This window comes from Squalius cephalus (genome assembly GCF_949319135.1).
Source record: "Squalius cephalus genome assembly, chromosome: 6".
Taxonomy (NCBI): domain Eukaryota; kingdom Metazoa; phylum Chordata; class Actinopteri; order Cypriniformes; family Leuciscidae; genus Squalius; species Squalius cephalus.
Genome location: NC_137127.1, coordinates 9,024,443 through 9,168,621, shown reverse-complemented (window position 1 = coordinate 9,168,621; position 144,179 = coordinate 9,024,443). Strand labels below are relative to the sequence as shown.

The following is a 144,179-nucleotide window of genomic DNA, read 5'->3' as shown; positions in this document are numbered from 1 at the left end:
ATATTAGAACCTTATTGTGTAAGAAACATAGGGGGAACAGAATCCGACGGCAAATAGTTCAGCTGTCGAAATCCGTTCCCCCACCCCAATGATGAGAGATGTTGATGTACAGTATCGGCTTAAAATATGCTTCTTCTATTCTGTGTGTGTATGGAGCTTAAACAGCATCAATTTGAGAAATATTAGAACCTCAGTGTGTCAGAAATATGGGGGGAACAGAATTCGACGGCAAAAAAACCCAGCTGTCGGAATCCGTTCCCCCACTCCCATTATGAGAGGTGTTGATGTAATGGCTTAAAAAATGCTAATTCTATTTTGTGTGTGGATGGAGCTTAACTTGCATCAGTTTAAAAAAAATTTTTTTTTTTTGCCTTTTATTATCATAGGACAGTATAGTAAAGTTTGACGACCCGGGACTTGAACTCGGGTCGCCCAAAGCTAAAAAAAAAACATTGTCAGGACACTGACCACTAGGCTATTGAGACCAGTTAGCTTCTGCAATTTGATAAATATTAGAACCTTATTGTGTAAGAAACATAGGGGGAACAGAATCCGACGGCAAATAGTTCAGCTGTCGAAATCCGTTCCCCCACCCCAATGATGAGAGATGTTGATGTATCGGCTTAAAATATGCTTATTCTATTCTGTGTGTGGATGGAGCTTAAACAGCATCAATTTGAGAAATATTAGAACCTCAGTGTGTCAGAAATATGGGGGGAACAGAATCCGACAGCAAAAAAACCCAGCTGTCGGAATCCGTTCCCCCACTCCCATTATGAGAGGTGTTGATGTAATGGCTTAAAAAATGCTGATTCTATTTTGTGTGTGGATGGAGCTTAACTTGCATCAGTTTAAAGATTTTTTTTTTTTTTGCCTTTTATTATGATAGGACAGTATAGTAAAGTTTGACGACCCGGGACTTGAACTCGGGTCGCCCAAAGCTAAAAAAACACACATTGTCAGGACACTGACCACTAGGCTATTGAGGCTAGTAATTTGTTGGCGTTTGATAAATATTAGAACCTTATTGTGTAAGAAACATAGGGGGAACAGAATTCGACGGCAAATAGTTCAGCTGTCGAAATCCGTTCCCTCACCCCAATGATGAGAGATGTTGATGTATCGGCTTAAAATATGCTGCTTCTATTCTGTGTGTGGATGGAGCTTAAACAGCATCAATTTGAGAAATATTAGAACCTCAGTGTGTCAGAAATATGGGGGGAACAGAATCCGACGGCAAAAAAACCCAGCTGTCGGAATCCGTTCCCCCACTCCCATTATGAGAGGTGTTGATGTAATGGCTTAAAAAATGCTGATTCTATTTTGTGTGTGGATGGAGCTTAACTTGCATCAGTTTAAATAATTTTTTTTTTTACCTTTTATTATGATAGGACAGTATAGTAAGGTTTGACGATCCGGGACTTGAACTCTGGTCGCCCAAAGCTAAAAATAAAAACATTATCAGGACACTGACCACTAGGCTATTGAGGACAGTAGTTTGTTGCCATTTGATAAATATTAGAACCTTATTGTGTAAGAAACATAGCGGGAACAGAATCCGACGGCAAATAGTTCAGCTGTCGAAATCCGTTCCCCCACCCCAATGATGAGAGATGTTGATGTATCGGCTTAAAATATGCTTCTTCTATTCTGTGTGTGTATGGAACTTAAACAGCATCAATTTGAGAAATATTAGAACCTCAGTGTGTCAGAAATATGGGGGGAACAGAATTCGACGGCAAAAAACCCCAGCTGTCGGAATCCGTTCCCCCACTCCCATTATGAGAGGTGTTGATGTAATGGCTTAAAAAATGCTGATTCTATTTTGTGTGTGGATGGAGCTTAACTTGCATCAGTTTAAAGAATTTTTTTTTTTTTTGCCTTTTATTATGATAGGACAGTATAGTAAAGTTTGACGACACGGGACTTGAACTCGGGTCGCCCAAAGCTAAAAAAAAAACATTGACAGGACACTGACCACTAGGCTATTGAGACCAGTAAGATTCTGCAATTTGATAAATATTAGAACCTTATTGTGTAAGAATCATAGGGGGAACAGAATCCGACGGCAAATAGTTCAGCTGTCGAAATCCGTTCCCCCACCCCAATGATGAGAGATGTTGATGTATCGGCTTAAAATATGCTTATTCTATTCTGTGTGTGGATGGAGCTTAAACAGCATCAATTTGAGAAATATTAGAACCTCAGTGTGTCAGAAATATGGGGGGAACAGAATTCGACGGCAAAAAAAACAGCTGTCGGAATCCGTTCCCCCACTCCCATTATGAGAGGTGTTGATGTAATGGCTTAAAAAATGCTGATTCTATTTTGTGTGTGGATGGAGCTTAACTTGCATCAGTTTAAAGATTTTTTTTTTTTTGCCTTTTATTATGATAGGACAGTATAGTAAAGTTTGACGACCCGGGACTTGAACTCGGGTCGCCCAAAGCTAAAAAAAAACACATTGTCAGGACACTGACCACTAGGCTATTAAGGATAGTAATTTGCTGCCGTTTGATAAATATTAGAACCTTATTGTGTAAGAAAGATAGGGGGAACAGAATCCGACGGCAAATAGTTCAGCTGTCGAAATCCGTTCCCCCACCCCAATGATGAGAGATGTTGATGTATCGGCTTAAAATATGCTTATTCTATTCTGTGTGTGGATGGAGCTTAAACAGCATCAATTTGAGAAATATTAGAACCTCAGTGTGTCAGAAATATGGGGGGAACAGAATCCGACGGCAAAAAAAAAAGCTGTCGGAATCCGTTCCCCCACTCCCATTATGAGAGGTGTTGATGTAATGGGTTAAAAATGCTGATTCTATTTTGTGTGTGGATGGAGCTTAACTTGCATCAGTTTAAAGATTTTTTTTTTTGCCTTTTATTATGATAGGACAGTATAGTAAAGTTTGACGACCCGGGACTTGAACTCGGGTCGCCCAAAGCTAAAAAAAAAAACATTGTCAGGACACTGACCACTAGGCTATTGAGGATAGTAACTTGCTGCAATTTGATAAATATTAAAACCTTATTGTGTAAGAAAGATAGGGGGAACAGAATCCGACGGCAAATAGTTCAGCTGTCGAAATCCGTTCCCCCACCCCAATGATGAGAGATGTTGATGTATCGGCTTAAAATATGCTTCTTCTATTCTGTGTGTGTATGGAGCTTAAACAGCATCAATTTGAGAAATATTAGAACCTCAGTGTGTCAGAAATATGGGGGGAACAGAATTCGACGGCAAAAAAACCCAGCTGTCGGAATCCGTTCCCCCACTCCCATTATGAGAGGTGTTGATGTAATGGCTTAAAAAATGCTGATTCTATTTTGTGTGTGGATGGAGCTTAACTTGCATCAGTTTAAAGAATTTTTTTTTTTTTTGCCTTTTATTATGATAGGACAGTATAGTAAAGTTTGACGACCCGGGACTTGAACTCGGGTCGCCCAAAGCTAAAAATAAAACATTGACAGGACACTGACCACTAGGCTATTGAGACCAGTAAAATTCTGCAATTTGATAAATATTAGAACCTTATTGTGTAAGAAACATAGGGGGAACAGAATCCGACGGCAAATAGTTCAGCTGTCGAAATCCGTTCCCCCACCCCAATGATGAGAGATGTTGATGTATCGGCTTAAAATATGCTTCTTCTATTCTGTGTGTGGATGGAGATTAAACAGCATCAATTTGAGAAATATTAGAACCTCAGTGTGTCAGAAATATGGGGGGAACAGAATCCGACGGCAAAAAAAACAGCTGTCGGAATCCGTTCCCCCACTCCCATTATGAGAGGTGTTGATGTAATGGCTTAAAAAATGCTGATTCTATTTTGTGTGTGGATGGAGCTTAACTTGCATCAGTTTAAAGAATTATTTTTTTTGCCTTTTATTATGATAGGACAGTATAGTAAAGTTTGACGACCCGGGACTTGAACTCGGGTCGCCCAAAGCTAAAAAAAAAAAAACATTGACAGGTCACTGACCACTAGGCTATTGAGACCAGTAAGATTTTGCAATTTGATAAATATTAGAACCTTATTGTGTAAGAAACATAGGGGGAACAGAATCCGACGGCAAATAGTTCAGCTGTCGAAATCCGTTCCCCCACCCCAATGATGAGAGATGTTGATGTATCGGCTTAAAATATGCTTATTCTATTCTGTGTGTGGATGGAGCTTAAACAGCATCAATTTGAGAAATATTAGAACCTCAGTGTGTCAGAAATATGGGGGGGAACAGAATCTGAGTTTTGTGGCTTAAAAAATGCTGATTCTAGTTTGTATGTGGATGGAGCTTACCTGGCACCAGTTTAAATAAATATATTTTTTAGGTTTTGCCTTTTATTATGATAGAATCAAAACAAGTTTACAAGATGGGACTTTGCGTGGCTGTCTGACCAGGGAACTCCACAGACTCTCGTCGAGTTGACGGTATCTCATTCTGCACACAGTGATACTGCCTGATGATTGATGATGGTGGTACCGGGCGAACGATGTGGGATGAAACATTTTCAAGACAAAAATTGCTGTTCTCTGTGAAATCCTTCTTTATAGCTGTCAGTGTTTTCTCTCATGAGCTTAATCACACTGGAGCGCAATAGCACAGTAATATTCACTCGAATATAGCATAGTCACGCACATTGTGACGTCATAGGTACGTTGCTCTTTGGTATTTGGGTTTAAAAAATGCTTATACGTAAACAAGTAGCTTAACATTTCTTGTATATAAAAGGGTGTATATAAATCATCTTTATTTATCTAATTCACTTCAGTAATATTTTTTGTCATTATTTTTTAAGTTTGATTTATGTGTTAATCTAACTAATTATAGAAAAATACCAATTTTGGAAATACTTTTATTATTTATTTTTAAATAAATGTGCTTTATTTTTTTTTAACTATAACTGTTTATGTGCCCCATTTTGAAAATGGGGTTGCAAAAATGGCAAACCTCTTATAATTAAATTGAAGTGGTGGATTTACTTCCTTCTTAGTTTATTGAGGACTTGATTAAATTTGCTAACATTTGCTATTATTGTGTAATCAAGTATTTCTAACCCTACCAAAAACATGTTTTTGTTCAGTTTGAATTAATTTGTCATTAATCAAGAGTTACAATCAAGAAACTGTAGAAATTTGTTTTTTAATCTTATGCTTCTGACCTTGAAAGTCTCTAACATGCATTCATTAATACAATCTGAGCATTTCTGGATTTTAGTTCCACTTGCAAGCTCATATGTTTGTTCTCAACATAAAATTGAGATTGCAGGAATTGTTTTAGACTATACCAGTAACATTAACACTTAATCCACATTATCCTTGAACATTCCTCAAAGTAATTACAAACTAAAGAGACCATATCAATAACAGTAACACGCAACAATGCAGACTCCATTGGGCAAGCCGTTGGTTCCTTTTCTTTGGACAGACTCCTGGAGTGATCTCTGGATCCTGGAATTCGCACTGGGCTAAACATTCAGCGGCGAGCACTGATTTGATCGATTTTACATTTTCATCAATAGTTAGAGGAGAAACTATGGAAGCTTGTTTCCACCACGGAAAAGTTTATATCTCACAATTCCTAGAAACAAGTCAGAATAGTTATAAACTTGTGAGATAAAGTCACAATTACCTTTTTTTAATTGTGAGATTATTATATCACAGTTCTGAGATAAAAACATCCGAATTGTGAGTTTTAAACTTAGAACTGTGAAAAATAAAATACAATTCTTACTTTTTTCTCAGAATTGTGTGATAGTCAATTGTGAGATTAAAAGTCCCAATTACCTTTTTTATTCTGTGATGGAAACTAGCTTGCATAAGAAAGTCTGCTTACCTCATCATTGTGTCCTTGAAGTTCTATTGAAAATGTAGGAAACAGTCAGGAACAGATTTAAGCCAAAAGGTGAATGTGGCAAGGAACCCTATCTGTGACAGAATGGAGAGGAAAAAAAAACCTTTTGAGAAACCAGGCTCAATCGGGGGGCCAGTTCTCCTCTGGCCAGATAAAAATCAGGCCAAGGAGTGGGAGCTACGCAAAGAGATGGAGGAGCAGATGTCAGAGAAATCCGTCAAGAGGTCAGTGAACTCAAATGTGCCACAGGTTGCAGAACTAATCAGCAGTTTTCATTATTGTGATATTCAATATGTATTTATTATTATAAAGATGAAACACTCCACAGCACTCACGTGATGAACGTAAAAAGCCTTTAACTAACTGGGCTATCCAACAGTTAAAAGTGTTATCCAATGAGCACCAGTGGCTATGTAAAGACTCCCGCGTAGCACTCTCTGCTTTTGTTGTTTAGTAAATGTATTTATTATTCTTTATGCCCCATGTTAGGAGACTGAGTTTAAAGCTGATGCGATCCCAATCCTTGCAAATCCCCTTCACTTCAGATTGGGCTATGTCTGTGATTTCACCCCTCAAACCGTTAGTCTGCTATGAGCGAGAGATGGAGAGGAGGAGCGCTAAGTAAAACCCTGCCCTCTGTTAAATATTCCGTTTCACTTGGAAATACGTCATAACACTGGAGAAAAGTCGTTTGCAACTTCCGGTTCACGGGGACTTTAAATACAACCTTCCATCTGAATAGTTTTTACAAGATTTTTGATTTGCTTTATCTCTGAAAGCAAAATATTATGACGCATCGATTCCATCAACACTTATTCTGGCACTTAGTCAATTCTTTTCCCTTTCTTCAGAGCCTGAGATTTTCTGTGTTAACTTTTCTTCTGATAAATTACACCTGTTCAATTATTTAATGCTTTCTGTAATTAACGGCCATCTTGACTCAATTTAGTTTCCGCCTGACCCTTAAGGCGGAACAAGAACGTGAAGTAAGAGAGATGGAGATCTAATGATTGGTGAATAAAGTGTCATTGTTTATATTTTTGCAGGGAGACTGATGTAATCATGCCTCAATTGGAAGAGGATGAATTGCATCATGGTGCACAAGAGCAGAATAGGACCTACTCAACACGGCCAGTGAGCACAGAGCTCAAACCCATCAATCTCACAGCCAATGCGCATCCAAGTGTGAGTGTGAAAGAGGTCTGTATAACCTTGCGTTCTTCCTAATATGTTGATATATTCACTAAAAGTATACATTTTGAAGCTGCTCTTTTTCATTCTCATCTATTTCATAGGTGTTTGCTATCTCCTCACTGTATGGGGAACTACAGCCTGGTGACGCAACCTTCTCATTTCTTGGTCACGCTGACATCAGCACGCATGTGTTGGCATTGTGTGAGGTGGAAGGAGGGCCCACCCATGAGATCACACTCAAGGGTCAGGCTTCTTTTGTTTCGTATACACTGGACACAAATGACATTGACTTTGGTTTACAGGTGAACCAGGAGTCTTTCTTGAGCAACTGTTACCTGGTCAGCCTCTCATCATTTTCAGCAAGGTGGGATGTTCTTCATGTTTTAAAACACTGATTACTTTTCTTCCTATCAAATTTGTGGCCCAAGTGCATCATGTGTCATGGTTGTGTTTCTTCTGAAGGGTCACCTAGAGCCGTATGCAGAAATGAGGCTCAGTGTACCTTCCAGGAATTCCAGAAGTCTTTCACAAGACCTTTTAGTTGCAAGTGGCCTTTTCTGAGACTGAAGTCATTACTGTAAGAGGAGAGGGTATTTTCCCTCGACTGTGTCTGGGCCTTCCTAGAGACCTGAGTAAGTTGCTGTCGGTCATACACTTCTTTTCAAAGGTTTGGGGTCAGTAAGCCATGGGGTCATTGAAAAATTGGGGTAATTTTTCTTTTTAAAGGAAATTAATACGTTTATTTAGGAAAGATACACTAAATCGATCACAAGTCTCTAAGGAGAAATTTTATAATTTCTATTTCAAATAAATTTTGTTCTTCTAAACTTTTCAACTTTTTAGAATCCTAAAAAAGTATCATAGTTTCCACAAAAAGATTATCAGCACAATATTTTCAACATTGACAACAATAAGAAATGTTTCTTGAGCACCAAATCAGCATATTAGGATGATTTCTAAAGGATCATGTGACACTGAAGACTGAAGTAATGTCGCCACAAGAAAAAAAAGCATTTTAAATTATATAAAAATGTAAAGTTTTTGATCAAACAAATGCAGCATTGCTGAGTATAAGAAGTTAAAAGGTAAATTAAAAAAGCATAAAAAAAAATCTGAGATCTGAACAAACCTCAAACTAACACAAAGTATTTAACTTTGTGTCATGAACCTCAAATTATGTGGCTTGTTGAGGACAAGTGTGCTCTCAGGAAAGGTTCACACAAAATGTGTTATTGGCCAAGTCAGACACCACGTCTTCATATGATCTAATTAATCGAACCTTATAAATGAATTAGCCATTCTGAGGCCAACAGAGCATCACAAAATTGTCGGACACATTGCAAATTTCTGACAGGATGTTTTAAATTCCTGAATATGGTCCAACTTTCACTCTCATCAAATACAATTGAAAGGAGGAGGCCAGCCCTGCGTCCTGGCTCGCCTAACCTTTAATCAAACCCAGTCGCACCATGCCAGCTTGCAGACTGACATAATGGTCTTGACCTTGGACTAGCTCAGCCCCTGCGCTAGAACTGTTCAAACCCATTTTCTTGCCTGATATGCAGCCAGCCAGAAGGAATGCTATTTATCTTAGAAACAAGCAGTTTTGCTCTCAGTGGGAACTGAGGTCTTGTGGTTATAGAGCAAATAGTGCAACTATTATTGAGGAAGGAGTGCTGTATTGATCGGAGTCTTTGTTTTACTAACACAGGCAGTTGTACTAAAGAGAGAAGAAATGGCAGACTTTGTTGCTCAAGAGATATGTTTACATCATAAGGTCAATACTTCGACATTAGCCGAAGTCACACTATAAGGCCTATAATAAGACATTGTTGAATTTGTAAGATGATTTGATTTTGAACTAAACCATTTTAATGTTTAACTGTTGCTTTTTCTTTAAAGGTGCCTAAATCATAGGTGCTAATGATTGACTGTACTAAATCATAAAAATACCATGATTTGTTTGCAGAGATTTAGGAAACATGCTTTTTCAAACACTTGTTTCTCTGAAAAACAGTGCTAGAGTGTCCTCAATCTGGCAAGTGCTAAGTTTGAGGAAGAGGGTGCGGGAGAAACAACTCTCAAAACAAAATTGGTAATAGGTCAATTATGTGTAAAAGCAATTCAGCATTTGCATTACCTATCTTTGAAATTCCTGCAAACATTGTGCATCCTGTACGAATTGACAAAATTACAGACATCCAAAGTAATACATTTATGTGTTCTGAAATGAAATCTCATTTGAATAGGGCTTTCGGAAGAGGTTATGAAACCTTATTAAGGTGTTTTCTGTTCTCTGGCTAGATGCAGAGATATATGGTTCTTTGCTAGAGCAGGCCTGTCACAGTAAAGGAGGAGGTGCCACCTGAAGACGACTACATTCCCACTGTGAGTGTCTGTGATAATTGGACATGCCTCTTCCTAGCTTACCCATAAATTACTTGTGTAATCCGTTAAACTCCCATGAGAATAGCCATCATTACAACTTTATATGTATATATTTGTGTGTGGTACTATAAATAGTGTCCTTATATGTCTGCCGTAGTATGATGCCCTGCTGCAGATGGAGTTAGAACGACTACTTGTGAAGGAAAATGCCATGGCTGTTCAGAAACAGCACCAAGTCACTGATCTAAGAACAACTGGGTCCACTAACAACTGGCTCAAGAAGCTGTGCAAGTAAGTCTGTTCATGTAGAAACCTTTCATTTTCTACAAGCGATCAATGTGTGTGTCTGATAGACCTTCTCTTTAGGTTAATCTTGCCTGAGTACACACTGGACTTTGGGTATGTCATCAATGGCAACATCGTGACCCACATTGTCAAAATAACCAACACTTGTCCAGTGGCTGTATCTTTCAGAGCTGACAAGAGCTCATTGGCAGGCACAGGTTGGTCCATACCGCAGAATGTTCGATAGATTTAAAATAGCCAGGGATTATTGTTCTGGACATCATCCATTTCAGCGAAACAGATGTTTGAGTATGCGTCAATCTTTGTGATGTGTTTAGATTGTTCATGAAGCTTGTGGCTTGATTAAAATTGAGCTTTTTCTATGAGTGGTATTATTCCAGTATGTTAGTATCAGCAAAGCCTAAAACAGAATAGTTCATTATAGCTTTATTGAGGATCCACTGCATTAATATTGATTCTTTTTTTCTCTCACATGGTTTAGTACAGAATTGGACAGGGTGCAGAATTTGCTCTTCTGTGAGACAGAGACGTTTGAAGTGATGTTTGATACCCGTGAGGCCAGTCTGGGAAAGATCAATGCAGTTATGCCCATACAGGTTTGATGAAAGCAACATTAAATATCTGAGACAAGCAAAGAAGTACAGGATGAAGATAAAATATTGACTTTTCATGCCTCTTGAGATTGCAAACATTCACCATCATAATCATTCACACTTGTGCAGATAACAAATGGAAGCTAAAAACATTATTATTCAACTTCTCACGCATTATTATGCTGATAATATAACTCTTGTCACTCTTGCCTGTCTTCAAAACTTGAGAGCCCTGGTTGTTGGTTACCTAGTAACGAACGTACGGTGGCCGAGAATGTTCCGTCAACTTCCGTGTGTTCGCGCATCTATGTTGCCTAGTAACGAACGCAATCTGGCCGAGATACATGCTGGCAGCAGGAAACTTCACTTTGTGTGCCTGCGCCTCGTATAGAGCTGGTAAGTCCCGCCCATCCGTGAAACCACAAGTGGACCTCTAGGTTGAAAAATCGTCAATGCAAGTGAATGGGAGAAAATAATTATTTTCTGGTCTCGTTTGAATTGTGCCATGAATGTGAATATATGTTGTCTGTGAATTTTTAATATAATTTTTCATGTTACGAGTTTGACATTATATTGTATGATTCTTCGGCTAGCAGTTGTGGAAAAGATATAACGAGAAAGACTACATGTCGCCTATGTGACGTCACCCCATAAAGTTGACTTACCCGTGGTTTTCACCAACCTCAACGATTTTGTCCTCTCCCTGAAAGAAGGCGGTGAAGTGCACCAAAGACACAGCCATGTTTAGCGGGATCCATGAGCTAGTGTCCGTGTGCGAGTGGTGCTGGCGTTTCAAACGCGTCGAAAGCAGCGAAGAGTTGTAGTCCACAAAGTGCTCTCACACAAAGTCTAACCGTATCAAACTTCTACCCGCTAAATTGTAGCATTCTTTACACGAAAAATTATATTAAAAATTCACAGACAACATATGTTCACATTCATGGCACAATTCAAACGGGACCAGAAAATAATTATTTTCTCCCATTCACTTGCATTGACGATTTTTCAACCTGGAGGTCCAGTGGGGTTAGCGGAAGGGGCGGGACTTACCAGCTCTATACAACGTTATATATAAAGCTTGCAGGACAACTTGGTTGGCATTGCCTTTTCAGCGTGAGAAAATACACAGTGTGGCATGTGAGCGTGTAAACTGGTTGAATTGCATGTGTCTCACGGCCAATGCGTGAGACTTGAGAACCCTGCCAACAACATCGCGCGAACACACATCGTGATGGAGAAGGTAAGTTGGAAGAAAGCTTGTCTAACATTTTTAGGCTAGAACATTTAATATATAGCCCATCGTATACATTATTATTGATGCAGTAAAAAAATCTACAACTACTTTGCAACTACTTTGCAACCAGGCCAGAAGCTTTGGCTCAGATTGCCATACTGGTTTATTTCTTCCCCACTCCAATGCAGATGCAGAGAGTGTGTTCTCTGTTGTAGGTTTGAACAAAACCTAAACTAGAAACAGGTTGGCTCTAGACGGAACACTGTCATCTATTATGACAGTGAAAATGTCTGACATCGAGCCACAGTGCTTCAAGTGGAAGCCCCCTACCCCTGTTATCAAGGCATCAAAATGTGCAACAAACACTTACAACACAAAACACACTTCATAAGCTGGAGTGTGTACTCTTGTGTACACACACACACACACACACACACACACACACACACACACACACACACACACACACACACACACCTTAATACTCTAATGTGTCATTTGTTCACAATGTCCCACCACACAATAAATCATTATACCATTTCAACTAGACACATTCGACTAGATAACGTTGCTTCACCACGAGAGGGCGGCAGTGCACTGTAAAACACAGATAGTGACACTGCCTATTACACGAGATACTCAGGAAAACGGGGACACAAGTCAAACACTACAGAACAACCCCAAACCATAGCTCAAGGCACGAACCCCATTGATAAATGTGGAAGAAGAACGAAATGTGCAATTTGCCAAAGCACGTATCACTGGGCAAATGACTGTCCAAATAAAAAGGAACATGAAAGACTGACAAAAAATGAAGGACATGGCTGAAAAGTTGAATATTGAAATTAAAACAACGGCAGCGTATAGTCCATGGAGCAATGGCCTTGTTGAAAAGCACAATCTGACTCTAACTGAAATTTTGCTGAAATTGAAGAGGGACAACAACTGCGACTGGAAGACAGCTCTAGATTGGGCACTAATGGCAAAGAACTCCATGCACAATGTGCATAGTCCCTACCAGTTAGTGTTTGGGCAGAATCCAAATCTTCCCTCAGTCCTCACCGATAAGCCTCCAGCTCTGGAAACAAGTATGAGTAGTTGGATAACTAAACAGATCACCACACTACATGCAATGAGAACAGGATTAACAGAAGCTGAATGCTCAGAGATAATTAGAAGAGCCCTTCGTAAGCAACTGCGACCCGTTGATGACAGATATGAAACGGGGGACAAAGTGTATTATAAGCGAGTAGATTGTAATGAGTGGAAAGGTCCAGGTGTGGTCATAGGCCAAGATAGTGTGGTTGTATTTGTCAGGCATGGTGGAACCTATGTTCGAGTGCACCAGACTAAGAAAGGTGGATGACCCACAAACAAAACTGGAGGAGACAGAAAGAGAACAAATGAAAACAGATGAAAATCCCACAATAACACCAGCAGCAGATTGTGAAAATGAGGAAAAAACTGAAAGTGAAAATGAGGAAATGACACCAGAAAATGATGAACCTTTTAATGCTGAAGATGTCCGTGAACCTTCTGCATCAGTGCTACCTGGAGGTGATAGTCTTGATCAATCCCACACGCCACAAACCTGCTCATCCACGAACTGTGAAGGTCAAAGACTAAAAAAAGATCAAATAGTTAAATACATAGTTAAATAGTTAAATGTCCAATCAAAGTGGACAAATCCATACTGGAAAAATCCTCGGCTGAGCAGGAAAGGCAACCGGCAAACACAAAAACTGGTACAATTTGCAGTAAAGTGAGCCTGAGGAAATTGCTGGCACAACTGCATCAGTCAATCTAGGACAAATGGACAATGTTCAGGTGATTCCATCCGAACACTGACTACAATGAAGATGATATATTGATAGTACATGATGATCTCTTCATGCCTGCAAAAAATACAGAACTCAGCACCTGGAAGAGAAATAACGTCTTTGAAGAAGTGAAAGATGAAGGCCAGAAGTGCATCTCCACGAGGTGGGTGTGCACACTTAAAGAAACAACTGCTGGAGTTGTACATAAGGCTAGACTAGTGGCCAGAGGCTTTGAAGAAATGAACACTCAAGACCTTCCCAAAGACTCACCTACATGTGCCTCTAAAAATGATCATGGCAGTCATGTCAAAATAAATGGCAGCTAAACTCCATGGACATTAAAGCAGCCTTTTTTACGAGGTAACCAGAGATATTTACATTCGACCACCACAAGAAGTGCAGAACAAAGGAATCATATGGAAGTTGAAAAAATGTGTTTATGGCCTAACAGATGCTTCTTTATTCTGGTATAATAAAGTGAAAGACACCATGCAACAATTGGGAGCTACAGTATCAAAGGTAGATCCAGCAGTATTTTACTGGGTGGATGATTCCTGCAAGGTGATGGGGATTCTTGTGTCACATGTGGATGACTTTATTTGGGGTGGTACAGATGCATTCTCCATAAAAATCATTCCTCAATTGAAAGCTGCCTTTCAAGTCGGACGGGAAGAACATGACAGTTTCAGCTACATTGGAGTAGAAGTACATTCTAAGGAGGATGAAATACAAGTACAACAAGGAACGTACATAAAAAATCTGCATCCCAGTGGACCCCACCAGAGCAACACAATGTGAAGCGTCATTGACAGACGTTGAGATGGACATGCTAAAATCAAAGATTGGACAAATATTGTGGGTTGCCAGGGAAAGCCGACCTGACATAATATATGGCATATCCATGATGGCATCTAACACAAAGCATGCTACTGTTCAGACCCTGCATTGTGCAAATAAACTTTTCAGAAAACTGAAATAAGAAGAGGTCATCTTGAGGTTCCAGTACTTAGGGAAAAACAGTTCTGTTAAATTGGTGGTGTACAGTGATTCCTCAATGGGAAATCTTCAGGACGGTGGCACGCAGGGTGGACATTTCATCATGCTTATGGGGGAAAATGGATGACAGAAAATGCAATTTTCACCTAGATCTTGGCAGTCAAAACTGATCAGGAGAGTTGTACGTAATACCTTAGCAGGAGAGACTTTGGCACTTGCAGATGGATTTGACAGTGCAGTTTTCCTCGCTACACTATACTCTGAGATTACCACTGGTAGCTGCTCATGCATCAATGTGCCTATTGTGTGTGTAATAGACCCATTCCCATCTCGATGCTCGCAAATCTACAAAATCTGTAACCGAAAAGAGACTGCGCCTAGAAATCAGCAGTATGAAGGAGCTTATACACTCTGGAACTATTCAGCAGATCTTGTGGTCAGCCACTAAAGAGCAGCTAGCTAACTGCTTGACAAAAAAGGGCGCATCTGCACTTGGCCCTCTGAAAGCTCTCAGCACAGGTGTTTGCTATCTTAAGCACCGAATGGATTTGACAATGATTTGCTTATGTTTTGTAAATGTCTAGTCATTTAAACTGAAGCACTTAAGTTAACCTGTTACTCTGTTATAATAATAACAAATGCTTATGTTCTAAAACTTGAACAGTATTTTTTTTTTTTAAGAAAAAAGGGAGATTGTTAAGTTATGTTTCTTTTACTGCGCATGTGCGAAGAGCACCCTTTATGGGTTAGCGCTTTTTCTTTTTTGGTTGTTCGGTCTGGCGTCCTATGAGAGGAAGAGCGGCTATGTTCAATGTGATGGAACAATAAAGGGTTTATTGTCAGTTAACAGTTGTAGTTATTGAGTCAACAGCACCACTTTGGAATGCATTTCATATACTTTGTTGGTATGGTGTCTGCTACACACACATTGGGGATTAGCAGCAAAGGAATCAGGTAGAAACTATTTATTTATTTATTTTATTTTTTTTGCATGATAATGTTCAAGTTCTGAAATGTGTAAAGTGAAATTTTATGGTTTGCTTTTATAATATGATGTTATTTTTTTAGTCTAGACTGTTTGCTCTACAACACACCCGTCCTTGAGGTCACTTTCACCCTTCAAGTCCTTCCTCCTGGCGGCTCTGTAGAAGTTCTCTTCTCATTCTACCCACGCAAAGCAGTTCGTTACCACGAAAAGGTGTTTTTTGAGATGATTGAGTGTGCCAAACAAGTAGTGGAGATACTGGGACGGGGCACTGTAATGAAGGCGACAGAGATTTGAATGATCCTACTTTTCTACGTCCTGATGTACAGATATTCATCCTTCACTGTTTTTTTGTCTTAGATTAATTTAGAGGACTCAGCACATAAGGTGGTCAATTTTGGAGCTCAGCAGATTGGGCAGCGAAGTCAGAAATTGGTCCCTCTGGTGAACAGCAGCCACTCTTCCCTGACTTTTTGTCTTAGCAGACACTCTGATAACTCTCTCCAGGACTCAAGGGTAACACGTGCACATGCACTCTCTCTTATACACTACTTTTTAAAAGTTTGGGGTCAGGAAGATTAATGTTTTTGAGTAAAATGGTAAAACAATTTAAAATAAATAGGGCTGTCAAAATTAATGCGTTAATGCATGCAAAACATTTTTTTTCAGTTTAACACATTACAAATATTTAACGCAATTAACTCAGCATCCTTTTTTTTCTTTCATCCTTTTGCGGCGCTACAGTATATGATCACGCTAGCATTCATTCAAGTGCTATTAAACCATTCAAGTGCGATAAGACGCAAAAATCTCTGTGAATAAAGGCCCGCACAGAATGCCACCTTAAATGGACAAAAACTTTCATGTCAGGTGCGATTAATCACAATTAATTACAGACAAATGTGCGATTAATTAGTAAAATAAATAAATCATTGACAGCACTAATTTTAATGTATTTAAAATGTTTATTTATTCCTATGATTCCTTATTCCTCCAGTCTTCACTGTCGCATGATCCTTCAGAAATCATTCTAATATGCTGATTTACTGCTTAAGAAACTTTCTTATTATAAATGTTGAAAACAGTTATGCTGCTTAATATTTGTATGATTCTTTGATGTATAGAAAGTTCAAAAGAACAGCATTTATTTAAAATAGAAATCTATTGTAACATTGCAAATATCTGTACTGTCACTTTTGATCAATATAATGCATCCTTGTAAAATCTCATGGACTTGTTCAGTAGTGTACAGTAGACTAGAACGGTAGTGAAATCTGACCTTCTGTACAATCAGTCACATGATCAATGTTACAATGTAGTCCCAGACATGTGGACCTGAGTGTATATGAAAACATGCACACATTCCACTGCACTCTATACATTAAAAAGAATCATTGTGCTTTTTCAGATCTGGTCTGTTTGTCCAGAGGGGGAGGTGACACTTAAAGAGGGGGTGTGTGGTGGAGCTTCTCTTTTCTCCTGAAGAGCGCATGCCTCCCTTCATAGAGGAGCTGCATCTGGAGTGTCTAGGTGCTATTCGCCCTCTGCTGGTCATGAAGGGCAGCTGCAAGGGGATGGAGGTCACACTGGACACAGATTACCTGCAGTTTGGAGCTGTGGTCCAGCGCTGCCAAGCCACCCGTCGTATTAACACGCAGAACACAGGAGAAATTGGTGCGAGGTACACATTCATGCGTAATCACATTTCAGTGACTGGTTGCATCTAAAATGTGTAGCTGATTCTGTAAATGAATAAATCTGAGAAACAAAATATGAAAAGATCAATATATATATTTGTATTTCTGCATCTTCAGCTTTTCCTTGTTCTCTTCAGATTTAAGTGGGATGTAAAAGCGAAAATTTTGCTCCCGATTTCATAATTTTCCCTGCTGAGGGCTACATGACCTGTGAATTTTGATTTCATGGTGACTTGTTTCTGGTGCAGGGCTCTGTGTTCCTCTCCTTTCCTGACGGCAGTGGAATACTGTACATATTGCAAGGCACAGCTGAGCCACCAAAGGCTGAAGGCACAGTAACCGAAGAAATCAAATGCAAAACCTACCACACACAGACATTACCTGTCCACAACTGGCTGCCCAGACCTCAGAGCTACCTCATCCACACCGGAACATATACGTGCAAGTTTAATAATCACAACAAAGTATTTCACAATCATGAAATAAGTCATTTATTTCTTATTTTTCAATTAATTAAATACAAGTTTATTACAAAGACTTCCAAATAAAGGATAAAGATGCTAGAATTAACCTACAGAGATTATATTTGCCGCAAAATGCCATAATATCCTAAACATTTCTTGGATGCATTGCACATAAACATATGCTCACTGCACATGAATAAACATTGTTAATCCTGAAAATACCCATAAAACAGCCACACAACACAGTGCCTCTTGAGATATGCTTTGTAATGATCATAAAACCTTCCGTTGACCATAAATTCTGAAGCTACGGTTGCAAATTCTATTCCTCTACTTAGCTACATTGTATAATTTATGTTTGATCATTGTGTGTTTTTTATCCTGCTGTGCAGGTTCCGTTCTGTGATGGAGCTCATCAAACCAGATCGTTCAGACGGCATAGTTTCCCTGAAGGGCCGGGAATACATTGATGTGCCTGCGCTGGATAAGAAGAACTACAAACTCTCCTTCTTCACTTATAAAGAGGGCCAGTACAATGCTAAAGCAAGTGCCATCATACACCCATACAAATGCTAATACAGACTACTTTGGTTATAAAACAGATTTATGGCCCATGAAATATCATATTCCTCACTCACACAGGTGACATTCAAGAATGAGGCAACTCGCGAGTTCCTATTCTACAATCTGAACTTTAAAGCGACGGCTCCGGGACTGATTGACACTATAGAAATGGCGACCCGGGTGAGGCAGATGACAACAGGGCACGCAGAGGTGGAGAACCCTCCTCTTGTGGACGTGTCGTTCTCTGTAAAGTGCCAGAATTCAGACATCAGATTTCCGCCACAGTTTGTTGTGCGTGCTCAGTCTACGGTAGGTATACTTTCAGAAATACAAAGTTAAAGGGATAGTTCACCCAAAAATGAAATTTCTGTCATCATTTACTCACTCTCGAGTCATTCCAAACCTGTATGAAATTCTTTCTTCTGCTGAACACAAAGGAAGATATTTTAAAGAATGTTGATAACCAAACAGTTTCAGTTTCCATCAAATTCCATTGTATTTTTTGGTTTGTACAATGCAAGTCAATGGTCACTGAAAACTGTTTAGATACTAACATACTTCAAAATCTCTTCATTTGTGTTCCACAGAAGAAAGAAAGTCATACAGGTTAGGAACGACATGAGGGGTAAATGGGGACAGGATTACAATTTTTGGGTGGACTATCCCTTTAAGATGAGCACCGTCGTGGGCCATTTAAAAAATAATTCAAAAATGTAAATGAAATAAATGTTCAGTGCAAAAGAAGAAAAAAACAAGGTGATTTTGCTGTGGTGACCCTAGTATTTAATGGCCGTTTTTTTAAGAGTCTTGTTTTTTTGTTTTTTATTGCTTAGGTTAGATTTACATTTGAATATAAACCTCTGTGTGAGGGAGAGTCCACAGCCGGCTGGTGTTGTACGCTGCTGAACTCGGACACTTCTTTTATGAGCTTCAGCTGAAGGCCCTGCCTGCACCCCTTGAGAAGCCTTTATATTTCAGAGCACCACTTGGCAGCAAACACAGTGTCAAAGTTAAGTTCACCAACTTCACTCGTGTCAAGACCAAATATATCTGCAAGGTAAGAGACCCTACTTTCCCATTATTATCTAGCAGATTTTATCTGCATGATAATAGGTTTTAAAGAGAAAATGAAAATTCTGCCATCATTTACTCACCCTCATGTCGTTCCAAACCTGTATGAACCTGTGGAACACAAAAGAAGATATTTTGAAGGATGTTTGAATTGTTTTTGTCCATACCATGCAAGTCAATAGTGTCTAAAACAATCCATTTATTTTCACAAAATGAAAACCCACTGAGACATTTTTCAAGTCTTTCCACAAAAGAAAGTCATACAGGTTTGCAACAACATTAGCAACATAAATTCTAATATCTTTGCTAAAATAATCCCTCTCAAATCTGGTTTCTGACTCAGATGGACAACCCAAACTTCACTTTAGAAAAGAACATTAAAGCAGCAGCGGGGAACCAGACTGGCACAGATATCAGCGTGCCAGTTCATTTTGAAACTTGCCAGTTCATTTTGAACCTTGCCAGGTGGGAGACATCCAGAGCCAGCTCACCATCTCCTCAGACGTACTCACCCACTTTCTGTTTTTGAGATTTAAATATGGTCAGACAAGTGAGTATGGGGGAGTATGTCCCCTCGCCATCAGCTTAGGTTACAGTGTCTCTATCTCCTTTAAGAATGTCTTTCAAAAGGCCACCACCTTCTCCTTTCAGGTAGACAACCCTGCCTTCACTGTCAAGGGTGCAGAGACTATTGCACCTCAAAAAACTCAGCACATACAGGTTACATTTGACGGCCCTCCTACGAGCTCCAGAGGCCCATGTCACGGAAAGCTGACAATTTCCTTCCCGCGTTTGCAGAGCCATGAAGAAAACAGCATGAAGAAGGAGGTCTGCTATTCTTTGGATAAAATGATTCATGGTAGTGGTTAAAAATGTAATAATCATTTATATATATATATATATATACACATGTTTCTTTGGGCCGTTAAGTTTTAAATTTGTTCTTTTCACATAAAGATGATTTTATTTATTTTTAATCCATCTTTCAGTTTAAAGGAATATGCTTCTTTAAACAAAACACAAATGTATTGTAAAGACTCAAAATGAACAGAAAAATAAACATTTCTGTAGCACTCAGGTTTGCTGTTTGAATGACACCAGTCAAGTATCAAGTGAACTGCTGTAGCTTCAAGTGCTCCTCTTTAGTCCACCAGGAGGTGCACTTGTTGCTCTTACATCACCTTTAACATGTCCCATCTACTGAGGCATGATGGGAGGTATATTCCCTCTAGGTTCATGTGTGTGTGCATATAATGTATATGTTTCATACTAGTATGCAGTGCATATGTGTGGGTTCATCTCTAATTTTCTTCCTGCATGCTTTTTGGAAATAATTTCAACTCACTTGTCTGGCCATATTTAAATCTCAACAACAGAAAGTGGGTGAGTGGAGGAGACAGGCTGACATTAGAAGTTACTCATTATATCTGTACTGTTATTGTTAACTATATATATATATATAAACTCAAATGAAAATGAAAAATGTAGCCTTGGCAAAAATAAATAGCGACTAAGTACCAAAACAACTAAAACTGAATTCAAATTAAATTAAAGATAAATATGAATATTTAAAAAAAAAAAAACTTATAAAAATGTCAAAAGCTCATAACAAAGTAACTAAAATTAAAATGAAATCTAAAAATATTAAACTAAAAGTTCATTTAAAATATTAATAAAAACTATAATAGTATATATGTAAATTATACTAAAATAACACTGCTCATATGAAGTGTCATCAATAATTTAAGTGTTCCAAATACTCTTGTTTGTGTGTGTGTGTGAGAGAGAGAGAGAGAGAGAGAGAGAGAGAGAGTGAGTGTGCGCGTGTGTGTGTGCAAAAATACTAAGTTTTATAGTATTTTAAAAATGTAACATACTATAAAGCTTAGTATTTTTGATCACACACACACACATTTTCTTTTCCTTTATTATGGTTTAATTCAGCTTATATTTGTCTACCTGTTTATATAAGTGGTTATATTCACCTTAACAATATACATTTAACAACTGCTGCTAGCTGAGACATATGCAGTCTAATAATATATAAATGAACAACACATATATTATCAGTCTGCCTCAGTGTGTCCAATCTCATGTGAAAGGCACATCCCCAATGTCTCTGCATCTGGTTTGACAGCCTCAAACTGAAAAAGGAGCCAGAATAACCATTCGCTAGTGTCATTTTGCTCCCTGCACGTGCCACAATATACCACTGAGTTTGTTTACGTGTGGTAAAGAAAGGCCTGTCACCGCCACACACAAACTGGCTGCAAGGGGTGTTGATCTGAGCATGTCCAAAGACAAGGGATTACTGCTTGTTGTAATTATCTGAGCACCCTCTGTGGTGAAGAAGGAGTAACAGGTTGCTGTGAGTTGCTCTACATTAAAGTGATGCATCCAATCACTTTTTTCTGTTTGGCTAAATGCCTCACTATAGGATCGCAAACTGCAGGGGGGTTGTACTTGGTGCCAATTAAATAAAGGCCCTTTTAGCTTGAATGACTTAATCACCCCTCGTAAAGGGCAGGACCGGGGAGCCTTTCAACAGTCTTTCAAGTCACAAAGGTCATTTCAGACCATTATAGAGACTGTAAGGTAATGAGGGATTTTCTAAGGAGTACCCACCCCAAAAATTGCAAGCTGTTTTACAATTTTTACAAATGATACAAATAATTTGGGATGTTGATTAAACAACAGATGGCACTCGGACTTACTGTGTTGACATAGAAACGCATAAATCCGAGTCTGGGGACGTGAACAACTCCAAGTAGAACGTCACAGGTTGCCGTCTCTAAAATACGGTTACGACATGGCGTGAATGCAGCATAAGCTCATTGTTTTGGTACAGTAGTAACTGTAAATACTGTACATACGCTGATAGGCAGGTGACATTGGACCGAATGCAGTGATTGGACAAACATTTTTTGGTTCTGAGACTTCAACAGATGATATTTGTACATTTTGTAATATTTAGGCCACTTCTAGATTGATTTCTATCAGGATGTTAAAGGATTAGTTCACTTAAAAATAGGGCTGTCAAAAGATTAATCGCGATTAATCGCATCCAAAATAAAAGTTTGTTTTTAATAATATATGTGTGTGTACTGTGTATAATTAAATTTGTATATATAAATACACACACATGCATGTATATATTTAAGAAAAATGTGTTATTTATATATAAATAAATGATATTTATATATAATATAAACTATATAAATATATACAGTATATGTATGCAAATATTTCTTAAATATATACATGCATGTGTGTGTATTTATATATACAAAATAATTATACACAGTACACACATATATTATGTAAACACAAACTTTTATTTTGGATGCGATTAATCGCAATTAATCTTTTGACAGCCCTACTTAAAAATGAATCTGTCATCATTACATCAACTGTCTGGTTACTGACATTCTTCAAAATGTCTTCTTTTGTGTTCAGCTGAAGAAAGAAACTCAGGTTTGAAACAACTTGAGGGTGAGTAAATGATTTGTCATTTTAAAATTATTAATTTTAAAGTTAACTATTCCTTTAAGAGAGTTTCAACAAGAATAACAAAAGTGTTTATGAAAATATTGCCTACCCTACCTTTAACTGCATCTAGCCTATATAGAATAGGCCTAAATATCGTTATTTCTGTGGGATAATGACTTAAAAGCATGCGATTAGGTGTATTTATTGTGTCTTTTTAAGTAGATAGAGGAAAGAGGAAAATACGGATCATATGTTCCCACGAATGGCAAAGATCTAAAACTGAGAGTTACTGCAGTAAACTAAGCCAAAAATGGACTTTAACAACATTACCATAGTTTATTTAAAAGCTGTCTAGGATCAATGGGCATTACAGTCTATTCCCTATTTAATAGTAGGCCTAGCTACTCTCTAAAGTGCTAATAATGCTTTTTCTCGCATTTTTCTGCATCTGGACTAAATGGATGGCACTTATTGAACTGCTCCGGTTAGGTGAGACAGGAGGGCTGAGTTTTGGGATGTGTGCCGCCGCTGATGTCATAGAGGAGGAGGGATCGCCCCCATAGCGCGCAGCATGAACGCTCCGCGGCAAAAGGATGTGTGAACAAGCAGCGCGCTACTGCAGGGACGGTGTCCAAAAACTGCTCCACAAAGAACAAGCTAAACTCCGGGCACAGGACAGCAAAGACCAGCCCAAACCCGGGGCTCAGGACAGCGAGACAGCGACGGCTGCACAGTCCGGAAACAGCGGTTCTCAGCCCGGTGGAATTGACGGGCTCGTCCGCTGGATAGTCACCAAGATGAGCGACAATAAAAGCATCTCTACTCGGGAATATGTGAAGGAGGAGGCGGCGGTGGCTCAGGAGCAGTTCTTTGCACCGGAGCCCCGAAAGGGCATCTCTGTCATTTTGGACGTAGGTTTTTAATATTTTATCATTGTATGTATAAAGAAACATGAAATGCATGCACTCGTTCAACTTTATTCAATCGCCATAATTAATTAATTAAACAATTAACCAAGTTTTGAACAGTTCAAAAAAATCTCGCCAACCTTTGATACCCAAGCAATTACAGCAAGGCAGATACACTTTATGAATTTTAATCTATTTAACTTTTTTGTATCTTTTGCAGAACAGTTATGAATTTGACACTTACTTTGGATGTCAATGTTATGTAATATTTTAGATTATTACACGTTTTTCTTGAGTACTAAATTCTTATTGTTAAATCGCGAGCAATCAATTTTTGTATAATAGCTAATAACCTAAATTAGATATTTCGCGTTGAACTTGACGATGGTTAAATAGCCTACCATCGTTAAATACCGACGCTACTCTCACGTATCACTCCGCGCACTTATGAGGCTACTCTTTACATATGACGCAAAGTAACCTGGCGCCATCGTGCGACTAAAATGGTTACATACTTCGATAAAAATGGTTTGTTTTAATTTTAGTATAGGCCTACATTGTGTTGTGAGCATAAAACCTTTGATAAAAGCGCAAGAGTGCCCAAGCAAGAAAACAAAAAACAAAGCAATGAACCGAAAAGATATAGGCTACTGATGAGAGATAGCCTACTTACAAATAAGTTACGGTTCTAAATCCCAGATAACTAGAAAAATAAGTTATTTTAATTTACAGCAATTTAATTTATAATATTTCAATTGATGGTGTAATATTGTTGAAGTCGAAGTGTAATGTATGAAGTAATGGACTATTTTTCTTAGCGGAAGCTAAAATAATCTACTAGCCTAGGCTACGATGATAAAAAAATTATTTCTCAGCTCAATCAATATTTTATGTACAAGACAAGTAGTTATTTATTTGCTAAGTAGTCACGTAATAAGTCAGATAATATACTGTCAGATGGTCATTGTTGTTAAATAAACCCCGTTCAGGGTGTGACAGTCCTCCTCCCCTAATGTGACTCTTGTATGTGCACAGTCTGCACACGCATTCACAGTTGAATGGAAATACCGTTGAGCTTTTAGTATGTGCAATGAAATAATCCTCCTAATTGTAAAATAATATGAACACACATTCTAGTACAAAACAGCTGTGATACATCCAGCTGTAGCTTTCTGCATTTTTAGGTTATAGCCTACAACAGTTTTTGCTCTGATTTTAAGGCTGTCTCAGAGAAGCATACCCGAATCTAAATAATTTATTGCGCTTTTCCTGTGAGCCCGGCAGTTATGCTGTGTGGTTGGCTGCTGTGGCAAGGTCTCAGCAGTATTGATTTAGTAGGTCAAATTATTGCCTCAGTATTGTTCATTGTTGCTAGATAATTATATGTAGGCTATTTGATGGTCATGCCTCTTGAGATTTCTACGTTGCTTTTTGGGGAGAAGTTAAAACATTTAAGAGAGTGATAAGTAGATCAGATAGCCTACATCCTCAGGTAACCAGACTAGAAAGGAAAGGGGACAAAAACTAATTAAAAACCTCAGAAAAAGACCAGAGGCACCGATGCACCCTAGTATAAATACAGTAGTGAAGGTGGAGGAAATTAATAAGGGAGGGGTTAAGCAGATAATGAGGTGCTGTAGATAATTTGTGTTTTATGGATAGTGAGCTCTTGTACATGATTTCTCGTGGAGACTTCGGTATGGAGCGCAGGTGCTTGTAGGGGAATTGATTTTCCCCTATGCTTTGTGAGAGAATTCCATTATTTAACTCAATCTATCTCTACCAAATGACATGTCTGCTGCCACCTCTGTTCCAGGATCAGCCTGACTGAGCCTTAACACTATATTGGTAAACAACTGAGCCACAGAGCGTCCTTTATCGTTACTTTTCATTTTAAAAGTGTCTAAAGCAGCATGCAGTTGTAAAGACCACTGTTTCCATTTCAGAAAGCTTTCGATTCACCGGCTAGACAAGTTATGGATTCAAGGTGTGTTGAATTCTCTCAGCACGGCTTCCCCAAACCAGACAGTGAAAACTAAGTAACAAGCTGTCATAAAAAAGGCTAAGTGTGTTTCACAGTATTCATCATGTCTCAGGTCCCAGACCTCATCTGGCTTAAGGAAGTAATTAAGTCAATTTAATGTTTTTTAAACACTTCTTTTCCACTGGGGTTGAATGCTGTGCACTAAATTACAGTAGCGCTCTCGTTTATGCTTTAAAAGCGAGGATGTTAGGCATAGAAGTTGGCATGAAACGAAAGTTGCAAGAGTCTTTTCTTTCCTATTGTGACGTATATCCGAATGAAACGGCTTCTCGAACAAGAAAAAAATGTCAGGCGGGACTTGATTTTGTCCGTCGGGATTGGATGGTTGTGATTTGCTATTACTGTGATGTCATGTGAGTGACAGGTTGTCCCGCCCTCGCACCAGTAAACACGTCATCAGAGAAGAGAAGAGATGTTGCTGCAAGGGAGGGGAAGATATTTTTATTAAAGATTAGGAGGGCACAAAAATAATGATCTGCATGGACGGATAACTCATTTATAATAAGTACTGCAATATTCCATAAAAACAGGAATTGTCAAGTTTGATTTCATGGTGACTTTAATGTACATGTGTGAGAATATATAGATGATCAAATGGTGACTGCACTTGACATTTACTAAAGACTTCATCACTCTATTGACTTGAACTTTAAAATACAAATATACTTGGCATTTGTTCAGTGAATTGGATTTGATCCAAAGCACAGAGAATCAATCCAACTGACTTAGCAAGTCTAAATGTGAGTCCACATATTAAACAAGTCCATTCATTGAGCTATACTCTCTCCATTCAAACACTCTTTATCAATCTTGATCATTCTTTGCCTATTACCTCACTCTCGTTATATTTCCTTTCATCAACACAAAGAATCAGTGTTATTAAGAGTCTTTTAGCCGTAAAGAGAAACTTGGAAACAATGTCAGTATGTTTACATGGACAACAATATTCCGATATTAAGCGATTAAGACAATACTCTGATTAAAAAACTACAATGTAAACAGGGATTTCTGATTACCTTTATCCAGCTAAAGTCATATGAGTAAACACAAATCGAATTAAAACATGTGGAGTATTCCTATTTCAATCGCATTATCGAAGTGCATTATAGACATGTACACATCTTAAAGGTACAGTACTATTAAAGTCGTGTGGGAATTCTTGCCGCATTTTGTGACAGGACACATACACACAGGTGGTCAACCTTTGACCAAAGGTGGTCAACCTTTTGACGGCAAACAAGAGAGCGTGGCTTCAGAATTTGTATCCGCTCTCGTCTATTTGCACGTATAGCACGACAAATAATGAATTGCACTTGAAGCTTTCGTAAAATTAAGAATGAAAACACCCTAAACTGGATATGGTTCCATAACAAAGACGAACTGTTGACACGGAGGGAAAGTCAGACCTTAATCAGAATATTGTCTTTTTCAGAATAAGGTCAATAATTAGATTACAGTCGTAAAGTAGAGCCTATTTTTTTCCTGTGATGTCTGGATTTAGTCCAGTTGCAGTATTTGATTTGATTATTGTTCTCCTGGATAATGAGATGGTAGTTTTGGTTTACACTCTCTAGTTGTTCATTGTTTTGTAGCTGAGAAACTAAAGAGTATTTTTCTCAGCAATTTGTAATGTATTCAAATACATATTAACCATGAATAGCTCTGTGAATATGTACTTTAACTGTACTATTCATTTAGTTTCTCCCGCTGTAAGTGTTGCTCTCTTTTCTCAACTTGTTGCTTTGTAGTTCACATGAACACTTTTGTGATGTTTTTTTTTTTTTTGTAGCTGTCCCCTTTTCCTATCACACAGAGATAAATCTTCCGAGGTACAAACAAATTGGGTCACCTACATTAGGTAACTTCATATTGTCAGACCTTACAAATGGTTTTTGACAACCGTATACCTTTTGTGCATCCCTTTTATTCTCAAACAGTTCAGGAAGATAATGATGAAGAAAGGATGATAGGTCACACTTCATATTAGATGTCCTTGACCTTAACTACTATGTACTTGCATAAAAAAATATGTACAGTTTACTTATTGTGTTCATATTGTATTGCAAAACACTAGTTGCAATTGAGGTGTGATTTGGGTAAGGTTAGGCACAGGTTTGGTGGTATGGTTAGGTTTAAGGGTATTTTTAAGGGTAAAAGGTATTAGGGAAGGGTCAACAGTGTAATTTTAGATGTGATTACAGAAATGAATTACAGCTGTAATTACATGCAGGTATTTTTTTTTAAATATAAGTACAATGTAAAAACATGTATGTGCACAATAAGTGCAAATTATTAATTTAAATGTTAGTACATAGTAGTTAAAGGTGCAGTATAATCGAGATCTGAGATACGCTTCTGTGATAATTATTTGGTTCCTGTCGTTCAGTGGTTTTCAACTGGTTTTGCTGAGGATCTGACACTGTACAAAAACATCTTTCTTTAAAATCTAATATGGAAGTTTATTAATAACAATATGCAAATTTATTAACATGATACACTACCGTTCAAAAGTTTGGGGTTAGTAAGATTATTTTTTTTGTTGTTTGAAATAAATTCATTTAATTTAATTCAGCAAGGACATGTTAAATATATCAAAAGTGACAGTAAAAACTTAAACTGTTATAAAAAATAATCTATTTCAAATAAATGCTGTTCTTATAAAAAAAAAAAATTAAGCAGCATAATTGTTTTCAACTGAGATGATAATAAGAAATGCTTCTTGAGCACCAAATCAGTATATTAAAATGATCTCTGTATTATCACGTGAGTGACACTAAAGTCGGGAATAATATTTAATATTTTATTATTTTTATTCAGATTTTCACAATACAGAACAACACACCAAAAGCATTACAAAAACAGACATAGACAAAAAGTAAAATCAAATCAAATTAATAAACAACCAAACAATTATATCTAATTATTCCCAGATGGTAGCCAAGCAGAAAGGATTTACTCTATTTGTAATCAAATAAATCCACACAAACCTTGATGCATGTGAATTGCTTTCTCTTCGTATTTAAAAGCTGATAATCCTATCACTTTTATTTATTTAAATATGCATGATTCTGTGGTTATAGTTTTGTTATTTGCATTAGACTTTGTTTGTTTTTTATTCACAGTCCACAAAATGAGAGCAGATCTGCGGCAACCTATTTTTGGGTCATGAACCTCCAGTTGAGAACCACTGGCGATTAATGCTGCAGACACTTTTGCTTTAAGATATAAAACAGCAAGGAAGATTAAATACCAATAGTGCCTCTCGAGCGCTTTGTAAAATACATTACAGTATTGATCGAACATGGCTAATGTTGCTGTTCCTACAATCACTCTCCTCTTTTAATGGCCAAGAATATGCTTCTAGTTCAAAAGAAGGAAAACCCCCCATTGTTCTTATTCTACTGCAGATGTTTCAGTGGTTGTCCTGTGTGGCTTTTGAGTTTGTTTTGTGATGGTGAAGCATCCTGACAGGTGGAATGCTGTTAGCTGTCAGGAATGAATGAGGCAGCTGGCTCATCCAATTGAGAAGTGATTTAGACCAACAACAGAAGGTGATCACTCTATTGAAGCAGATCAAAATGTGCGCTGTCAATACGTGTTTCAATTATTGGATGTCTGGCACACACTTCCTCCGTGTCATGCGTGTCCAATCTCAAACATGCAGCTCCATGCTTGCTTGTGCAGCCAGTACATTTAACATCCAGATCTGATCACAACGAATTCATGCTTCATGTATTTATTTATTAGGAAAATGAGAAGGTCTGAATGGATCGACTGCTGTAAAATTAGCCCGTAGTGAGAAACGCTTCCCAGCACATTCTATTGACTGTGATTTTCCTTTGTTACAAGAGAGTCTTAAGTGGTCCATTTCACATCTGACTGGACAGTGTGATCAGGTTGCTCTTACAGATATAAGCAACACGCTAAATCTCTCACAAGTTCAATCAAACACATCGGCAATAGACAAACTAGCTTAGTCTTGATTAAAAAAACTAGGTTATAATGTAATTTGTGCTGGTGGTTTTCTAAATGCAATGGAAGGATTCATTGCACCATGTTAAGGGCTGAGGTATCATGCAATTGCAAACAGCCTGTCTATAGAACCACCTCCTCCTTAGGTTGATTGACATTGAACCCTACAGAGAGACTTTTTTTAATTACTTTTATCAGGGTTTTTTTTCTAATACATACAGTACTTTACTTTTCTTCAGCCACTATCTTAAAATATTTATGTTACTGTATTTCTGTCATGACAACTCTCGGAGAGATTGACATGGTAATAGAGATGGGCATGGTAATGCTATGGCAATGTTAATGTATTCGGTCATGACTCATGGCGGAATAGATCTGCTACGCTGCTGCAGAGCAAGGACCGAGACTTCTACTGCCAATACATTCACAGACATTGCTGTGAGCATGTAAGACATAAATAACCCCGTAGCAGATCTATACAGGTGGAGCTGGGGAAGGTGGAGGGTTTCTGAAAGCGCGCTACAGACTGCTTACAGCAACACTACCAGTATTTGAATGTTGAGCCGCAGCTCATTGGCCGCTGATGCAACAGCAACCAATCAGCTGTGCTATGTAGATAACGATGTTATCGCAACCAAATTGAGTTAAGGACCTATCAGCCTGCGCCATCTAGAGTTTCATGCCAGAACTTGGTATGTACATTTAATATTAGTTTTAGAGGAGCTTTAGTGAGTCCTAGAGACTTTGATTAGCAGTTGATCAGGTTTTTGGCTAAATAATTCACAACTTTAGGTGAATTCAAATGATAATGTGAATTAAAATGATTAATAATTTGTATTAATATACTGTATTTCTCTCTCTTTCTCTTTCAGATTTTCCGGAGAGCTGATAAGGATGGTGAGTGAAATCTGCTTCATATCATGTCGTTAAATCATTAATGTGAATGTGATTCTTAGACTCTTAACATGAAATCAGACTCAACCCTGTTTACTTTAATACACAATTCCCATCTCTTCAATGTACACTGCTGTTCAAAAGTTTTGTTTCAATAAGATTTCTTTTAATCTCTTATGCTCACCAAGGCTGCATTTATTTAAGAAAAAACACAGTATACATACAGTATATGCTCTAAAAATAGTAAAAATAATAATATTGTAAAATTGTATTACAATTTAAAATAGCTGTTTTCTGTTTTAATATATTTTAAAATGAAATTTATTCCTGTGATACAAAGCTGAATTTTCAGCATCATTACTCCAGTCTTCAGTGTCACATGATCCTTCAGAAATAATTCTAATATGCTGGTTTGATGCTCAGGAAACATTTCTTATTATTATTAATGTGGAAATAAACATTTGAAATTTGAAAAACTTTTGTAAAATTATAAATGTCTTTACTGTCACTTTTGATAAAATGTGTTTCCTTGCTGAATAAAAGTGGTAATTCAAAAGTTTAAAAAATATTACTGACCCCAGATTTATGGATGGTGGTGTATAATCCACAGAATAAAATACAGCAATTATAGCTTTACACAACACTGAAGATCTTGACCATCTGTCCACACGGCACTGACAGCTGAAAAGACAGAACTTGAAGAAACATTCCAGAAAACACAATGGAAATGTGCTGCCTTACACATAATCTTTTAAATAATTCCCATTTGCGGGGCTTATTAAAAGTTCAGTTGTTTTTGTTCTCAGATGCCTGACCAGTATTATTTCTGCACAGTATTATAACATCATTTCAATGAGATATAATCTGCTAGGAAAATCAATATGTAATGCACCAACTAGTGATTGCATTTGCTAGATGTTCTAAACTAAGTTTTATATATTACAATGCTTATTAAATTGCTGCAAAAATTCCAGATGTATTTACTAATTGATTTTAGATTAGTCTCATTAGTCAGAATCGCCTCTTTATCCATATTCATACCCTGTGCCCACAAAACAATTATGATTATGAAGAGAGGCCCCGTTACATATTTTGAAATGCTACAATTCATGTACTGTATGAGAAGATTCATATTACATTTCATCCAGTTTTATTGTAATGCAGTTTTCTATATGATTCCTGATTCCCGATTAGCCTTGAGCTCTTGTCCGTCGTTATGGGCTCAGACCCGGTCACATCTGGTCTCAACTTTTGGTTTGAGATGAAATATATATATATACAAAATATTTTTTCTTTGTTTTAGCTATCTTGAAAAAGGAAAACTCCATGCTGTGAAACTAGTTATTGCACCAGGGCTTAAAAGAGAGTCGATACAAATAGCAGAGAGAGAAAACCTGCAACAAGCCTTGTTAAAAGGAGTAGTGGCTATTTGATGTGTGATGCTTGTGCCGTTTGTGTTATTTTTAAACCACTCCCAGGGGAGCAGCTTGGTGACAGTTTTAATGAGAGAGAGAGAGGGAGAGGGAGAGAGAGAGGGTGGGGGAGAAAGAAAAAACAAGAATCGGGACCACAGGAGATGGGTGCCATGTTTTGCTACACTTTGGTTTTCAATCACACAAGGTCTAACAAGAAACAAAGCACAGCAGTCTAATTTGCCTCCAGCGTTTAGAACTTTACTCCTAGGAGTGAAACATTATTATCCTCTTTCTTTTCGAATAGGGCTGCATACATTAAAGGGTTGATTTTCCCCCAAAATAATATTTTGTCCCCATTTACTTAGCTTTATGTCATTTTAAACCAATTCTACCAGTGGTACTACGGGAACCGTTTCACTGTTTGTATCACTCCGCTTGCAGCATTTCTCTCACAGCGAGTGTCATGCCGGATGACCAAATCACCATCATTTTACAAATGCTACTGTTGTTGTGTCACGCAATGTAGTTTTAAGAGTTTTTTTCAAGCGAGAATGTAGTTATTTAGAACTCAGATATGGGACTTATACAGTGCGTGCAGAATTATTAGGCACGTTGATTTTCTGATCATATTTTTTCCAGGCACATTTGACCAATTCCAAACCACATTAATCGTAATAGCTACTATTAATTTTGTATTTAATCATTTATAAGTGATATATAATTGTTCATGAAGGCTGGAAATAAAAAATGTCTTATATTCAGGTGTGCATAATTATAAGGCAAGTTTTCTTTTACAGATAAAATAAGCCAAAAAAAGAGATTTAATTCAGACTTAAAAGTAAAAAATGATTAAATCCCCATGAGAAGGATGCAATACTAATGCAATACAAGAGATTGCAGTTAAGGCATGAACATTGGAAAGTGAAATACTCATTGAGTCAGCAGGGTCAGACAAAAACAGGTGGAGAAGAAAAGACACATGTTACCTGCAAAATAATTAAGAATTAAGGTGAAGAATTAAGTGTGAAACCATCAGGAACCCTTAAGTCTCCAGCGCCAGCATTTTCCAGAACTGCAACCTACCTGGAGTCTCCAGAAGTGCAAGGTGTCAGGGTCTCAGAGACTCAGGTTAGGTAAAGAATCCTAAAAAATGACCCCCACTTAATAAGAATCACAAGCTGAAGTGTAGTAAAATACATGAAGACTGTTTTTTTATAGGCTTTATAGACAGACAGATTGAGAGTGTCTCTTGAAGGACCAGCACCACATCCTCTTCTAACACTATTTGAAGAATTCATCTTCCAGAATCTGATAGTAAGTTTTGGGAGTTCATTTTTAGTCAATCTCTGCAAAACGGACATCAGGGTAGGAGATGGACTAAAAACAAACTCCCAAAACGTATTAAAACGTATTCTGGAAGATGAATTCTTCAAATAGGGTTAGAAGAGGATGTGGTGCTGGTCCTTCAAGAGTCACTCTCAATCTGTCTGTCTATAAAGCCTATATAAAACATCATGTATTGTGTGTGTGTGTGTGTGTGTGTGTGTGTGTGTGTGTGTGTGTGTGTGTGTGTGTGTGTGTGTGTCTCTGTATGAATATATATATATATATATATCACAAACTTATATAAACAAACTTAATTTAGAATCAATTCATCGATTTGACGGCACTCATTTTTATTTAACTGAAATCCTGTACTATAACTAGTGCTGCTTTTGTACTTTTGACTGCTTGCTTGTTTATTTCCTATTGTACAAACTTTTTTATACTTTTATAATGGCTAATATTGTTCATTTAAAGGAGACATATCATGCTTTTAAATCGTTCCTTTTTACATATAAATCATACATTTGTAGTCTATATAAAGCGGAACTGCAATGCTTGGGTCTGAATTCTCCACAGGCCCCTTTTCTACCCCTTTTCTGATGTGCGTCTGAGAGCAACTCTTTTTGGTGCGGTCTCTTTAAATACAATTGAGACACTTCATACCCCGCCCCCTCTCCAGGATGCAGAGGTGACACTCGGTTCAACTCCACCCCGTTCGGCCATTTTTGTAGTTTGATAGCAGAGATATGATTATCTAGCGGCACAGAAACTTTTTATTCACACGTTATTAACAAAATGTCAACAACGGAAGACTTGTCCAGGCAGGCTTACATGTTCGAGCCAGAGTCGGAGCCGGAGCGAGATGAAAATGAAGACGACGAACCTGCAGAACAACGTCTTCATATGGATGTATCGCAATGGTGTGTTACTGTATTTACACATGAAACTTTGGTCTTCCGACCTTTTACCACCGTGTCGATTTATTTTGATTAATATGTGCGAGGGAGAGAGAGCAAGACAGCGTCTAGTTTGGAGACGGTGTCTTGTTTACATTTTCGCCTGGCTCTGAAGAGAGAGAGAGTGCGTGCGCGCAACCGGGTCTCTCTCTCTCTCTGCTCGTTCTTTCAGTTAAACATGCGCCCTGTCACAAGCGCAGCAGGTCATCTACATTAGACGGTGTAATGAAGCGTGTGGGTTACTACATCCAACAACCGAACATTTGAACTTACCCTCTCGTAACTTCTGCATCTTTTAGCTTGGACTACAAAATTGCAGCGAGAAATAAAAATGGCGGATTGCTCGAAGTGTTGGGCTGGAAGTCAATGTCCTTATTTGGCAGTTCCGCTGCAAATACTGTGACGTAATAGTTCACAAAACGTCATAGATAACAGAAAAATCGGAACAGGTTGAAAAATAAGGCCAAAACAGAATATAAAGATATCAACAAAGCACCTGAAGAGAATAATTTAAACTTTTCTGTACTTCTAAACACTCCAAATATACAACAAAATGCATTTAAGGGCTAAAAAAGTGGATTTAGCATGATATGTCCCCTTTAAATATTTTTCAATTAGTAATATTTTAAAAACATGCCATATTCGATATTGAGAAAGTTAGTGATTGTGATTTATTTTTGATCAGAAGGCAGCCTTGGTGAAGCTTGGATAAGCTTTTGACCTGCCCTGTAAATGCATAAATAAAAACATAATATAAAATCAAAATATAAATAAAACTACATTTCAAAGTTTGGTGCGATAAATATGGTGCGCAAGTAATAACAGTTTTAATTTAAGTTAACTATATCTTTGAAATACATTGTTTAAGGAATACAGCATAAACCTCAATCATATTTTCGAGCAAACACAGTGTCATGCCCCCCCACCGCATGTCTCTTACTGCAGGAGTGATTGGTTTCATCATGCGTGTGGAGCAGGCAGAGAGAATCATTAACCTCTGTTGTATAAAGGAAATGACATGCTCTTTTGGCCTGAGAGTTTTTATGCAGGCTTGGTCTGGCAGAGTCAGCCTCCTGCTTTTTGTATACTGTGACCATAAATCTGCAAGGGCTGTTGACATGAGAGCAGACATGGCAGAGACCTGCATGACCCATCGCCTTATCTGCATCTGCAGTTCGCCCACCCTGAATAAATCACTCATTTTAAGGGAGAGAAAGAGCAGCATGGGTACCTGTAATGGAAATTTAATTTATTTCAGCTGTTTTAAATTCTGTACTGTTTCTCTGTGCAATGCTTTTCACATTAAAAAGAGCTCACATGGACAGAGAGAGCAGAAGTGCTACAGATAAAATGAGGGAGTCATTGGCAGATAAAAGAAACATTTAGGGACCAAATACATTTTTTTCCTCATTGACGAATTACAGAATCACTGTGTGCCGTGATAAAGGGAGGTTTAGCCCTTAAAGGGATAGTTCACCCAAAAATTACTCACTCTCATGTCGTTCCAAAACCGTAAGGTTACGTGCTTGGCTTGCACTGTAACGAAAGGATACAGTCTATGACGAAACCGATTTCCGACTCATTTGAAATGTTTTTGTCGCAGCTAATCTGTGCGTTAGAACGTATAATGGGCGCTTCTCTCCTCTCTAGTACTCTCCCCCTCTCTGCTCTAGATTTGCGGGTTATCACTGGCAGTAAATGAGTGTTTACGTGTGTGCTCACTGAAAATAAACATGCTGACAGCAACCTCCCGCACAGCATGCAAGCATCAAGGCTTCCCTGCTCTAGATCTTATGAATCATTAAAGTTGTGTAAAAATGGCATGATGGGTAAATAATATCTCAGGATAGTTCTTAGTCATGAATATTCCTGGTATTAATCTTGTAGTGTGTTTACTGGACAGTGTACTGCTAAATATTAAAGACTTGAAGGATTTGCGATGAGAATGTGGATTGGTTTTTACTTCAGATGAATGCGTACTTTGTGTACCTTCAGTTTAGTCGTGCATAGTCTCATTAATAGTGGAGCTTTTGGACACCACATGTCTGTATCCTCCTGAGGCCAACTCTGAAGCTATCGCCACAAAGAGCAGCAACACATGTTGTCGTCTCTTTGGATCAATATAGATGCACATTGCTTGGTTCTCTTTGATATTTCATCATGATTCACTTGTTTGTGTGGATAAGCATGCAAAACAAGCAGAAAGTGAAGCCACTTTGTCTGATTAAACTTCAGTTACTTCAGTATTATGTCCATTTGCTCCCACCCAGAGCGCTTTGTATTAAATTACATTTACATTTGTGCTGTATAAACTGCCTCATATTTTGGGTAATAACGATGTGCATTTACATTTAAATTGTAACATATTTTGATATAAGTTTATACTGTATGCATGTCCAGGATGATGATGCATCTGCCAGTGTGTTATTATTTAGGGAAATAAAGAGAAACATTTGATAAATTTCATTGTCATTGCACAAAATGTAAAATTATTCTATTTAGCTGAAGAAGTAAATAACTGATGGCAGACAAAGCAGAATCCCAGTAAAAGATATTTGTCTGATAGGTAAATCATTTTTGTTATTTCATCTATTTATTAAATGGATATTTAATTTTCCATATTTGAAATGAAAATATGTCATAATACTGTAGAAAATACCATGAGATCAAATTGAAGGATTTCACTCTATAGCCTATATAGGTTTTTATGAAAAATGAAGATGTCTGAAACATCCATCTAATTAATTTAATTATTGAATAATAACCACATGAATTACAATAAGCATTAAAAATAATAACACTAGTAACTTAGGTTGCCAAACGTACCGGTACTAAAAAGGGTAACGGTACCAGCATTTCTGCGGTACTGGTAGTACAGTATATACAGCGTGTTTTTACAAGTGTTGAGCATTGTAGCCAATCACAAACATCCGTTGAGCACGTGAACGCAATGACCTATCAGAGGTTTCTTGTCAGTAAGTTAGTCACAATCTGCTTAAAACCACTGAAAACACTTTTTGAAAAGGTTTTGTTTTGTTGGCTTGCGAATCCTTTCATTATAACCGACAAAGTGTAAACATGATGTAAATAAGAGATTCATTGTACAATTAAGACAGCTTTTTTATTGGAACTTGAGTTTTTGCGAGAGTGCAGAATTCAGTGAACTGGCTCTTCAGAGATTGACAGCCTTAGTGATTATTAAGGGCAGGCTCTTCTCTTGCTTTCGGTCTATTGACTGTTGAAATGTTATTAGTATTGGTACCGACTACTGAGTGTTGGTACTGTAATAACCCTACTAGTAACAACATTCCACTAGGGGCCTTCTGTGCAAATTCTGATGGGCCATTTTACCCCAAGGGTCTGATTTTATCTTTTCAATTCAAAATAAAAACTTAAATTTTTTACTCCACAAATATAAAACATGAATGTCCACAAATTCCTCATTAACAAATAGCCAAAAATATTGATATTCAGATGAAATGACAAAATTAAAGATAGTGTATCCATTCATTAAAGGTGTTGAGATGAGATTTTTTGTGCCGTTTATTGTCCTAATCTGGATATCGTCACTGTCACTGTTGTAGTACTTTAGAATGTCAAAATCGGTTAAATGAGTGCTTGAGCAGTTCAGTTGTACTCTCTATATGTAGCTGTTTAAGTTCAATGGATATTCCAGGCTTTAGACCATTAGTCATATACCAAAGCGCACATTATGTTGGCCCGTGGAACAAGAATATATTGTTTGAAGGCTCTTTACACAGCATGTGCTTTAGCCTACAGTGGGCAGGGACATATATTATTTAGCCCCCTTTGAGATGGCATTTTGACATGCTGCTAAAACGAGAAATACGCACATATGCTGATTCAGACTTTGGCAGAGTGGCACATTAAGTCATAGCTCTGAAAAAAACATATATATATTTGGCTGTATCATGCTGTAAATGCTGTGGCGTTTCATGCACATAAGAGGTATAAATCATCTTCTCTTAATGCATAACCCCAACACATAAGCACATACTGTACATATAAATACATTTACTGTAGGTTTGCGTTGCCATAGCAAATGGCTGCCTAGAAGCGGTACTGTGAATGCCTGACTGAAAACCTGCTTGGACCTAATTACCTCTCTTGATGCTCCAGCGCGTTTTGACTCATAATGTCCAAGACAGTTTGAAAGACATTGAAAGACGGAGAACAGGTCTTTATAGTCGTATACATTCCCTGTTTAGGGGTGGAAATCTGTGATGTTTTAGATGGGAAAAGTTTACCGACCCCAAACGCTTAAGTACAGTACACATACATTTGTTTATATATCTAAAACATCACAGATTTCCACACCTCCAAGTATAAAGACCTGTTCTCCATCTTTCAATGGGAGTGACAATTACTGTCTAGGACATTATGGGTCAAAACGCGCATGGAGCATCAAGAGAGGTAATCTCTTTTGGTAAATGTTCCAGAAAAAGTCTCTTAGGCCATGTTTACACCTGTGTTTTCGTCAATCTGATTACAAGTGGTCGACGCTGAATACAGATGTAAATAGGTTCTAAAATGATTTGAGCTTGGCCACTTTCGACCACTTAGGTAGTTGAAAACTCATTCGACCGGATTGCTTTTGTGAAGATGCTCATGTGGTCGAATGTGTTCAAACAACCACAAAAGACTGCCTACTCTCTGCCTACTGAACTGATGCGTAAACATTAGGAGGCCAAACGGGATTTAAACTTTGGCTGAAGACCCAAGTTTGGTTTGAAGATGAAAAACAAACCAAGCACTGTGTTGTTCTTTCACCATTCCTGACCTGAAAAAGCCCATGTATTTACCCGCCCATCGATCAAATCAGGACAGAAGTGTTCGAAAGTGGACAAAACAGACAGATTAAAACTTGTCTGTTTTACAGACAAGGCTTAAACTGGTCCCAGACTAAAATGCATATCTGCTGTTTTAACTGAAAGCAACTTGCACTGGCATATCTTAAAATATGTCAGTGGCACTGTTTTGTCTCAAGATTCACACCAGTAATGTTTTTTTGCTAAGGCACGTTTATAAAACCTAATTCAGTGCTCTAATTGAACTAAGGCCTAATCCTGGCTTAATCTAAGCCCTGTCTGTGAAACCGGGCCCAAGTGCAATTGGCTCGTACTTGTGATCCGATCGACCAAAACACTTATTAATCTTAATACCGGGTGTAAATGCTTACCATAGCTGCGTTTATCTTAATAAAAATACATGATTGTTTCAAACAGTGATATCATGAACTATTATCATTTAAAATAACTGCTTTGTTTTTTAATATATTTTAAAATGCAATTTATTTTTGTGATGGCAAAGCTGAATTTTTAGCTGCATTTACTTCAGTGTCACATGATTCTTCAGAAATCATTCTAATATGCTGATTTAGAGCTCAAGAAACATTTCTTATTATTATCAATGTTGAAAACAGTCATGCGGCTTAATATTTTTGAGGAAAATGTGATAAAAATTTTCCTCAGGAACATTTGATCAATAGTTCCAAAGTTCCAAATAGCAGCATTGATCTGAAATAGAAACATTAAAAAATGTCTTTTACTGTCACTTTTGATCAGTTTAATGCATCCTTGCTGAATAAAGTACTAATTCCTTTAAAAATGAAAAATATTAATGACTCCAAATAATATTATCCCATACTAACTTCCCGCCAATAACTGCATGCATCTTTTAAACTGGATTTGGGCCTTACATCCCAGTCTGTAACAGATAAATAGAAAAATTTCATGTGCCAAAGTCTATATAGCATAATTATTCTACTGTAAGACACAGGCAGGTGTAAGCATGGCTAATGCTCTTCAGAGTGGGCACCGTCCCAACACAACTCATTTATGAATGCATTTACAGAACACTAGGAGAACGTCGGCTCTCACATCTTCCTCGGGATGAGCCCTGCTTTGATGGAAGCTGGCCTGAGATCTGAAACCCCTACTATCCCCACTAATTAAAGCCTTACTGGGGCTTCTGGACAGATATCCGCTCTCTGAACTGCAAAAAACAGTCTGATGCCAGCTAACTGCTGCCTTAAAAATGGATCTGGAAGATAAATGAATATCCCGAGCCCATATGCTTCTCTGTGTCCGTCCTCACAGTGGTCAAAAACGGCTCCTGAGAGGCAGCAGTTAGAGAAAGTTTAATTAAAGCACAGAGGAGTATACAAAGTGTCTCATGCACTGTTGGTTATGAAGGTAGTGCTTTGTACTCTTTGTTTTTAAGTGCGTTTTTCAAGATCTGTTTTTGTAATGCATCTAATACTGGCTCTCTCACAAACTACTCGAGCACAAAGCACTGTTGTTAGCGCATTTAAAGTTTTTCTGAAAAGTTCTTGCCTTTTTCGCACATCTGAACGGTGTTGCTAAAGATTTGCCGTAATGCAATGAGGTATTTTTAGAGAAGCTTTAAACATACATCAGACTGCATTCAGAGAAGAACTTTCTTTGCTAAGATTATGCTGTTGCAAAGTGCAACATTAAGTAAAGTCAGCAGGGAATCTTTTTTAAAGTATTTGAAAATGCATTGGGATCCCGCAGGTCTGTTCAAATCACACTGTTCTGTCCCAAGAGACTTTGCCTAATTAAAAATACTTAAGGCCTCCAGCTAAGAGGTGTGGGCTTGTTCTTATTCTTCCATTGTTTTGCCTTCCATCTCCACCCCATGCTCGCTCTTTTTTCCGAACCCGCTAATGCCAAATTTATGTTTGACTAATTAAGTTTGGCTAAAATTTTGACTTTTTTAAAAAGGTATCTGATTAGTTTCCACTCTTCCACGTGTAAATAGAATAAAAGAAACATTGAATATGTGGTAGTTCTTCATTTAAAGTAGATAAGCACATACTGTGTTCTCTGAGTTAGCGATAAGCTGTTGAGGAGGCGGTTGCAGTACTTGTTTCTGTGTGCACTGAGGGTATTTCCCCACATTTTTCCATCTACCCGACCGCGCACTGCCACATCAAAGGAAACACTCTCTTTAATGTGCGAGAAAACGCCGCAGTCACAGGACTGCACTGCAGATAAGGAAGTAGCATGCCAGAATTGTTTTTTAGGGAATCCTAGTGTTTTCAGAGGATGTCCCCAGGCATTATGGGAGAAGGTTGATTGGATCCGAGGCAGTGGAGATTGGTTGATTTTTGATGTTAGCGGAGACTCGTGGGAGTTCACCTGGCTGACCTGGCGGCCCACGCTTTGTGCTAAACTTGGCTGCTTGACAGAGAAAGAATTGATGTGGCATGTCAGTGTTTTTCTTCAAGATGTCTTTGGCTTTTGTTTTGCTGAGCATTAATGGAATATATATATATATATATATATATATAATTTTTTTTTTTTACTAGGGTAGAGGTCGACCAACAGGTGGATTTTACCAATAGCAATAACTAGGTTGGCCCACACTGGCCGAAAACCGATTAATCAACCGATAGTTTTTAAAATGGATACTTAATTGAATGAACTCGTACTGTATAATGACATTCTTAGCCGATCCAGCAACGGACACAACCCAGATTTCTCGGTATGGATTTTTGCCGTGATTGTTCCAGCAGTTGGTTTTCGGTGCCGATTAATCGGCAAAACGGATCAATCGGTCGACCTCTAGAGAAATTAAAGTAATTCTAACGAGGTCTCATTCCATCTCTATTCTCAAAGGCATATCTTTGAAACACTGTCCTGTGGAGGATTGCTTGAAATGCAGATACAAAGTGTTTCACTATATGTCTTCTTGACCTATATAGATTCTAAGTTTTAAATTTGTGATATTCATTTTGAGATTTGCTAAATTAGCATTTTTAAAGATGAACCTTTTAAAGATAGCAGAGGTAATCAAAATGTTAAAATAGGGGAAATGAGCATGTAGAAATAAATACCCATGAACCTATATGTATGTATAAGGTTTTACCTTTTAGATGCTGTCAAAATGTGGTGATATTGTTTCAGTGTCCATACAATCATATGTGTGCTAGAATCACAAAGAAGCCTTTTTAGGTGCTTGATAGTGTAGGCTAACCTCTGGGTTCCCCTTTGCTTTAGCCTGTCACAACCAAATAGGACTATTAGTACACAAGCAATGTGCTCACTACTGTATGTTATTAGTGGTCACACACAATATATGTAGCATTTCCGTAGAGTCGTTGCTTTGTCCTGAAAGAATAGTGCTAGAGCACAATGTTAACTGTCACTCTTAGCAGTTGTTTCACAGGGGAGATGCCAGTTGTAACGCTGTGGTGCAGCCTGCCAGGAGAACATGTACAGAATGCTGTCAGCATTATCAGTTTGCTCACACAACAGCGGGAGTGAGATGGAGATCCAGTGGGATTCAGATGAACAGAGATGGTGCTCCTTAAGACTCGTGTGCTATCATATGCAATAGTATATCAAAACAAGCACAAAGGGTGCATGTCTTAATTGTTTATGTGCTCCTGGTTCAGAGAGGCATTTGTGGTGCATGGGCATGATGGGAGAGCTTTCTTTCTGGTGTCTGGCAGTGGGCTGTGTTGTTGTGGATCTTGCCAAAAATTATTTTTGTTTTTGACAGGACAAGATGAAGGAGATTGGGTGAGGGTAAAACAAGGTGACATGATAAGCAGATTTTAAAATTTGCTTTTCAAAGGCTTTGTCAAGCCACCATACAAAGATTGTCATAAACCAGTCATTGTCATGAATCAGCATGGAAATTTCAGCGTCAGCATGGAAATTTTTAGTCTTTTCAGCGGGGAGCTGTCACATCTTCTGTTCATTATTTATTTGTATAATGATATAGTATTTATATTATATTTTGAATTCGATTTTATTTTTATATTATACCGATTGTATCGATTATACATTGTTACACCAGTAGGTGGCGACAGGTGATTATTAAAAATGTATTTGTCATTGAATCATTTATTCAAGAGATTTGTTCAAAAATGCTGATTCATCCAGTAGTGAAACAAGTGAAGTCTTTATGAGTGAGTCATTGAATCATTCATTCAAACATATATTTTTTTAAATATTCATTCTAATTAAACATTTTTAAATAGACTGCAGCAATTAATATTTTGTCAAAACCTCTAATTTACATGTTACTTTATTTAGTTGTCTGTTCAGAATCGTGGGAGAATTCTGATCTCAATTTGAAACAAAAAAATCGTGATCTCAATTTATCTCTAATGAAAATGATTTGTAGTTTTAGTTTAATAATAAAAACACTGTTCTGCTGGAGATGTTGACTTCTCTCCATTCTTTCACTCTTTGTCTCAGATTTGTTCTCTTTCTCTCACATTGTTTGTAAGGTTTTGGCTGTCAGGTTCCTCAGTGCTTCTCAGTGTCAGGATCATTTACGATGCGCTAGTGCTTGTGTTCATGGTGTAATGAGGTGTTGCACTGCACTCTCCTAAGGGATGCAGGTTTGAGGGTCTTCCTTCCCCCACCTTCCCTAACGTAAACCTTAAACCTCTCCATCTATCATTAGTAGAAATATTATTTATGTATAAGCAATATATTTAATTAAGTTTGTGACCACAAAAAAAAGACATTTACATTTAGTATGCTCACATGTAATGCCTGACTCGAATCAATCAGGGCTTACAGCAGTAACACCTGACCTATATACTCATTGTCACGGCCATATTCTGTTTAGTTTGGTTCCCTTTCAGTCGCTCACGTTCGACGTAACGTCGACTTGATGATGTAATTGGGATCACTTCAGGGAGCCCTATCATCTTCGAGTGTCTACAGAACAAGCCAATGAACGTTGGCGTGCGTGAAACGCCTCACCCGCCCCGCAGCGCGGGTATAAACAGGAAGCGGGCGGGCGGGCGGGCGGGCGCACGCACACATTGTCTTTCACTTCAGAGCCGAGCTTCTGTTTGACTGCAGAATTCTACAAGACTGCATTGAAAACTTCAAAGAGGACTCTCGTTCCAGTGTTGGTGTGACGGCGCGATCAGTGGCGGCCGCGAGTATTGCAGCTCAGTTCTGTGTGTGTGTGTGTCAGTTTCGATGGGCGTTTCCTCCTGTGTGTGTGTAAATACACAATGCGGTTACCCCTGGGTGCCTCAGCACTGAGAGAGTTTTTCTGTTTTTTTGTTTTCACTAAAAGAGTAACCCTGTGTCCTTTTCAGGATGTCATTCCGCTTGTGCGTTTCTGGGTGCGGTCATTCCCTGGTGCCAGCAGACGGCCACAATAGTTGCCTCTCGTGTTTGGGCATTCAGCACGCTGAGGCAGCTTTTGTGAATAGTTCATGTTCCCATTGCGGGAATATGACTATGGCAGTGCTTAGATCGAGACTCGCTTACCTCATGTACGGACAGCACTGCGACTGTTGCGTACATCAACCACTAAGATGGTCTGCACTCCCGCCGAATGTCTTAGGTCGCTTCGTGCTGTTTACATTCCGGGCCTGCTCAACCGTGCAGCCGACAAGCTCTCACGCCAGCAGGTGCTATCGGGAGAATGGCGACTCCATCCCAAGGGGGTCCAGCTGATTTTCAGGCACTTCGGGACCGCACAGGTAGATCTGTTTGCCGCCCCCGGACACGTCTCACTGCCAGTTGTTCTATTCCCTGACCGAGGTGACCCTCGGCACGGATGCTCTGCCACACAGCTGGCCCCGGGGCCTACGCAAGTATGCGTTTCCCCCAGTGAGCCTTCTTGCACAGACCTTGTGCAAAGTCAGGGAGGACAAGGAGCAGGTCTTGCTAGCCTCTATGCATTGAAGTGGAACCTGTTCGTTGACTGGTGTTCTTCTCACGAGGAGAACCCCTGATCTTGCTCGATCAGAGTCGTGCTTTCCTTCCTGCAAGAAGGGCTGGAGCGAAGGCTGTCTCCCTCCACCCTTAAAGTGTATGTTACCGCGATTGCCGCACATCACGATGCAGTTGAAGGTAAGTCATTGGGAAAGCATGACCTGATCATCAGGTTCCTGAGGGGGGCGAGGAAACTAAATCCGCCTCGCCCACTCTCTATACCCTCTTGGGATTTGTCTCTGGTCCTTTCGGCACTTCAGAGACCACCTTTTGAGCCCTTTCAATCAGCTGAGTTAAAAATCCTGTCCTGTAAGACAGTTCTCCTGGTTGCATTGGCCTCCATCAAGAGGGTAGGGGACCTGCATGCATTTTCGGTCGACGAATCGCGCCTAGAATTCGGCCCGGATAACTCTCACGTGATCCTGAGACCCCGGCCCGGATACGTGCCCAAGGTTCCTACCACTCCCTTCTGGGACCAGGTGGTGAAACCTGCAAGTGCTGCCTTCGGAGGAGGCAGACCCAGCCCTGGCTTTTCTCTGTCCCGTTCGCGCTCTGCGTCTGTACGTGGACAGAACGCAAAGCCTCAGGACCTCAGATCAGCTCTTCGTCTGTTACGGAGGCCAGCAGAAGGGAAAGGCCGTCTCCAAGTAGAGGATGGCCCACTGGATAGTGGATGCCATCGCCTTGGCTTACGAAGCCCAAGGCGTGCCCTGCCCGCCCGGGTTGAGAGCCCACTCCACTAGGGGTGTCGCTTCTTCCTGGGCACTGCCACACGGCGCCTCGCTGACAGACATCTGTAGTGCTGCGGGCTGGGCGACACCTAACACGTTCGCTAGGTTTTATAGCCTACGTGTTGAGCAGGTTTCTTCCTGTGCTCCTGCGGTAACACCAAAGTTCCCGCTCTAGTGTCGGCTTGCTGCGCCACTCCCTTCCACTGGAACGGATACGTGCGCTTTTTGCTCCAGTCGAGTTCCCCACTCAGACGAACCCTGTAGAGGTCCTCCACACCCCTTCGGCAGTCGGACGTTGTGGAGCGTCTGACGCCAGGCCTAGTGCTCGTATGCTTGTGTAACTTGTGCTAGGCTGGGTTCCATATGTGGTGATCCCTGCGGCGATCCCATATGCGTATTCTTCCACGACCAGCTCCATGCGGTGAGCCCGTGTCGCCGTGCGGTGAGCCGAGCGACTGAAAGGGCTGACCATCGCTGCAATGGCCATCACAATCTCGGCTCCTTAGCGAAAAACAATGTGTACATTTCACACACGCCAACGTTCATTGGCTTGTTCTGTAGACACTCGAAGATGATAGGGCTCCCTGAAGTGATCCCAATTACGTCGTCACGTCGACGTTACGTCTCCCGTTCCCTCCTTCAGGGAACGAGGGTTACATTAGTAACTGAGACGTTTTCCCATGTTGCCTGAGTTCTCATTTCTAGTTTGTTGCCATGGTTTCAGATTGAGGTACACACCTGGTTCTTGTTCTGTTAATTATCCCTTTGTATACTTATTCTCTTAGTTCTTTCTGTTCCATGTTTGGTGTCGTCTTATGTTAATAGTGTGTGTTATGAGTTCTCCAGTGTATACTCCGTGTTGTCATTAAAGTCACCTAGTATCTTTCATCCTGCATCGTGTGTCTTGGATAATGGATTAGACTACACGCTAGTGACACCCATTGGAGATAATTCCTTTTTTTCCCCTTACAACTTAATCCTTGACATGCTATTTTCAGAATAACAGAAAGTGCTATTTGGTCTGCACAGCTCCCCTGAGTAAAGTGTAAAATGTGGGAGTGAATCATCAACCTGACCTTTCAGTTTAAACCTCTCTCCACATGGACAGCACCTCTGACTTCCATAATGAACCAAACACGCAATTCACAAAAACTGAGCATACAGCTATTAGAATCAAGGGTGACCTCTCTGCTCCTGTTTGTGGAAAACTATAAAGAATTTAAGATGAGGTGAATGAAGGGGAAAACAGCAGCTCTTTATGCAAAAAAAAATAATCACTATTAATCAGTACTAATCACGACCTTTGTTAATATTCTGTGTCTTGTTTTCAAGAACCTGCTGATGACCTACATGTACCACCATGATTATGATTGCATGCACAGCTTTTGAACAGGTGTCTGATTCAGATGAGGATACAAACGAATGTTTGATAGACTCATTAGTGGCACAGAAAACACCGTGTAGTATTTTACTCTTGTGTCCTTTGTATTTGTGGCATTACTGCAAAATATACAAGTTATCTTAAGTCCTGCTCTAACTAATGACAGATGGTTAAGTTGTTAAATGCCACTTAAAAGTCAGTTAATTAGCGCCTTCATACATGTTAACAAGTTGTGTTGTATCTGAAGGTTTTTTAGTAAGTGTAACATCTTCTGATGGCCCTTTCTTCTGTGGAACAAAGAAAAAGATGTTTTAATGTTTTAACTATTTTTTTTTTTTTTTTGTACTGTGAAAGCCAGTGGGGTCTAAAACAACATTGTATGAACAAGACAAACCCCACTTAGACAGGTTTCAAAATCTCTTTTGTGTTCCACAGAAGAAAAAAAATAAAGGTTTGTAATGACATGAGGGTGAGTAAATGATGACCAAATTAAAAATTTTGGGTGAACTATCCCTTATATTCCTATAATCCCTATAATCTTTCCACTTTATTATTGTAATCAAACAGAAAAATCAGTTCACTACATGAAGTTCTTATGGTTTTATCGTACCAATGGCAATACAGCCACAACTCCTGTATTGCAACGGAACAGTGACAGTAGGATTTAGTGCTGTGGTGGCCACTTTCTTCCATAAATCAACCTGTAAGTCAATAACTGCAATTGAAAAGAGATTTGTCAAGAGCAGCACCGTAACCCTGCATTGAGCTCCCTCAGAGCGCTCTCTTTGCAGCTTCTCGTGTGATTCTGACTATAAATAGGGTGAATTCAGTTAAACTGGCCACTTTTGACAGCATCAAAGCCACTATCTAGGAATGTTCTTGAGCACATTTAGCAGAAATCAGTGGGGATGGTTTGTAATAATGCATTTTCCCTACCAACCTCCCTGTAGCCAGTTACCCATGGTTACAGCAAACTGCGATCCCTATATATCCCATTAGGCCTCTGGCTCCTGATGTTGCCATGGTGCCATCATCATCTCCCTAAGCTTGTTTCTTTAGATGCCTGAAGGCTTTAATCAAATGGAAACCCAATATGGGGTCACATCCATGTCTTCATTTCTTTCACGTCTCCCTGAGCCCTTAAGTTGGCTGACCCAGAAGTGTTCAATTATGTTAAATGTCTATATAATGAAAGACAAATACTTCTTCTTAGGCACCCACCCAAAGCCAGATGATTTTTGTCCTGAGTCCCTTGAAGCATAAAAGAGAGAAAATTAATTGAGAATTTCTAATCCTCAGTGGAAATAAGGCAGACTTGCTTGATTGCCACAGCTGAATGTGGGGGTGTGAGGCGCTATTTTGAATAAACTCTTCTCTTCTCTCCTCTTCTCTCCTCTTCTCTCCTCTTCTCTCCTCTTCTCTTCTCTTCACAATTTTTTGTTAGAGAGATCAATGATTCAATGACTTACTCATAAAGACTTGTTTCATTACTGGATGAATCAGCGTTTCTGAACGAATCTCTTGAATTTATGATTCAATGACAAATACATTTTTTAATGTACCTACTGGTGCAACGGTGTATTGGATACAATTTTTTAGCATCAAGTTGCTTTCAAAAGGTAATTTATGATGCCTTCACATGCTATTGGAAATTTCTTACTTCCCACTTGTGAAGTCGTGATTACAGCTCATTTAACTAGGAAACTAGTATTTACGATAATTTTGATAGCACATGAAGGCAGCATTACTATATTTTGATTGTTGTCATAAACATCAGTGTTTAATCCGAACTATAAACGTATCCCTGTACTCCTGTGATAATTCAAGTTATTGTAACAGAACTAATGATACTGTGTGGTTGAAAAGACCTTCCTACAGATGACAACTGCTCTTTTTGGGTCAGCGGCACCACAAACACATATGTGACCCTGGATCACAAAACCAGTCACAAGTCACAAATGCCAAAAATGCATTGTATGGGTCAAAATTATCGATTTTTCTTTTATGCCAAAAATCATTAGGATATTAAGTAAAGATCATGTTCCATGAAGATATTTTGTAAATTTCCTACCGTAAATATATAAAACATTTTTTTTTTGTGAGTGAAGGCAGCACAATTGCGAACATAAATGGACAACTTTATAGGCAATTTTCTCAATGTTTCAATTTTTTTGCACCCTCAGATTCCAGATTTTCAAATAGTTGTATCTCGGGCAAATATTGTCCTATCATAACAAACCATATGTCAATGGAAAGATTATTTATTTAGCTTTCAGGTGATGTATAAATCTTCATTTAAAAAAAATGACCCGTGTGACTGTTTTTGTCATCCAGGGTCACATATTTGAATGTTTCGTTGTGATCGTGCTTGTAAAAGGTTTAATAGATATAGCTGAATCTTTTTCATTTAGAAATAAGATTGTGTGGATGTTTGATTTGAGATCACAATCTTTAAACGATGAATTGTGCAGTGCTTCTGTGAACTCTATTTTTTTATGTAGCAAAATCTAACTGCATTGATTAAAACTCAATAGAATTAGACATGTCAAAAGAAACTCAACTCTTGCAGTTAATAACAAGCGAGCAACAGAGCACATGAGCATACTAAATGTCACTTTTCTTTTTACCATATATAAAATATTGTGTTGATAGGAGCCACAAGGAAGAAAAAGCTGTTCTCTCCACTGGCATATGAACAGTAATTGCTTTTTGATTTAAGCAACGTCCTTCTCCACAATTTTCAATCATCATTTACTCATCCTCATTTCAAACCTGTATGACTTTTTTCTATAGAACACAAAAATATGTTTTTTTTTGGACCCCATTGACTTTCATTGTATGGACAAAAAACACTTAAGACAAGTATCTTCTTGAAACATTGAAACAGAACTGTTCTTTAAAATATCTTTTGTGTTCAGAAGAAAGAAAATTCTATGAGTTTGGAATGTCGTAAGGATTAGTAAATTATAATTTTTGGGTGAACAATGCCTTTAACCCCATCTGATCCCACCAAAATCATGCTGGAAATTGGAAATCTTTTGCCCAGTTTCAATAATGCTATGTTAATTCCAACCTAAATTATTCATGTAGTCTCATTGCAAATGGATTAAGTAAACTTTTATTTTACTAATTTAAATGGATTGAGTGCCATTAAATTAAGATGTGACAGAATGCTGTATAATGCATTAAGTAAACTGAGCAAGTAGCACAACTCATTTTTTGAGAGGGAGCAGGGAGGAAGTTCTTTTCCTAAAATCTTTTCACACTTTATGAATGTAAGAGTATGAGCTTGATGGGTGAACAACTACTGTATAATTAGTTAGCTGTAAGATATTCTTTTATTTGACACCTTTTAAGAGGATTTTGAAACTTTGTAAGGTCATCTTGGATAGTGTCCCAGTACCAGTACTGCCTTCTTTGTTTAGAGATCTTTTTCTCTAATTTAATAGGCAATTTCTTCTCTTAAAAATTTCTTCTTCTCTTGCAGAATGTGCATCTGTCTTGCAGATAATAGATATTTGAAAGAAAGTATTCAGAGGGATAAGTTTCATCCTTTAACAACCTTTCTCCAAGGAAGCTTTTAGTGTAAAACTCTATTCAGGATACATTAAAAGATGTTCTGCACGCCCAATGAAATGTACAATAGAAAGGATAAACCACCTACTGACTTTATATCCAATTCTTTGCTGATGTTGAATGTTAAACTGGTTTGTGTCTACTTTTAAAATCCAGATGGCTGACTTCCAGATTGAATCTCTGAGTATAGCAAGTGGACATTTGCCAGTGCCACATATTGGTGCAATGCAGATTCTTTCTAAATGTATAATGCACATTTTTTCTACAGGGAATATTCTTATTCCTCTAGAAATACCAACCAAACATTGTACTTTTTTTCTAATGTGTATTATAGGACTACACAATATATCGTTTCAGCATTGATCTTTACCAGTCATCGCAATACAAATTGTACAAAAACGAAATATTGCAATGTCATTTTTTTCCAATATCAGGCAGCCCTAGTGTATTACCATTTCAACTAATACATTTTATCAGGAAATCCCCTGTTATAGTTCTTTACATTTTTAGGGTTTTGCTTTAAGCCAGTTGTTTCATTTTTTTAATTGTCCCTTAGCACTTCTGGCGATCATAGTCATGAATCTTCTCTTCTAATAATTAGCCGACTGCAGCATTGAGCTGCATATTCATCATACTGCAGTCTGCATTACATTAGAGATAGGATTCATGGACGTTATTGACCACAGAACAGGCTGAACTTACATTAGTCGCCTGGCAGACTCTTCATCCTTGACTGATGGCATTGCTTTGAATGGTGCAGTACTAATAGAGCCCCACCCATTTCCCAATGGCCCAAATATACACTCAATCATACTCAAAGACAAACTGAACCAATCTCCATTTTTGAAAAATGCATCTAACACTCTTCTGAATTGGCCTTTTTGTCTGAGAGGCAGAAAATTATGCTTTCTGTTATTAGAACATGAGCCCCCCTGGCACCATCAATGAGAGCGGTTCACTTTCCAGCTCAAACTACTGTATAGCGAGAGGTTGGGGCGTGGCTACAGTAGCAGGCGGAGCCAGAGGGGGTTTAGCATAGTGTGGGGCCATGGCTGGCACGTTATATAGGAAAAGACATTCAGTTTTGGTTATAGAATTGCAAACCAAAATGCAAGCTGTATTTATAACGTTTGAGTTGGGGGAGGCCCGACATGCGAAAGGGGTTTTTACAAGGCTGTTTGAAAATATGTCTATTTTATAATTCTGCTAGGTGCCACTAGTGTCTCAGAAACTACATACTTCACCTTTAAGTGGCAATGTTGTGAAATATTAGGAATGGCTTTAATTGTCTTACCTTACTGTGGTTGAAAATTACTCATATCGTGGTAAATATTTTGGTCATATCACCAAGGTTATATTTTGGTCATATCATATTTCTGTCTAAGTAGTTAGAAACTAATCAGAGTGTGTTGTGTTTTTTACACAACCTTTTAGTGGTGGGTTTATCTATAGATAATAGTCAACACTATAATTGTCACAGTGGGAAAAATTAATTCAGTCACTTCATGGTCTGTTGTACAGAAAACCCAGAAGAAATTAGCACAAATCTGTGGATACTTTGTGATCAGAATTTATGCCTGGTTAAAAGTAGTAAGTACAGATTGGTTGAATTATACTGGATTTCTTAGCGTTCTTTATCGATCTGCCTGGAAACAAAGCCGCTGTGATGCCAAACCCCCTCATGGAAGAAGCTGTCATGTTTACAACTGTGACAGTGAGTGCTTATCAGGATCAACCTAAAAAGTATGTGAAGTTAGCGGCACCAATGTTGAAGTAAACTTGAACAACATTATGAATAATTTATTAGATGCACGCCCTTCTGTTATCGTAGGCACATTGACTTTACATTTTTCCACCCCTAAACATGAAAAAAAACGAACTGTGATTGGTTGCTTTGCATGTTGATCAGATGTCCTCTTTGGCGGTCCTTGGCCAATGAAAGTTGCAATGTAGTCCAGACCTTCTGCCGTCAGTCTAAAGGTCTTGCTACTCGAGACTGCTTGAGATCTCATTTCTTAACAAAAAAGTGTATTACTTTCTCTATGTCTGTTTCTCTTGAGAAGGTTGTTGGGTTGGTGCAGAGCTACAGTACTTCTAAGAGCTTTGCTTTCGAGATTTGCAGATTTGTAGCCCTCGCTTCTCAGTGCTAATGCACTTTTCTGGTGGCTGGGTCACACTAATAGGATTTCCATGTGAAATGCCCACTCAGGCAGCTGAGGTTAATGACTCATTTGAATGAATTGTGATTGAATCAGATTTGTTAGATGAAGCATTAATTGATTCTGTCAGTGGTGCCGGGGATTAGGATTCACTTTTATTCAATCAGATTCTGGATCAGTTCTCATACGGCCATCCCTTATCTTCTCCACAGAGACAGGGTGCAGTGGGCTAATGCATGTGGCGTATTAGCTGGTATCTTCATCACGATGAGTTTAAACATTGCTCCTTAATTGTTTGCATGTCATTTGATTGATGGGGATTTTGTTTTGAGTAATCCTGTAACGTCTACAGTATGTGTTTGCACATCAAATCGTGTTATTTTACTGCCAAATTTTACGTTCTGCTCATGTGAGTTTGCTCCATGAGATTGTTTTCTTCTTTGTTTCAGAGCTAAACCCAGTAAGATGCTGCCCAAGAGCTTGAGCATGTTGTACAGTCTCAGCAACACCTATTTCTAATTTGTCTCACTGTGCACAATAACACTTTTAGAAAAACACGTCTGTGCTGGAGACATATGGAAGTGGGAGGATGAGTTGGGTAAATGTTTAGCATGTGCTGATGGGTCCTCTCATGTCGCCATCACACTGTTCGGACATATGGCTGAATTAAAACCCGACGGACTACAAACAAAGGTACTTGGTGTCCACCGCAGACAGACAGGCAATCTGAAGGCAGATAGATTAAATGATGCTTTGACAGACAGGCTTACTGTGAGACAGGCAGGTAGGGCTAGTTTTTTCCATGTTGATTGATGTCACAGAGCAAGAGAAGCTGACAGGCCTGTGAAAGGCTCTTTTACTGTTCATCCATCTTCACTGACTGGTGTCTTTTGGACAGGCCAGAGGGAGTGTGTGACTTTCATTTTAGTTTAGCTTTTGAGTTTATTACTGTTTTGGCAATGGAGCGGGCGGACTGGGCAGTGCAGGTTTATACGGTCTTACTTTAGACTTCTGCTTCTGCACCCCAATAATTTCCAGCATCATTACGCTATGAGAAAAAGGGTCGCAGTATATACTCTGTGATTTTTCTGATGCGGAAAGGAGGGTTTTTTTCCAGCCGGAGGTTGTTTATAACCATGAGCAGAATCGCAATGACAAAATGAGCACTGGGCAATGAAAAGTAATACTTTTCTTCTACAAGGTGAACTGAAATGTGTGGATCAGGGGGTTTTTCTCAGATTGTGCTACATTTGACCTCAAATTGTTAACATTTTTCTAAGGAACTTTCCAGTAGTGACACCAACAGATAAAGATTTTTTCAGAAGAGCCTTAAAACTACATTTCAAAAGCTTGTTGTTAATATCAATTAATATCAATCAATGGGAAAAAAATTAAAAGCATAAACATAATGAGACTTGAATATAAAATATTTAAATAGTAGGCTATTATTGATTTCTTGTTGAAGCTAAATGGTTTTACATGCCTTTAATGTAAGGATGCACAATATGTCTGATTCTGTTAGGTAACAGTCGATATGCTGGCCAATATTTGATATTTAATTGTTCATGCTCATTTCCAATCTCTGTTTGCATTTAGATGTCCTCTAACACTCACTTAAAGTTAATCTTTAAAACACGTAACATTTAATAACACTGCTAAATGTAGGTTAATAATGAACAACCATTTTAATACTGTACATTCTAATATTGTGATGCCTAAATTCACTTGTAGCTTTTAAAATATGTTTTATTTTTTTAGTCAAAATAGAATGAAATAGTATAGAATTTTAATCGATTATAGGTGGTGACATAATTACCTTCATTTTAATATTGATGCATTCCTACTTTAAAACAGAAACTGTGTAAACCTCATATGTAATTGGAAGATGAATTTACATTGGGTTAAAGACAAACAAACGCAGAGCCTCCTGATTACAGAAGTCACCCACATGCCACTGCTGTGGAACGAGAGCTAAACATAGGAGAAGAAAGGCTAGGGAAAGAGAAAAACAGAATGAAAGAGAGGAAAAATAAGGGCAAGCGCATGTACGATTAAGACATCTCAGATCCCTCAGAAGGTCTGCTCCTGTTCTTTTGGTTACCATGGCAACATGTACCCCAGTTCTCCCCGAAATGCGCTGGGAGATGAGAGATGGGAAGAGACGTGTTTGTAAGGAGGTGCTAAGATGTGCCGGGGCCATTGGTTGTGAAAAGTGCTAATTGCCTCCGTTTCATAGGAAGTAGCGAGATCCGTGACAGTGTCCAGTCCCTGTAGGCTCTTGCCTTCCCACACACATAAACCAAAACTTCACCTCTTGGTCCATTTCCACCTCCCCAAACCCCTTACCCAGCTCTCAAGACAGAGGAACATTGTCTGTTTGATTTCCTCGTCACCAAATTAAATTTCCACTCTTAAAAGACAATTTATGTTGTCTATAAAGATAAACCATTTCTGTCCATCAAGCAGCATTGCTGTAGCCCAATGCCTTTCCCATCTACATTCTCACTGCAACTGGACTGGTTTATGTGCCAAAGTCCGCATATCTCTGGAGAATATAATGGTGACAGAGAAAAGATGAAGAGAGAGAAGAGAACATTATGCCTGGCCATTACATGATGTATAATCCATCCGTCTACACTCGGTCAGAGGCAGCTAGAGGCAACGATGTACTCCAAAAGAGATATGTCGCAGTGGTCAATAGTTGTCCATCAAATGACTAGTTGAATCTTGAGGTTGACTAGCTTGTCTATATTTTTTATAATAAAGGTACACTATGCAGAATTTTTCTTTTATAGTTTGTAAACACAACATTCAGACTTGGCCCATCCTCGTGGGTGGAACACCAGCCAAAATAATAAATAATTATGTGTTATCATTAAAACATAACAGTGCCTAGTGATCTGTCGAGTTACAGATAGCAGTCAATGAAGCAATAGCAACACAAGCAAATTTTTTTTTGAGTCAGGACAGGAGAACACAGGCAATAAAGTCCCCTCTTACATGCGCTGTGAGCCATCATCCGCTGGAGCGACACACGCACTGACCAAAGGCTGCAGCCCAGCTTACGAGCACAGCAACTCGAGCAGAAAATAAGAAAATAGACTTTATTTTTAAAGGGATAGTTCACTCAAAAATGAAAATGATGTCATTAATTACTTACACTCATGTTGTTCCAGACCCTTAAGACTTTCGTTCATCTTCGGAACACAAATGAAGATCTTTTTGATTAAATCTGAGAGATTTGTGTCCCTCCATTGACAGATAATCAACTGACACTTTAATGCTTCAAAAAGTTAATAAAGAGATCGTAAAACTAATCCTTATTAATTTAGCGGTTTAGTTTAAATGTACTAGTTTGGTCAAAATAAGTCCGATTTAATTTAGGCTTTTATTCACATAAACATTCATCAACTCACACATCAGTTATGCTAAACGGAAGCTCAAGCATGATTTCTTGACGTGTGAGAACCAATGAGGTTCATTCTCGTGTTACGCAGCACGTTTGAGCTTCCGCAAGAACCAATGAGGTTCATTCTCGTGTTACGCAGCACGTTTGAGCTTCCGCAAGAACCAATGAGGTTCATTCTCGTGTTACGCAGCACGTTTGAGCTTCCGCAAGAACCAATGAGGTTCATTCTCGTGTTACGCAGCACGTTTGAGCTTCAGCAAGAACCAATGAGGTTCATTCTCGTGTTACGCAGCACGTTTGAGCTTCCGCAAGAACCAATGAGGTCTGTTCTCGCACGTTAAGCGTGTACGGTTGAGCTTCTGTTTATGTTCGCTGATCAATGTTTATATGTGAATAAAAGCTTTTAAAGTAATCGTGTCTCTTCAGAAAAGTTGGAATAAATCGATTAATTCACATGGATTAGTTTTATGATCTCTTCATGAAATTTTTGAAGCGTGAAAGTGTCAGTTGTGTAGTTGTTAATGGAGGGACAGAAAGCTCTCAGATTTAATAAAAAAGGATTTCATTGGTGTTCAGAAGATGAATGAAAGTCTTACGGGTTTGGAACGACATGAGGGTGAGTAAATGATGACAGATTTTTTTTATTTTTGGGTGAAATAACCCTTTAAAGTAATGTTACTATACTAAACTCTGCATAGTGCACTTTTAAATAAAACATTGATAGTAAGGAATGTTTCTTGAGCACCAAATCAGCATATGTGACCCTGGATCACAAAACCAGTCACAAGTAGCACGGGTATATTTGTGGCAATAGCTAACAATACATTGTATTGGTCAAAATTATCCATTTTTCTTTTCTGCCAAAAATCATTAGGATATTAAGTAAAGATCATGTTCCATGAAGATATTTTGTAAATTTCCTACCGTAAATATATAAAACATTTATTTTTGTGAGTGAGTGCAGCACAATCGCGAACATAAAAGGACAACTATAAAGGCGATTTTCTCAGTGTTTCGATTTTTTTGCACCCTCAGATTCCAGATTTTCAATAGTTGTATCTTGGCCAAATATTGTCCTATCCTAACAAACCATATATCAATGGAAAGTGTATTTGTTCAGCTTTCAGATGATGTATAAATCTCAATTTCAAAAAATTTACCCATGTGACTGGTTTTGTGGTCCATGGTCACATATTAGATAATAATTTCATAATATTACTCTTTTTTTTTTTTTAAATTGCAATAATTGCAGCCTTGGTGAGCATAAGAGACTTCTTACTCTCCCCAAACTTTTTAATGGTAGTAGTTTAAGCTTTGGTTCTGTGTAAATGAAAAGCTGCCGTTGTCATGACACTCTTACTGTGTCAAATGAGACTTTGCACTTTTAAATCCCACTGAAAGGCCATTCACATTATCTGGAAAGATAAACCATTTCTGTCCATCAAGCAGCATTACAGTAGCCCACCTGCAGTTTAGGTGAGGGCAGCAATTCTGAGGTAATTGCACAGCAGGACTGTTCACTCTCTTAAATAGCTCTGCAAGAAAATAAAAATCTTTCTTTCTAACCAGCATCATGCAAACAATGATCATCGACAAGAAATGCTATTTGTATAGGATTACTTTGTCAACCCAACCCAGTGCAGAGAGGTTTATTGACTCATTAAAATCTATTACAGGCATAATGTTACTGTTACGCGTCAGCTGTCATCAGAGCACAATGGTGAACTGGGGAAGTATGTCTATTTCCTGGGCTTGCACTTCTTCCAGAGGAAAAGATAAGAAAAGTGGGTCACTGCCTAATTATGGGCTGGGTTCCCCGTGCTCCTCAGCCTTGCATAAAGATGGGGGAAAGACAGAGACACACTCCATGGAAGAGCTATGGTTCACAGAAAGATCTGCTTTTGATTTTGCTTCCCTTCCGCCTTCATTTTCTAACTGTGAGCGAGGCATGTGATGGTGACAGAAAGAATGAGAACATTATGGAGGTAGAGAAAGAAAAAAACACAAAGGTAAAGCGACAGTAAAGTGCAGAATGGTTAAAGGTCATGTGCATTGCTGTGTGTTATGGTTGTTCATATAGAACTGTATTGACAAGCCAGGACTGGTTCTATTTCCAGTAAAAGCTTTGGGATTTTTAAACTACAATCTAATAGTTTCTTTGGAAACAGTAATTGGCTGCACCTACTTTGATATTGTATTTCGGCTTCAGTTTGTCCAATAAGTGCAGTTCTTTCTTCAAGGACAAATCCATGGTGATGAATATTTAATTTCACCCAGCATTGACTGCATTTGAGACTCCTATTTGTAACACCCCTCCCCCCTTTTCTCACTACCCTTTTCTCGACCCTTCCCCACAGAGGAAGTCAATACAATATATTCTTCTAGTAGCCTTCTGTCTCTCTTTACTGGTGATGCTTTTAAAAAAAATCATACACATCTATACAGTTACCATGACGATCTTTATATATTTAAGTCAGTTAGAATTTATAATATAAGAAATTAATAAGGGACACATTAAATTGATTTAAATTTAAATTAAATTGTTCTTTTGAACGCTGAATTTATCAGAAAAACAAAAAAAATATATCATGGTTTCCACAACAATATTAAGCACCACAACTGTTATCAACATTGATAATAAGAAGAATTGTTTCTTGAGCAGCAAATCAGCATATTAGAAGGATTTCTGAAGGATCATGTGACACTGAAGGCTAGAGTAATGATGCTGAAAATTATATATTCAAATAGAAAAGTTATTTTAAATTGCAATGATATTTCACAATATTACTGTTTTTACTGTATTTTTGATCAAATAAATGCTATGGTAAGTGTAAGAGATTTCTTTCAAAAACTTTAAATCTTGCCAACCCCAAACTTTTGAACGGTAGTGTGTGTATATACACGATATGGACAAAAGTATTGGGACTCACCTTTTAATTACTGTATTCAGGTGTTTCAATCAGACGCATTGACTCAGATGTATAAAATCAAGCACCTAGCCATGCAAAATTAGTCGTTCTGAAGAGCTACTGTGATAGAATTCCACTTTTGCAATTAGTCAGTTCGTAAAATCTCATCCCCGCTAGATATTCCTCGCTCAACTATAATTTGAAAGCGGAAGCGTTTAGGAACAGCAGAAACTCAGCCAAGAAGCAGAAGACCACATAAAGTCACAGAGCAGGGTCACCAAGTGTGTAATGGTCACCAACACTCTGCTTATTCTATAGCTGAAGAGTTTCAGACTTCCACTGGTATTGAAATCAGCACGAAAACTGTGCGGCGGGAGCTTAATGGAATGGGTTTCCTTGGCCGAGACATCACACTTCTCGGTTTGGTGGATGCCAGGAGCACTTTACCTGCTTGTGCCAAACCGTAAAGTTTGGTGGAGGAGGGATAATGGTATGGCGCTGTTTTTTAGGGGCTGAGCTAGGTCCCTTACTTCCAGTGAAGGGAAATCTTAATGCTTCAGCATACCAAGACATTTTGGACAATGCTATGTTTCCAGATTTGTGGGAACAGTTTAGCAGTTTGTTTTTTAGAATGCAATGTCGTCCCTGCTACTATTACTCGTCCCTAATACAGTCCCTGTTGGTGTAATAGCCAGGAGTCCCAATACTTTTGTCCATATAGTGTATATGTATGTGTATGTATTAGAAATTGAATAACCAAATACAATAAGTTCAGAGTAGTAAAAATTGCTTATAATTACTTACAATTATATATCAAGTTCTGCATAAAGAATGGCACACTAGGCTTACTCATCTTGATGTGCGTCTATAGAGAGCATAAGCATCTGCAAAGAGTGACAAATAGCTGTAAAGAAATTGTGCAAAAAACCCTTAGGTGGAGATGGTTTGGACATGTATCATGTTAATTACTAACTGTGGGCTCTCATTTCCTCATTAAGAACATTATTAAGAAAAAATGAATGTGCATACACACTTAAATCCATCAATTTTGTGTGAGAGCATTTTCTTTGCATACTATTAATAAGAATGTTTTGTTCACATGTTAGTGAATGAGACACATATGAGTATGGAACTCATATATAGGTGTATTTTGATTTTAGACATACTGTACTTGTACTTTGTACTTGGGATGCTGTGACTAACACACAGTGTGTTCTACCTGTTAAGATGTAGTTACAAAAATACCCATGGTGCTGATATACAGTTCTGTCTGGTGTTTTAAGAATGAATGAGGCGTGCAGCTAAAATCTCTTCTCTTCCTCCTGCAGATGATGGAAAGCTCTCCCTTGATGAGTTCCAGGCTTTCTTCTCTGATGGGACTCTGAATGAAGAGGAGTTGGAAAAACTGTTTCACACCATTGACTCTGATAACACCAGGTGATTACAGAGACACACAACTCTCAAAACACATTCAGTGAACAGATCTCAGTCACAATAGAAGACAATAGAGGGGCAATAATAATTGGAAACAATACAACATTGGTTACCTTGTCAGGGAATAATCCAGAATGACAAAAAATGAATGGATCTTTGTTTATCAATTCATTTCATTTTGTGTGTGCACATCCCATTCAAGTTGTTATTTGTTCTAGTACACAAATTAAAGCTATATTTACCATTGTCTTTATAGTTCACTACATTAAGTATTATCCATTTGTCTACATGAGAATCTAGTCAGTGACGGTGCAAAGATGAGGTGACATTCACCTAGAGCACAAGCATTACCTCATGCAAGCTGCCTTGCAAAACACTGTAATTGTTTCATCAGTTTTGGCCCTGTGGACTCAGAAAATAAATTTTAACCTTCACACTTGCAGTAGTTTATTGAACTAGTCTGCTTTTCTCTCCTTTGTCTTGCTGAGGCAAATTTCAATAACCAGCTTTTAATGTATCTTAAAGCAATAGCTCACCCAAAAATTTGAAATTATCGAGGGTCGAGGGTAGCGGAAGGGTGACCTCTGACCCGACGTATGATGTAGGCGTAGCGTAACCTTAGGTGAGAATAAACGCCTCTCGCGAAAACCACGTAACTTTCTCATGAACGCGCGTGCGGCCGTTGCCGAAAGCCAGTGATTGTATTTTTCTTATAAAAACCCATCGCTTTGCTTCAGAAGGCATTTATTAACCCACTGGATTATGATGAATGGATGTGCTTTTTGGAGCTTCAAAAACTATCCAATGCCATTACAAAGCTTGGAAGAGCCAGGATATTATTTAACACAACTCTTGATTGTATTAAATAACAACCTAGGATGGCTTGAAGGTGAGTAAATAATGGGATAATTTTCATTTTTGAGTGAACTATTCCTTTAAAGTAATCAATAAATTCACATTTTCACACATTTAGCAACAATACAGCTTGTCTGGAAATTATGGCTAGCAAAACCATTTTTAATGGTAATAATTTTATAATGGATTTTTAACATTTTAAGATGAAAAATAATAAAATTGACTCGCTGGGACAAAATGATCTGTATTTGGAGAAACTGCTGTACAATCTTTGGAAGTTGTAGGGTAGATATCTTCTATCTACCATGATCGTCAAATCTTGTTTCCAAATTTAACCTCTTATTATAGTTAATGGTTTCTCAGGAACCAGGCTGAAAAATGAGGCAGATTTCATTTTGATGGACATAATGATGGTTAATGGACAGCAAGAAAAATGGAAAACCCTTAGACCCTTCAGAACAGCTTATAAATTGCTTTACTGTCTCTCTCTCTATCTCTGTCTCTCTCAAAGTTTTGTGTTTGGAAAGTGTCTTTCTGTCATTGTGAGTACATCTGTCTCATCTATAGCGATCTGCTGCCATTTCTCTGTTCTCTCCGTCTCACACACCCTATTTCTCAGTGTTTGTGTGTATAGGTGTGTGAGCTGGTCTCTGGAGGCAGAGCAGCTCCAGTGTGTGTGTGTGTTGTCTTTAATCACATTTCAGAATGAATTATGTAAAAAAATGAGGAGAAGTCTGCAGCTGCTGGGATGCGTTCGCTGCTCTCAGGTCCAACACAGCCTTCTCTCTAAATAATGAACCACCAGAGCCCATAAGGACTGGTGCAGAGATGGGGATGGACTCGGAGACAAGAGGGCTAGATGATGAGATGGGGGAGGGTTGGGAAAGACACTGGGGTGAGGGGTGCTGAGAGAGACCGAGGTGGATGAAGCTCAAATGGAAGAAAGAAAATTGAGAGTGTAATGCATGTCGCCTTTTTGTGCTTGTTTCTCATTTACACTCATGTTGTAGATTTGAAACGAAACATGCATCCTTTTGCATCTTTTGTCCTCCATTTATCTGAATATCAAGCAGATATTCATCATTTTTTACAGTGCTCTAACCATGAACATCTGTGGAAAATGTTTGTACTAACTAGAGACCATGACTAACTACAGGACATTTTGTTATTTGTGTTGAGTCATGGTTAGCTCCTCCCATTATGAAATCTCATTGGTCAAAAAAAGTCAATGCCAACGTCTGTTTGCAAATCATTTTACTTCTTTAATTTCACACATTTACATCAAGAATTTTATTGATTGAGAATCATTTGGATTGTGAAAAGTGGGCATAACATACCAGAATAGAGCCGGACTGAATGCAAGTTTGCTAAAACAGTGCTTTAATAGCTATTGGTTAACATGATTTAGTAGCCCTGGCAGCCTAAGTGGCGTCAGGAAAGTCATTTGAGGGTAAGAACCAGTTATTATATTTTGATTAAACATTACAAAGACATTTTATTCTTTTTAATAACATGCACAGCTGAATCATTCACACTGAGACCTAGAACATGCATTAATAAAGGAAATAGGCTCAATTTCATGTTGACTCCATCCATCCATCAACATACTGGACAGAAAATAATAACACTAATGAAGATGATCACTATTTAGCTTATCTAGCACAGTGCTAATGGGTTTGAAGTAGACAGGCCACTAACAGATAATAAGACTCATAATGTTCACATAGTATTATACAAAGCAGAGTCTTCTCATCTCTTCTGTCCTCTGCTGATTTGGACGTACTCATGATCACACAGCAGCAGGATACAGTTGTCAGTCCTGTATCTGAGTCTTAATACAGTTGTGTTCACACACAGTACGGTTATTTGTGGGAGAGTTGCTCTTCAATGATAAGTGATAAGACTTTTCAGTTTTATGGATGTCGCCATTTTTTATATTACTTTGGTCACACCGTCACTATGATTACTGGTAAGAGAATACGGGCTTGACTCCCGTTGCACGTTCATACAGACAGTATTCAAGACGCTACTGTAAGTTGCTATGTGATCAGGACATTTTGAGACTCACACCAGTAAATGCGGTTGTCAATCCCACAAACTGACAGTGTGAACGTAGCCTGTTTGACAGGCAAGGCGTCGAGAGCTCAGTACCAGTGAAAGGAGAGAAGATTGTTTGCTATGTTCACTCTCAGTGCCCACCCTACACTTGTAAATGTCATATAGTGTATATCTATTTTATGCATCCCTATACTGATGCCATCTTCATTTTAACAAGTGAGGGAAAGTATAAAGAATTGAGCGGTGAAAAGTGCAAGAGCATCCTAAGAGATGGGATGAATCCCCAAAATGGCAACAGGAATCAGTAAACTAATGGTTTTCTGTAGCTTGTTTCTCTCAATCTAATATTTTTCTCCTTTTCTTTTGCCAGTATGAGTAGTTTTTGTAACACTGTATATCACAGCAGTGTAATTTTTATATGAATAAAAAAATTAAGTCAATTAAATACTTAGAAATGTTAGATACTTTACCTCATTTGATTGTTTTTTTATACATTTTTTTTATTTAGAACTTGATAGATGCTATACTGGCAATAGAACAAAATACATAACCAACTTTTGTATTATATTTTGTATAACACTTGAGTTATACACAAAATACTTAAAACATTAAAAGTAAAATCAAACAGATAGAAACATTATATGCATCTGTCAATTTATCAGTTCATAATTCATTATGTTGAAGCTGTAAACTTTAAGGTCTGCTGAGGATCTTGTTTCAAAAATTTCATATGCTTTAAGTTTTTTGTATTGTATTGACGATCCATGTAAATAGATAGATAGTTTAGTGAGTTTCTTTTTGCCCACTGTTGTAGGACATAATATAATGTGTGATTTATGCTGGATTTTCCCCCCTGTTTCTTATCCCTTTCCTTTCCTCCCTCTTCTGTTCTGTCTTTCTGTATGCTACCCATTTCCTGTGATGTGTTAGTAATGTCGACACCAAGGAACTATGTGGTGAGTATCAGAAAATAAACTGTCAGTTTGTGTTAGTGACAACGAATTGAATATGCTTTGCAAACAAGCATTTTTATTTGAATACAGTTGTGTAGCATATTTACTGATTAACAATATATGGACCAAGCAATATTACTCTAGTCATTCAACCTAGTGTCAGTTACAACATAAGTCTATGGATTGTGCACAATTTCTCTTTTGTAATATCTTGGGCAATTTTGTTTTTGAGGCAATTTTTTTTTTTTGCTTCCATGTTTTCGTTCTCCCATGAAGAAAATATTTCATTATTCAGTTCTGTCTCATCTCTCTCTGTTCATCAGACTACTTTGCCAACCACATGGGAGATTACGAAGGTGTGCTGGCCTCCCTAGAGACACTCAACCTGGCGATTCTCAAAGCCATGGACTTCACCAAGAAGGTTAGTAATGTGCCAAAAACTGACTCAAGTGTGTCTCTGCTTCAGTGTATCTCTCCTTCTATGTTTTTGTCAATATACATTCAGATTTTTGAAAACAAGCAAATTTTTATTAAAGCATTGCTGGTTTAGCTCTGCTCCTAAATCATAGCTTGTATCAGATGTGCCTTTGGGGGTCTGTAAAGAGAAAACCATCTCCAATAAGAATACTACTGTAAATCCCTCCTCAGATGAGGAATAGATTTCGCGAGAGGAGTGTGAGCATGTTAATGCAGTCTCTCCTACTCGTCTAAATATAACCTCTCGTTTCAAAGCTTGGCTTGCATATTCTGTTTGTGGTTTTCTTCTCATTAGCAAGCTGGTGCTCAGTTAGACAGGGCTGCAGATTACTGAGCTGTGGCCATCACAAATATGTGCCTCTCTCTTCCTTTCCGTTTCTAACCGAGTGTGTAATCTGATTTATAGAAGCGATTAAAACCCAGTCTCTGATTTTTTTCCTCCAGCTCGTCTTGTATCAATCTTTGAGCGTATTCCTCCCTCCTCCTTGTATTTTACACTTCCCACCGGCACGCTGGAGAATGTAATTGATGTTACTAAGGTTCTTGTTAATACTGCAGGTTAGAGGTCTTAAATACCTGGATGAGTGATAGTTGTAAAAAGAATCTGTCCCAATACAAACTGAGTTTACTCTTTAAAAATGTATGGCCCATTTGGGGTACAGTTATTAGTGTTTGTTTCGTCTGTGTGTGTGTAAGCTTTGCAGCGATGGATTCTGGGCTCCAAGACACTCTTAAACACTTGTGTTTTAATGTGACTGGCTGATTGCAAACAAACCTTCGCAAATTTCGCAAAGCAAATTATTACACCCTGTGATTCTTCACTACCCCCTACATTTGCATTTCTGTTCTCGACAGGTGATTTCTTACCAAAGCCACTCACAATTACACAATTTTCTCTTTGAGTTCTCCTTTCTTTTGCAAACGCAGCAATGCTCTGCTTGTGTTTTTACATCTTCAGGCATAAGATTCTTACCTGACCATAATGTAAAGCTTTTAGACTGTGTAGATGTATGTTGATGGGGATGCAAAGGATAGGAAAATAACAAAGGAAAAATCACTGTATTTTTACACCTTTCAAAGTTAATGTGTTTGACATATTATTCAATCTGTTTAATGCAATACCGAATTTTATAATTTTACGGTTTCATTATTTCTAAAAACTGGTCAGAGATTATTAGATTCATCTATTATTATATTGACAGCCTTAGTTTTTAATAGTAAGAAATAAAAAAGTTTTTTTATTTTATTATTTTAGTGAGTAGTTAAAACGATACACAGAATTGTCATGTTCTGTCTGAGTTTTCGTTCATTTGTTACCATGGTTTCTAATTAGTTTTGCACCTGTTCCTTGTTATGTTGACTATTCTTTGTGTCTGGGGCCATTTACATGACACAGTTTTTTACTAAATACTGAAAACTGTTTATACGTTTTGGCCATTAATTTACACGCCTGCGGCGTTTTGGGGGCCTGAATACAGAATACCACGTCACGCTCCTTCTCTGGATTTATGCTACACAGGCCGTGACAATAATATCTTAATACAAATGAAATATATAATTTTATTTAATCAGTATTTTTGGCTTTAGTACAATTTTTTTATATACAGACCCTTTCCAAAAAATTAGAATATCATGGAAAAGTTTATTTATTTCCATAATTCCATTCAAAACGTTAAACTTCCATAGATTATAGATTCAGGGCCCACAACTTAAACGATTTCAAGTATTTAGTTGTTTATTTGTACATAATTTGGGCTTCCAGCTCATAAAACCCACGAAAACAGGATTTAAAAAAATTAGAATATTACATGAAATCACACAGTAATTAATTACACAGTAATCCCATGGTCATTGAACCAGGTTTTGGTTATTTTGGCAGTGTGGGCCGGTGCAAATCCTGCTGGAAAATGAAGGAAGCATGAAGTGCTCTGAACATGTCCTGGTAGACGGCTGCGTTGACTCTGGATTTAATAAAGCACAGTGGACCAAAGTCCTCTTTTCTGATGAGAGCAAATTTTGCATCTCATTTGGAAACCAAGGTCCCAGAGTCTGGAGGAAGAATGGAGAGGCACACAATCCAAGATGCTTGAAGTCCAGTGTGAAGTTTCCACCGTCTGTGTTGGTTTGGGGAGCCATGTCATCGGCTGGTGTTGGTCCACTGTGCTGTCCACTCAACGCAGCCGTCTACCTGGACATTTCCAGAGCACTTCATGCTTCCTTCAGCAGACAAGCTTTATGGAGATGCTGACTTCATTTTCCAGCAGGATTTGCACCTGCCCACACTGCCAAAAGAACCAAAACCTGGTTCAATGACCATGGTATCACTGTGTAATTACTGTGTGATTTCATGTAATATTCTAATTTTTTGAAATCCTGTTTTCGTGGGTTTTATGAGCTGGAAGCCCAAATTATGTACAAATAAACAACTAAATACTTGAAATCGTTTAAGTTGTGGGCCCTGAATCTATAATCTATGGAAGTTTAACGTTTTGGATGGAATTATGGAAATAAATAAACTTTTCCATGATATTCTAATTTTTTGGAAAGGGTCTGTATATATATATTTGTCATTACATTTTGGGAAGGGGGTCCCTAATGAAGGGATCAATTTTGAGGGGTCCTTGGCATCAAAAGGTTTGAAAATCATCGTTGTATAGAAAGTAAAATGAGAGAGAGGATGTTTTTTAATATGCAAGGCTGTTGTTGTTTTGTTTACTGCCAATTCATTTACAGACATTGCTGTGAGCATGTAAGACATGCTGCTGCTGCTGCTGCTGCTGCACATGTAACATGAAATAACCCCGTAGCAGATCTATACAGGTGGAGCTGGGGAAGGTGGAGGGTTTCTGAAGTGAGCTGCAGACTGCTAACAACAGCACTACTGGGATTTGTTTGAATGTTGAGCCGGAGCTCAATTGCCGCTGATCCAACAACCAGTCAGCTGTGCAATGTAGATAATTACGTGATTGCTACTAAATGAGTTCGACCTATGAGCCTGCGCCATCTAGAGTTTCATGACAGAACTAGATAATCAATAAGGTGACAGTAGAAACACTTAAACAAAAACAACAAAGCAGCTCTTCATAAGGCCTGTAAATGTTTTCCTTGTTGCACTGGATGTGTTTGTGTATGAATGTGTGTATTTGAGTCGATGAGATGGAGACAGACTAAGTGAGACAGACATTGTCATCGCAGTAGTTGTGGTAATGTGAAATATACCAGATGCTGTGCAAAGTGTTAGTATAACAGCAACTGTCATCTAATATACGGGGTAGAAGCAAAACCACACGCTGCCTCTCCTGCAATGAAGATGGCATAGTTTCAGAATATATTGGGACTGAGAAATCCTTGGAGATCAGTATGTTAAAGATCTAGGAATGTTGGCTTTTAACAGCTACTCACAATTAAGTAATATCTCACACTTTACATTAAGTCATTTACATTCAGACAAAACGGGACCAGTTAGTTTGTGTACTTTTTATCTGCCAACAAGAATAGTAGCATCAAGCTTTGTCTGCTGCCTGCCAGGTAAAGCACGGACTGGAACACAGCATGTGAGTGGACTGGAGTGACAGCAGCTTTCTGTCATTTTTTTGATTTATCTCTCTCTCTCTCTACATTACTAGACACCAACCTTTGACATTACACTGAGTAACATGGGCTACAGCTTTTGTTTATCCACTTTCTTCTCCATTACTGCCACGTCTCTGGAGATTCAAACCCTTCCACTAGCTGAGTAACAGAGCCATGATGTCTGTCTGATGGCGAATAATCAGATGTCCTTAAATCAAAGAGATGTTTGCCACAGCAACAGATGTTGATAAGTGTTGTGTTGAGTCCTCTCACACCTCTTCATTACTCAAAATATAGTGCTCTGTTCTCTGGAAAAGGTTAAAGGCTGCTGCTAATTATTAATGTAAATGTGTTTTTTTCATACAGCCCATGAAATATTCATGTTCTTGCACACCAGGCATCAATTTGCACTGTAGCTTATGTGCAGTTTAAGTTGTGTGATCATGTGTATGGAGGGACACGCTTCTAGTGTAACAATGGTGGAATTAAATCTGCCTCATTTCCCAGATATGTGTACTGTGTTAAAGTGCCGTGTATAGACTAGATAATTCTTTTGATGGTCTCTAATAGGATCAGATGCTTTAAATATGCCATGGTGAATTTATCTGAGGTGTAGCCATTGCGGTAAAATCTTTTATAGATTATAGAGAGCAATTTTCCCCCTATTCGCTCAAAGCATTCTGGAATGAACAATATTACCCTTTTATCAACAATACAGTACAGTCAGGCTATTTTTATGTTTATGTAAATATACCATAACCAATATGCAGAACCAATTTTAAATTATTCTAATTTTCACACATTAAAGGAGAACTCCGGTCAATTTTAACATTGAGCTCATTTTTTTTTTGTAAATTTGGAGTGCTGTCAGTACAGAGAACAACGACAAAAATCGGTGTTGCCTACACCGTGTTATCCTCTTTTTAAAATTTGCACCCTGTTGACTTCAATGGGGCAAGTTTTAAACCTGCGTTTAGCCTCTTAACATCCTTGATGTGTCATTACAAGTGCACAGCTAATGTGAGTGATTCCTTCAGAGTGAACACGGGTGAATCTGACTGCAGTAGATGTGAAAGATATGAATAAAAATGAAGTTAATTCGGCCAGTGCTCATACCTGTATTTATTTCCTGTTTTCGGTCAAAGTCCATAGTAGTCGATTGTCGAGTTCACGCGCGTGATCATAGGTAACTAAGCAACAGTGGAGAACTCGACAATCGATTACTGTGGACTTTGACCGAAAACAGGAAATAAATACAGGTATGAGCGCTGGCCGAATTAACTTCATTTTTATTCATATCTTTCACATCTACTGCAGTCAGATTCACCGCGTGTTGACTGAAGGAAATAAGCTCAATGTTAAAATTGACCGGAGTTCTCCTTTAAGAACTGTAGAAAAATGTGTAGAAAAAAAAAGAAAAGAAATGTGTTTAAATATGTAAAAATGTTTTAAATGTATAAATATTATTTTTACTATTACTATTTACTATTATTGTTATTATGGTTCGCTTCATACTAGCAGATATCAACTGATATTGCCTTTTTATTAACAATACCGATAGAGGTTATTTTTGTTTATGCAAGTATCCGATAACTGATATGCAGAACAAACTTTAAAATATAGTTTTATTCTCAGATTTTCGTGCACTGTGATCATCAAACAAATATTTAAAAATTATATAAATAATTGTTTTTTTAAATAAAATAAATATTATCAGAAAACACATTTCTGACTGACACAAATAATTGTAATCAGAATTAATAAATAACTTGAAATTATAATAACTCTTATTATTATTATCAATCCAGTTATTGGTCTGTCTATGTAATGGTTTATTTTGTTCCATAAAAATAGCCACAAGTAAACAACTTTACTCCTATTCCACACTGCTCACATACAGTACTCTATAACTGTGGCCTATTCAATGCACGTTTTTAGCAGTTTGTCTTTTGGGAATGCTCTCTACCTTGCTTCTCATTAAGTCTCTCAGCCGCAATTGCTGACATCCCACTGAACAAATGAGCTCAGTATAAGAGTACTGATGTCAGAAAAGAGGACAGCTCTCTCCTACTATCTCAACCTGTCAGAGCGAGAGAGCAAAGGAAGTAGATCAGAGCCGCTGACTGAGACGAAAACACTCGCACACACTGTCAGCGGACTCATGTTATCTGTAGCCTACATGCAACTGCTTTGTCGTTCGCACATCATCTTGACGTTACCGAGCTTGCCACTTGTCCTCCGCATATTTTTGGGCGAATGGAACAAATCTAATGCACAATGTTGCGGGGAGCGCACAAAAGATACATCTACATCTTAATATCAGCTACAGATCACCGATCACACATATAGGCTGCCAGATGGTCTAAATGACATGGTTTCCTAGTGTACGCTTTCTCTGTCTCTCACAGAATATATGATTTATTATTATTGTAAATATGAAGAATGATGCCAATTAAAATGTCTTAAATCTTTTCCTGCTGCATACTTCGAGATAATTCTTCAACTGACAGCATTTACTGAAGTCAAAAACTGATGAAAGTGAAGAGATCAAGCAAGCCCGAATAATATGAAGTGCTGTACTTAACCAATGCAAATAAACGACAAAAATAACGGCGGTTGTTTTTCAATAAAGCGCGCAAGGGTCATCATCACCCCTGTCATAGCATGCTCAATTTTAACACATCAAGAACATGTTTTTAATTGGCCATTTAGCAACTGGAAGTGGCTGAAGCAGCATGCCATTGGAGGGAAGATGATGGGTACAAAAGAAAAGCAAGAATTCATTAAACACATTTCATCTTTCCTTTGCCTGTCCTGCACACACAATTTTAATGAGCTCCTCTCATTAGCTGCTTCTTGGTTAAAGCGCTTGGACTTTGCCCAGACATTCACACACTGTTCCTTTTGCCAAGTCTTCAAATAGAGAGCGTTTACTCTTCAATTTTTTTCTGTTTGAGGATAAGATTTTGTTTGAGCAGTTTAAACAATGACAGAAGTTTCTCATAATTTATTATCATCTCTTCTAATCGGCCTGTTCGGTTTCCGTTTTTTCGTTCTCCGCAAGTCTTTCAGCTCATTTCAGCCTGCTTCAAGTGACGTGCCATATGTGTGTTTTTTCATGCGCTAAAGTGAGCACACTTGTCAGAGGATGAAAAAGCAGTTATTGTAGGGCTGTCTGTTGTTTAAAATGTAAATGCAGGAATTCATTAGGATGCCAAGCTGGGAGCTGTCGCGTTTTGAACAGGTTGGCTGTGCTGTGCACTCTGAAGCCTTTGTTTGATGCCAGAGTTGATATTAATGAGCCTGTCACATGGCAAACAGTAATTATGCTTATTGGAAGAGATTTTGGCAGGTAGGGGGTGGACTGGGGACTGTTTTATATCAATTTTCCAGTTCTTTCTAACTTGACAGGATTAGATTGAGGATTGGACAGTGTTCGGTTTGGTCTCTGAGGTTCTGAAATACAGTTTCCTGCAGCTTTACTGTAAACCCCTGCTATTCCTGTGACACTGTATGCTAGGCAAATATTTAAGCCTATGGAGAGCATTAGCTGGGTTGCTTATTCATTTCATCCATTGTAAAACTAATAGTCATACCATACTCTCTAAGTTTGTGAAGTGGTGATATTATTTTCTGTAGCCACAAGCCATTGTGATTCACTACTTATATTTATACACTACCGTTTATAATTGTGGATTTGGAAAGATTTTCTAATGCTCTTGAATGAAGTCACTTATGCTCACCAAGGCTGCATTCATTTGATCACATGTACTGTAAAAACAGTTATGTTGTCAAATATTATTATTATTTATTTGTTTTCTATTTGAATATATTTTAAAACATAGTTTATTGCTGTGATGGAAAAGCTAAATTGTCAGCATCCAATAATCCAGTCTTCAGTGTCTTGATCACATGATCCTTCAGAAATTATTCTAATGTGCTTATATTCCTTTTATCATCAATGTTGAATTAATGAATTCTTTGATTAATAGAAAGTTCAAAAGAATAGCATTTATTTGAAATAGATTTTGTTGTAGCGTTATAAATGACTTTATTTTCCCTTTTGATCATTTTAAAGGCATCCTTGCTGAATAAAAGAAAAGTATTAAGTTCTTTTTAAATATCTTACTGACTCCAAACTATGTATATATAACTTAAATATACTGCCTATAATCTATGATAACAGGCACTTCATGCAAGTCAAAACAAAAAAACTTTCTTTTTTTTTGGTCACATTCTGTCCTATACCAAAACAGCTTTGTTTATTGTATTTCTTGATGATTTCCATGCTGAAAAGAGAAGTTAATCCCTGAGTCTGAAATCGCATACTGTCTGAGGTACATTTGAATTTGAATGTACTACATGATCATTAAAAAAGTGTTTAGTATGAATGTGGGTAGTATGTATGAAACTTGGACTTACTACGTCCGCCTTGTTATTGTCACATGACCTACCAGCGTCAGTTGCATCGCTTCATTCATAATTCCTCTCCCGTGGCCTCATGGGATAGTAAAGTGTCCATGGAGAGCGCACTCCAGAATCTCGGCGGAAGTAGTTGGTCATCCAGGGACTTTGCACTTAATGTATTGTTTTTCGAATACGATGTATTCAAACTCACTACTTGTTTGGCGTACTGTTTTTCACATACTATATAGTAAGGAGGTATTCGATTTTGGATGCAGCGAATCTCTGTGTCTTATTTTTAAAAAATGTAAGCTCGGTCAATAAGTACATTCTATCATAGACTCATGCTGTGAACATCTGAGGTCCCAAATAGAGGTGAGGGACACTTCCTGAGAAAAAAATTTCTTAGCCGCAGATGGTACAGAACTTCTCTCCCCTTTCATTTCATTCTGACCTGAGGTAAGGGGGTTTGGACATTGTTATAGACATTTATTACACACCTCTTGTGTTCAGTCACTCTCCCTTATATTCATTTGCTTTTAGTTGCTGAAAGGTTACCTAGTTCCCCTGGTAACCACTTATGGCATATCCATATACTTTTGGCCTTATAGCACATATAGGTAGAATAATAACAATAAGAGCAAAGTGTTAAAGGTAGCATCATGGACCTTAAATTGTTATTATACTATTATACTTTTTCGGATATCACGTTTCATGCAGTGTGTAATATACCTGTTTGTGAATGTAAAATGTTTTAAAGATCAAAGTGCACGATAAATGGAGCTAGTCTCCCAAAAGAAAGAACCGATTCTGAACTGCCTGAAGTGATTCGTCAATAATTCCAACATTGTCATGCCCGCCAACGGTCTTCATTGACCGTCTACTTTGACCGGCCCTCAAACACTGTAGATGCAGCTGAGGCCTGGAAGAGTTTGGTTTGTGTTGTCGACATGTTGAGAAGACGCTGTTTTCTGCACTGCAAACACAAATCCACTTTGCATGCACTTCAAAAGGATGAGGAATCGTGTTGGAAATGATATGGTAAAACCATCGTTACTGTTCGTATTACTGTGTATCAAGTGTTGAGGAAGCCTCTTGAGCTGATATTCAGATATGGTAATAGGCATTTCGTTTTTGACGCGTGCTGTAAGCAGTAGACCAATCACAACAGCCATCTGACCAATCAGAGCAGAGTAGGCTGGTGGAAAGGAGGGGTTTAGAGAGACTGAATCCTTTATTAAACTGTTTCAGACACTGTGACAAAAGAGATGCAATGTATATTTTGAAAAAATTTAAGTTTTTTTTTTTTTTTTTTACCTTGGATGCATGTAATCCCAACGCTATCTCACGACCAATTCGTACGAATTCGTACGAGTGATAAAAAAGTGGCTAATTCGTACGAATTCGTACGAGTGAGGTCATATGAATTCGTACGAATTAGCCACCTCGTAGAATTCGTACGAATTGCCGTGAGATCAGGCTGGTAATCCTTTTGTAGGACACATCCAAAACAAAATTAGGACCTTTAAAATAGCATAATAGAGGCACTTTAAACTAAAAGTGTTTTCCAGAACATAAAGCTGCTGTATATACAGAGACATTTATTCCTACTATGGTGCGTTACCACTATGCTCAGAGGTAATTTAATTCAGGGCTTATTGGAATGTTACTGCTGATGATTCAGTTAGTGTGGAGGGTTTCAGTCTGCTCATACACTTGTACTATTGTCATTTACAGTGGGCTGTTTTCTGGCCTGTTAGCGGATCTAAAGGCCTAGCGCTGGGGACAGGATTAAATAAACTTCCCCAAACAATAAGCAAATTCATTCTTTCCTCCTTTGCTTTTCTCCACAGTGTGAATGATTATTTATGAGGTGGTGAGCCTGGAATTTAGATTTTGCATGTTGCCATAATGTTATCCTTGCGCAGGCTGTGTGCTAATGAGACTGGCTCAATGTCTCAAGCTGCTGTTATGGAATTGCCTTCCAAAACTTGAAGTATGGTGTTGTGTAACATGAGTGGCTTTAAACTCCATTCGTTGGTAGTCATTTTATATTTACATCCCATTGTTTCATCTGCATTTGGATAAATGACAGTTTCTGCAGCAACAACAGACATAGGAATATAATGAGAGGAGAGCAGTGGGATTGTTGTAGATCAGTTGACAGGAAAATTGTTTTTCTGAAGTGCTTGGTTTATTGAATCTCCAATTCAGAAAATCCAGCGAAAATAAAGATTTTAAGAAATATTCCATTTCACTTCATGTTTTTGAACTTCAGACATTTCACAGGAAGTTGATTTGAAATTTGATTTGGAATGGCAGGAACAAGTACTTCATTAATTGCAATTCATAGTGAGATTAGTGTTCTCAGAAAGGATCAGGGCCCGGTTTCCCAAAGCGTTCTTATCTCTAAGTAGTTCTTAACCTATTCCTTAACCTCTCTCTTAACCTTATGGCACGATTCCCGAAACGTTCGTTCGCTAAGTATATCTTCTGTAAGTCACACTTTCGTAAGGTTGGTCTGGACCACTCTTAGCTTTACCTTATCACTGTTGCAGGTCTATATGAATATAATTCTGAAGTTTTAATACACCCAGACAGTATTAAATTAGGCTAATTCAAGTGTTTTCATGCAAAGAATAAAATTGTCATTACACTGATTGTTGTTAGATTTTTAATTATATTATTATACAATATTATTAATTTAATTAAAACGCTCTTTTAAAGGCCAGTGAAAGCATAGGCTACTGTCAGTTAAGTCCTATTCGGACGCTAATATTGTTTCTCATGGGCTCGTCCGGTATTTTAAACATTTACAGCACTGTAAAAAATTTCTAACCCTCCCAAATCAAAAATTTCAAGTGACTGATAACATCAACATTTTTCAATTGGCCCAAGTGAAATTCTGTAAATTTCAATTGGCCCAAGTGAAATTCTGTAAATTATAAAATTAAATTTACAGATTTTCACTTGGGCCAATTGAAATTTACAGAATTTCACTTGGGCCAATTGAAAAATTTAGATGTTATCGGTCACTTAAAATTTTTGATTTGGGAGGGTTAGAAATTTTTTACAGTGTGGCAGCACTGTTATATGTATATAGCACTGTTATATGTTATATGTATATATGTTACAATTTTAAAATATGTAGGCTAGGCTATTATAGGCTATTATAGTTTGGATTATTTTTTATAATATCCAATAATCATAATAAAATGCAATTTCAACTATTTCTGAAGTGCGTCATTTATAAAGATCACCGCGTTCTCACATAAACAGCCCCTGCACGAGAGAATAATTGATTCTCGAGCCATCTATATCAAACAATTCAGCACCATCACCACAGACAGCGCCGGGTAACGTCGCACGTAAGAAGGTATATCTTAAGCAGCTTCCTAAGGTATGGTTCGGGGAACACACTTAGGAACATAAACAACTTTGGTAAGATATATCTTTCGAGCTTACTTAGCGCGCTAAGAGTGAGCGTTATCGGGAAACCGGGCCCTGCTCTGCCACTTTGGTCTATGAAATTGTTAAGTTATGAAATATAATTAAATAAATAAAAAATTCAGGCATTTCAAACATTAATTATTATCATCAATTTCTAGTAATAGGTTACACCATATATGTCTGTATTATATAACATGTTTATGAGCAAGTCATACTGAAAAATTACATGTATTATTAACAAGGACTTTTACATCAGTAATATGAATTGTTTGAATTGAATTGAATTGAATTTAATTCTGCTCCCTTGTATTTAAATTAAAATAATATAAATACACAACCATTCAGAAGTTCAGGAAGATTGTTTGTTGTTGTTTTAAAGAAATTAATAATTTTGGATGTATTACATTTATCAAAAGTGACAGTAAAGACACTTATCTACTTTGTTACAAAATATTTCAATTTCAAATAAATACTGTTCTTTTTAACTTTCTATTCATCTAAGAGTCCTGAAAAATGTATCATGGTTTCCACAAAGTTATTAAGAATCACAACTGATTTTAACATTGATACTATTTGAATGATTTCTGAAGGATCATGCGACACTGAAGTAATGATGTTGAAAATTCAGCTTTGTCATCACAGGAATAAATAATGATAGAAAACATTTATTTTAAGTTGTAATAATATTCCACAATATTAATGGTAATGTTTTTTACTATATTACCAACCCCAATGCTGACGATAACTTGTTTTTTTATTGTTTTGTTTACAATCATTCAATAAGCAATCAGTTTAATGAATATTAAATCACTGACTGTTGGTATGTGGTCTGACACTTTCATTTTAACCCTGGCAGATGCACCTCTACTCACACGATATGAGGAAAGCACAGCAGAATATATTATAATAATATTATGACAAGATTATAATAATGTATGCAATGAAACTAGCAAATAAAAAATCAGAAACTTGGTTTCCAGCTTCGTGTACCCTCAATTTTGCTTTTCGGTTCCATCCAAGAATTTTCATTTAGGTGCATGACTGATTTAAACAGTAGCACTGATTTTTGCCGTGCTTCCAATATGTTCCACTATTTCCATCTCGAACCCTTTCCTGTATCTGTGGTGTGAAGTGGTCATTTCAAAAGCATGTGAAGCTCCAGGCATTTTGCTAGATCTTACCTCTGTCATTTATAAGTGTCCTGAGACTCATTTCTCCACTGCTAGTGTGTGAATAGCAGGCTGTGCTCATACGCTCTAGCGCAGCGGTGGACCCTGCGCCTGCTCAGTGAGAGCTAAGTGCTGCCACAGCGCTCGCCTTCACTCGTTCATTAAACTTCTGAAGCTTCTTCTATAAATCTCTCTGCTGCTGCATTTATGAACTGCAATCCACAACCATAGCAGTTTGTCTCTGACTGCGTTTTATGGCTGATTGCGTTGGCTGGAGAATCGTGAACTCTATTGCCCGAATCTTACACAGCTTTTCATTAAGCGTCATTGCTGGTGAAATTCACTGCCTGTGTGAAGAACGATCTCAATGAGTAGTCTTTCCTCCTCTGATTTATTCTACTTTGAAGTAAAATGAATAATTAATCCAAAAATAAAACTTCTGTCATTATTTGCTCACCCTCATGGTGTTCAAGCTTGCATTACTTTCTCTCTTTCATTGAAATTTTGATGAATATACTGGAGCTTTCAAGCTTCAAAAAGGTTGCCATATGACTTGTGCACAATATTTCAAATATGAAAAAAACAATTGAGTAGCTTTGTGTAAGGAACAGACTTTATTCACAAAAAATGCTGAAATCTTGTAATTCTAGATAAGATGATTTGTGAATATACCGACTTCAAATTGCTTCTCTCCCTCACAGAGTATTATATGACAATAGAAGACTTGAAACAAAGTCATATGGACTACTATTTTTTGGCTGTTGCAATGAAAAGTATCTCCAAAATTACTCCTTTTGTGTTCCACGGAAGAAAGTCATGCAAGTTTGGAGCGACATGGTATATTTCGACAGATGAGGTCAACCATTCTTTCATTGAAAGTAGCCTGTGTCATTTAATCTCATGAATTGTGTGGAAAGAAGAAGATGGCTGAAAGAGACACTGATGGTAAATACTTGCCTCATCACCATTATGGCTTATAGAGGTGGGCACAATTGAAACACAGCTGGAGCGCTAGATTTCCTGACTGCTGTCTCAATCAATGCGGTTACAAAACGCTCCCACCGTGACACAGATCGGTGGACCTGTGTTTCTTCATTGTCGAAAGAGAAGGCTGTCGCTGTTACACCGAGTCCTGTTTTTGTGATGATAATTCTCCAACATCAATCCGCCTGATTAAAATTGCCTGGGAAACTCTGCAAGAGGCGGTTATAATTAGAAGCCCTGTTCATGTTTGCTGGTGGTGGCTGGCTGCAGCTCGAGAATAACATTGTTCTCAGATGCCTCCCACTGCCTGTGGGGTGTGAATAAAGATTTGCACTTTCAAGTTCACTGGTTGTTGTTTTATGTTGTTGTGCACTCTCTGAGGTAAACTAGAATTAACTTATTTATACAAGTTCCCATATAAGCCTGCCATGAAATCTATCCCCTAGAGATGCCCTCAGGAATCTAAATGTCAAGCCAATAAAGGTCAAACCCACAGAGGATTTAATTGACATGTAGTAAGTGATCCAATCTAATAATGTTTGTGAATAAGGTTCTATGATATGGTGTTTTCTCTTACGTAAATTCTTTCGCATGGGGATATGGATATTTGGCGATGAAAAGATTATTTGTTGAGTGCCTCTGCAAATTCAGCTTATGTTCCTTTTATTACTAAGCGATCTTTGCTGTTTGTGCTTCTTGCCAGAATGACTAAATTCGACAGAATTCAAGTCACTAACAGTTCCTACAAACACCGATGTATTAATTTTGATCCATAATTCAACCAAGCAAGTTGGAAAAGAGAGCTGCTCACTTTTATCACTGCCTTGCATAGGCTTAGAAAGCCGTCGTGTAGCTGAAATGCGTTTTTCTCACAGGAATATTTTTTGCTTTGTTGAATACAAGGATGAACAATCTCGAAAACTATAAATGTACTTCCAACCTTTCTCTGTCAGATTGCACTGCAGAAGGGTCAAAGGAACAAGAAATAGCTTATTACGTGACTATGCGTCTCTTAAAATTCTCTGCCTTTCAAAGCTGCACTGTCACACTCTATATGTTCTTAAAGGATAAAATCCTAACTCTATGTCTGTCAAAGGACTCTGGGTTAAACTGTTCTCTCTAGGGGAGATGAAAGTGAAAATGCAGTAACTGGAACAGATGAAAGCCTCCCAAAAAGGCTTGGGTTCCTGAAACTGTGATGCCCAAAGTTAGATAAACCTTCAGCAGCACACTGAAAAATACTCAAGACACCTGCAGTGACCAGCAGAAATCAAAGTGTACATCTTTATCTTGTAGCATTAGACAACCCATTTCCCACACACTCTCAGACAATAATGGAGGCACAGCTCAATCATCCTTCTACAATAGGAGGTCTGTGTTCTCATCTCTTCATTTTCTACCAGACTGGGATTTAATCCTGGTTTTGTAAAGTCTCAGCAACTGTGATTCGGGCCTGTGAATGGATGTGTCCCTGGCTGAATAACTGCATTATGCCATGACTTCTGTTTTCAGGCTTGGCTAATGCGATTGTGATTGAATCTCTTCTCTCAATTCTCGGAAGCTTTGTCTAACTAGGTTGAGCCCAGGTTTAGATCGTAGGTGGGAGAAAACCTTTGCTTGTCTCTGTTGTGCCCTGTAATTTTGGAAGGGATGTTCTTTTCAAGTTGTTTACCCTTTCGGCTTATTCTAGAGAACTGTTTAACCCTCTTTTCATTTAGCACTTGAAGAAGAACCAGCAGCAGCAGAGAGCAAGGACCGGTTGCACCGGATGTGCATAAGTAACAATGTGGCCTGTTTTGACGTAAATGGGCACAGTTTACAACTTACACGCTACTAAATATTTTTGTGTTGCACCATTAAACTTAGTTGGAGTGTGACTCAATGTATAAACGAAATATTCTGGAGTAACGATTGGAATAAAATAGCAGACTGACTGAACTGCATCAATTGGGGCTTTCACACTGAGTAGTTATAGGAGCTCAGTTATAGGTTGAAGTGGCTCTGGTTGTGCTGGACTTTAATTTTGATGGCGTGGCTGACTTTTATTTTGACAACACTGAGAACGGCTCAGCCAGAGCCTGAGCACACAGCGCTCCCATTCTCCGTCTTCATTACGGTATACGAAAAAGTCGCTATAGCTGAGCAGAAATACCGGTACAGAGGAAATCATATTTTGTTTGGTCCCTTCAAAATCACATTGGATATGGAAGTGCCTGGACTTCGGTGTCGGTCCATCTATTGCTGCTTTCCATGTTCGTGGAGTAAATATGTAGCTGTGTTTACACAGCTTTTTTAAAATGGAAGGTGCCAGTGTTTTGCATGCGTTCAGCCAATCAACATACACTCAAGTCACTGGTAGTTCCTATTGTGCTGGGTTAGACCCTACTCTGAAGTAGGAGTTAATTTAGTTCCCCAAAAAAAGCGTTCCTAGAACTAAAATCGTTCCCAGTTCCACGCCAAGAAGCATATACTTCTGCCATTAGTAATAGAAGCTATGAAAAGGTTCCTCCGGTAAAAGCCCCTAATAAGCTCTTGTTTTACCTGACAGACTTCACTTCTTTAGACATATATGATAATGCTGACATTTACACAGAGAACATTATGTAAATAAATTACTTTGTTAGCGGCTCTTCAACACGAACCTGTCCTAAACAGCATCGCTCCATGTCAGAAAAAATCAGTCATAATAAATAAATGTCATTTCTTATGTTTTCAGACAATTTCTGAATGTTATTTACATATAAAAATACCTATGTTATTCATGATTGAATAATTGATTGTTATATTTAATGAAAACTTATTTTTACTGTTAGTAACGTGAAGCAAAAGAATGAAGAATAAACTGAAGCTTACGGCATTTAAACAACTTCTGCTCATATATTTGAATGCTGCTATTGGATCATTGAAGGTAGATGTCATATGCGACTATGCATGACTTTACAGAGAGCTTACTACCTACTAGCTACGTTCTGCCTTAAGAACAAATGGTGCAACCGAATAAAGTACAGAGTTAGTTACAAACTAGCCCGTGGTTACTAAGCCTCTAGTGTGGACTTTACATTCCAATTTGAGTAAGAACTTACGAATGACTGTGCAACCCTTTCCCTAACCAGGTTCGATCACAGAATTTAATCTCAAAGTACACACAGAAACTTGACCATGCCCCTCCATAATATTACAGAAAAAATCACACATAATTTGTGAATAAAGTTTAATTCAACTCTTCAGTATGACAAATTGAATATATTATATTTGTTATAAATATATATTTGTAACTGTATTTAAAAGAAAATTGTATTTAGAGTGGAAGGGAAAGAGTCGCTCTGCAGCACTACATATTAATATACTAATACTATGTTTAATATTATACATATTATTTTTAATAAATGTATAGTATATGTACAATATAATATAACAAAAGTCCCTTGAGTAGCTCTTCAGCATGTCAAAATAAAAGAAAAATAGGGTGTCTGTCAACCTAAGATGGTTTCGACCAGCCCAGTAATTACTGTGTTAAGAGGGTGCTCATAAATAAATAAAAATTTAAAAAGACAATAACAATAACAATTAGATAAATAACAATTTATTGTATTGGATAATATAATGGAGACGAGCAGATGCATATATCTTGTATAATTATCTGGCACAGTATCTGTGTATCTTTATTAGTTAGCCTCGTCAACAAATAGAAGGGTGTGACTTTTTTTTGTAAATATGTTAGTATAACTGTAAGCTTTCATCTATTTTAAGACAAAAACACAGGACATTCTCTGTTCAGACATGAGCCAATTAATCGTATCCTAGCAACAGCAGTCAATATGTTTCTTAGCAACAACATTTTGTGATATGCAAAATTGCGTTTAAAGAGGCTAGGACAAATCAGTCAAATTACATGTCCCACTATAATATGCCATTTTATTCTGGGGGTTCATTTGCCGATGGCTGTTTAAAATGACCAGCTTTGGTTATTAAACTTGATATGAGGGTTTCTTCATACCCTGTTTCACTTTGAACTTTGAAATATTGCGTAAGTAAGCACTTGTCTGCATTTGCCATGCTTATAATATTTAATGCTCACTCCGCAAAGGACAAAAAAGATTAGTTGTCAGCGATTCCATTTTATTTTATGTTTTTACCAAAGGTGACATATAATCTCTGTGGAAAATCTCCAACTGTAAGATCGCAATTCCTCACAACCTCCTCCTCAGCCCCTGATGGTATATTCATCTTGTATGTGACATTGTTTATTTAGTGGAAAACCTGTATTTGTGCATCACATATAATGCTCTTTTCGACTGTTTAGGTTTTGGCTTGAGCGCAGGTGTCTCAGGATGCTTTAGTCCAGAATGTCACTCATTGTTATTCAGTAATTCACCTTATCAGTCATACTTTCAGAAGTGCCTACAGCATATTTTACAGAAGGGTGACAGACCATTTGTACATTTGTGTTGGGGTATATGTGTTGCCTGAGCCATAATAGAGAAGAATGAATATTTCATGACAACCCATATCCTTATGCACTCATGCAGTCTGGGCACCAAATCATTAGTTTGCTCCAAGCATGTTGTTGTCCTGAGAGTTCAAACACATTTACAGCTCATTAAAGGCCTGCCACGGTTATATAGAGTTTTGATCTTCAGGTTATTTGTTTTACTTCTTGATTTACGTCTAACGGCATCATTGCTGTCATTTGGTTGATGCGATTTTCTGGATTTGAAAAGTTATTTGTTTTGCCAGTTATTTTGAGAAATCATGTTTATTTTGGCATGGACAGTAAGCCCTGCCTCTGAGCTTGCTGGTCTGTGTTAAGGCCCTTGCTGGCACTAAAACGCACTGCAGAACCACTGACCTGGCATACCGTTAGAATAAATCATTCTGAGCCTTCCCAACCACCACCGTCACCACCTGGTGGCTCCTCGTTCAGGCAGGTGAGCATGACAAACACTAGCATCCATCCTCCATTTAGAAAAGAATCTTTATTTTTCACCACACAAACAGGGCCAGAGGAAGTCTTTTTAATGCAGTGTCACCTTGAAACGGTACTATGCACATTTTCATGTTATTGTTAATAACCTATATATTACAATTTTATACCGTTTTACTTTAATTAAAACTAAAACACAAAAAAATTAAATCAGTCATTTTAAAAGCTAAGGCCTCGTTCAGACTTTCAGTCCAAATCCGATTTTTGTGCATATCCGATTGAAATCCGATCAGATTTAGCATGTGTGAATGGCAAAAAATAAAAATAAAATCACATTCATATGTGGTTTGAAATCCTTTTCAAATCACATTCCTGCAAATCCGTTTCAGTCTGACCGCTCTGATCGATTTCGCGCACTGGTTTATGTCACTCTCTCATGCCACGTAAAATGTAAACGTCAGACGTTGTTATATAGAAATGCTGAAAGTCGCTGCAGAAACAAGGTTCTGTTGTTGCAAAGTGCCGTAAGAGCAGAAAATGACAATATAACTGAGACATGTTTTGTAACTGGTGGTCACGGAATAAAGCCGCTCATACCAGCCTCCTACGTCTCTGCCTCTGCTTCATTAGACGCAGTAGTCCACTGTGGCGGCTACACATGGTCATATTGTGAATAGGACAACATCTGTATTGCAAACCCCTCCATGTCCAGGCTGTCAGTGCTCCCAGTCTCCTTTATTAATCCTTCTGTTATGGTCTTTTTATACACAGTCATCCTAAGTCTGCATGGCAATGCAGCATAAGTTATGAGAGACCTTACAGAGGCCAGCACTGCAGTCCAATTTTACTTCCTTGCCAATGCTGCCTTCCCATTTAGATATTCATTTACGATCCGTGAAGGCCAGGTTTGGTTAAAACGCTGACCATGACAATCTTTCTGCAAATCAGAGCAAAATCTCAGTGCCAATGGACAATGACTGAGCAAGCCAGAGATTAGGTGTTTACTCACTTTTTACAATGTCTATGATTTGAGTCTTGGCTGCTACACAAGAAGGGTTTTTTTTTGCCATGTAGACAATATAGGACAACGATCAAGAATATATGAGGAAATTGCAAAAAAAGATGAGACATATGTGGTTAAAAGGTCATAAAACTGTAGTCCACAATGGCTCCTGGGAGTGTTTGACAGAATCCATGTGTTTATATGTACAATTATAAAGCTTAAAGTTCAGCACTAAAGCAGCTTCAGGGCCAAAGTCTTTAACACCTTCAAAGTCTGTTACTTCCAATACAACACCTTTGTGAAACATTATGCCTCTATGGTGTAAAACAGACCCTGAGTGTTTGGGGAAGCGGTCAAAATGTCACCGGATCAATGAGTGTTGGCTCCTCTAATGTCCAACACCATTACGAGCTTTCAGAACTTAACTTGCCCTAAGCTTTCACCCACATGAGCAGCATCTTGTTGAACTCCTTTCTTTAAACTCGTTCCACTTCTGTTCTTTCCCTGAGACCTCTGGATCATGTTTTGCTTAAAGCTGGAGCAAAGTTTGCTAGAGTTTCTTAAACAGGACTTCATCAAATATACATGCTTAAGATCGTCAGAAAAGTGCTGATGTGCTCTTATCTGTCTTCCCTCCTCAATCTCCTCTTTCTGTCTCTTTCTCCCTCACTCACTGCAGGTATATGAACGTGGAACTAATGTTGAGCAGTTTGTGACCCGCTTCCTGTTGAAGGAATCAGCCAATCAGATCCAGTCTCTGCTGAACTCTGTAGAGAGTGCCGTGGATGCCATTGATGAGCAGCATTCATCAGTGGGGTGAGAAAGAGCATCACCCATCATGACCCAAAGCATGTGTACCACAGTTCCATCAACATAAATGTCCATTAGGACATCAGTCATCAACAGTTAAGTAGATTACATTACATTAATTGCGGGGTTTAAATGCACAATAATACTAGAGCAGGTTTGGCATCTCACCCGGGTATGTGATTGAAAGCAGTCTATAAATTTGTTTATTGGGCTGCCATCATACATTTGAATATGATTTGATAACTAAAGTTAAATAATAACAGAAGATGACTATTTCTAGTAAAACACAAAAATTAAGTCATATTTAGTTGATTTCAGACACTTTAATCATCCTTGTTTTCCCCGTTGTGACCTAGATCCTACCCCAGTAAGACCAGCCCACGCGTCCCAGATAGGCGCTATGAGGCCCCGGTGCCAGATTATCCTCCCAACAACAGAGTCAGTGCAAAGGAGAGCATGAGGAACATCAACACAGGTGCAGGTGAGGTGATCACTTCTGTATCCAGCTGTTTCCAAACACACCTTTCAAGATCCAACTAAATGTGGACATGCATTCAATTGTTTACAAAAGGAGTTTGATAGCATTATAGAGGAGGTATAATAGCACTAATATTATAGTGCACACCATTCACCATGTGCATTTGTATGCATCATGAATTTACTGGAACTCATGTATGTACTTATGCAGTAGATGTGTTCTGGAATTCAAGTCTGAAAGAATCTAAAATAACCACGATGGTACAAAATTTGCTAAGTGACTTACTTTTACAGACTGAATCCACTTATGTCTCCAAGTATCAGCATAAATGCACCATGCATCTGTTTATGTGAGCAGAACCAGCTGTGATGAGGCTTTTTGAATAAGGTTGCGATGAAATAGTTGGTTCTTGCCTCATACGCCAGAGAGTTCTTTTCCAAGAAACCTCTCATTTATTTCTTCATTTACATAAGCTCTGTTCTAAACCCTAGTGAGCTGCCTTGCTGTCTACTACCTAGAAGAAGTGACTGATTTGGAATGGTATAAAATTTTGCTAATATAATGTCACAATTCCCTAATAAGCAAAAAATATAGATAGATAGATAGATAGATAGATAGATAGATAGATAGATAGATAGATAGATAGATAGATAGATAGATAGATAGATAGATAGATAGATAGATAGATAGATAGATAGATAGATAGATAGATAGATAGATAGATAGATAGATAGATAGATAGATAGATAGATAGACCTTTTGTACCTCACCTATGATAACTTAAAATGCATAAAAATACTAAACTACTATAGTATCAATCAGTGAGTCACAAGCAAATGGAGACTCTGGGAAATCTTTATTGAGACTTGGTGGCTGTTCCTCAACCAGGGTCTATGAGAGGAAAAGACTGACTTAAGCAATATTACCCCCGTTAGAACAATTGGCACATAGATTATAGATGGCATTTTAGCCACTCTTTCAATCCTTTTTTCTTAGCAGAGGTTTACTCAAGGACTTGTTTAAAGGTCTATTTGGCATGTTGCTTTATTGATTCTTGGGGTATGTTTTTCCAAACATCGCATAAATCAATTCTATAAGGTTTTTTTTTTTTTGTGGTGCAGACTTGGTGGCCAACTACATTATCACGCAAAACATCCGCATTTACCATTTCTCATGCCGTCTAATTGCCGAAAGCAAAGTTAAAGTCTGTCAAAGATGTGGTTCGCAGGCTCTCCCGTGGGCTTTCTGTATCAACATACACCACATTTCCATTACTGATGAGATTTGGGCCTGAGCTCCTTTGAGTTGGTAATGAAACCGCTCTAAAGAGACACTAAAACAACACAAAGCCTTTCGTGTGCCAAGTCAGCACATACCACACGCTCACGACCGTCTCGTATGGATGATGCAACGGAAGAAATGTGTGAGTTTTTAATGAGGAGAAGGTGGAAAAAAAGGTCTTTCTTTAAAGCGTTTCTGAGCTTCAGTCAGGAGTTAGAGGGCGCCTGGAGATATGGTAACAAATTAATTCTAGTGTTTTTCTTTTTTCTGTAACACAGAGAAAAGCAATTTATGATTCTTTTTTAAATGTCCATTTCACTTTCCTCTGCTTCTCAGTGCTAAAAGAATAGTCATGCAGTCAATTTCTTCAAAATAGCCAAGCAATACAGACATTTCTGTTGCTGTGGATTTATCATTCAGCAGAACCAGAGCTTATTTGGAGTAGTGGCTTATCTTAGTCCTCATTTCAGCAGGTATGTTAAACGCCATTTGACATTTCAGCTCAAAAAGCTGTAAAAGAAGTTCCCATCGATGTGCACACTCCTTATTGGCAGTAATCAGTGGATCTCAATTGTCCTCTCGTTCACTTTTATTGTAAGGTTGGCCTGTTGAAATGCCAATATTCTTCGAGTGACACCACAGCGCTGAATCGAAGAGGTCTGTTTTATGGGTGACGTTCAAACACTGGCACTAGTTTTAAATTTCCCCAAGACACAGATAAAGCTGACTCGGCTCACAATAAAAGCGCCATTCTAGCTGTCAGCTCCGGCAGGGAGAGCCATGATTGGAGCATGCTCTCCAAGCTGTGGTTTATGAGCAACGGGATGAGAATATTGATCAATACTTCTGCGAGACTTGCTTTGCACATGGCACTTTTTCTCCCATCAGTCAATCATACGCTTTTCTCAAATTGCTTTCTTTCTCTCACTCTACTCTCCTCTCTATTTCTGTTCATGTTGCACACACACACACACACACAGGCTCAAAGCTATAAATCTGATATACTGTATAATTTATTGATATACAGTGAGTCTTTTCTTTTTTTATGTAGAGATTTAATTGGATTTTTTTATTTATATACTAGGGCTGCCCCTGACTAAAGATTATTCTAGTCGACTAGTAGTCATTCATTTAAGCCATTAGTAGACTAATTGCAAGTTTAAATTATGGGGGGTTTATATTAACTACTAAGCCTCTTGTCGCCTAACGTTTAGTTGACTATTAGGGGGCAGCCCTAGTCAATACTGATATTGGATTACCAATATTGAATATTTAATTGTACATGCTAATTTCTCCTATTTTTTACATTTATATTACATTTATAATATTGTGGTGCCTAAATGTATCAAATAACGGTAAAATACTAACTGCAGAGATGCCAGCAATCAACTGTAATTCTATGGTATGAATACTGTGAGATTGCATTAGCTTAAAGCTAGGGTAGGTAATCCTGTTCAGAAACACTTTTTTTTATACTGGGTGAAATGGTCCTTCCATCCCGAGAGTAGTCAATACATTATGTGTTCAGAAAAAGGAATGAAAACAATCAGACCTCTGTAGCAGCTGCAGGACAGTAAAAACTCTGACCAATCACTGCCACTCGGTCCGAGTGTAAAGAACCAATCAGATGCCTTCAGAGCCAGGAGGAGTGTCTTAGCAGTGTCAATCAAGTTCGCGTACGCGCTGATCGCCCCTCTCTTGCACAGCGCGTACCGTCATTCAAAATCAAGATTGCCGGTGTGTGCCGAGCAGCTGTGCTAATGGCGGACAAACAACCAAAACTGCCAATTTCTCGAGTGGAACCTGCTCATACAACAAAGACAGGTAAACGGAAAAAGACCGATGACGATAAACAAGCCCGTCGGAGCCCATTGACTCAGTGTTAAAACTCTAGCCGCATAACATACAGATAAAATGTCACGCACTGTGCAAAGCAACAATTGAAACCTGCTAATTCACTGGCTTGTCATGTTGCTAAAATAATGTACTAGCAAACCTTATTTAGCATTACATATCGCTAGAATAATTATTTACATAGCCTACTGCAACATTAGTTACCGTTATATTATCTTACTAGCTATTTATAACTCATAGAAAGAGTGCAACGTTATAAAGTTACATTACATGTATTGCATAATACGTAATGATTTGAGGACCAAGTTTGTAGTCAAAGTATGGGCAGGCCAGTCAATGTAAAGCATTTCGTCCCTACCAGTGAATGTGCCATAACTGTTTATCCGTCGTCATCGGTGACCCTGCATGTTTACTAGCCTGCGCGTTTACGGCAGGCTCCGCTGTGGGGGGAACTTTACATAACAAAATACAAGTTTAACAGCTAGTAGGCCTAACATTATATGTTATGAATCTTACACGAAATTCATCTTCATCACAGTGCAACTAATGGAAATGGAAAAACGTGTATCAATGCAACCTGTTTTTAGCTTTGCCTTATAGTTATAACTAGCTCGTTAGCGAATCAAAAAATATATATTTTAAACTTTACCAATATCGATATGATAGCTTGATAGTGAGTAGGCTACTAAAATACATCTTATTTGTTTATATTCATAATGATAAAGTTAGATTTTTTTATTACATGTGATTCTGACATGATGCTACATGCACTGCGCTCCTTCCTCTCCGCTCGTCTCAGGTAAATAATGCGTCTTCCAGCTCAGCTGTCGGAGTCACGCGTTCATGTGTTTTGGGGGCGTGGCTTTGGAAGGACCCCAGAAGGGAGAGGGTGGACTGAATGGAAATAATGAGCTGTCTTTAAAACAGTCGTTAGAGGTCTACATACACTCGATTTTTATACTTTCTTTTTCAGAATACTTACATTTTAATTATGTATTGATATATACATAAAGTTTAAACAAATTTGAAAAATAAGTTTTTTAGACCATTCTTACCTACCCCAGCTTTAAAGAATGCAAACTTAAACTCTGTTGTATAGCTTATACAGGTAAACGAAATTGCGTTTTAAAAGTTTAATAATCAATCATGTGTAAGAACAAATTTGACCAGTTATTTCGTTTAGCTTATTTTTCTCCTGCCAACGAGCACTAGACAGGCAAAACCATCAGGCTGAGTGCCACCAGGAAATACACAGTCTGAAAAGCCTTAATAAACACTGAAATTTTGGAATAAATTATGTATTACAGCGAATCTCTTTTTAATGCATTTATAATCACTCACTTATAAGCACTCTCAAGCGCTATTCCGGCTTGTTCAGTTCCAGCTCATCAGTCATCGTTCAAGTGATTTGGATGTGAGAAAAAACACTCCGACCGGTCAAGTTTTAAAACAACGCGCTCCTCGCAGCAGTCAGTCTCAAAGTTCCCTCTCCTCTCCACTTTGATTAGTTTTCTACTATTTTCCACCGTGAACACGGATAGGAAGACTTTCTCTTACTCTAACTGCTGTGAAACACCCTGTACGGGTGTTGGGTCGGACATTGTGCTATTGCTTCAAAAATGCACCAGCCCACAATGCATTGGGTACTACAGTACAAAACCATAAATGTAATTTAGTAGTAGTAGATAACTTTATTGTCCCCTTGGGGCAATTGGGTTTGCGGCACAGTCGCAAGGCACTTCATGACAGAACATCAGACATCTGACACAAACAAATACAATACAATGCAATACACTATAATCCACTACACCCTTGGGTCTGACCAGGCCAGCTGGACATCTAGCTTATTTTGACTGATTTAAGGTTTTTATGGCTTGTGGTACAAAAGAAAATTTGGATCTGTTCTTGGTCATAAGGGGTGGGCAGAAACGACGCCTAGATGGCAATAATTTAAAATGAGACGCCAACAGGTGTGTGTAATCACATACAATGTTATTGGCTTTCTCACCATTCTGTCCTTGTAAATGTGTTCAATGCTCGGTAATGTTATCCCAAGTAACTTGCTGGCAGCTGATTCTCTTTTTCTGTGATTCAGTGGCATTTCCGAACCAACAGATAATACAGCAAGTTAAAACACTTTCAATAAAAGCAGTATAAAACATTTGAAGCATTTTGTTATTGACATTAAAAACAAGCAGTTTCTTTAAAAAGTACATTCTTTGCTGTGTCTTATTGTGCAAAAGATCAGTCCATGAGTCCCATTTAAGCTTGTTGTCCAGTACAATGCCAAGGTATTTATAGTTTGTAACAACCTGAATAATCTCCCCATTGATAAAAGTGCCGGTGGGTTGCTGTGACTTTCTAAAATCTATGGACATTTCTTTGGCCTTATTGGTATTTAAAATGAAGTGTGACTTATTGCACCATTCTAAAAATGAGTCTAAAACTGGCCCATGATCTACCTCCCCATCCTGTAGCAGACTCACTAGAGCTGTGTCATCTGCATATTTAACAAAGTGCCTGTTTTGAAAAGTGCTAGTGCATGAATTTGTGTTACTGCACAGTGCTTGAGGATATTACCACAGATTTTGTCAGAGCCAGGACTTTTCTGTCTATTACAGCAACTAAAAAGGTGAAAGACATCCGATTATCTGATGTTTAATGCAGATGCAGGGGATGGAGGGGGCAGCACGATGCCAGCTCCAGCACCGCTGCCGCTCTCAAAGCGACAGAAGAAGCCGTTTAGCTGGTTTGTCCTTTCCAGTCCCTCACCTCCAGGCAGATTCAGGGAAGGATTCCCTCTGCCCTTGTGGGGGACATTGGTCATGGTCTTGATCCCCTGCCATGCCTCACGGGGGTTGCCTGACAGCAGGGTTGCCTCAATCTTCTGTACCAGTTAACAGCAATCGCTTTGCATTGTTTTCTAGAGCAGATGACTGTTTTAATGGAAAAAAAGTATGTTACTGTCAGAATTTGGCTATTTTTCTTTCAGCAATTTTTTACAGTGAACATTATCAATAATTTCACTGAGATGTTCCAATTAATGTTCCAATTAATGTTCCAATTTTGGCAAGACTTTGAAACAATTTTTCCGTAGAAACTATATTGTGCATGTTATTCATTTGACAGCATTAAATCGGGAAAGGAGCAGGTGGTCAGGGAAAGTTTTGGTCCTGACTGGAGCCTGAACTGAACTGAATATGACATCTTGACATCCTCCTAAGCAGGAAGAGCATGTGGCAAGACTCCCAGATTATCTTCACACATTCTAGTCTTTATAAGTTGCATTATGAAGAAATGTCTGTTGTATTACTAAGGCCCAGATGGAATTACAAACTTTATTAGCGTTTTCTGTGCTGATTTTATGGTAAAATTTCTAGAATTCTGTGGAATATTATTATTTTTATTATTTATTTATATGATTTTCACTATTATCTATGCCTTTAAAAGGTTTCAGGCCGTGTTCACTTGGTCCTGCTATTGCTATGGTAACACAGTTAATGTGTTCCAAAATGTCTCCCCTCCCCATTATGCTGGCCTCATCAACACAAGGGAGGTGTTAGAGTATAATTGGTTTGGCACCTCAAGTGGGGCTGATTTCAAAGGCAGGAAAACCTTTCCCTCATTAATAGGATCTGTCATTGCATAAAAGAAATAAAGGAAAGGTGAAAATCATGTTAATCGCTCTCCACATTATTTTGTTTTTTATGCGAAATGCAATATTGTTACAGTCCGCACTCTTCCTTTATCATTCGCGGTGGCAGTACCATGGTATGAGGTGGTAATACCATTAGGTGGTACATGTCCAAAAAAGCATGGTAGTATATTTCAGTGCTTCTTTTACGAGTGTCATCTGCAGCACTCAAAGAAGTTGGCAAAAATGTATAAATGTCCATTGTAATCTGCGTAATGACTTGAGCTCAGTAATAATGTCTGAACGTTTGATTCACACTGTCGCATTGCTATGACAGCCACTCTGAGACGAGGTTTCAGGAAGAGTAAAACATCATTGAAACTATCTGCAAATTATGCACTGTGCCTCTCTGTCTCTGTCAGGAGCTGTGGAGGTGAGAAAAGAAGGACTCGAGGCACAGATCAACCGACTGGCTGAGCTGATTGGACGTCTGGAGAACAAGGTAAGAGGTTCGTCTTATAATACTGAGAGGTCAAGTGCTTTCCTCCTGGGAAATGTCTTATAATACTGAGAGTCAGAATCCACAGACCCGTGCAGATACAATCCAGTGTTATAAGAACCAGAAAATAAAAACATGATTGACAATAAATGGAAATATTTAGCTCCGTTTCTGATAACATAATAATACATAGAGATGTTTTGTTTGAGTAGATATTTCATATTAATTTTATTTATTTATTTTTCAAATAAAAAGATCCCATCTAAAGTAACACTGTCCTAAACTGTTTATGTTTTAGAGGATGGCAGTTATTGATTGTGAATAACCCGATGAAGCTTGATTTTACTTGATTTTATTAAATAGTATGTCATTATAAACAAATATTATAGTACAACAAGTATACATTACCATTCAAAAGTCAGTCAGTAAGATTAAAAAAAACTTTTATTTCGTAAGAATGCACTGATAAAAAAGTGACAGTAAAAAATTACAATTTCTATTTAATTTTCAATTTCAGAGAATCCTGGAAAAATATGTATCACAGTTTCATTAAACAGCATAAAAAATTAAGCATTGCCATCACAGGAATAAATAAATTAACTACTTAATTATAAATTGTATTAATTACAAATTAAATCACAATTTTACTGTTTTTTTTTTTGGTCAAATAAATGCAGCCTTAAATCTTACTGACCACAAACTTTTGAACGGTCTGGAAATATCAATATGGAGCTTGAAGGTGAATTTACATTAGTCTAAAAACACAAATTTTGCTTCCTTTCAGAAGTCCACCGGTCGATTAGGAAGTAAAACTTTGGTGTGGAGCTTTTCTGTGCCTCCTGTAATTTCCATTACTCATGCACACACAAGCACACTCTGATAATTACACACATTCATATGTAAAAGCATGAGATGAGATTCAGATTGCATTTTGCAAAGCCAGTAATCTTTCGTCCTTATAGTTATTACTTCCATTGCTCAGGGTGCAGAGCAGTGAAGGAGGGCAGGAATGAATCGGTGAACAAAGGAAGCAATTAAACAGACCTGACAACAACAGTAATGCAGATTTTTACCCTTAGATTTTTTTTATTCAACACTTATGTAACTTTTTTTTCTTGGTTAACCATTATTTTACCATCTCTCTTTCTCTCAGTCATTTTATTATGCGTGTCTGATAGACATTGAGCTCAGTGCGCTAATAGAGTCCCCAGTTAATACTGAGTCTTTGGCAGGCAGGTTCTTATTGCTGGAGCTAAGAATAGCCAAAGCAACCCAACTGGTTTATTCCTCTCTCAGTGGAAGGGAGGTTCTGACACATCCTGGTGAGACGGTATGAATGAGAGGATATCTGGGTTGAGCAGCAGAGACTGCAGTGGCACTGGGAGATGTTTGGGGTCAGTCCAGATTAGCAAGGATACGGTACATGCACATATACTGTACGCAGGAATAGAAAATATTCTGTAGAGCTTAGTTTTAAATGAATTAACATAATAAATAAATAATCCTAATTTTGTACTATAGACTACCATTCGGAAGTGGGTTTTTTAAAAGAAATTAAGACTTTTATTCAGCAAGAAGGCTATCAAAAGTGACAGTTAAAACATTTATATTTCTCTTTCAAATAAATGCTGTTCTTATTCATCAAAGAATCCTGAGAAAAATATATCATGGTTTCCACAATAATATTAAACATCACAACTGTTTTTAACATCGATAATTATAAGAAATGTTTCTTGAGCAGCAAATCGGCATATTTGAATGATTTCTGAAGGATAAAGTACATTTTAAAATATGGTAAATATTTTCAAATAAAACAGTTATTTAAAAATATTTCACAATATTACCATTTTGTGTATTGTTGATCAAACAAATGCAGTCTTGGTGAGGAGAAGATGCTTCTTTCAAAAACATTAAAACCCAGACTTTTGACCGGTAATGTATATAATATACTCTTAAAAATAAAGGTTCTTTGTTGGCATCCATGGTTCCATGAAGAACCTTAAACATGCATGAAACTTTTGTGCAATGGAAAGGTTCTTTTATAGTTTCTTCAGATTGTTAAAATTTCACACAAAAATATGGTTCTTTGGTCACACTTTAGATTAGGATCCAATTCTCACTATTAAATAACTATTAACTATGACTTTTGCCTCAATAAACTGCTAGTAACCGCTTATTAATAGTTAGTAAGGTAGTTTAGGTATTGGTAGGATTAAGTGAAGTAGAATATGGTCATGCAGAATAAGGCATTAATATAAGTACTAAAAAACAGCCAATATCCTAGTAATATGCATGCTGATAAGTAACACTTTAGTTTAGGGTCCAATTCTTTTTTTTTAAATTCCATGAAAAGTTATTTTCCATGAAAATGGTTCTTTAATGGCATAGCTGGAAAACATATCTGTGTTGACCTAATACACCTTCTCGCAGACTTGCTCTCAGTGGTGGTCCTCCCCGCCATGACAATGTCAATACAGTGTGTTGAGGTAAAACATTGCAATATTTTGAAATACCTTTTTTCCACCCACCCCTGCAAGCCATGCAACCTTTCGCAATCGTCATAGTTTGGCTTGCCTTCAAGGTTCTCGAGTCAGGGACAATTTTTCCAGTTGCCATGTCAAACTCGGTCCACTGTGAAATCTGCCATAGTTGATCAATACAACTGTTGCAGCACACCTGGGTCTGTGCAGGAATTAGCACATGTTCCTCTAAACATCCGTCCTCGGAGCCTTCACTTTAATTGAAATGTCAAACATAGCACTGCACGTCTGTCCTGTCCCGTTCTCCATTCTCGCTGTCGCTTAGCAGACAGGGCAGCCTGACTTCAGTGACCCGCTTTGGCTCAGAGCTGGATCAGTCATCAGAGCGCTCTTGTTGTCTGCATAATGCGCCCCCACAGCTTTAGGAAATGCATCATTTCTTTTTTCCATCCAGTTGTGGCATCCTGATAGCCTCCAATCACTGTGGAGACTAACGCTCATGCCGGTCCTGCAGTCTTCATACTCGAGAGTATGGCGGTTGTCATTCTTGCTATTATTTTTGATGGATAACCCGCCGTCGCTTTTATCAGTGAGAGAGACAGCTGCACGAATTTGTGGCATCATTACTGGCCATTATGTACTCTGTCATTCCATGATGGTAAAGAGTATCCCGCACCATCCCTGTTCACTTCATGTGGATGGACTGACAGGAGACACCAGCGCCTCTCATTTATGAAGCACATAATGATTCTTACATTGCGGTGGTGTTAACTTTTCAGAGCCAGGGCTGCTGTGAATTCCTCTTGAATTCATAAAGTACCTATATTTGGAATATAGTGAGAATATTTGAAATATAGCCTATACTGTTCTTGTTCTCAGTATTATTTTTTTTATTATGTGCATTCATCACTGCATCCTAGTGACAGTGCTTGTAGCCTCTACATGGAGGAAGGGAAATAATACTAGCAGGCTTTCTCTCAGTGCTCAGATTCTTGATTACTAAAAAAACATGTCCTACAACGTTACCTGCCATTATTTGATAAAATAGCAACATTTCTAGTTTGAAATGAATCAGAGTTGAGAAATAAAAACTTGTATACAGTATATGCTGTATGTGTACTTTTAACTTTACTACTCAGCAAGGCCATAACCATGCCTTAAACATTGGGGAGAACCAAAGTTGTCTTTTTATTTTATCTAGTTTTTTATTTAAAGGAATTAAATAAAGGATTAAAATTAAATTAAGGATAATTTTTTTAAAAAGTGAAATAAGTTATAATTGTTGCCTAGTAATCAATTTAAACTATTTGCTAATAATGTTTACATTTTAAAAATATGCTCACATTCACTCTTATTCGTGTCTATCTAATATCTCAGAAACGCAAAATGTTTCTTGTCTCGTCACATTCGGTTATGAATTACATGAATCATGTAAATGATAGCACATTTTCAATTCAAAACAGTGAAATTTCAATAAGTTGAGTAGTTTGCATCACTGGATATTACTATCTGTTGCTGAACATTTCTAACATAAAACAGTAGTCAAATATTAAATGTTTAGCTACTAGCACCACACACTCTTTCACTGTTAACTAAAGCATTGCGTTGGAATTCGCACTCCGCTTTAATGAACAGTAAGCCCCGCCTTCTTTGATTTGATTGGCCATCTCAACGATTATGAGTGCTGTTAGATCGCTGAGGCAGATCAGGTTAAAAATGTAACTTTTAAAACATTTTGTCATCCTAACAACAAACAGAGCGATGCGTAATGGAGTGCAGCAGAACAGAATTAAGAATATTAAATATTGGGAGGCACAATTTGGCCAGTTTTAATTATTAGGGGGGACTTGTCTCCCTCAATGTCTATGGTTGTTACATCCCTGCAACACACTAAAGAGGTTCATAATATAATATACCTCTATACCCTTTCACAACACTGTCAGACATTTATGAAAACATTTAGACAAAACATTCAAGAAAAAATCTGGTAAAATGAAAGTTGCTATCCTGCTACGAGTTCCACAACATCACACAGGCCCTGGTGAGTTCTACTGCATAGTTGTTGTTTTATACTATACTTTTATACCATACGTAATTATGCTAATTTTCTTTCATATGTCAACTCCATAACACAAATTGTAAAGAAATGTGAGATTTTACATCCTATTAGTAGCTAGCAACACCTGAAAACTAAATGGCTACTGTATTTAATGTTTATGTGAAATGCAAATTATAGTTATTTTGTCAACACTGCTATAGTACCGTATAATTTTCTGACTGTGGTAACAAAAATGGAGCTGCAAATCAGTTTGAAACCATTGATTCATTAATGCAAGAATTACCTGCAAATATAAAAAAGAATTTGACATTATTTTCACAAATGAATTATTGACCCACATTGAATAATGGGCAATTACACATATGTGAGTAAATTAATGCTGATGACCACATTAATTGTAAGCGTCAGTTTGTAGAGGTTTAAAATGCAAGGTATAGAGATGTTTTTTTAAAAGTTCAACTTGAGTGCCTTGTTTTTAGAATACCATGTCATGCAAAAGACGCAAGACGTTAGCGCAGCAGTTAAATGCGTACATCTAGTGCACTAATCTATACATTTCTACTTTTATGTTTTGTAGACTGCTTTAGACATTTTTTTTTTCTTGGTAAAAAGTCAGGCAGTTGTGTTTGTGATGGATCTCCTCTGAGCTCACCTGATTGAGTGTTTGCAGACAGACAGAAGCAGCGAGGGGCAGCTGAGGGGGACAGTCAATTCACTGGTGGCTTTTCTGTTCTGGTTTGTGTTGCAGACAGTTTGGTTTGACCTACATCAGCGACTAACAGACACTGATGGCACAACTAGCGCAGTAAGTACTAAAGCACGTCTCATATACCAAAGAGCATGATAGAAAACTGCATAAAATCCTCCAAGACAATGCATGACCAATTTCACCCCAACCCCCCCCCCCCCCCCCTTTTAAAACACAAAAGCAGACTGAAAACCAATGAATAAACCCCTGTCAAATGAAGCTTGGGTCTCTCCAGAGCTCCTCATGCTGTTCCACACACCTGCAGCAGATCTGCCACCTGTTCCTCAGGATTAAGTCACATTTCTTTCTCCATATGAAAGCACCAGCTCAGTGTGTTTAAATCCAACATGTTCCAGGAGTCATTTGTGCCTCTAAAAGATAAGAGGCAGTATCACGCTACACCTCACCTGGCCACAAATCAGACTCGCTCTGTGGACTTAGTGATACACACAGCAGAGCATGATGGGAATGCACAGAAATATCGGACGGATTTGCTCAGCTAAAGTGTGGGAGTGCTGGGATTTAATCTCTTGTAAAACTTTGTGGTTTAAAAGTTTTAGATCTAATAAGGAAAAGATTGCCGTGTTTAAAAAAAGAAAAGGAAAAGGTGCAACTGAGTTCAGTGTGTAACAGATCTTAGCTCAAATTGACTTCTTATTGACATTGCAGGGATCAGGGGTAATTGAATCATTCCTTTTTATCCATTAATCCTAGTCAATTTCAGGACAAAATGGAGGTTGGGCAGGTTCCACCTGACAGCTTTAGCGTGTGCCTCTGTGTTTGTTGGTTAACACAAGCTTTGTTTTGGGACCCATTAGATATTTCTGGAATTAGTTCATCACACCTATAATAATATCAGGGTCTCCTGCAGTGTTATTTGCCATGATTATTACACAGAGCAGAAAAGAGCCATTTTAAAACAATAACTGTGCCATTTCAGAGCTATTTCTGTTTACAACTGATTATTGCTCCATTTGCTTCTAGTAAATTGCATGCATTTTGACATTTGGATGACAAACATTAAAACAAATTGCACCTAATCCTAGTAACAAGAAACAGGAATTTGAACAGTGATGCCAAATATTTAAATGAGCAGGTAGATCTTCTTAAGTATTACAGCAGTAGTGCTTTTCTTCACACCCTCATATATTTGAATATGTATGAATGCATATATTAGCATAATTATTGCTACTTAAGTTTTTGATTTTCCTCCTGTAAATATTTATGAAAATCATTACAATGAGCTACATACATATATAAACAAAATGTTCAGGCATCTAAAATGTGTTCCCACCTCCAGATATAAGAAAACAATGGCTTTTTGAAGTCTATAGCAGAGTGGAGATGCGGCAAGAAGGGGAGCTCTTATCTTCTCTTCAAGACATGTTTATAGAGAGTGGACTAATGACTGATCAGTCCAATGGCTCAATGCATCTGTTAGCTCAGCAGTTTAGTACTTTACAGGCTGTATTCACTGACTTCACTAGACTTACACCACCCGCAGTGCTTGTCTTGATTGGCCAAGAGGAATATAAATCAGCTGTCTGCTGATAAAACCACCGAGGACAGACCGAAAGAGAAAGGGAGAGGGACAACTACATGTCTGAAAGCCGTATTTGCTCATTTGGAGGGAATTATGGGATGGATGCAGAGAGGGACATTGAGATGCCCCCATTTATGCCTTTTGGACTTAAACAAAAAGGGGGAGAATAATGCAATTAAGTCAGTGTTACCAGAGAAAGGATAAATGGGGGTAGAAAGATGCCAATCAGAAAGAAATGGGACGGTATTCCCCAGTTTCCATGGTAACTGTGGAATTTCTCAAACCCTCTGAGGTTTCTTACTTTTACTAAGGACTCGTACTGTACCTGAGACAATCTCCTCACTCGCATGGTAGGAAATTGTGCACATAAAATATTCTTTCTTCTCGTTGTGTGTGTGTGTGTGTGTCACAGTCTGATGCATTATGTAGAAGTGGAGCAGTTCAACTCCACATGGGGGTCTTTAGGGTTCATTAGTTTAGGTTCCCTTCTGAGCTAAAGAGACACACATCATTCACATATATGCAAAGCGCATTCATCACATCAGGGATTGCTAATTCCGCATAAAGCCAAATGAGAGACATTACAATACACCCAAGAAATATTGCTAAAGGAAATTTAAACTGGCTTCTGTCAGAGCGACAGATTTAAGGATTCTAATAATACAATGAGAATATCCCACAGAGCACAAAGCCTTACACTATGGGTCACATTTGCATCGTCTACCAAGCTATGATTTATCAGTTTATTCCACGGCATTGAGTCTGAATGAAGCCCCCTCACTGTTCAAACAAACACTGAAGACTAATGAAAGACATTAGTGCAATCGGTCTCAATGCGTTTGGATCAGCCAGATGTCGAAATGCAAAGAAAATTGGGTTTGCGAATCCTCATGCATTCCTCTAATTATTCTTATGTGCCTATCAGATCAGGCCTCCAGTGGAGGAGAATGGGAAAACAGAATGATACTCATCATTGTGTGTAGGTCGGCTAATGTAGTGTTTCTGATTGCATTCTGGCTAGTGTTGGGTGGCATAGTGCTCTTGATTAAGTTCAGGGTTTATTACCAGGCTTCTGCTCTTTTATTGCCCTCGCCTTCGGGGAACGGGACTGCTGTCAAATCGAAGGGCCTAATGGTTTCTCTTGGGTTTTATCTTCCCCACCTGCTGGGGAACTGCACATGCTCTATTGAAGATGTGACACTTTAGTTATAGCATACACCACACACGAAATATGCCCTAATATCTCCTAAAAAACATGCCCTTTTTCACTTTTAAAGGCCTTTAAAGATATGTTTTGTGTTGTGGTGCAGTTGTTTGGTTGTAATATGGCATATATAAGTTATAATCTGCAGACTTTTTACTTTCTACAGTTCACCAGGTCTAACTGAGGATTTACATACATAACCATTCAAAAGTTTGTGGTTAGTCAGCTAAGCTGCATTTATTTCATCAAAAATACAGTAAAAACAGTCATATGTTAAATAGCATTGCAGTTTAAAATAAAAAGTTTTCTATTTTACTATATTTTAAAATGTTGTTTATTCCGGTGATGCAAAGCTGAATTTTCAGCATCATTACTCTTCAGTGTCACATGATCCTTCAGAAATCATTCTAATATGCTGATTTCCTGCTCAAGAAACATTTCTTTTTATTATCAATGTTTCAAACAGTTGTGCTGCTTAATGTTTGTGGAAACCGTGATACATTTTTTTTCAGGATTTCTTTGATGAATAGAAAGTTCAGAAGAACATATTTGGTTGAAATATAAATCTTTTATAACATTTTAAATGTCTTAACTGTCACTTTTAATCAATTTAATGCATACATGTTGAATTAAAATATTAATTATTATAAATAATTTGTACTGACTCTTTTGAACGGTAGTGTATTATGAACATTTTAAAGGATATTACCTCAGGCTGAAATGATTTGCATATTGGCATCTCAAACCATATTGGCATGATATTCAGCATACAAATGCAGATGTTAATCAACACTCCTGGCTCCTCGGGGTGCTCTGCAGTGTGGAAATAGTCTGCCAAGAAATTATAATATTTAAACCCATCATTTCTTAGTAATATTAGTTATTTAATCAAATCTCTTAGACTTAATAAAATTGGTTCAAGATGACAGCACCAATTTAGAAACGAGTGGGAGCCCTGAGTGACATGTTACACGAGAAAAGTGCAATTATGTGAAACAGACGAGTCAAAAGCAGTTCAGTTTCATTTCCATGAAGGTCTAAATTTACCCTTTAAGAAATGTTATGAAATTTTGATACAGCGAATCAGGTTTTATTTATTTTTATTTTTCATTATTTGTTGCAGGGAAGCAGGTTTAAAGCCTGCCCTGTTATTTGTACTGAACTTCATTTGGTAGCCAACCACACTCCCACAATTCTACATCTTTTAGATTACACTGGGAATTAATTAGTTACTTAGGCGACAATCCAAAGGAGTAGCTGAATTGATTTTACTCTCTGGTATTTGTCATACTGTATATATTTCTCCTCCTGAAGGAATATCCAAATGAAGATTAACCCTTGCTTAACCTTTTAGCTGCAATATAGACCATAACTCTTATTAAATGAGGATCAAAGCTTTTAAGACCGTTTGCTTTTCTAAGCAGCGTTAGAGTTAAAGGGTTAGTTCACCCAAAAATGAGAGCTTTCTGTCCTTCCATTGACAGCTACGCAACTACAACTTTGACGCTTCAAAAAGTCCATAAAGAGATTGTAAAACTAATCCTTATTAATTTAGAGGTTTAGTCCAAATTTTCTGAAGAGACTCGATCGCTTTATATGATGAACAGATTTAATTTAGGCTTTTATTAACATTTAAACCAGGGTTCACCAATCTCGGTCCTGGAGGGCCGCTGTCCTGTGGAGTTTAGCTCCAACCAGCTCCAACACACCTGTTTGAAAGTTTCTAGTATGCCTAGTGAGACCTTGATTAGCTGGTTCAGGTGTGTTTAATTGGGGTTGGAGCTAAACTCTGCAGGACAGCAGCCCTCCAGGACCGAGATTGGTGAACCCTGATTTAAACATTGGTCAGTGAACATAAATGAGCTCAACCGAACCTGCTTGACACGCAACAAACAACCTCATTGGTTCTTGCAGAAGCTCAAATGTGATGCATAACATGAGACTGAACTTCACTGGTTCTCACACGTCAAGGAAACATTCTTGAGCTTCTGTTTACCACAACTGATGTGTTAGTTGATGAATGTTTATATGTGAATAAAAGCCTAAATTCAATCTGTTCATCATATAAAGCGATCGTGTCTCTTCAGAAAACTTGGACTAAACTTCTCAATTCATATGGATAAGTTTTATAATCTCTTTATGAACTTTTTGAAGCATCAAAGCGGTAGTTGCGTAGCTGTCAATGGAGGGACAGAAAGCTCTCAGATTTCATCAAAAAGATCTTCATTTGTGTTCCGAAGATAAACAAATGTCTTGCGGGTTTGGAAAGACATGAGTGTGAGTAATTAATAACAGAATTTTTCATTTTTTCATTCAACTATTCCTTTAAGTGTTTTTATAACGTATAGTGTCTTGAATCCTTACACTGTGATTTGAGTCTCTAAATAAGTCTGGTTTTATTTATTTATTTTGCCTAAAGAGAATATTAACAATAGGACAAGACATTCTCATCATCCCCCCAGACTCACAGTTTTCATTATGCATTCAGACTATTCAAACCACTTTCTCTCTTTCCCCATCCTATCACTCTTTTTCTCTCTTTAGTCCCTCTACCTGATCCGCCAGGAGATGAATGTTTCCCAGAAACAGCTGGGAGAGTTCTGCGATGCCCTGAAACAATACCTGAAGAATGTGTCTACTCAGAGAGACTGTTTCCAGTGAGTTGACTTCATTTGTCTTACTTTGACCTTCTAGTGAGTGTTTTTCTAATTCCCTATTTCTCTCTCATTGCATCTTATAAGTATGCTAGTACATAGTGCTTTTTTGTGCTGTCAGACTTAAGTGTTTTCAGTTTTTATCTGCTAAGAGAAAAGCACATGCTCTATATTAAGTTTCATATGTTTCAAAATGTCTGTTGGAGGGTAGCAATAACTGTACTGCATAACTGCTAAAACTTCTATGCATTTCTTAAAGAGTAAACCTGTGCCTCTCTAATAAATGCATGCGTCTCATCAATGTGTATTTATCCCTGATGTGTTGAAATAAGACACTGTATCGTTTTACCTCCTTTAGATAAAGATGGCAGGTGAGCAGGTGTTGATATTCTAGTTCATGAATTAATGATGACACTGGTTAAACAATTGCCGTTAATCAATAGATAGTGTTTACAAATCCCTAAAAGATCAAGAAATCATCCTCAACTACTTTAAAAGTTACTCAGTTTTGTCCCCTGGTTAAACCTGGATAAGCTATTGTGCAAAAGATTGGGATCAGTAAGTTTTTTTTTTATTAAGAGTTAAATTATTCAGCAAGGATGCATTAAATTGATTTAAAGTGACAGTAAAGGCTTTTACATTGTTACAAACTAAATAAATAAATGCTTTTGAACTGAAAAAAAAAAAATCATGGTTTCCACACAAAAAAACTAACACAACTGATAATCGGCTTTGCATCACAAATACAAATTCAATTTGAACATAATTTAAAATAGAAAACGGTTATCAAATTGTAATAATGTTTCGCAATATTACAGTTTTCACTGTATTTTTGATCTAATAAATGCAGCCTTGGTGAGCATAAGAGACTTTTTTGAAAAACAACAAAACAAATCTTAATAACCCCAAACATTTGAACAGTAGGTTGCTTCATTTTCAAAATTGTGGTCAGGCCATGACTGAGAGCCTTTTTCAGCCCCACAGTATAAAATAACGATGTAATAGCAGTGAGTAAAAGAGGTCCTTATAGTGTTTTTCATGGAAGCTCCCTGAGACTGTTCTCTGAGAGAGGGTTTTGTGTGGCAGCATTTACTGCCGTCATGATTCACATCAGACTAGTGAATAATTGATCAGTGAGAACATCTGCAAGCTTCTCTGCTGAACTGTCATCTCTGTAGCCTCCCTTATTTCTTTCAACTTTCCTCCTCTCATGTTCTGTTTGTGAAAAAGTGATTGAAATGCTCTTTGATTTCTACTACAGCACATTTTATTCAAATTAACTTATAACTCACTGACCGACTTGTTCAGATACTTCTGTTCACTGTTTGGCAACAATAATAATTCCGTACAGTTATTAAAGTCAAAATAACATCAAAATTGAACCTATTTACTTTCTTAATGCGCATTTTTTTAGGGATTCATTGGAGCAAGAAAGAATCATGTCTTCATAATCTTTAATCTAAATGTAACTTCCTCTCAAAAGACTTTCTCTTTCCACAGCAGTGTTATTTTAATAACATTGATATACTATTATATCATTGATTTACTATACTATTTTGAATTAGATTTAGTTTTTTTGCATTGACTTTAAATGTCTGCTGGAGACATGACCTGACAGTTTCTCTAACATGAGGGCGACCCAAGATTGAGGACAGCTTGAATCATTTCCACATCCAGAAAGCGTTGAAAAAGCTGCTTGCTGCAGTTTGCTGAAGTCTGTGGGGGTTGTCAGAACCTGCTAATGTTTAGACTTCTGTTGATTTATTGAGCTAATGCTAATCATTGCTGTTTTGTTGCTCAAAGGGCTGCAGCTGCAGAAATATCTGAGGAGTTACTGCCATCAAGTGGAGGGTCATACAGTACAATGAATAATTATGCTTCTGTTAACGTTTTCTATATGGCAGGTTAATTGCCGTCTCCTTGAAAACATTATCCTTGTTTTCCTTATTCTCACTGTTTCTACAAGGTTTAACATTGTTTTCCATCAGCTTGCTGAATCTGTGTTCGTGAAACGTGAGATTGTAAGTGTGTAGTGTTTTTTCATTGTTCTTCTGTTCACCTCTCTCCAGTGTGACGGCTGTGCGGCTGCCTGACGGCCTTTCCTTTGTGGTGTACGAGTTCTGGGACGGAGAGGAGGAGTGGAAGAGGTAAAACACCTTTTCTCCTGTGTGTGACTGTGTGTTTGTTGTGTTCACTGGGATCTTCGCACTTAACTCTTCTCATCTCGATTGTCATGAGCACCTGGATTATCACGAGACAAGACATGAGAAAAAAAAAGCTTTTACTTTGAAGTTAAGTGTCAAATGCATTAGTCTATTGATATGGTTTCCATTAGCATGTATGGGGACTGGGGGTGTAACGGATCGTAGTTGATCCGTAGGGACCCGGTCCCACGGTTTGGAATGCATGTGATTCATGAATTAATTGAAAAGATTAATCATCATAGAGTGAACATGCACATGTTTTTAAGTCATTTTAAACCATTCAAGTGCAAGAAAACACAAAAGAGAGTCCCAAAATCTCTTCAATATTTCCGCGAAAAGACACATACTCAAAAAATTGTCAAAAAAACCTGTATGGCAAGTATGCTCGTATTTATAGTTGGTTATGTCTTAAGTGAACGTAAACAATTGAGAAAGAAAACAGATGCGTATCATTATATTGAAGCTGTGCATTTGGCCTTAAAGTGACAGCAGCCTAATATACCTGCTGCTGTCTGTCATTAATGTTTATATAACAACAAAAGACAAAAAAATTTATGATATATATATATAGACTATGCAGTGTTATCTTATAATTGATAATTTATTTTCTACCTGAATACTGTTAGACCTAAAAAACTTTAAGCACTATTAAAATTGTATCTTAGTCACTCACACATACTTCCTTTGAACTGAAAAATTATCCGATCCGTGACTCAAAAACCGTAATATGAACCGAAATGTGAGTTTTGTGATCCGTTGCACCCCCTAAAAGGTAGATTTAAAGATTTAAATTTAAATAAATATATTGGCTTTATATTTTTTGTCTTTTGGTTGCAGCTGAACTTGTATGGAAAAGAGCAGCTTTCACGATTTGATAAAAACTCCATTTGTGTTGCGAGTGATAGGAGGGTGGATAGATAATGACAGAATTTTCATTTTAAAGCAAATTATAAGCTCATTTAAACTGACCTAATTTAAGGTGCTGTATTTTGCCATTGCTCTTTGAAATTTTGTGGCCGATCATCCAGTCATTTTGATTGGAATCCATGTGATTGGGAGTGTGAAAAGTTCCCCATGCAGATTTCACTTGTTTCCCTAGAAATTGCTGCCCTTACCAACAGAAAGTGTCTTCTGTGTGAGCTTCATACATCACTACACTGTAGACAGTGGACCTTTTTTTGTCTGAGGAATCTTGCCAAAATGTGACCACGCTTTACAAACACTTGTGTGACCACGCTTTACAAACACGTTTGTTTTTTTTGGAAGTTACATTCAGAATCCACTTTTACAGTTTATTATTGATGCTACTTTGCATCTGAAGATATTAAGAGTTCTGGAACAGTTTATTTTGCTCCTTTTCTAACTGTCTCTGCTTCTCTCTCAGGCACCTTCAGACTGCAGCTTGCAAGGCCTTCCAGCATGTGAAAGTGGATACTCTATGCCAGCCCGAGGCTGTGTCCTCTGTCGCTGTGCCTGGTGCGTTTCACTGCCGCCTGCCGTAGAGGCTGTAATGGGCTATGGTGCCAAACCAGTCTTTGATGCTACTTTTATTGTCTTGCGTAGTCGGGGTGGGGGATGTCACAGCCATTACGCGCCCTGCAGGATTACGTCCTCTGATAGTCTCTGCATTTAGGGTGTGTTCACACTTGGCATGTTTGATTCAATTAAAACCAACCCTGGTGCGATTGCTTTGTTAGTGCGTTTCATTTGAATAAATGTGAACTCTGCCATCCGAACCCTGGTGTGCAACAAACAAGCCGACCGAGACCGCTGAAAGGGACGAACTCTGGTGCGGTTCGAATGAAATATGAAAGCAACATGGACAAAAGACATGTAAACGAACCAAAAACAGGACAGAAAAAGGACAGGACTGTTTTTTCTCGTCATGGTCGCAATGTTGCCCATCACAGTTTGGTACAGGCATCAGAACCGTGTCTCGTCACAGATCTTCGTTCGAGTGTGACAGCCGCTTGCCAAACTTCGCTTGACGTGAAGTTCTTCACAATTTCTTTTTATAAAAAATTGAGTTCATACCAAACGAACCAAACTACAAAGGTAAACACACCCTAAGAGAAGTCATTTCAAAAGAGAGCTGCTACAAAGTCAAAATTCTCCATCAGACATTCCCATTTCCCATTTGATAGACGCTTTTATCCAAAGCGACTTACATTGCATTTCAAGGTACACATTTACATTCTTATCAGTTCTTGCTTTCCCTGGGAATCGAACCCAAGACCTGTTTAAGCTACAGGAAAGCTTGAGCTACATTCCAATCCATGGCATAATAGAAACCTTTTGTCTGATTTCTCTTTGAATGTGATGTGATTTCAACAGCCATGTGTACCGTTTTGCAGAACCGCAGCAGAAACGATAGACTTGTATATGTATGCTGGTTGACAAATTTCTATCCACCTTATTTTGCAACGTGAAAGCAAGCTATTTTTTATCGAACGTGCATAAATTCTGATTCATTATCCACCATAGGTAAATAACTAGTAGAATAACAAAATGCAGTAAACGGTAAAACCATTTGAACTACAAACCAGTGTTTAGAATTATGACAATACGTTAAATTCATATAATAAGAAATACCAGTTTGCAAAATCAACCAGCATAATGAGCTGTTTTGTACAGCTTTAAAAAAAATAAGGTGGACAAACATAAAGACGTGCAGTTGAGGCATTAAATGTTTACTGTTGCTTATCTGTTTGATAATGACACTGATCTCTCTCTCTTTCTAGCCGCCTGGTGCAACCTGAACAAAGACTGAGAAGCGAGCCAGTCTGCGGGTGGAACGGTCCCGCCTTATGCCTGAAACCCTTCTCTTCTCCTCCACTTCCCCCTCTCTATCCCTGTCACAGTCCCTGCTATCTTAACTACCCCTCTTTCAGCGCTCTCCCCACTCTGTCTCCTCTTTTATAATTACTTGTTTACACAGTATCCATTTGATATTGAGCCAAAAGTAGTGTCGGCTGCAGAGAACGCCGGACACAGTCTCAGTTCCCTTTCCACCTCCTTTGCAACATACAGAGACGACATTAAAACTCCCCAAAGCATTTGGGAACCTCACCTGGTTGATTCGCATTTGCATTTGAAATATCAACTTGCATAAACAGTCTCTTCTAACTAAACGAGGCTGATTAATATTTCATCCCAATTCAAACATGCATTCGCTGCTTTGCAAACAGTTCCCTTTGGTACAACTTCTGAGAAGACAAAAACTGTGCAGCAAAGTATTTCTACAGCTGTTCATGGACAATAGCATTTCTGTAAAGGTCATTTGATACTAGTTATAGGTTGGTGTTATAAATACTTTGAACTGTATCTTCATGAGCCATGTAGAGCAGTGGTTTTCTAACCTGGACCCAGGACTCTGCTCATTTCGTATGTCTCCTAATTAACACACCTGATTCAGATCATCAGATTGTTAGGGAGAGAGCTCCAACTGAGCGTTTCAGATAAGAGAGACATTCAAAATGTGCAGAGTTGTGGGTCCCCAGGACCACTGATATAGAGAGACTGGTATTTTTGTCAAACCGTGAGCATGACACATACTGCCAGTCAAAGGGCCCACATTTACAACACACCAAATAAACATCTGCTCCAAAAGCACAATGTACCTGAACTGTAGCTGAAATGCTTATGTAAATGAGATTTGCTGATAGAGAGTAGAGAATATCCTGAGTAATAACAGAATTATCTTGAAAATTTTATGTCGACCATTGTTGACCGATAATATATGGATCTTGGAAAGAGTGGCACTGACTTAATATTCCATCAGTTTTATTGCTTCTAAATAATTAAACATATGGCATCAAATCATTTCATTTCTCAGGACAAGACAAAATTTAATAGAGGATTTTTCAAAATTGATGTTGTTGACCAGTAAGACTGTTGTATTTGTGTGAATTTCTGGTTGGCTCGAAATGTAAACAACTCAACACCAGATGAAACCAACACGGCCCAAGTTGCAGCGTTCCTTTCCCACCAATCCTGCCTTCTGTTTGGTTTGTTTATCCCTCACAGTGAGTGCATGTTACAAATGAATGTCCAGTAAATGATTTGCCGTAGAATTTAGCTATGCTACTTTAAATGGATTTTGTGCATTTCTTATTTTCTTTTATATTACTCCAGTAACGGAACAAAAAGAAACAAAACTATATTAAATGAATAAAACTATATGAGCAGTCACTTTTAATGGCATTGTTTGATGAAATACTACTTCTTATACCCATGTATGTTTCCGTATACTGGCTTTCTCTCTTATAAGTGAGTGTAGAGATTTATTGCAGGGATGCAAAGTATTATATTCGTCTTAAATTTGTTAAAATTCTAGATTATGTAGAGTGCTGCTATTCAATAAAGTACTGAAAAAGGATCTGTCATTGCATTTTTCAGCTTCATTTTCAATAAGAGTCATATTTCATTGGTTGTTGAAATGACACAAGAAGAATAAACATTTTTACATTGTCACTTTTTTACAAATGTACTTATGCATACCAAAGTGGTTCCAATGAAATATAAAGAGTCAAAATATGTACACATAGCTTCCGCTCTTCTTCTTTTTTTAAGCCTTATGAAGCCCCGCCCCTTTTCAGCGCTGCACTCGTTGTGTTAACTTCCGGTTCGTACGTAGACAGCATGAAGGTAAGATCTTGAGTATTTTATGAACTGTTCGTTTTAAAATCTTCCCGGTCTACTGACCTTTGTTATGACATCCACTTTAACTCTACAATAACTCACCACCTAATTACTCTTTGACATTGATGCCATAGAAATATACAGAACTACCACAAAAACGGAAGTTCAAACACAATATACTGAAGATGGCTGTGCGCTTGTTTCTCTGGTACATAAGGCCTTTATTCTTTAAGTATAATTTAGCTCACATCTATGCTGACATGACAATGGACATCAAAATTGCAGAACATTAAAAAAAAAAAGACTACACATTCAGATTTACATGACAGTTAATTTGTCTGAGGTATTTCATTTCGAGTTGGATTATTATTACATTTGTACATCAATCTCCATTACAAGCAATTACTCCACACTTGAAGTATTGGAGCGGTGTCAAAAATGCTGAAAGACCATACAGTTTAAAGTCCTGTAACGGTCACCAAATTAAATTTCACTTAGGAGTTGCATAATCACAATTGAAGTGCTCTGCCCAAAGATATAGATGCCACAGAAAAGTGTGATCATTCCCCATGCAATCAAAAGATACCTAGGGGCAAACAAGGCATAACAACACTGTTATTGTACATGTAATAGAATGAGTGTGGATTTAATTAAACATCCCATACAGGATCCTAAAGAACTACACTTCTCTCACCTCATTGTAGGAGAAATTGACTCTGACTGGACCACAAATATAAGGCAAAGTCCTTCAATAAAAATGTTTGCACATGAATATATAAAGGATGCTAACATGAAAAGCATTAAAAGATTCACATTATATTTATATGCTCAGACAAAGTGGTGTGAGAATCAAGCTAAAAATCATTCATATTAAGGTTCATATCATGAGGAATATTTTTTCTCTTTATAAATGTCAATATTCATTTTTCAGTTAATGAATTATGAGACATGCAGCCATGCATCAAGACATCAATTTTACAAGTACAATTACCTGGAAATACAAAGATGAAGAAAGCACTGACTCCCCCGACAACACTGATCACTTTGCTGATGTCAGGAATGAACGCTGCTATGAGAAAAGTGACTGTGACCCAGGCTGTGGTCAAGGCAACACGCGTACGGCTCTCGTAAGACTCCGTCACCGCGGTGTGTTTGTGTCGCTGCCGCAGCAGTGGGTCCTGGATCACAGATCTACACGCATAGACTGGTCAGTTCCTCTATATATGTAACTGTTCTCCTATTAACCATAAGACACAGTTTATCACATACCTTCCGAGCAAGACAATGATGGGGTAGATGGTGATGATTGAGATTCCAAACAGCAGCCTGGCAATGATCATGGTCACATCACCTCCACTGTACGACATCAGAATATCAGGAGCAACGTTCTTCCCAAAAGTCAGGTACCCAAAGACTCCTACAAAATAGTCATCTGTTAAACAATACACTCATTACTAAACTAAATGCCTAATCAACCATTCCACTCTTCCTGATAAAAAAAGTGATCTTGTATGAGCTAAGAGGACTGACATAAATATATTTAAACCCTGGGTTCAATCAAGTCATCCTTGAACCTTGTAAGACTTTTTAAAATGTTTTTTTGAAAGAAGTCTCTTCTGCTCATCAAGTCTGTATTTGTTTGATCAACAATACAGTAAAAAAAAAACTGTTTAAAAATGTAATTTATTCCTGTGATTTTCAGCATCATTAGTCCAGTCTTCAGTGTCACATGATCCTTCAGAAATCATTGTAATATGCTGATTTGCTGGTCAGTAAACATTTATTATTACTATCAATGTAGAAAACAGTTGTGCAGGATTCTCTAATGAATAGAAAGTTCAAAAGAACAGCATTTATTTGAAATTTTATTTAGAAATGTATATAACAACTGTCTTTACTGTCACTTTTGATCACTTTAATGCATCCTTACTGAATAAAAGCATTAATGTCTTTAAATTTTTTTTACTGAACCCAAACTTTTAAATGGTAGTGTGTATACAAAAAAACCCAACTATAGCATCTGCCAGGATATAACATTATTTAATGCTAATTATTCGATATATCTGGAAAGAAAAAAAGCAAAATCTGCATTCACCACCATTTTTTGCTGATGGGAAAAAAAAGTTCATTATGTACGTGAAGCACGCTTGCATATGAAGTACATTGTGGTAATTGAGCTGTAATCACTGACCAGTGAGAGAGTAGATGAGGAGGCAGATCAACATGGACACCACAGAGATGAAGACCCAGTGGGACAACTTCTTGTTCTCCATGCTACTGTAGACAGCAATGCAGGCCTCGTGGCACTATAACAGACACTGAATCAGCACACGGACAACTGACCACAAACATCAGATCTCCAGTACACTGTCTCCACCAAACAAAAGCTTTTCCTGTAATAACTAACTTCCAGCACTAGCTCATTCCTCACCGATTCCCCTGCCGCACAGCTCTTTTCATATCTTCATATCTCCATTCCCGCTTCGTAATCAATCAGCCCCAGGCAGCGGACACGGAGTAGTTCTGCGCTATTCTACCATGCCGGTGGACTTTTATTACATTTTTGACAATCCCCCAGCGTTGACAAATAAAACACCTCAAAGATGCCCCATTTTTCACACTTTGCATCTGACCTGACCTTAAATATTAAAGTGAGAGCAAAAACAACTTGAATTCCCCTCATTTGTGGACTAGTGATGATATTCAGTGAAATAATTTCTCTTTTTCTCCAAGACTCAAAATGTTAGTATGTTGGATAAATGCAAGAAAACTCACCTGAAAGCCAAAGCAAATAGTTGGGATGACAGTGAACATCGAAGCCCATGAGCTTACTCTAAACAATAATAACAACAATGATAGTTAAACAGGCGGTTTTACACATTTTGCTTTCAGCTAAATGCAGTGTTGGGGAAAGTTTCTTTTAAAAGTAATGCTTTACAATATTGTGTTGTTACTGCCTAAAAAAGTAACTAATTACGTTACTTAGTTACTTTTTGGAACACAGAGGAATAGGACGCAGGAGAAGAAAGTTCAACACTCTTACTTCAATAAAAACAAAACAAAAATGAAACGCAAATGTCATGTTTATCTCAAGACATTTTTGCTAATTACTATGGTTGAATTGCATCATCGAAGGTCAACAGCAAGAACATTGGTTCATTTTTTCCCCACCATTGAAGAAATTTTCCATCATTTATGACAATGTTTACTCGCCATAGACGAAATTTTCCATCATTTATGACAACGTTTACTCGCCATAGACGAAATTTTCCATCATTTATGACAACGTTTACCCGCCATGGACTGAATTTTTCGGCCTTCTGTGTTTTCACTGTTATACGGTAGGTGTTGCTATTACACATCTTCTGAAAGAGTAGAGAATCTCCAGATCAAAACACAGGCAAAAAAGGTGAAGAAACAAGCGATAGAAGCATTGTTGTATTCTTTTTTTTAAAAACATGATTTTCTCAGCCTTTTGTTCAAAATTTAGCTTTTTTATGAAACACCCACATTCAAGTGTTGATTAAAAAAAGAATGCACAAAGTTAAAATAAAACTTTTTGTTGTTGTTGTTTAAATGCAGAGGCTCTGTTCTTTCTTTTGATATATTGCCCGTTCAAATTTTTATACAACAAAATATTCAGGGGACCATGACATTTTTGCGAAAATGATCAAAAACACTACCGGTGGCTGGCAACTTTTCTTTTTTTTTAAAACGCTGGCAGGGAAAGAGTTAATAAAGTGCGATTAAATATATAAGGTATATTGTGTGATTTAACATTTAATTGTGGGTTTTCATAATATTCTGAGTTTGCATTTCACTGTTTTTGTTCATTTTAAGGGATTCTGAATCAGTTTTTGTGCAAGTGAGATGAGTAAATGTATGCTAACATTTATTCTAAAACTACAATAACTATCATGTTCACAGCGCACACAACGCCTTTGCCTCTCGCTTATTATTTCTTTCAACATTTCTTTCAGGAGTCAGTCAGTACAATGGAAAATAAAGTAACCTGCATTACTTACTTGAAGAAGTAACTTCGATATGTTGTAAATTTAAAAGTAATGCGCTACTTTAGTTACTTGAGTAATCTGATTAAGTAACTCGCATTACATGCGTTACCCTGAACACTGGCTAAATGAACCAATTACTTTCTCTCAGAGCTCAGTAAGCATGACGGTAAGATTTGTTCACACACTGCAGGAGGAAAAGATGATGATGAGGAGGTATAGATCCTTTATACAGCTTGCCACTAAATTGAAAGCATGGTCACTCTCCACTCACCCACTGCTGTAAAGAGGTGACAGATTGATCTCATGGACAGGCCTCCTGTGGTATTTCACAGTAATGGCTACAGTGAGATATGTAGCAGCGAAAGTTCCTAGAACGCTGAACAAAAACAAATATCAAAGACGAGTTGACAAATTATCTTGGTGATGTGTGATGAAAAAACATTTGCTTATTAGTCCGAGTCATTTTAAAGCTATTCAAAATGTGCACTGTCACGGCAATTGACCATAAATGAAAAGCAGAAGCAATAACAAGGCTTCATAAAATGAATTAAAGCACAATCACAGTCTTTTTTCATTCACTAACAGTTTCAACTCCTTCCATCTAAACAGGGTTTCCACAGTTTTGACCAATCAATTTCCAAAAATAATTTGTTAATAAATAATACGAGCAGATTGTGACTTGTTGCACACAAATCTTTGAAAAGAACCAACTTAAAAATCTTTCGCCCACAAATCGGACGACACTGTGTCTTGTGAGGAAGTGCCGATGAAACACATTCTTGAAAACTAGAAAAATAACTACTATAGGAATTACCATTATTTCAATGGTTTTAACTTTAATGACATTTCACCTTCCTGCTTTGGTCATAACAACAGTGTTTTCTGAATTAGTGTCATTTTAGTATTATTTATATACTATATACTATTTTGAATTAGCTTTTATTATTATATTTTCAATTTCCAGTTTAGTTTTTAGTAATTTTGGTTATGTGCGTTTTGTCATTTTATTAGTTTAAAAAAAAAAAATTTGCCCTGGCAGCTAACTGTTATATATATATATATATATATATATATATATATATATATATATATATACAGTACAGGCCAAAAGTTTGGACACATTACTATTTTTAATGTTTTTGAAAGAAGTTTCTTCTGCTCATCAAGCCTGCATTTATTTGATCAAAAATACAGAAAAAAAATGTAATATTGTGATATATTATTACAATTTAAAATAATTGGTTTTCAATTTATTATACTTTAAATTATCATTTATTTCTGTGATGCAAAGCTGAATTTTCAGGATCATTACTCCAGTCTATCAAATGATCCTTTAGAAATCATTCTAATATGATGATTCATTATCAAAGTTGGAAACAGTTCTGCTGCTTAATATTTTTTCATAACCTGTGATACTTTTTTAGGATACTTTGATGAATAAAAAAAAGAAAAAGAAAAAAGAAAAGAAAAAAAAAGAAGCAAATGTTTTCAAGATAGAAATCTTTTATAACAACAATATACACTACTGGTCAGTAATTTGGGGTCAGTAATTTTTTTCTTTATTTTTTTTTTAATAAATAAATAATTTTATTCAGCAAGGATGTGTTAAATTGATAAAAAGTGATAATAAAGAAGATTTATATTAAAAAAATGTTTTTATTATTTTGAATAAATGCAGTTCTTTTTAACCTTTTGTTCATCAAATATATTAGGCAGCAGAACTGTTTCCAACACTCATAATAAATCAGAACATTAGAATGATTTCTAAAGGATCATGTGATTGACTGGATGTCACATGTGACACTGAAGACTGGAGTAATGATCCTGAAAATTCAGCTTTGCATCACCGAAATAAATGATAATTTAAAGTATAATAAATTGAAAACCAATTATTTTAAATTGTAATAATATATCACAATATTACATTTTTTCCTGTATTTTTGATCAAATAAATGCAGGCTTGATGAGCAGAAGAAACTTCTTTCAAAAACATAAAAAATAGTAATGTGTCCAAACTTTTGGCCTGTACTGTATATATATATATATATATATATATATATATATATATATATATATATATATATATATATATATATATATATATATATATTATATTATATTTAATTTCAGCTTTATTTCAAATACCAAAAAACAATGTTTAATAGGTTTAGTGTTAACACTTAGGTAACAATTAGGTTTTATTAGTTAACTTTAGTTAACATGAACTAAGAATGAAAATACTTCTACTGCATTTAATAGTCTTAGTTAATGTTAATGTTTACTAATACATTATTAAGAGACTGTAGATGGTTCGCACTCTGAAAAACTAGACAAAGTCTTTAGCAAAAAGAATCAATTATTTTAATAGAGCAAGAGCAGACGTTTCAGCCATCCAGCTATTCTCAATGCTTCATGAGCATTGAGAATAGCTGGATGGCTGAAACGTCTGCTCTTGCTCTATTAAAATAATTGATTATTTTTGCTAAAGACTTTGTCTAGTTTTTCAGAGTGCGAACCATCTACAGTCTCTTCTACATTTTATTGGTTTTCACGCACCTGGACTTACAACTAGCTTCATCTGAGCGCAACAATATTTCCTTGTCTAATACATTATTAAAATCAAAAGTTGTATTTGTTAACATTAGTTAATGCACTGTGAAATAAAATGAACAGCTGTATTTTTATAAACTAACGTTAACAAAAGGTTAATAAATAAAGTAACAAATGTATTGCTTGTGGTTAGTTCATGTTAGTTAATACATTAACTAATGTTAACCTATGAAACGATTGTAAAGTTGTACTGTTTTAAATAACAATACTTACACTGTTTTGAACAACACAGTCAAGGAAATAAGCAAGAAATTGACAGAATATAGTTCCTCACCTAGTATACTTCTGTATGCTGATTTCCTTCGGGACAGAGAGAGGGAAAATGAAGAAGAGACACAGGAGAAACAGGGCAAATCTCTGGTCTGTGTACCAGTGGTACGGCATCTCTGATTCTGGCAAGCCTGTGATTAACTCATACATAGAGAGACATACTGCGAGAAATGAATGGAGATTGATCAGTGTGAAGATCTAATGGATAATGACACTATATGAGCAATTAGTAATAAAAAAAGATCAAAGTCCCATCAACATGTTGCTTACATTTCTGAAGCTGGTCAGCCACTATGACTAGAAAAGCAACAGATATGATGAAAAGGTTGAAGACGTAGCAGATCTCACAGAGTTTGCCTATGGCAGGACCGCACACGGCTCTGACCACAGCCTGATATGTGTTTTGTCCACTGATTGAAGATGAATATCCCAGGATGACCAGTCCACTGATCAGGAACACAAGAGAAATCTATGTAAGATAGAAATATATAATATCATGCACAGAATTACAATAGGCTTAAGTGCAAATATTTCATTCAGGCATTATAGAGTTAACAACAATGTGCATACTGAACAAATGACCAGTGGATGCATTGACTGTAATTAATTCTGTTAGTGCACATGATCGATGTGGTTGAAGCCACAGTGATGAAAACAGGTTAACTGAGTCATAAAATATTCAAACAATCCTTGTTTCATTTTAGCATTCACAGAGTTACTTGCCATTTCCACAGTGACAGCAGAGTGAATTCCTCCAGCTTTCGCAAATGCCCAGGGAAAGATGAGAAGCCCTGCACCCAGCGCGGACTTCAGCAAGATGAAAACCGCTCCTAAAGAGCCCAACTTCGGCCCGTTCATGTCCAGTGAGGGCTTTGTTAAAAAGCTGATGCTCTCTTTTGCCAGCTCCTCCATATTTGGCCCTGTTTCAATCTCTGTTCCTCTCTGAGAGTTCAAACATTAGGTCAGGTAACTGAGAGGTGGAGTTTGGTGTTAGACCAATTAAACGCTGGACCCGTTTCCAGTGTTCCACAAGATGTCGAGTGGAGATTTACATTATGTTGTCAAATATTCAGCAGAATGCTAGGCATAACTGGCAAAAATTGCTGTTAACTGCCGCATAACTGTCAGTTTTACCCTTATCAAATATTGCCCTACAAACATCGATAAGTTGTCAATGCTGGCAAATGACCATGGAATAAGCGGGACAATCCACGGCTAGCTGTGCATTAAACAATTTTAATTATCCCTTACTAAATCTACCTTTTTGCCTAGTGTAAAATCATAATGAATTATTATGGGACCTCAATCAAACAAAAATTGGTTGCTTTTATATGGCATTGGTATTTTTGCCAATAACTATAGAAACCATGGTAATTTAGCAGAAACTATTTATTTACTTTTATTTTGCAAGAAGGTTAATTGTTTAAATTGATGTAAAACTGTTACGCTTCCAGTGCTATTAAATTCACTCCCAAATTCCCACTGTTTTAGGAATTCTTTTTGATTGTTTGCATCGTAATCTTTTCTTTACAGATCAAAAGACAAATGTTGGCACAATATGTATTGTGAAAGTAATTTGCAGATCATGTGCACTGTGCAGGATATCCCACATTTAACAGCATGCGTTCCAGGGGTGGGAGTTTGGCACTGATGCTACAGGCTCACTACTCTCCTAGAGCCCAAAGCTGGTTGGGAATTTTCGCAATACAGACTTAAATAGAACTTGTGACCTCCGTTATGACAAGATTTGGGAAATCCATTTAAGCACAGATAACTGGGGTTGGTTCCCATGTTCTTCATGTCATTAACCTCTATCACGCTTCGTCACCTGAAAGAGACTGGTGACATTTTCACAGGCTGTTCTTCCCATTAAAAATGGATCAGGGACGAGATTTAGAAAGACTTCCCAGACCCTATCACTTCTAATGGAATTAGTCGATTTCACACTGGCTCGAAGCACAAGCACAGGCAACTACAAGAATGCTCAGCAGACAGTGCTGATCTGATTTAGAACAAAGAGGAAGAAGCGTATTTTGTTTGTCCATTTACACCTGCATTTAAATACATCATGATTGTGTGGGATAATCTGAATAATGCTTTGTATCTCAGGAGATTTAATATATTTCTTGCAATTTAAAATGACTGTTTTCTATTTGACTTAAATGCAATATATTTCTGTGATGGCAAAGCGGAATTTTCACATGATCCTTCAGAAATCTTTCTAATATGATAATTTGGTACTCTATTATTGTTGCTAAAAATATTAATAATGGTTCTCATTATCAATGTAAAAAAAAAAAATGCTTATTTTGTGGAAGTCATTTCTTTCAGGATTCTTTGATAAATATCAAATTTAAAACAACAGCAATGAAATAGAAATCTTTTGTAACATTATAAATGTCTTTACTGTTACTTCATTAAATACTGATTTAATGTGTCCTTGATAAAGTATTAATTAAAAAGCAAAGTTATAAATATTGCTAATAAGAAAAAATGTTCCCTTTCGTTCAGTCACTACGAGTTACGTCAGTGAATGACGAAATGGGGGTTTCGCTTCGAAACCTATCACCTTTGAGTTCTAGAAAACGAGCCAATGGCAAAACAATGCCATGGGTCTGCGGAATTTGCATAGCGCAACTCTGCCCCACCACTCGGGTATAAAAGGAGCATCATGTTTTTGCTTCGGAGCCAAGAGTCTTCTTCACTCCTCTGCAAGCCTTTTCTGAGTTCTACGAGACGAGCGATTCCTCACGGTGTCACGGTGTGGAACAAAGCCCAGACGATTCTTCGGACCACACCCCCCTCTTGCACATTGCAACCAGTGAGGTTGCCGAATGAGGTCATGGGCCCGTCTTCAGACGCGCCCCGCGTTTCATTCGGCGCTCCAGAAGATGACACCATGTCTATCGCCGCATCACAAGGTGGGCTAGAGTCTTCTGGAGATGAAGACTCGGCTGTGCTGCCTCCTTCGGGTGTGCCAGCACCGTGCCTCTGCAAGTATGCATTTCCCCCAATGAGCCTTCTTGCACAGGTCCTGTGAAAGATCAGGTAAGACTAGGAGCAGGTCCTTCTGGTTGCACCTCATTGGCCCACCCGGACTTGGTACTCTGAACTGGTGCTCCTTTGCGATAGCCCCTCCCAGGCCAATCCCTCTGAGGAAGGACCTCCTTTCTCAGAGATGGGGCACCCTCTGGCATCCACGTCCCGATTTGTGGAACCTGCATGTGTGGGTTCTGGACGGGACGCGGCAGGTTTGAGTACTGGGTGGTGGCTACCATCACTTCTGCTAGGGCTTTGTCCACGTGACACGCCTATGCTCTGAAGTGGAACCTCTCCGTCACCTGGAGTTCTTCTCGCAGAGAAGATCCCAGGAAATGCCCAATCGGATCTGTGCTCTTCTTCCTCCAAGAAGGGTTGGAATGAAGGCTGTCTCCTTCAACCCTGAAGGTTTATGTGGCTGCGATCTCTGCGCACCACGACCTTGTGGAGTCAAAAACGGTGGGACAGCATGACCTGGTCGTCAAGTTCCTGAGGGGGGCGAGGAGACTAAATCCTCCTCGCTCTCCTCTTATACCCTCTTGGGACCTCGCAGTGGTCTTATCAGCCCTGCAGAGAGCTCCCTTTGAGCCTTTGCGATCAGTCAAGCTTAAGTTCCTGTCTATGAAGACAGCCCTCCTGGTCTATTTGGTCTCCATCAAGAGGATATGGGACTTGCAGGCATTTTCGATTGACGAAGCGTGCCTAGAATTCTGGCCGGCTAACTCTCACGTGATCTTGAGACCTCGGCCTGGATACATGCCCAAGGTTCCCACCACTCCTTTCAGGGATCAGGTGGTGAACCTGCAAGCACTGCCCTCGGAGGAGGTAGACCCAGCCTTGGCACTGCTCTGTCCAGTACGCGCCCTTCATGCTTACGTAGACAGAACGCAGTGTTTCAGTTTTGGTGGGAAGCTGAAGGGAAAGGCTCTCTCCAAGCAAAGGTTGTCTCACTGGATAGTGGACGCCATTGTCTTGGCTTACCAGACGCAGAGTCGTCCATGCCCCTTAGGGGTGAGGGCACACTCCACCCGGAGTATGGCTTCCTCCTGGGCTGCAGCGCAATGCGCCTCACTAACAGACATCTGTAGAGCTGCAGGCTGGGCGACACCCAACACTTTCGCGAGATTCTATAATCTCCGGGTAGAGCCAGTGTCCTCTCAGGTACTCGCTTCCACTAGCCAGTAAGTAGGACCTGCTCTGTGTCATCGCTTGCTGCGCCATTCCACTCCACGGACTGCACTATTTCACTCAGATGAGTTTTCGAGTTCCTCCTGCACTGTCGATGCCGTCACCAGAGTGCATGCCCGGTTAGTCAGCCCTCATGATTGGCTAAGTGCTTCCATGTGCATGGTTCCTCGCTTGGGCAACCCCCACATGTGTATTTCCATGGTAAGTCTCCACCTTGTTTTCCCTCGACAAGACCTCTTGCCATCTCGAGGTTGAACCATTCCACCCAGCGGGCTGGATACCTCTGAGTTTTCCATATGCATGCCCTCAGACTTGCTGAGGGCACTGGAAGACAGCCGCTGTGGCGTGATTGAATTGGGACCCCCATTTCGTCATTCACTGACGTAACTCAGTGACTGAACGAAAGGGAACGTCTCGGTTACATATATAACCCTCGTTCCCTGAGGAGGGAACGGAGACACAACCGCTGTGCCGCTGGAACAGCCGGAAGTTCAGTCTTGGCTCCTCAGCATAACATGATGTGAGATTGCTGCTCCTTTTATACCCACGCGGTGGGACGGAGTTGCGCTAAGCAAATTCTGCAGGCCCATGGCATTGTTTTGCCATTGGCTCGTTTTCTAGAACTCAAAGGTGATAGGCTTCTAAGCGAAACCTCCATTGCGTCACTCACTGACGTAACGTCTCCATTCCCTCCTCAGGGAACGAGGGTTATATACGTAACCGAGACGTTTCTTGAGCACCAAATCAGCATATTAGAATGATTTCTGAAGGATCATGTGACACTGAAGACTGGAGTAATGATGCTGAAAATTCAGCTTTGCCATCACAGGAATACATTACAATTTTAAATGTGTTTAAAATATATAATGTGCATTTAATTATAATCTAATAAAAGGTTTTGTAACATGTTTTGACAGATACACAGCAGCATGTATATACTTGCGTTTGGAGTAAAGAAGATCACTGCAAAAAGATAGACCAAGTTAAATATGGCTCTCCTCCAAAAGAATGTCCTGAAGTGATATTTTACTTGTGAGCAGAGCATTGAGGCAAACTAGCGGGCCACACAATCAAACCGTGACAGCTTCATCTATCTTATGCACATGTATCTTATGCAAACAAAGAACAAATAGGTTCATCCATCATCGAAAGTAGCAGAAGTAAACAGAACCGTTCCATAGGCACATATGCTCCTGACAGTTTACCTGAATCATCCCATGAAAAAAACAAGATGAAGACTGTTCTTGTTCTTTTCCCATTCTAAACCTTATATAAAGACTGTCATCTAAGATCTATTACAAAGACAGAGGCAGGTTTGCTTGCTTTATATCGGATAAGATATATTTAAAACACTGATAATTCAACACCAACAAAAGTAAAATCATGATGGCTATTTACAAAAGATGCAAGCACACAACCGTTTTATAAAAAAAAACACAGTCGGACAGAATACAAAAAAGAGGACATGTGGAAAAGTCCAATATGTTGATCAAAAAAACTGAATGGCTGGTTTTGGTTGTCCAATTTGACATACAAAGCAAGGGTCAATAGTCAATTATCATCAATAAATTAAAAACGGAAACATTCCTCTATTTGGTCACTGAATTGAAAGGCATGTGTTGAATAAAGACAGGAGAGGGAACACTGATGTCCAAGCAAGGCCCTTATCTGGGCGCAGGTGGCTGGTTCATCTCAAGAATGTACAGACACAGCCTTTCAGAGTCCACAATCTCATTATCTCTGGGTTACGGCCTCACACTCCTTATTAGTTTGTCCAGATGTGGCATGTGGCCAATCATACACTGGGGTTTTTGCCTGAGTGAGGGGTTTGTTGTTGCTGTTGTTGTTGAAGGTAAAGTGGCCGTTTCACTCTGGGCTTTCTGCGCTTGGGTTTGCTCTTGGCCTTGGTCAACTGCACCACAAAGAAGGAAAGCACAACCATGGCACCAAGAAATGCAAACATCGGGATGGTCTGGCCCACCTCTTGATTATAGCGGCCAGGCATTATTCCTGAGGAAACACACAGATATGGATTACTGCAATGCATTGTCTGAATGTTAAAGGCCATTTTGCGGGTGATATCTAGTTGATTATTTTCTAAACACACAGCAAATGCTCCTTCCTCACCTCCGGGTATGTCCCAGGCTCCACTTTCTCCAGGGGATAGGGGTCGAACCTGAGGCCGATATGGCCTTACATTAGGCAAAACAACCTTGTCCATGTCCACTGACAGTAGCTTCTGGTGTTTCCACAGATTGCTGAGGAAAAAAAAAGAAAAGAAAAGAAAAAGAGTCAACAAATCTAGTCAGATGTGGATATTAAAATACAACGCGTCCAGATTGAGATCTGTTTTGCACTGAGAATGGCACCGGTCTCATGTGTACTGACCTGGGAGCAGTCTCATTAAGTGGCTGGGGTTTAGCCCAAGACAGATGAGGGCATGCAGGGAGAGGACGAGGCTTGGGGTCACCCAGATGAGCCTCCAGCACTTTGGAGTAACGGTAGAGGTGATTACCTGCCAAAATAATGATAATAATAACAGTAATGACGATGATGTTCAATTGATCAAAACAATTAATTAAAATATAAATAATAATGAATTAGAAATAAATAAAAATGATTATTAAATGCATAAATGAATTGACAAAAAATAAATGATAAATGACTTAAAACAATGAATTAAAATAAAATCAATACATTTATTTAAATAAGAAAAATTGAATGAATTATAAACAAATTAATTAAATACAAATTATAGAAATTATTTAAAACGATTAAAAATAAACAAATAAAAATGAATTATTTTAAAAACAAATGAGAAAAATTACTTTATGAATAAAAATGATGAATTAAATGTAAAAATTAATTACCAAAAATAAATAAATAGAAATCATTTAAAACAATCAATTAAAAATACATTAGAAATAAAAAAGCGAAAATATTACTAATAAACTTAAGTGAAATTTAATCAAATTTAATGACTAATAAAAAAAGTGAATTAATGCATAAAAATTATGAATTAACAAAAAATAAACAAACAACAAATTAAAAATAAATACATAAAAATTAATTAAATACATAAATTAACTAAAAATAGATAGATTAAAAATAATAAATATATAAATAATTAAATAACAAATGAATTAAAAACAAAGCAATACAAATTATATATATTTATAATATATAATGAATAAAAAATAATGAATTATAAGAAAATAAAAAATAAATCACCTTCCAATCTCTGTGGTAATGGCCTGTCTGTGCCTGTAGGGGGAACCACTCTGTTTTTAGAGTGTGTGAGGCTGGGCGGAGTCATGCTATATGAAGTGTACTGCAGCAGAGCGTCCAGCAGCCAAAAACAGTCTAAATAGGAGATCCCAAAAACATGCAAATTAAATTAATGTATATTAAATTAATGTATCTGAACATGTATAGTGAATCTGACAAGACTTGTTTGCACAAAATGTGAGCATATATACAGTGCTATGCATAAGTGAATACACCCATGCTAAAGTTGACTAAAAAGAGGAATAAAAAATCATATTTTGGAAATTGAACGTAATGCCTTAATTTAAAAAATTAGGAAAAATCCAACCTTTAAGGACACAAATTTTCTTTGTGAATGAATAATGTATCGTAAATAAATAAATGTTCTTCCTTAAAATACATGGTGCATAAGTTAGTACACCCCTATGTTAAATTCCCATAGAGGCAGGCAGATTTTTATTTTTAAGTATTTTTTTTTATTTTTTTTTAGGATACTATGCATCCTGATAAAGTTCCCTTGGCCTTTGGAATTAAAATAGCCCCACATCATCACATAGCCTTCACCATACCTAGAGATTGGCATGGTTTTATTTCAGTTAGCCTAAAAGCTAGTTTGATTTGCATTGAGAGATGATCTTATGGAAAGTACCCCATGCCAATCTCTAGGTATGGTGAAGGCAATGTGATGATGTGGGGCTATTTTAATTCCAAAGGCCAAGGAAACTTTATCAGGATGCATAGTATCCTAAAAAAAAAATAAAAAAAATACTTAAAAATAAAAATCTGCCTGCCTCTATGGGAATTTAACATAGGGGTGTACTAACTTATGCACCATGTATTTTAAGGAAGAACATTTATTTATTTACGATACATTATTCATTCACAAAGAAAATTGGTGTCCTTAAAGGTTGGATTTTTCCTAATTTTTTTAATTAAGGCATTACGTTCAATTTCCAAAATATGATTTTTTATTCCTCTTTTTAGTCAACTTTAGCATGGGTGTATTCACTTACGCATTGCACTGTATATATATATATATATATATATATATATATATATATATATATATATATATATATATATATATATAAAAATGTCCATTACCTTTCTGTCTGTGACTGTCATCAATGCAGTTGGAGTCTCCATAGAGCGCTATGCGACCTCCCCCCTCAGAGGGTGTTTGGTACAGTCCAAGCACAGGCACATTTTCCACCACTGCCGTCTCTTGTTTCAAGACTTCTAGACCTAGAAATTTGAGTACATGGATAACAATAACAAGATGATTAAGTAAACGAGGGAGCATTTAGCTGGTCTCCATGGATACAGCAGTGATGTGAGATGTATGATCACAGCAGGTGATCTGTGTACCTTGATCTTTTAAGGTCTGAGCAATGACAATCCCATCCTCAGGAAAGCGAGCGATGCTGCACCCTGAGGCATAATACACTGAAAAGCGACAAGACAGGATACATTATTGAAATCGAATTTAGGAAAACCTGTCTCCATTAAAACAATCTACTCAATATTGTGTATTTAACCGAAATCTATGCAATGTTATATCATCTTACTGTCATGATCTGCCATTGTGAAGTCTCCCTCATACAGACCGTCACTGAAGGCCATACCCCACACTGAGATCAGCTCATTCAAAGCTGGCACGTTAGCGCCCCCTGTGTCCGGCATCCACCATTGCCTGTGAATTAATGTGTAATGCACATTTCAAAAGTTGCCTTTATTTGATAAAAACATGTTTGCCCTGAACTGGACACTTTACTAAGAGACCCATTTTAAAATTATTTGTCGGATCCAATAACAGAAACCACACTATTTCGATCCCCCCCAAAACACATTAGTTACGAATTAGGGCACTCAAATACCCTAATGGGAAGCACACTTTAATTTAAATTAGGACAGGTAAAACAAAGTAATTGTAAAATTAGACAAACGCATTGCTGAAATAAAAATATCAGGTGAAATCATAATGAATCAAGTAATTAGCAAGGCAGTCTTGACATGAGCTAGTTAGCATGAGCTATATATATTTTTGCCATATTCAGTTTTAGAACACACTGAAATATGATTATTTTTTTTTTATACCTAGAGACTTCACATACATTTTAAATTAGGTTTCAGGATTATAGCAATAAGAAAAAAGTTACAATATTAAAGAAACATCTATGACCAAGAAAAACATTATTGCATTTAATTTAGATTTAATTAGATTTAATTTAATTATAAAATAAATAAATAATTTATCAAATAAATTAACGAAATATGAAATTCATTTTATTTACTATTTTTCATTATAGAAGAAATAAAATAAATATAAGAAAGCAGAAGCATTTTCGGTAGCGGCATCAGACTATTGGACCCCACTGAACATTTTACCCAGAGATACATGCAATACAGTGGACTGATTAATAATATATTTCAAAGATTTCAAGATTTCTGTGCCTTGATGTACTCTGTACCTGGTGTTCTCATCATAGAACTTGACTTTTCTCATGACTGATGTGTTGTACCAGTCACTGAAGATAATGAGAGACAGGCCATTATCTATGTCTCTTCTCAACTTGGAAATCTCCTCTGGAAAATATTCTTCCTCGCTGTCCACCATCATCAAGGTCCCTAAAAAACACACAGACAGGGGTGATTTCAGTTGATTTAAGCAAGCCTTATTCCATCACTACTTATTCCACAAAACAATTAACCTTCAAGACAGAATTTTTTATACTGAATGAACACCTACCATACTGACTGGCATCAAAGCATGTTATTGGTGCACCCAAGACCTCAACAAAGTAGCCGTTGCTGCGAAGGTGCTGATACATGTCTCTAAAGTTAGTGTGAATATGATCACCATTCCTGCAAAACAAGAGAAAACCCATGTAATCTACACCATCATAAGTGAATAATGGTACTAGAGACCAGCTATGAAAAGCTACCCTCTTGTCTTTTCTAACAACTGATTGAATATGGATCATTTTTGGTGTTTGAGGCTCACCAGTCAAGTGGATCGTTCTTCATGCGCAGGTTGTCTCGGGGGAAGTAGCCAGGCGGGTAGCGCAAGTTGTGGTACTGATCCCACAGAATCCTTTTACTACGCGGAGGAGTGGGGACAATCTTTACCTTCACTGGTAGCTTCACTGTAGAGGTCATTTCGCCACCTATTGCTGACTGGATGCAAACACATGGAAAACAGATCACAGCAGGTCATGATCTCGATTTACACTACTTCGGGCCTTTAGAAGGCTTTCAGGCTTCTTAGAAGTTTTCTGAAAATCTTTCATTTGGCTCCTTCACACCAAGAACTAGAACTATAAAGATAACTATATTCGAGTCCACACCAGCAGACGATACTGTTCTGTTTGTTCTAAGAGCGGGCTGCAGTTCTGTCATATGAAGCTTTAAATGCTTGAGCTCTTTAAAGCAGGATGGATTCTGATTGGCTGTCAATGTTTTCATCGTTCATCAGCTGGAAAAAATTGTTCTGAAAGTAATTCTACCAATATCATTTCTCTGTGCCATTATCATTGGTTGAGGTGTGGACTGAAGCTATTTTTCTATATTTAGAATAATTATTTCGGACTATATCTTTATCATTATAGTTATTGTCCTTGGTGTGAACGGGCCTTAACTCTTTCCCCGCCGGCGGGTTTTTTTTTTTTTTTTTTTTTTTTAAGTTGCCAGCGCTCGCTGCATTTTTTTTCATTTTCACAAAAATGTCATGAATATTTTGTTGCATGAATATTTGAACATGCAATATATCAAAAGAACGAACAGAGCTTTTAAATATTTTTTTAATTCTAGTTTAATGCATTCTACCAACACTTGAATGTGGTATATTTCATAAAAAAGCAACATTTTGAACAAAAGGCTGAGAAAATTGCGGTTTTTTTGTCAAAGACTAGCTGGATCGGATTCATAACAATGATCAAAACATAGATTGAGTAAATTGCTTCCATCAACACCCCCAAAGCTGCACAGTCCTAAATCTCTTCATGTTAATTTTAATATTTGATGGTTGCGTTAGTTTACATGTGCCTAAGCAATCCTTCTATCACTTGTTTCTGTTTCTTTGCTTGTTTTTGGATCCAGAGATTCTGTACTATTTCAGACGATGAATAATAGCGCCCCCTACCAGTGAAAACATGGATTGCCGGAAAGTTCTGTCAATGGCAGAGAAGCTTTGTCATAAATGACAGAAAATTCCAATGGGGTGAATTTTTTACACTTACAAGTGTGAAGTACCCAAATGTTCATAAAGTAATACAATTAATTTAACTCACACTTTCAAATAAAATAAAAATAGTATGTTGTACTACTTTATTGGAGATCTCAGGGACAGTACTGATACTTACGTCATTCTCTGCCGGCGAGGCCACTGTAACCATGACATGACCCTGAGCGATGCCTTCCCATGATGCAGCTTTCTTGGCCACAGATATGGAAACAGCCAGGTAACCGGCCCAGGGCCAGAGCACAGGTGAGTAAGATACTGCCACATCTACAAAATCACCATTCTGAGGAAGGTAGGGCTGCCAGATGGGCTGTGAACATCAACATAACTGTTATTTTTCAAAGGGGACAATAATATTTGAAGTTAAAATTCAACGTATGAAACAACATATCAGTTTACACTGAATTGCAGTCAGTCTCTTTATTATTCCCTACCTTGTCCACAATCCTTCCAGTCACACCCATACCATTAAGAATGGTCACATTGACAATTGTCGGCATGCTACCGTAGTAAATGGGCTGTGAGCAGTAGGGCCACATGTAAGGGCACTCGGTCAGATCTATGTAGCTCGGGCTCAGGCTAAAGAATAAAAACACCATCAGAAATTCATTAGAGGACGATGACCTTACTGAGAGCCAGTGCAAGATAATGAACCAGGTCAAATCTACTCTATAAAAAGGCTGGAATGTAATTAAATCCGAATGAGAGTGCAATGGAGACGCTGGCTACATTTTAAATGGACCAATTTAGCATACATGAATAAAAAACTGAGCATTCTATGTGAGCAAAAAACTAGAGAAAGATACTTCCCTCTTGTAATTAGTAAATACATGCTAAATACGTAAATGTAAAGGCAAAGAGAAGAACACAATATCTGTGCATGTGCGAGAGACATGCCTGGCTTGTGGCTTGTAGCTGTTAAGGATCTGGTAGGCTCTGAGTAAATCAAGTTTGCCATGGCCCTGCTCAAACATGTTGACACCTGGCAGCCTGCGTGCTGAGGCGATCAGGGCCTGCTTCATACTGGCCGGGTTCACCAAGTCTCTGTTCAGCACAGTGCTGGAAATAAAAAAGACAAATAAACAAGTTTCAGTTAAATGGATGAGGCTTGATGGAATGTAATTTCAGTGCAGGCTGAAGACTGGAAAACAGACTTAAAAGAAACACATGGTCACTCAGAGGCCATAAAGCAAAGAGGTGGATGGGGTCAAGTACCAATAAGAGACTAATACAAATGAGAGCTATATAAACTCTACAAATTGGAAACACCAACAAAATTACGTTAGCCATCAGACTGCGAGGATGGACTACATCAAATATATAGACCTTATGCACCAGAGAAACAAGCGTGCAGCCATCTTTAGAATATTGTCTTTGAACTACCGTTTTTGCAGTCGCTCTGTGTATATTTCAATGGCATCGCTGTCGAGGAGTAATTAGCTGGTGAAGTGGATTTACTTATTGTAAAGTTAACGAAAGTTATCACGAGGATTGTAATGTTTAAAGCAGATGTCTTAACAAATGTCAGTAGACCGGGAAACGAGCTGTTCATTCATAACTACATAAGATCGCTGTGAAAGTACAGACCGGAAGACAAAAGACAACGAGTGCAGCGCTGAAAAGGGGCGGGGTCTATAAAGCAAAAGAAAGAGGATGTCATTCAATTCTCAGAGGAAAATGAGATTGATTCTGTCAATTAATTTGTTTCTTGTTTTTCTTTGTTTGCGGGCTGTACAAATTTACAAATGCATTTTTTCCCCATAAGGCCATAGTAACAAAAACAATTCTGAAGAAAACCATAGGTTTAGAGAACCAATTTATTTAGCTCTACTTCATATCATATGTTTCAAAGAGCAGTGTGTTTATAGCAATAAATGTACAAAGTACAGGTGAGCCCACTATCAATCACTATCTGTGCCCTGATAAAGCAGCAAAAATAGGTCTTATGATGAAACCCTATTTTGAATCGCTGATGAAAATTGATATAAAACATGTCTACACCTGACATAGTGAAAGAGAATGCTGTTTTATTGAGTATATCTCAAGGCCTAAAATTGGATACCGCTAGTTTAGGTGTTGAGTATACATACACTACTGATCAAAGGTTTAAAGTCAAATTTTTATTATTTATTTATTTTTTAACAAGGATGCATTAAATTGATCAAAAGTGTCCGTAAACAATTATAATGTTACAAATAAATGCTTTTCTGTTAGACATTCTACTCAAAGAATCCTGATAAAAAAATTAGCAGTTTCCACATAAATATTAAGCAGCATAACCGTTTTCAACACTGATAATAATACGTTTTCTTGAGCACCAAATTGGCATATTAGAATGATTTCTGAAGGATAGTGTGACACTGAAAATTCAGCATTGCACCACAGGAATAAATCAAATATATTAAAATAGAAAACAGTTATTTTAGTGGGCATAAGTTCCTTCTTTCAAAACATTTCTTAAAAATCTTTTTGAACCAAACTTCAGAACGGTGGAGTAAGATATAAACAGTTTAAATGCACTGTAGGTAGTGGTGTCTAATCAAAAAAAAAAAAGAACAAAAAAAAGAACAGTAGACTGGATAGTGAGTTTGTGAATATTAATGTACAATATTTTAGTTTCATACAGTTTTTGTTCAACTGTGTCTCACCTGGCCAGCAGTGTGACAGCTCCAGCCACTACAGGTGATGCAACACTAGTGCCGGAGAGAGAACGACAGCCCTCCTTCAATCCTGAACCACGCACACCAGAGCCATACGTCACAATGTCAGGCTTCACCCTGCCATAGCCACCTGGCAGCTCCTGGTCAACAAATAGCACAGGAAGCAACGAGTCAATTGAGCTGACAAGACAGACTGACAGATATTGTGATGAGTGAGAAGAGCAGTACATGTAGCTGAGTGGAGACAGAGTCAAAATTCTACAGTCACACATGGCCAGAAATGGTGTACTTATTTATATGGCTCCAGTGATGTGTTAAACCCCACATTGGGATTTCACTCTTACTAGCCTGACTTGCTGATTTTGTGGGGTTTGAACGTGTCGTTATGATAAAATGAAACGTTACAATGTTTTTAAATGCATTTATTTATTCAACCTTTTCTAAAGACATGTTAATAGACTACTTTCTAATTAGACAACATTCCTTGTCTCACAACTTGAGAGATTTAAACTCAATTTGTAAAACCAGTTGATAATGAATCAATGAAGTCCTTGCATGACATTTTTCAAATATATTTTTACTAAAACCATTTAATATATTTAGGTAAATATTGCCACTTGTTATAATGTATATCTAAATAATAAAATGGATTAGATATTTATCTGTGTTAATTAATAAATACTGTGAAAACATTACATTTAATTTTAACTGGACTATTTATAGCCAAATCTCATTTTTATTTTCAATGTTTTTAGCTATATCACCTAGTCCTACAGCAGGGGATTCAGTTTTTATTTTAAATATCTTATTAACATCAAGGCCATTCATTTATGTACACTAAATTGTAAATCTACAAAGCCATAATTCTCTGAACCACTTCAAAAAGTGTAACAGAGGATTTTTTAAGACTATGTAAATCTCTTCAATTTACTCTCCTTCCTAAAGGAGAGAAGTACAGGAATCTTGTCTAGCAGGAGGTGTCTGTCTGCCTATTTTAGGTCAGATCAAAAAGCACAGACATGTTCTCACTGGCCTCTTCAGGCAGCTGCACAGGGAAAAAAGCAGTAATGAGACGTCAGCACAAGAAGGAACGCACCCATGTTGTCATGCCTCGGGATGAGAACCTGGCAATGTTGTCCTCAAAATCAATCCCTCCAACACCAATAACATCCATCTGATCTGCTGGATTGTTCAGAGTTCTGGAAGAAACATAAAAAAAAAAAAAAAAAAATGTTTTTGGGACTAATAACCAAATCTAAAATAATTTGTCCTTGATCTACTCCACTTACCCGTAGAGAGGGCCATCATTGCCAATAGCAGAGACCATAATCACCTTGTTGGCTGTGAGCTCCCAAACCTTGTTAAACAGACAAGTTATGCTTTTATTAGAGGACTACACTGCAGAGTGCATAAACCATATTTAATGTACCGGCAAAAATACACTTGTGACAAATTGTTTGACATGTTGCGCATTTGTGGGTCGCTTTGAATAAAAGCATCTGCTGAATGTCAGTTAAATCTGCCCAAACCTTATCAACAAATGGATGGTCCATAAAGTCTGGTCCCCCTATACTGAGATTTAAGACATCTATCTTCTTCAGGATGGCATAGTTAAAGGCATCTAAAAACCAGGAGGTGTAGGACACCTAAGAAGAGAAAAATTAAGAACAACATATTGGAGGAGGCATATGAGGTGGCGTGTAAAATCTTCTTAAATACATCATAAAAAATAGAAATTAAAAACTGATGTCCGTTATAGAACTGAGCGATATAGCTAAAAACATAATACATCCATAAACAATAATAAATGTTTTTGAAATAAGTCTCTTACACTTACCAAGGCTGCATTTATTTGATAAAAAAAAGTAATATTTTGAAATATTATTGCAAATTTTTCTATGTTAATATATTTAAAAATGTGATTTATTCCTGTGATGGCAAAGCTGAATTTTCAGCATCACTACTCCAGTCTTCAGTGTCACATGATCCTTCAGAAATCATGCTAATATGATGATTCTATGCTCTTTATTACCATCAATGGTGAAAATAGTTGTGCTGCTTCATATTTGTAGAAATCATGGTTGTGCTTTTTTTTTTTTTTTTTTTTCAGGATTCTTTGATGAATAGAAAGTTTAAAAAACAGCATTTATTTGAAATAGAAAACTTTTATTACATTGTCTTCACTTTCGATCAATTTAATGCATTTTTTTGCTGGATAATATTATTAATTACTTTCATTAATGACATGTGAAAGTGGTTGCATGTATAGGGAAATGGTTATGTGTGTAGTTACCTGGTTATTAGTAAAAACTCTGAAGATATGAAGCTCAGAATCAGGAGCGAAGCCCTGGCACTCTCTCATGCTGGCGATAACCCCAGCCACAAAAGTACCATGACCCAACCCTGAAGAAAGAATATAAGATAGAAAAAGTTTAATCTGGGTTGATTCATTCAAGTTCACTCAATAATAAAATATGACTGATTATACATGTTTCGTGACATACACTGAGAATTCGTCTTACCATCATCCAGTGTTTTCTCATTTGTCCAATTGGTTCTTTCTTTAACATTCTTAAAGTGAGGGTGCTTCTCACTCAACCCAGTGTCAAATACCGCTACCTTCACCCCAGAGCCTGTATACGAACACATATAAACAGAAACGCAGGCTTTAACGCAAACCTGATCTTTAATAGTAGAACATTAATTACGGTAGCGCATATTCACATTCTCTCACACATACCGGTGTGTCCCATCTGCCAGAGCACATCTGCTTGCAGTATCTGGGCGACATGTCTCGGAATGGCCCGTAGGAGCCGGCGACTGGAGTGTCTTCCTGTGGCATGCCAGAATCCAGAGCCCAGAGACAGACTGGTCCTCCTAAGCGGCCTTGATGACTGCCAAGACTGCCACTTCTGCACCCAGCGTGTGTCATTGCACGGGGACGCCCCATCAGTGCCCGCTGAAAGAGAAAAGGAATGAGAAATTATTCTCAATAAATTATACCTCATCCAATTTGAATGTTTTATTTGTGCCATGGATATACAATATAAATGGTATAGAAGAACCTCTACTGGCATTTCTGCCATCCCATAGAATAAACCATAATGTCCTACTCTCTTCAAATCCTGTCTTTCAATTCCTCTTGAATGATTTCAATTGATCACTCTTTCAGGCCATTCCCCATTTAATACTTTATAAGTGCACACATTTATTTCTCATAACTCAATAGCAATTTTATGCCCTCCCTGAAGACACAATCTCCAAAGAACTCAAAAAATTTGATTATCATGAATACTTCAAACCTCACAAAAAAATATCAGGGCTCAACAATTTTAGAAATTTAGCTTATCATCACCCCTGCTAATATTTTATAAATATAATATACATTTTTAGCAACGTACGTCATAAGGACATATTTTTATTAGACTATTCCTAATTTTTCATTTCACATTTAGTTTTCATAATTTTCATTAAGTCTTAAAATCTGAGGTTTTTAAAGATAGTATAGAATAATTTCTCAATAATTTTCGACCCATTGTAACTGCTTCTAAGACTAGCTAGATAATTTAACCATGGTGACCTATTTAAATCAGATAAATTCAACAACGGGCCAAAAGTGACAGTTCTATCGTTCAGTTCTAGCCTGAAACCCTCTCACACTTATCCCAAGTCATTAGGCTATCCTTATTGTTAAACCTGTAATTGGAGGTAAATATCAACAAAGTTTGCACAGTATCAGATTCTAGATTTGTCTAACACCAACCTAAGCACACAGCATCAACATCTACACCTTCATAAGCATTTTTATTGGCCCTGTGAATAATTTCCGGCGAGACCAGAGATGAGTAGCCTGTGCTTTCAGGAATATTCAAATGGAGCAAAGTGCTAATAACAGTGATCACCTTAACTCTTCTATGTAAAAGTGTCTTCATAAAGGGATAGAGAGTAAAACAAAACTCTTGTAAAGTGCAGGCGGTAGCGGTTGGAAAGGAATCGTAGGCGTTTAAGCGTGGCTGAGATGCAGAGCCAACCACTTTGACCAGCCCTGGCATGTCAGTCTTCCTCTCTGGCTGATTACTGCTCATTAATTCCCCCTAGAGCTATACAGACGAGACTAGTGCATATACTGTAATTATATTACATCTCAATCCCCCACTCATGCTCCTGTAGAGCTGACCCAGACACCATTTAAATGATAATTACTTGCATATATGCTTTCAAACTGTGACCAGGGGTTATTCTTAGAGAAACAGACCCAGCTAATAGCAGCTAATGATGTATTTTTGTTCTTATTACTGAAACCAAAGTGCCTCGAAGCTGTACTATGTATACTCTGTAGTGGGAGAGTGAGATATGCTAGCATTTATTAGGGGTGCCGACTGATAAGCAGCTCCTTGAGTGTTAATTCAGAATGGAGCTGTCGGCAAAAATATATTTAAGTTGTCAGCCATTACTCCAGTCTTCAGTGTCACATGATCCTTCAGAAATCATTTGAATATGCTGATTTGGTGCTCAAGAATCATTACCATCAACTGCTTAATATTTTTCAGGATTCTTTGTTCAATAAAGTAAAAAAAAAAAAAAAAAAGTCTTTAATCCCACTTTTGATCAATTGAATGCATCTTGGCTGAATAAAAGGTTTTAATTTCTTTCCAAAAAAAATAAAAAAATTCTTACTGACCATAAACTTTGAACGGTAGTGAACATTTAAATGTTTTTTTTGGGGGGGTTGATGCTGCAAAAACTTGCAGTAAACATAAGCATTATACAGAAGCCGTGCAGCTTGTTTAGGATGTTGGTAAAGGAAGACTGTCACAATGTTATTACGCAGGAGCGGTGCTAGTAAACTGTAATCACTCTCCCAGAGTTTCTAAACACTGACAGTAGATTTACAGATTGACAGCAGAGGAAGTGATTTCTTTTTTTATTCTAATGGTGGAGAACTCAGTGCTCAAAGACAGAACATTCTTTCACCTCAAACACTTCTGAAAGCCATTTCCTCCACCCCATGCAGTAAATAAACACTTCCTATTCGGTTCACCCCCTGCTGATGACTTTCCTCCCTGCAGTCACCCCAGAGAGCTGGGAAAGAACAAATTGCATGTAACCTCTGTGATAGTGCACAGCACTTCAGGGTTCAAGTGTGACTTATAAATACAGTAGAGCAGTGCTTCCCAACCATGCTCCTGGAGGCACACCAACAGTGCACATTTTGGATGTCTCCCTAATCTGACTCATATATTTCTGGTCTTTGAGTCTCTAATAGATCGATAGATTGTTTTATTTAATGCCATGTCAGCATCTAAGGCTATTTTCATGGCTGGAGTCTCCAATAACAAGCTGATGAGCTGATTCAGTTGTGATTGATTAGGAAGAGTTGGAAAATGTGTAGTGTTGGTGTGCCTCCAAGAACAGGGTTGGGAAACACTGCAGTACAATATAATACCGTGTACTAGAACTGCATTTCAGATAGCAGTATTATGCCTATGTTCTGAATGTCAGTGTTATAAAGGTACAGTACAACTTACAGTCAGTCATTTTGAGGCTGCGGAGGACCATGCGCTGAGGCGTCACTCGTTTGATATAGGGGTGGTCCTGCAGGGTGAGCAGGCTGCTGCGGGTGTCCTGCCGGATCTCCACCACCTCAAAGTCACTGGGGTAATCGCTAGCAGGATTGTCCCTCCTTACGATGCGCCAGTTCACCGCATCCACATCTCGCAGGGCGCTGCTAATGAAATCACTGCGTGCTTTGGCTGTGAAGTATCCGTTAAATGCAACTATGTACTCTAGAAGAGACAGAGAGAGAATAAAAGGTATTGCAAAATCCCACAGAATAAATGCACAAGTATTTACTGAGAAAACCTTGCACCGTAAGCACGGTTTCACATTCACTTAACGTCTTGGTTCTGCCTCTATTTGGGCAACACATCATTCAAATGGATCCAAGTTCCAACCTTGCATTAACAACCACAATAGAGCCTTTAACAGAAACAACGGCTGCTGAGTGAAACTTTAGGCCAGGGCGGGTATAGAGGAACACCCATATTCTTTCTTTGCTTGACAAACCTGAACAGAGACGCTATCAGAATGCTTTGAAACGTGGCCGTCCTCCAGAGTGCTTGACACGACTACGAACAAAGCCCATAGTACATAAGGGAATGCAATACAAAAATGCAGACACAGACTACATTAAGGGCTTAGTGACTTTGAGGACAGCAGAGAGAAACAAATGCAAATAATAAGATACAATTAAAGTCAGCATGTTAATCATCTTATTGTGAACAATTCATCCAAACAGATCAACATCAACTTTTAAAACACGTGAGGGAAGTGGGAATGAATTCAAATCTTTTTGCCAATCCCACAATTCATAGCTTTGGGTGAGGGAAGTGGGAATGAATTAAAATATTTTTGCCAATCCCACAATTCATAGCTTTGGGTGAGGGAAGTGGGAATTAATTAAACATTAGAGGATGGCATAAAGGGCCGCATTCACAGAGCAGTAATCAGGCCACTATAAATAACGTGTTACGTTCTGGTCTTGTATACCCACATCCACACCACACCCAATGTAGTGAAATGTCTGCCCTTTGAAAACAACGCTGGACTCAGATTAAGTCTTAGGAATGTATTGCCAACACTCTGGGCCGGACGCCAGCAAACACACAGAACAGAGGGCACGATCCAGCCAATGAATGGACAGAGTCCTGAGAGAGAGAGCTGCGGTACAGTGGAGTACATTACACTAGCACTGTTTGACCTGAAGCATTCACGTTTTGTCCTGCCCTAAATTACAATGAGAAGTGCAACAGCTGCTTTAAACCCTCATTTAAGTCCATAAACCGGTTGATAACTGATTTTCAGTGCAATAAAATGACATTATCAACAGTAAAAACTAAAATACAGCACTAAATGATTGTGTTTACAGTACTAAAACACAATGTCTTGAACATTCTCCTTGCAGTCAATCTCAAACCTCAGACAAATTAAATCCTATTTGTTTTGTTACAGACACAAACAAGTCAAGTTTTAATCAGTGTAAAATGAAATCACTTACCATGCTTGACCACTTTGGTAGAAAAGTCCAGTTTCAGCAGGATCTGCGAGCAGTTTGAGCTCAAGAGTGCATCAGCATTCAGAGGAGGATGAAATGGAGTTGAGAACGGCCCTCTGTTTTCCTCTGTGCCCACCAGAGGCAATCGACCCCCTAAAGCAGCCACAAGCAAGCACAGCCGTACAATCATGGTCCCCGTGGTCCGTTTCTGGTTATTACCCATCTAAAGATACATGTGTCCTCAAAGATAACAAATGTGTATGGGTATTTGCAGTTTATGAAATAGTTTAGGTCCAGAATGCAGAGAAGCCTGAATAACGCACGGCTTTAGTATTCATTTCTTTCTGCGTTTTCTCTCCATTGTGTGCTTGTGGTCCAGTGGAGGTGATCAGTGTGGCAGCCTGAGGAGGAGGAGAGGGGCCATCTTCATGAAAGTGTAAAACAAACTACAGTAGATCAGGAGGGGTGCTCATCTGGTGATGGGCTTCCTCACAATGGCCAAAGGGTTTCTATTCTTCCTGTAGGCTGAGAGGGAATAACAATAGTTACGTTCAGCTAGTTGCTGGAAAACACAAATTTCAAAAGGTCAACATTTAGCCAATAATTATCCATCTTAATGAGGAGCTTACATAGAAAACTGTTATTTTAAACTGTAATAATTTTAGGCTACATTACGGATTTATTTCTGCTCAATTAAATGCAGCCTATGTGAGCATTAGAGAACAGTAGTGTTAAGACACTCAAATGACAAGGACCATTCATTTTAAAATCAAGTGTGGTCCCAAAGACTGTTTAAGGCCAAGCCTCTCTGCACTGACAGACACAGACCAACGGCAACATACGCATTAGTCGGATTGGTGTTACTCCTGTCTGTTGCCGCTCATGCAGCTCGAGTGCTGCATTAAAGACATCTAGAATGATGCTTGTAATTTACCACAAAGTGTTAGCCTCAGGATAATGTGAAGGACATTTCCTTGAAAACACGGTCCCCCACCCACAGGCACCCTTCCAGAGGCTTAATTTCCCACTGACTCCAGGCTGGGAACGCCAAGAAGTGGGCTTAACTCAGATGGGCTGAGCTGTTATGCAGCTCAATATGCACACCATATGGTTCTTTACTACAGACCACACCATCCCTGCTTACTTGTGTCAACATGACAAGAAAAAAAGCTCACCAAATTATTAAATGCATGTTATAGATGTTGTAAACAATTCATTCCTGCATGATTATTGTTTTTTTTTTTTATGTTTTGACCTCATAATGTTAAATCAAAATGTTACAATCTGACCGGTGAAAATAACAGACTTCTTTCTGGTGATGAAGGACTTCTCCAAACCCTAAGTCAGCTTAAATGTGCGGTATGCGATTTCTCAAAATCATTGTTGAACACTGTTGATATTGGAAATCAACCCAAACAAACACACCCTCCCCTTCAATCCTCCGCCCCCAAAATGCACGAACAAGGCATGCAAGAATGTCTCTTATCATAGCAGAAGCGAAGCAAAATAATACTTAAAAAATAAAGCAAAGATGACGGAAAAAAATGAACATGCAGTACACAAAAGTATATATAAGAAAGAGTTTGTTGTTAGTTGCCAGCAGCACACACTCAAAACCTTTGTTACTCACATATGGAGAAGAAACAACGCAACCCCCGTGTATGTTTTCAGGCCTTCTCGTTTAAGTCTCTCCAGCACTGGAAAGCTTTCCTAATATTATCGCAGGTCCTAAACTCTTGCCTGATCATAACCCTTTTATTTCCAGTGATATTCTTCTGAACTTTTCTCTTTTGTAATGTCTCTCAGCCATCTCTCTTTCTACAGTCTTTCTTCAAATCTCCCTCTTGCTCGCTCTCTCTCCTCCCCCATCATGTGTGGACACACCCCCTAATGCTGATTGGCTAAAAGTTTGTTGTGGTGCTCTGCTCCACTTTCAACAGCGTTTTTCAAAAATTGCCTACAGCACCTTTAAAGTAACAACATGTAACTTTTCAACCTTCATAATATATTTCCAAGACCCTTGTGATAGTACATCGACTTACAATAGGTTGAATGAGACGTCTGCCAGAGCATGACGGGGTCTGTATCGCTTTTACTGGCACTATGTAACTTCGGGGTGCAGGTAGTAACCAGCGCTCAAAAAGAACTACAAAATTCGACTGCTTTACGGCATACGTCACTTTGCCCACCACTTCCTCAAATGTGGCCAACCAGCGCGTTTGTTTTCGTCATGGCTGAAGCAGCAGCGAAACGTAAGAAGTCCAAGGTTTTGTCGGAGTAGAGTCGGAAGAGGAAAAGGGAGAGTGATAAACTGAAAGGCAGGACAAGGATCAATATTGGTCGAGCGTTTGCTCGCTGGCGTTAGCTTATGGAGGAGGAGAGTTACCAGACCGATGCTGACTTGGCCGTCATGCTGTTGAACTAGTAAGTAACTGTAAATTGCTTGCATACTATCTTTAGTTTTTCTAATCTGTTGTCTGCCTGGCTACGTTACGGAAACTATCTGGTCCTCCATTTATTTATCTTCATGAATCAGCTAGTAGATGAGCGAATTATCAATCTGGTAGCTAGTAAACACTAACATGGTAGTTTTAGATGGTTAGGATGCTATCGCTATCATTCTCGTTCAGATTTGAGCATTGCAATCGACATGCAAATCGCAAATGTTTGAGTTAAAATGTTTAGTCTACTAAACATGTATAAATGATGAAAGGGGAAAGATTAATAATATTATCATTGCCCATATGAAAAAAACCTGCATGCTTCATATACAGTAACCGTAAATCATTTTACGACAGCGGTAATGGACAATTCCGCTTCCAACCTGTAGGGCGACCGCAGAGGAAAAGTTCCATGTTGTTGCTTTAAAGCAGCACTAAGTAGCTTTGCCGATTTCTTTGCTGTTTTCTCGCTTTTTGCTCGCGGGTTTCTCTATAGAGCTCCCCCTACAGCTTCGGAATAGATATTTGACAACACTGTCGTCAAAACACTCTCCCCCCTCCCATCTTCTCCCGCTGGTCATGTGCATTTGTTTTCAAAGAGCCATGTCCACTGAGGTATGTATGATACACAGAAGGCTTAGCATATAAATGTTTAGATAGTGTATGTATGCAGTGCCGTAAAGCAATTCGTTACATCGCGAGACCTGATATCACGTGATACTTCCTGACACTCGCCGGCCCAAAGTTGCAAGGGTGGTTTTTCAGCTCACAGGCGCTGGGGGGGGTGCGAGACGACCACTATTCAACCCGAAAAAAGTAATATAAATGACTCCGAAGCTGTTCGGTTAAGGTAAAAAAGTTTTTAAAACCCGACCCAACAAGCTTGCATTTATCTGCCTCCATTTTTGAGTGCAACACACATCTCAAAATCCAAATCAACAACTGATGCGTAGAACCAGGTCCTCGCCCTACATTTCACAGACTGTGATGACGCCTTTCCACAGTCATTAACATGGTAAATCTAACAACAGCAATGTATATTTATAACACTACATTTTTTTATATTACCTTGGCATTAAACTGCATAAAACTAGTTAACGCTGCTGCGTGAGCATTTCTAATACAACTGACCAAGTTAATCAAACTCTCAATATTTTTTCCCTCTCTTTTAAAGTCTAAAAAAAATGTTTTTTTCCTTTTGCTATTGGAGCAAATGGGAATTGGGAACTCAAAATAAATTTGTTACAGTTTCTGTTCACCACTATAAAAGTTGACCCAACTTTAGCTTCTGAGAACACCAGGAAATGTGAAAAGGAATCGCAACTTTAATGGTGGCCAGAGCAAACAAGTAAAACGGATGTGATCTTAACAGAATCAATGTTTACTTTCATTCTGTTTGTAGAATAGCACAATCAAGGATGTTAGTGTAAAAGCTAAAGTAATTCACCCCCCAAAATTTTGTCATCATTTACTCAACCTGTTTGACCACTTTCTTCTGTGGAACTCAAAAGATGGTTTTAGGCAGAATGAATAGAGCACGTCTGAAGAGTGACTGAAGCTGTCATTGTGTCTACCCTTGTGTAAGTTAATGACAGAATTTTCATTTTGGGTGGATCCTCCTTAAAAACAAACAACTAAAGCAATACTGAACTTTTGACCATGTAGTTTAGAGCAGAAGTCACTTACTCCAGCCTCTGGCCAATTATTGTCAGCAAAATCATCAGAAAAAGACATTGGCCTGCAAAGGCCATTGTTTTCTTGGCCAAAGCATTAACAATTTAACAAATTACAAAATATATGTAAATCAAATAGAAACCGAAGTGATAACAAGCTCTGCTTTTTTTTGCACACAAAAGATTATCTGCAAAAGAAATTTGAACAAAGCTTTAGCATTTACACCATTCTGCATTGGATGCAATGTTCAAATTGGAAGTAAAAAATTAACATAAGGTGTCAGTATTTGGACAGACTGGTTTGGTTCTGTACTGACCACAACACTTTGTCTGATGGATAGATCTAATATAATTTAATTTATTTTACTTTCAACAATACACTGCACATTAGCTAAAGACAAAAACACTAGCATGTCTTGCTAGCTATAACACCACCAAAACATCAATGTCAGTTGCGTAAAGCCGTGTGACAGAATGTCCCATTATTTACTATCCTCTCATGTAAAAAAAATCTTCAAAGATCATGTTTTGTCTCTAAATCAGACAAGCATGTGGCTTCGCCACCATCCTGCTACAAGCTAACAGCTAGCTTAGCCAAGCATGAGCATAAGAGTTCCCACACATGACCAACAACCCCATATTATACTTTTATGGATACTTACTATAAGCGGAATGTGCAACGGTGATGCAGGAAATAATTAACTCCTGGAATAGGTTGTCTGACTAATTTCGTTTCTTGGGTTTAATAAGTTACATCTTAGAACTGTACACAAGCTAATGGCGCAAGCTGTTAGACTGTAACGTGAGAAACTGGTATTAAACACAACAACCAGTAGCCAATTATCGATCGCTGCGTCACGTCTCGACTCGGGAGGGATGTGCGTTCAGCCAATAGAAAACGTTTATACCTTTGCGCTTCCATTTGATTGGTTATTACGATACCTATAATAAGGTGCTTCAAAAGCTAGCGTTAAAGGTGCACGCAGTGATTTCACCATACTGAAAAAGTTTTACCCTGAACGAGGTTGAACTGCTACATTAGCATGAAGTGAAGAATCCGATCATAGCCTAGCGGAATACAGCCAAGGCACGCATGAAGTAGTTAGCTGCCAAGTTTTAGTTGGTTGAAGATGGTGTCCCCTGGTATAATTTGGTGTTTGTGAGGTCGATTGTTTTCCCAACATGGCCAGACTGAAGTTACACTGTGTACACACTAGTCTATTTGGTCATTCAGTCTGGGTTTGCTGACAGACTAATAACATACTATTTACG

General features: G+C 37.9%; 3 protein-coding genes and 1 long non-coding RNA gene across 5 annotated transcripts; 2 read left to right on the top strand and 2 right to left on the bottom strand.

Moving 5' to 3' along the window:
- Positions 1–18,985: 18,985 nt before the first annotated feature.
- On the top strand, positions 18,986–19,952 carry LOC307160791. Its single transcript, XR_013821639.1, has 3 exons — positions 18,986–19,154; positions 19,512–19,718; positions 19,820–19,952. It is a non-coding gene; the product is annotated as an uncharacterized lncRNA (long non-coding RNA).
- A 3,233-nt stretch (positions 19,953–23,185) lies between these two features.
- On the top strand, positions 23,186–110,181 carry necab2 (N-terminal EF-hand calcium binding protein 2). Of its 2 annotated transcripts, XM_079874972.1 has the most exons (13): positions 23,186–23,568; positions 30,454–30,478; positions 60,408–60,516; positions 64,357–64,382; positions 64,703–64,800; positions 85,043–85,179; positions 85,530–85,654; positions 92,843–92,922; positions 98,207–98,263; positions 103,498–103,610; positions 105,677–105,754; positions 107,196–107,287; positions 108,553–110,181. In XM_079874972.1, exons 1-13 carry the CDS (start codon positions 23,251–23,253, stop codon positions 108,579–108,581), a joined length of 1,287 nt encoding a protein of 428 aa, XP_079731098.1. In that variant the 5' UTR covers positions 23,186–23,250; the 3' UTR covers positions 108,582–110,181. The 2 variants fall into 2 exon arrangements, with proteins under 2 accessions (XP_079731098.1, XP_079731099.1); XM_079874973.1 differs by lacking the exon at positions 98,207–98,263.
- Positions 110,182–110,798: 617 nt separating this feature from the next.
- On the bottom strand, positions 110,799–118,292 carry slc38a8a (solute carrier family 38 member 8a). Its single transcript, XM_079874843.1, has 10 exons — positions 118,069–118,292; positions 117,616–117,814; positions 117,350–117,506; positions 114,737–114,841; positions 113,228–113,285; positions 112,644–112,758; positions 111,722–111,869; positions 111,444–111,643; positions 111,147–111,198; positions 110,799–111,038 (listed from the first exon to the last, which is right to left on the bottom strand). Exons 1-10 carry the CDS (start codon positions 118,255–118,257, stop codon positions 110,936–110,938), a joined length of 1,326 nt encoding a protein of 441 aa, XP_079730969.1. The 5' UTR covers positions 118,258–118,292; the 3' UTR covers positions 110,799–110,935.
- Positions 118,293–122,428: 4,136 nt separating this feature from the next.
- On the bottom strand, positions 122,429–143,734 carry mbtps1 (membrane-bound transcription factor peptidase, site 1). The gene is made up of 23 exons (XM_079874871.1): positions 143,570–143,734; positions 138,797–139,318; positions 137,268–137,525; positions 134,480–134,698; positions 134,262–134,372; positions 134,033–134,142; positions 133,269–133,385; positions 133,029–133,096; positions 132,836–132,938; positions 131,728–131,879; positions 129,977–130,138; positions 129,514–129,658; positions 129,201–129,389; positions 127,844–128,016; positions 127,589–127,704; positions 127,311–127,467; positions 126,408–126,532; positions 126,208–126,285; positions 125,944–126,084; positions 124,804–124,935; positions 123,961–124,087; positions 123,700–123,830; positions 122,429–123,582 (listed from the first exon to the last, which is right to left on the bottom strand). Exons 2-23 carry the CDS (start codon positions 139,014–139,016, stop codon positions 123,368–123,370), a joined length of 3,249 nt encoding a protein of 1,082 aa, XP_079730997.1. The 5' UTR covers positions 139,017–139,318; positions 143,570–143,734; the 3' UTR covers positions 122,429–123,367.
- Positions 143,735–144,179: the final 445 nt, after the last annotated feature.

Coding starts and splice junctions, on each gene's coding strand:
- necab2 (XM_079874972.1), top strand. CDS start 23,251: ATGTGTGAACAAGCAGCGCGCTACTGCAGGGACGGTGTCCAAAAACTG. Junction 23,569..30,453: donor GCATCTCTGTCATTTTGGAC/GTAGGTTTTTAA, acceptor TTTCTCTTTCAG/ATTTTCCGGAGAGCTGATAA. Junction 103,611..105,676: donor ACTCAGAGAGACTGTTTCCA/GTGAGTTGACTT, acceptor ACCTCTCTCCAG/TGTGACGGCTGTGCGGCTGC.
- slc38a8a (XM_079874843.1), bottom strand. CDS start 118,257: ATGGAGGAGCTGGCAAAAGAGAGCATCAGCTTTTTAACAAAGCCCTCA. Junction 113,286..114,736: donor TCACCTCTTTACAGCAGTGG/GTGAGTGGAGAG, acceptor ATTATTGTTTAG/AGTAAGCTCATGGGCTTCGA. Junction 112,759..113,227: donor CTATTTGCTTTGGCTTTCAG/GTGAGTTTTCTT, acceptor TGTCTGTTATAG/TGCCACGAGGCCTGCATTGC.
- mbtps1 (XM_079874871.1), bottom strand. CDS start 139,016: ATGGGTAATAACCAGAAACGGACCACGGGGACCATGATTGTACGGCTG. Junction 127,468..127,588: donor CTTTGATGCCAGTCAGTATG/GTAGGTGTTCAT, acceptor TGTGTTTTTTAG/GGACCTTGATGATGGTGGAC. Junction 124,088..124,803: donor ATTACCACAGAGATTGGAAG/GTGATTTATTTT, acceptor TTATTTTGGCAG/GTAATCACCTCTACCGTTAC.